Source organism: Elaeis guineensis, chromosome 1, assembly GCF_000442705.2.
Source record: "Elaeis guineensis isolate ETL-2024a chromosome 1, EG11, whole genome shotgun sequence".
NCBI lineage: Eukaryota > Viridiplantae > Streptophyta > Magnoliopsida > Arecales > Arecaceae > Elaeis > Elaeis guineensis.
Window position 1 is genome coordinate 179,348,351 of NC_025993.2, and position 144,179 is coordinate 179,492,529.

Consider the following 144,179-nt stretch of genomic DNA (forward strand, 5'->3'; position numbering starts at 1 on the left):
TCCAAATTAAACAATCAAAAGAGAAAATCTCCATCACCCAAAGCAAGTACACCAAGGAACTACTCAAAAGATTTGGAATGGAGAACTGCAAACCAATTGGCACACCAATGAGTCCCTCAAGTAAGCTTGACAAGGATGATGAAGGTAAAAGCGTAGACTTAAAATACTACAGAGGTATAATTGGCTCATTATTATATTTAACTGCAAGTAGGCCTGATATCATGTTTAGTGTCTGCTTATGTGCTAGATATCAAACTAATCCTAAAGAATCTCATTTGAATGCTGTTAAAAGAATCCTTAGATACTTAAATGGTACACAAACTATAGGGTTATGGTACTCTAAGGACTCACAAATTAATTTGTTAGGATATTCAGATGCTGATTTTGCTGGATGTAAATTAGATAGAAAAAGCACAAGTGAAACTTGCCAATTTCTTGGAGTTAACCTAATCTCATGGTTTAGCAAGAAACAAAATTCGGTGGCACTGTCTACGGCTGAGGCCGAATACATTGCAGCCGGAAGTTGTTGTGCTCAAATCTTGTGGATTAAGCAACAACTCGAAGATTTTGGAATCAAACTTAATGAAACACCAATAAAATGTGATAATACAAGTGCCATAAATCTATCTAAAAATCCAATTCAACATTCAAGATCCAAACATATTGAAATAAGACATCATTTCATAAGAGAACATGTTCAAAACAAAAATATAATTCTTGAATATGTTTGCACTGAGAATCAATTAGCTGATATCTTTACAAAGGCCCTCAGTGAGGATAGATTCTGTGAAATTAGGAGAAATCTAAGAATTCTAGATCCATTTGCCTAAAATTTCTTAATTTTCAAAGAATTGATTAGAGCTCAATTTTCAATATCCATCCTGGTCTCAAAAGCTCAGATTTATCACTCTAAAAACTTATCATTGAGCAAAATTCCTTCTCCCAAAATTTTGAATTTTTCTGGAATTTATTTGTATTTTTCCTGAATTTTTGAACTTCATGAGTCGACCCCCATGAGTCGACTCAATGGCAAACTTGTAAATCCCACAAACTTCCCACGGGCTCATTGTTTTTAAACGGGAACCCTGTTTGTGAGACGACTCATCTTCTCATCGTCTTCCTTCTGAAAGTCGTTCTTTCCAACTCTTTTTTGCTCCAAAACCAAGGATTTATCTCGAGGCAATTCTCCCTCCTACTCTCCACCAAAAATCGCCTCCTTGGAAAAGAGATTTCTCGTGCTTTCTCGTATTGCTTGGCGCGGTTGGAACGTGCCCTAGCACTTCACCGAACTTCCAAAATCCACTTCTTTTCTCCACTAAAATTCCTCTTTACTCTCTTGTGATTCCTCCTCCTCTTAATTCAAGTCTTCTTGTCTGCTACTTTATTGGATATGGCTCCAAAGATGAAACTTCCCCAAAGAAGGAAATCAATCCGTGAGCCTGAGAAAATTGTCCGAAAGAAAAGGCATGCTCAGTCTTCCAGTGTTTCCGATTCAGTTTCAGTACCTGCTCAAGGTCCCTCTCAATCCTCCATAAGCCCCAGTGTAAATCCTCTTTCTGATAGAAAAGTAGAAACCGGAAAGCATATAGATTTTCGGTTCTTTGAAAAAGAAGGCTTTACTTTTGCAAGTAAAATTAAAAATCAAGGATGGGAACTCTACTGCTCCCTTAAGGAAGTCACCTATGTTGACCTAGTTAGAGAATTCTACCAGAATCTACATTATGGAAGTGGGTCAGTGACTTCAACTGTAAAGGGAATTGACATATGCTTGGATTCTAGGATATTGGGAGATATACTTCAGTTGCCTAGTGAAGGATACTCATATATGGAACTCCCAATTAAAGAAGAAGGGATCAGAATTATCTTAGGAGAAGCTTTTTCAGAAAATTTAAACAAATTGGAAGCAAAGCTATTATCCATTGAGATGAGGATCCTGCATCAGATTGTAACAAAACTCTTCTTTCCTAGGAGTGGTAGGCATGATCTACTATCTGGCAGAGATGTATGTGTCATGTTTCATGTCATCACTCAGACCCCCCTGAACCTCCCTGCACTTATGATAGAGGCCATGAGAGAAACTTTGAATAGATCCAAGGCACACTTGCCTTATGGTATGGTCCTTACTAGAGTATTTAGGAGGTTTGGAGTTAGCTGTGAGGGGGAGACACCTACCAAGCTCTCACATGTGGACACTTTCAACCAACACAGCCTGCACCGAATGGGAATTACAAAGACTGTTGGTGGTTGGATCAAGGGCTCTGAAGAAAGAGCTGAGGAGAGAGCTGAAAAAAGAGCTGAAGACAGAACTGAAGGCAAAGTAGAAGAAGAAGGTCCATCTTCTCCTGTACATGACTTCAGGGCAGCATCACCAGATATCCAGTTCATTCCTGATACTGAGGCTGGCCCTTCAGAGTTTACTAGTATGCCCACACCAGTGTATCAGCCAGAGAGCAGAGCACCTCATTCAGAGTTCAGACTGGCTGACGATCAGATCGAGCATATATCTCAGCGTGTGGCTTCTTTGCTGTCTAGCCAGTGGAGTAGTACTTCTTTTGCACCTGGAGCTACCTCTTCTGATCAGACCATTACTCCCCACATCTCCACTGTGTTTCAGATGATTTCAGATCAGTCCATCAGGATACAGCAGCTTGAGGACACAGTCTGGAGACTGACTGGCAGAGTTCTTGATTTGCAGGGGCAAATCCTTGCATTGGCCCATCCCCAGCCACAGGAGTCTACTATTGAGGTCACAGACCTCACTGCAGAGGCTGGCAGGCTCAGAGGAGCACTAGAAGGTGGATATGAATTACTGAGGAAAGAAATCCGAGGATCGAGTGAGCATGCTACCACCCAGTTCACTGCTCTACTTCAATCTGTTTCCAGAGCACTGAACGTACTTGATTCTATCAGACTCATGGTATCAGCCCTAGCATCTCAGCGTTCTCAGCCACCCAGTTCATCTCGTTCTCCTGCTCGTGCCAGAGGCAGACGGGGTAGAGGACGCACTTCTGATCCATCATCTCCTCACCCTATATCTAATGACTCCGATCATTGACTTATCTTGATCTTTACTAGATCCTAGGTGTTAGTGTCTTGTTCTAGGATCTATACCTTGGGGCCATGTATTGACAATTAGCTAGTTGAATTTTATTTTTAAGAATTATGTATTGAAATAATTATGATATTAATAGAATCATCTTTTACCTATATTTCTACCTCTTTGTAATGATCATATTTTGGTTATATATTTTCTTCTTGTTGAAATATTGTCTTCTCCTTGTTGTTGTTTGCTGTTGATAATTGCTATATTAAGGGGGAGCAAACATCTGTGAAAAACTCTAAAGGGGAAGAAATTAAAGAATATTTCAGAAAAAGGAAGAGTTAACTATGTTTGATGATGTCAAAAAGGAGAAGAAATTAAACAAAAACAAAAATTGAAATTAAACAAAAAAAGCAAAACCCTAAATTATGAGAAAAAAGGGGGAGAAATTAAACAAAAACAAAGATTGGAAGATTAAACCAAACTGGAGAAATTAAACAAAAATAAGGATTGAAAGATTAAACAAAACTTTGAGAAATTTGGTATCAAAATTTGGTATCAGACAGAACTTAAACAAAAAGCCATCCATCAAAAGCAAAATCATAAGTACAATGCAAATAAGTATTTTTTATATGCTCTGATATATTTCAAAATTCAAACTTACTCTGATACATCTTTTGAAATTTACCTTGATACAACTTAAGAAATTTGTTTTACTCTGATACATCCGAAAATTTCTTTTAACTTGCTCTGATACATGATAAAATTTAATCTGATACTGTGTGAAAGTTTCTCTGATATATTATAACGTTTGCTCTGATACAGTGTGAAATTTTCTCTGACATTTGCTCTAATACAGTGTGAAATTTTCTCTGATATATGATAAAATTTTCTTGCTCTGATATATTGTAAAATCTTTTCTGATAACATTAAAAAAAAATATTATTATTCTTGCTCTGATACATTGCAAAATTTATTTCTCTTCTCTTGCTCTGATATATCTTAAACTCAAAATGATCTAATACCCTTTTCAAATCTTTAAGAAAATGGACAAACTATTTTTGCATGCCAAAAGAATCATACTCTTTTCAAGCATATACACCTATAATGGATTCTTTTGAAATTAATGCATTAACATAAATATTTTTGTTCAAATATTTTGTCATCATCAAAAAGGGGGAGATTGTTGCTCCTAGATTGATTTTGATGATTACAAAGCAGATTGAAGGGATACAAATAATTTTAAAATGAAAAAGTCCTATGCTCTTCAAGGGTAAAATCATAATTTCACTAAAATCCTGATTTGATAGTATCATTTGATAGAATAAATGATTTGTAAACTATTGGTGAAAATTTCATTGTATTTGGACTTATATTTTTGAAGTTATGAAGGTTTGAAGTGCATGAGTCGACTCATGAGTCAACTCATGGCACTGTGAGCTGATTGGCACGCAAAAAATTTCCATGGCACGCTGGATTTTTGACTTGGCACGACCTGTGAGTCGACTCATGAGTCGACCCATAAGGCATGAGTCGACTCATGAGTCGACCTCTGCTGATTTGAGCCGAAAAATCCAGAAATCAGACCTTCTGGTCTGTGCAACAGAAGTCGACTCATAAGTCGACTCCTGATGCATGAGTCGACTCATGAGTCGACCCCTGCGACGGGAAATGTCAGCAACGGCTATTTTTTTTTCCGTTTTAATTGCCATTTATGCTTCCTAAAATTGCTCTAACGGCTCTTTATCTACCTAAATTGTTTTCTCTTACTTCTAATGCTACAAAATGCTTGAAATGGTGAAAGAAATTACAGTTTAAATAGCAGATCAAATTGGAGAGAAAAAACAAGAAGATCAATCGGCAGATCAAACGAGAAGAAGAGAAGAGAGGATCCAAAATCTGCACGAAAAAGCCTGAGATCAACGAAAAATCCAAAAAGAAAAAGAGAGAGGATCCACAATATACCAGAGAGATTGTGAAAGAGAAAAGCAAGAGCTTTCAAGGAGAGAATTCTTCACGCCTATTGTTTCAACCTTGATCTAGAGATCGTTCAAAGCTTTCAAGAGATCTTCAATCAACAATCAACCTCTTCTCAAGCATTCAAGCGTTCATCCACTTTGAGAAAATCTGAAAAAGGAGTTCTTCATTTGAGTAAAGCTTTTATTGTTATATTCACTCATTTAAAGGAGCTGTTATTGTATTAATCTGTGCTCAAAATTTTCTAACTCTTTGTGAGTTTTTGTTCTTGTTTTTGGAGGATTTCCAAAACAAGAAAAGGTTGATCCGAACCTGAAATCGGAGTGTTTTGGGTTTACTTGTACCCAGAAAATAAGTGATCTAGCTTGGGATAGCTAGTGTCGGAGTTTCTGACGTTTTGTATTCGGGTTGAATACAAAGGATAGTGGATTGAAATTCTCAAGTAGGATCTTGGGGAGTGGATGTAGATGCAAGGTTAGCACCGAACCACTATAAATCTTTGTGTTTGTGGTGTGCTTTATCGCTTTATCTTATTTCTTTATTATATCCTTGCAATACTGCTTTAGGTAATTAATATTGATTTAAAGTCTTTGTTTTGTTCTTCATAAGTAATCAGTTGGGCTTAAATTTTTTAGAAACCCAATTCACCCCCCCTCTTGGGTTGCATAGCTGGGCAACAAGATGCAGTCTCTCCACCAGAATCAGACATGGCGATTGATGCAGTTGCCACAGGGGAAGAGGCCCATTGACTGCAAATAGGTCTACAGTCGCAAGGAAGAGCCTTCAGAGCAGGGAGGTATCAGATTCAAGGTGAGGTTAGTGGCCAAGGGATACTCCCAGAAGGAAGGCATTGACTTCAGCGAGGTCTTCTCTCCCGTCGTCAGACATACTTCCATCAGAGTGCTGCTGAGCATTGTAGTAGCTCAGGATTTAGAGCTAGAGCAGATGAATGTCAAGACGGCGTTCTTTCATGGGCATTTGGAGGAGAGGATTTACATGGAGCAGCCACCCGGTTTCAGGGATCCAGGATCAGAAGGAAAGGTTTGTTTGTTGTAGAAGTCGCTGTACAGGTTGAAGCTGTCGTCGAGACAATGGTACAAGCAGTTTGACTCCTATGTACGCAGCATTGGACTTTTCAGGTGCGAGTTTGATCTCTGTGTTTATGTTCAGTCTCTTGAGGATGGTTTTAGGGTGTTCCTACTCTTGTATGTGGATGACATGCTTATAGCATGCAAGAGTAAGAAAGTTGTACAGGATCTGAAGGCATCATTATCTCGGGAGTTTGAGATGAAGGATTTGGGCCCTACAAGGAAGATCCTAGGCATGGAGATTTTTAGAGATCGAGCTCGGAGGGTGCTGCATCTATCTCAGGGGGGCTACATACAGAAGGTCTTAGAGAGGTTCGGGATGAAGGGAGCAAAGCCGGTGGAGCTGCCACTTGTCGGTCACTTCAGACTCTCGAAGACCATGGCACTACAGACTGAGGTGGAGGCTCAGGAGATGGAGATGGTTTCTTATGCTTCAGGAGTTGGGAGCTTGATGTATGCGATGGTCTGTTGTAGGCCAGACATCACTCATGCAGTGAGTCAGGTTAGCAGGTTCATGACGCAGCCTGACAGGAAGCACTGGAGAGCTCTGAAGTGGATATTCAGATACCTGACAGGTTTAGTTGGAGTTGGCATCTACTACGAACAGCGAGGAGGTGAAGTGGGATACTCTGACATGTTCAGGGAGGCTCAGGGGCTGATTGGCGATTATGTAGATACAGACTTCGATGGAGATATGGATACCCGGAGGTCTACGACAGACTTCATCTTTAGCCTGTATGGAGGTCCTATTTCTTAGAGATCGAGTCTACTGCCTATCACGGCCCTATCCACTATAGAGGCGGAGTACATCAGGCTGACAGAAGCAGCTAAGGAGGCGATTTGGCTGAAGGATTTGTTGACGGAGTTGGGCCTTACTCAGGAGGCCATTAGAGTGCACTGTAACAGTCAGAGTACACTTCTATTAGCACAGAACTCAGTCTATCATGCAAGGACAAAGCACATCGACATTTGGTATCATCAGATCAGGGAGCTTGTGGAGGATGGCGAGGTAGAGCTGATAAAGGTACACACCAAGGAGAATCTAGCTGATGCACTTACGAAGATACTTCTACGAGACAGCTTTCAGAGATGTGTTGAGCTGATTCAGCTGATGGACAGAGTGGAGCTGGTTGAGGTCTTGGGACACCAAGGTGGAGATTGTTGTGATCCAGGTGGTGTGCCCAAGGTCCAGGAGACCAAGGCTAAGGCCAAGGTCCATCATTCATGAGGGCTTCATGGAGGCTCTAGGGCTAGTTGGGCCCTAGGTTGAAAGGCTGTGGGCCTTTCGGGTTCTTGAGGTCTAGGTTATATGGGCCTCAAGAGACCAACTCTTTATGGGTCAGGTCTGGGCCCAGGATAGGTGAGATTAGGTCGAGTCATGGGTGTACATGGGCTTAGGTTTACCTAATCTCCCATAGAGTTGGTCAAGGGAGTTTTGGGTTTGGGTCACTTGACCCTGTGTTTATATGTACATGCACTGTATAGGTTTGATTAAGCCAAGGAATACGAAAACCCTTTCTTTCAAGTCTCTCTCTCTCTTCTCTCTCTCTCTTCAGTTATTCTCCATGCCCCAAGAGCAAGAAACTCTAGGGTTTCTTGCCGCCAGGTCCATAGAAAGCAAGAAAAGCAGGGGAGGCGCTAGGGTTTTGAGCCCCTCCCCCTTTGTGCCGCTAACCATATTGCCTCTCCCTCTCTTGCAGCCGCCCAAACATCAGGTCCAGGATTTGAAATCTCTTGCTATGAGGTTGGTACAAGTTTCTCTTAGATCTGGAGTTGATCTGAGGTCGTTTGAGGTGCGGGTGAGATCTTCATCAACAGATCTACAGGAAAGGCTGCAGCAGGACAGATCTGTAAGGTCTGGTTCTATCTATCTTCTTCCCTATCTAGAATATTTCGATTCAAAATCTACAAATTGAAAGACCTCGGTCCAGGCCTGATCTGGTTGGGTACCAGATCTTGGATTTTTTAGAGGTGATCTTAGAGGCGTTCTTCATCTGGAATAAAAGGCTGACGAAGAAGACAGCAACAGGCTGATTTCGTCAAGGGCCTTCGATCGAGTCCAAAAGTCTCCAGATTTGTTCGTTGCTAGTTCTGCTGCACCCAAGGTCTGTGAGAGGAGCTGGGATCGTGTTCCAACATGTTGTGTGCCATATAGGTTGGTTGTCCTCTTAACCAATGAGTGTGGAGACACTGGTATGGCATATAGGTGAGATGTAAGGGTAAATCTGCACTGAATGTGACCGACTCCGGAGTTATTTCTGCTGTCAAAATTTGCTCCGATGGAATATGGGTATAAATGTTCCTCCGACCTGAGACCGCCACGGTGACTTGCAAGCAATGCGCTGCACTTAGGCACTGGACTGCCTGAATTTCTAATTCAGTGACGGAAGGCTGCTGGGTGTAGTCAAGTACTTGACTTGTCGGTGCGGGTGTCAAGATAGGATTGACCATTCTAGTTTAGGAGCTGTGTACAGTCGTATTTTAATTTAGCAAAATCTTAGTCAGGATAGTCTTTGTGAGGAGTCACAGGACTGTTTGAGTTGAGCACGATTCGGATGATCTAATCAGGATTGACAGTTTAACCCTGAGTCGTCCTAAACACAGAGGTCAAAAGGATGAATTATACAGTAACCATATTCACGTAGGTTCTGAGTGTTACGATTGTGACTATTTGACCTATCCGATCTTCGGGTACCATTATTAGATGGTCACTTCGATTAGTACAGAAATTCGTTCCTGTGCTACCGGCTTAGGTTCGAACCTGCGGGGTCACACACATTAGAGATTCCTATCTGATCTGATGGCTGATGAAGAGTCCTAATGCACGTGGACTATGAGTCCTACATGTCTGGGACTCTGTGATCAAGAATCAGGATTCTCTGATCACGAGTCCCATATATTTTGGGTACCGGGGTCAAGAGTTCCACTGGTTTGGGACTTTTCGATCAGGGTTACATATCGATGAATTCTGATGTCCGATTATCCATCAGATTTGGACTCAATATTTATCAGAGATTTAATTAGTAATTTGATCACTAATTAACTCAATTTGATTGAGTAATTATTTTTGGATCAAGTCCAATTGAATTGGATTCAGTTGGGTTTGACCCGATTAGGTTAAGAGTTGACCTAATCGTCGAGATGGTTTGGTCCCTGATTTGATCAGAGATTCGGCTTAATCAATTTTTGATTTGATTAGGATTTTGTTGAACCTAATTAAGCCTAATTAAGTTGGGTTTAAATTAGTCTAATTGGGCCTAACTTATTTGGTTCAATTAGGTTGTTTTAAATAATGAAACCACCTTGACCCATTCTCCCTGCGCCACCTCACTTCCACTGCGCCCATTTGAATTCACGAGAAGGAAGTTCTTATGAATTTTTTCTCACGCAAAGCCCTCCTTACACCCTACTTTAATGCCTTAAATGAGTGGATGAGGATGATTGGTTGGCCATTCAAATTCAAACAAAGTTTGAATTTGAATGAGCAACCAATCTTAGCACCTTGACCTTATCCTCTTTTAGCACCTCATTTATTACACGAGAAAATGTTTCTCATGAAACCACTCATGCATAAATTAAGCCATGCCCTCCTCTTCTCACACCCTTAGTGGATAGGGATAAATTGGCTTTCATTTGAATTCAAAATTTGATTTGAATTCAAATGTGCAATTACTCATCTTTATCCTCTCACATGGATAAGACGTTTGACATTATTTTAAAAGGAGAAGAAGAGTGGGCCATGTGCAAGAAAAATTTTGGAGAGAAAATCTGGGTGTGAGAAATCCTTGTGTGCAAGGTGAAGGTCTATATCCTTCCGAGAGAAAAAGAAAGAAAAGAAAGAAAAAGTGTGCGCAGGGTTTCAGTGAGTTCTTCAGGGTTTCAGCCTGGAGTTCGGGAAGTGAGAAAGTGAGCTACGAGTGTCGTGAGCCCACCAAATTTTAGAGAGATCTTCAACATCCTCTCAAGCATATTTGTTGATAATCTAGAGCATCCAAAGAATCGACAAACATCGATCGAAGGAGTTCGATCAGCATCAGCCGTCGAAAGGGCTCTACAACGAGCTAGCACTCGTGAGGAGTCGATCAGATCGGGAGCTTTGTGTGGACGATCCGCAGAGGCCAGACATACTGTGTAGCTGCATCACGATGATCAAACTCTCTCGACGGTGATCAGATTGTGGCGATCTACTACCTGCACAAAGGTATTGTATTCTGAACACATTACAGTAAAGTGTTTACTGTTCAAATTTGAATTTCAAATTTAAATGCATGCATGCTATATATCATATTTAGATCCTAGTATAGGATAAATTTTTATTAATTAATTAGATTAATTAATATTTTTTACTGTAAAATAATAATTTTGAAAAAATTTTAAAATTACCATTTTACCCCTGCACTGAATTTTTCCCACACTGTCCAATAAGTACAAAATCATATCTTAGAGATATAAAATACGTTAGCCAAGATTGGCTTCTTGGGCATACATCCAATAATCTCCCACTTGCACTAAAGCCAATCTGCCATGTACCAAGCCTTATCTTCACAAGACAAGCTTTTAGTCTTAGGCTGGCTAAGTGACTTACCAGTAGGTCATCCACATCATATGTGGAGTTTGCTCTTTGCACCTCTATGTATTTCTACTTAAGGTAGTCACGTGTTTTGCTGTTCTATGTGTTTGCATATCTGGTGAGACCTAGGCTCCTTAGTAAGGGCTATGGTGCCATTATCTTTGCAATATAGTGTCACGATATCTAATGGCATGACAATCAATTCTATAACTAATATTAAAATCAGAATGCATCCTACACATCTATAGTGTACTCAGCTTTTATTGATCGATTATTACAATCCTTCCAAAATATCGACATAAGAACATACCCCATGATGTGACATTCTACAATCAATATCAGACATAAAATCTGAATTGGTGTATCATCTCACTCCTAGCTTTGATCTTTTTTCAAATTAAGAATATATCCTTAGTTCTTCTCAAGAGTTTAAGGTCATTTTCACAGAAATCCAGCACTCATAGCCTGGATTCAACTGATATCTACTCATGACATTTATGGTATTATTTATATCAGTTCAAATACATTATGGCATACGACTATGTCCGAGAGGGTAGCAGATCCCTCTCTGAGATTTTTATGTTGAACTCTTTCAGCATCCAGTCTCCGTACTTTATCTGTGAAAACACAAGCATTCACTTACATCTATCTCTATAGATCTTTAGGACGCTCGCTTTATATCTTTTATGGAGAAATCTATATTCAACCATATTTTAACCGATGTCAGTTTTGAATATTCCCACTAACCCTTTAGAAATCCATAATTCCTCCTTTTCGATCAAACAATTTGATCATATGAAAGTTTCAACTCAAAGATTATTATAAATTTTATGATTTTCTATCACAAGAAGTGAAATCCATAGGCTATTCCATACAGAAATCTTCAAAAGATCTCTTCTCAGGAAAGCTATTTCACATCCTTTCTTGGAGTCGATATCTCACATCGCCTCATTGTAGGCTTTGGGATCATCTTTATGCTCTCCATCTCCTATGAGAAACAACTTTCTCTATATCCTCTGTGAAGCATACCCAAGTATCTTTCAAGAGGATTGGAGATCCTACTATGCATATGAGATGGAGGAGAAATATACTTTTACTGGCTCATGATGAATAGGTTCTTACGGTCTCAAGGCTCATTGCTCTTCAGAGACACTCTCTCTGAGCTTAACTTTTCTTCCACTGCTTTATCTTGGTTAAATAATTTTTCAAAAAGATAGCATGTCGGATCACAATCATATTGTAATCCTTTCAAAAAGTAATATCTCAAACTCTTTTAGGATGAGCTTTATAGACCTATTCTCTAACATATCTACTTGTTGTCTTAGACATAGGCTGGACATCCTTGAATCTCAAAATAATCAAGATTCAATTCTCATCATGTGCCATATCTCATATAGTGTGGTAAGAACAGATTTAGAGAGAACCTAATTTCATAGAAATAAAGCATATTCTGAAAGAAATATAAATAAGTGAAGTCCATTATGGACCAGACCATATCTCATATAATCCCTTAACTTTTCTTATCTCGTTGAGCTGAGATATACTAAGAGCAGTCCAATATGAAATTATGTTATTTTATGAGATAACTGACAAGTTCTTTTTATTGGTATTGCATTTTCAATCTGATCGAAGTATCTTTAAAAATTTTTTGATTTACTTCTCTACTTCTATCTAAATTCTTTGAACTTTTTAAAAATTTTAGATTTGTATCTCATATACAAATTAGAGACAACTCCTTGCTTAGCACATCACTTAGGCTACACACATCAAATGTGTACTAAGATAAGTATCTCAGTAGTCCTTTTTCTCTTATCCCATAAGAGTAGCTTGATCGTATTTTCTCAAAGAGATGATGCACAAACTAAATTTGACTCAACAGTCAATAAGCCCAAGCTCATATTTCTTTAGTTTGTTAATTGATAGGATCAAGATGTTGTCGTTAGGACACCATGATTATCAATCAAATTTTGACTTTAATAAAAATTAAAAATACGTAGAAAGTAGTGAGTTAGATCAAATCCACAGAGAAGACAGGATTTTGATTTGAAATCTTTGATTTTATAAAAAAAATAAAATTTTAGAGAAAGTAATTTAAATCAAAAAATAAAAATTAAAAGTATAAAAAATAAATTAGGTACTAAGATCTACTAACTAGATCCTAGTATCTACTTACAATAAAAATAAATAATAAAAATTTAAAGAGTATAAAAATAAATTGGTACTAAGATCTACTAATTAAAGCCTAGTATCTACGTGCAAAAAAATAAAAGATAGAAATTTTAAATATAAAAAAATAAAATTTTCATTAACTAGAGTTGAAATTCAAGTACAGAAAATTTAAAAATAATAATAAAATAAAAATAAATTATAATAAAAATCTAAAGTTGATCAGTCCAGCCTCATCGAAAAGATGGTTGATGATCTCTCTACCTTCCGTCATACTCCATAGAGCGAATCAATTTTTCTCCTTCTTTTTCTTAGGTTCCTAAAGCTATTTTATTTTTTTTTTCTATTTTTTTCTTACTTTCTACTGATTTTTTCTGCTTCCATAGCTTATTTCCAAATTTTCTATTTATAGATAAATTTTTTATAATTTTTTGATAGAAAAAGGAGTCCTAAAATTCTTAAAAATCATATTAATCTCCTTAAAAATATTTCTGATTGTCGGATGAGGTTTGGACCACCCAGATCTGATCAAAATCCATAGATTTAATCCTTCTCTCAGTCAGATTCGTTCTCAGCAATCTGATCTAGGTTCTGATAAAGTTCTGACCATCGGATCGTGCAAAAGCTCTCCTATTCAAAGTCAGAAATATCCTCAACTGTCCGATCACTTGATGGATTGCTTCTAGGCCATCAGATCGTGCAAAAATCTCCTCTTATAAACTGGCAATGGATGCTGACCGTCGGATCTGGATCGGGATGAATGTCAGCCATTGGATCACGTCCAGAATCTTTCTCTCACTGTGAGCCATGCCTGTGGACCGCGTGAAGTTTTCTGTAGACCATGCCCTGTTTCTATGGACCGAGCGGCCAGTCCACCATGCATCAGAGATCTTTTTTAAGCTTTTTTAAGGGTATTTTGGCTCATTTTTGCTCTAATTTTTGCATAAGAAATTAAAAAAAATATGCATTAAATTTCTCAAAAATTTTTCATCATTTTGGTACTTAAATTACTCAATTGAATTAATATCTATTTTTCATAAATATACTCTAATTTTATATTTTTTTAAAATTATTTATTTTTATAAAAAAATTTAATTTATTAATGAAATTAGATTTTTAAGAAGATGTTAGCACCATAAATTATCAAAAATATCTACAATAAATATAAAAATATATTACTTATCACACCCTCCAACTTGAACTTTGCTCGTCCTCGAGTAAAGAAAGAATTTAGAATTAAGTATCGTTTAACTTATAGTTTCAAATTTCACCAAATAATTTTCAAAAGGGCTATTGATATTCAGTAAAGCGTGAGTGAAGTATGTCATTGGGATATTAATACTAATCAATATGAGAGTTAAACTAGGAACACTAAATTTTTTCTGAATTTTTTCAAATTATTTCTACCTTTATCTTCAAATCATTCACCTTCATATGGATAAGTATATTGTTACTTCCGTTCTTCATTTATTGAACCTCTTTTTTTTTTCACTCTTTTTTTTTATTTAATGTTGTACTGCTATTGAATGTCTTAACTCCTTAAGCTTTCTGTTTGACCCATGTAGCGAGTTTTCAGCCAATGACTCCCAAACCAGACGGCTTTAGGACACTAGATATAGAATATCTCTCGGACTTACTTGCTCGAATCAAACAGGCTATGAGTTAAAACTAGCTTTACAATAAAGTTTCTTTGCTTTTCATACCTTTTGATGCGAAGCTCAATGCTTGCTTAGGCAAAAAAGCCTGGTTACTCAGCATGAAGTACTTGAAAATTCTTCTTTTTTTTTTAATATATGAAAAAATGTATAGTTACTTTACACAAGCTTATAAAAAGTAAACTCTTCTTTGATGCTGGTAGAAAAATTTAGAAATGCTCAAAGAAAACTGTTTAAGTTCTAAACTTAACTCTTTATTGAGTTTTCTTAATACTTGATCCCTCAATATCTCACAGACTCTCTGATCTGTACATCAATTTTCTTTTAAAAATATTTGGTTTAACTTAATTTTTAAGTATAATCAGATGCTTAAATACTAAATACTAACTTACTTGAGGACTTTAAAAATTTAAAAATTTTTATTATCCCCCTCAACTTAATAGACATTGTCCTCAATGGAGTAGAAAAAATGAAGGGTGCATGCACAGAGAAAGAAAAGGAGAGATGTCACCTGATCCAAAAATCTTTTTTCAAAATTGATTCTTCCCCCCAACTTGATCAAGATTATCTTCAGATCCCTACAAAAGACACTAAGTAAGACTTGATTAACCTAAATAAAATATAAAAGATAGCAAAAAGTATAAAATTAAAAATTAAAAACTGGATTGCCTCCCAGGAAGTGCTAAATTTATCGTTTTCAGTTAGACTATGCTGATTCTCTCACCTATCCCGTGTCGAATATTAGATTGACAAATTCTAATGATTTTGGATTGCCAATCTCAAAAAAATAGTCTAAAATAAATTTTAATATTTTATTATCAATCTTTAGAAAGTAGTTCACATCTCCGTTCTTAATTTTAAAAAGATAGTTCACAAACCCATTTGCAGACCCTAGTTTGTTAAGAATTTCTCCTATTTGTTCTTCTAAAATGCTCATGAATTAAGTTTTTATGTTAGAAGTTGAGTTCGATGCAATGGGTACTGAAAGGGTGTTATTTGATTTAAAATATGTATACTCAGATATGACCAAGGGCAATTTCAGTTTTGGAGGGGATGGTGATTCTAAAGTGGAAAAATTGACTTTTAGGACTGAAGAAAATGAAACTCTTGGTGAATATATCTCGGGTAACTCGTCCGTTCTCTTCTCTTTTTCACTTAGATCAATAATAGTACTGGGCTCAGGTTTTTCTATTTGGTTAGTCTCAGTACTAATCTCTTCTTTCAAATTTATATTTTGGCTAGCATCAATACTAGCCTCACTCACCTGATCTTGATATGGGTCCTTAAAAATTCTATCACTTTTAAGCTCAAAATTTACTTTATCATTTTTAAATTGAGGATTCTTAAGTGGGACATTAGATTGATGACTAGGTTCAGGTGATTGGTGGATGGGTGGGTCATTTTCAAAATTCGATATTGGTTCATTTGGCAATTGACCTAGTTCTTTCCTCATGGTAGATTTAGTTAATTGATCTATTTGTACTTCTAGCTTAGCGAGGGATTGCTGTTGGATCATAATCATTTGTTGGAGTTGGTTAAACCTATCATCGGCTAGATTAGTCTGTTGAGGAGATGGATATGACGGCTGATTGTAATAGAATGGTTGAGTAGGCTGACTAGGCTAACCACTATTAAAGGCATAATTTTGATATTGAGGCCCATTCTGAAAATTTTGCGGAGAAAAAATTTGGGTTTGGGCCTGAGTCTGTTGGGGTCTCTAAGAAAAATTAAGGTGGTTCTTCCAATCTTGGTTATATGTGTTTAAGAATGAATCATTAATAGGACTAGAGTAACTCCGAGTAGTTTGAACTTGTTCTTGGATGAAAGGTGGAAACTGTGCAATCGTGGGACATTCACTCACATGATGGGCTGGGCTAGCACAGATAGAATAAATCTCCTGATAATTAGAAGATTGTGTGTATTGCACAGAAGATTGTAGATCTAAAGCTAGGCATTTATCTATAAGAAGGTTAACTTTATCTAATTTTTGGACTAGCAGGTTCAAATCGACCTCACGACTAGAGTCAGAATATTTGATCCCATAGAATGATGGGAACATTGATGGATTATAGGTGAAAGAAATATAATATTCTTTCATCTGTCTAGGTAGTTCTTAAATTTCTAGTCATTTAATTTTCAGGTTTAACATGAATCAGTCATTAATTTCAGAATTAGATTCAACTAGGTCAGAAAAAATTATACCGTGCATGTACCAGTGCAAATCCTAATATGTGTGGTTCAGATTTTTTTTTTAAATTTTATTTTTTAAGAAGAGGGAGAAAGAAAAAGAGAAAAGAAAGAAAGAGAGAAATTCTAAATGTGAGATCCTTAAGAAAGCTCTAGACCTAAAGACGAAAGATAAGAAGAATTATTGTGGTTAAGTGTTAATTACAATCAATTTAGTAAGTAATTAAATCTAGACACCTATTGGTTTCCTAGATCTAACAGTTTGATGTAGAGTGGCTTAGTCTAGATACAAATTGAGTTTGTTCTCACTTCCTTCAACTAGCCAGGTAAGAGGTGAGGTCGTGGAGGTCCTCCCATTGCTTGCCTTAGACACCAATTGAATTGGTCAGGTAAGCTAACGAAACTAATTAAATAACCACGAGTCCACTTAGGCAGAGCCTTTGTAACCTCTAGCCTTAGACACTAGTTTTAGGGGTGAGTCCAAACTTACTTTATACTTGACTTGACCATAATACTGAAACTGAACTCAATTGATCCTAAGGGCTCATGTCTACTTGATTTTAGTTTGGTTTGGGTTAATGCGGGATGCTGGTTGATTGTTTCTGGGCTAAGAATGGGTGATGAAATCTCTACCTTATCTTATTATAGGTGTTGCCCTTAAATTAATTGGAGATGAATATACACAACTAATTTTAAATAAGGGGTTCTATGCAACTAAATTAGATGCATGAAATTAATTAAACTTGAAAGCTTACCTTGTCTCCAGCGATCATCAAAAAAAAATCTAAGATGATGAATACTTCTAGCAATTAAGTTTCTACTCTTGTCACACAATTGTTATTAGGTTTATGTGGTTGAATTTTAGGTTAATTTAAAAAAATAGTAATTAATACTAAAAAAATAATTAGGATCAGAGTTAGCATTGATCTCACCAAGCAAAATTTGAAGCTTTCTACCTTTTTTTTTTAATTTTTGAATTTTTTATTTCTACACAAAGATAAAAAAGTAAAAAAAATTAGTAAGTTAAATTTATAAAAAAATTAAAGAAATCAAACATTAAAATTGATGCCTTTCCTAGCAATAGTGCCAAAAATTGATAGGATCAAGATATTGTCGTTAGGACACCGTGATTATCAATCAAATTTTGACTTCAATAAAAAATAAAAATATGTAAAAAGTAGTGAGTCAAATCAAATCCACAGAAAAGATAGAATTTTGATTTGAAATCTTTAATTTTACAAAAAAAAATTTAGAGAAAGCAATTTAAGTCAAAAAATAAAAATTAAAAGTACAAAAAATAAATCAGGTACTAAGATCTACTAACTAGATCCTAGCATCTACTTGCAATAAAAATAAATAATAAAAATTTAAAGAGTAAAAAAATAAATTGATACGAAGATCTACTAATTAGATCCTAGTATCTACGTGAAAAAAAATAAAAGACAGGAATTTAAAGTGCAGAAAAATAAATTTTTCATTAACTAGAATTGAAATTCAAGTATAGAGAATTTAAAAATAATAATAAAATAAAAATAAACTGTAATAAATATCTGAAGTTGATCAGCCCAGCTTCGTCGAGAAGATGGTTGATGATCTCTCTACCTTCCATCGTACTCCATAGAGCGAACTGACTTTTCTCTTCTTTTTTGGGTCTCTAAAGTTATTTTATTTTTTTCTCTATTTTTTTCTCACTTTCTACTGATTTTTTCTACTCCCAAAGCTTATTCTCGGATCTTCTATTTATAGATAAATTTTTTATAATTTTTTTATAGGAAAAAGAGTCCTAAAATCTTTAGAAATCATATTAATCTTCTTAGGAATATTCCTAACAGTCGGATGAGGCTTGGACCGCCCAGATCTATTCAAAATCTACAGTTTTAATCCTTCTCTCAGTCAGATTCATTCTCAACCGTCCGATCAGGATTCTGATAAAGTTCTGATCATCGAATCAAGCAAAAGATCTCCTATTCAAAGTCGAAAACATCCTTAGCCGTCTGATCGCTTGATGGATCGCTTCTGGACCGTCGGATCGTGCAAAAATTTCCTCTTATAAATCGGCAATGGATGCTGACTGTCAGATCTGGGTCGGGATGAATGTCAGCTGTTGGATCACGTCCAGAATCCTTCTCTCACTGTGAGCCATGCCTGTGGACCGCGTGAAGTTTCCTGTAGATCGTGCCCTATTTCTGTGGACCGAGTGGCTGGTCCACCATGCACCGAAAGTCTTTTTTAAGCTTTTTTAAGGGTATTTTGGCTCATTTTTGCTTCGATTTTCATCTGAAAAATTAAAAAAAATATGCATTAAATTTTTTAAAAATTTTTCATCATTTTGATGCTTAAATTGTTCAATTAAATTAACATCTATTTCTTATAAATATACTCTAATTTTATATTTTTTTTAAAATTATTTATTTTTGTAAGAAAATTTAATTTATTAATAAAATTAGGTTTTTAAAAAGATGTTAGCACCATAAATTATCAAAAATACCAACAATAAATATAAAAATATATCACTTATCATTAATCATTTTTTCTTCAATACGACTTAGCCATAGGTTCTACATATACTTTAAATTTTATCTCAATTCTGGATCTCTCAGATCCAATGGCAGTCACTGCTTGCTCAATTAAATTCAAATATACATTACCATACAAATGATAGAGACCGTCTCTAAGAACTAAATCCAAATGATGATCGTAAAGGATAGATACCTATCGCCACCACAGCAACTGTTGCCCTATAATCAATTCAAGGTTATTTTCTTTGCCCTCTATCTTCCCATCGACTCTACACTAGAGTCCATAACTCAACTGGAAGAAGAAAAAATTATAAGGACACTATTGAGCAATCTTGACATACCTACCCTAGGTATGTCTTTGTTTCTTTAGGCTCTCCAAGTATTTATCTCTGAACTCTTTCAAGGTTTCCTTGTTATCAACACTTTGACCAATTCAAATGAGGGGCCACGATAGTCTTTCATATGGTAGTTTGCTATAAACTACTCATATAAACTAATCAGAAATTGTAGGATCAAATTCATAAGCAATTCCTTGTGCATGATCTTGTCGAGTATTTTAAGCTCCTTAATGTCCTTGATCATTATCAAATAATGAACATAGACTGACTATCCATCACGCATTACATGCGCTGTGCGACTCTGATCACCTCACAACACTTGTAGATGAATCAACATTTCATAGACAGTGAATATATGCTCATACATAGCATCTATTTTAATTGTCATTGTCCATCCACTCATCAAATATAGCTTGTTGACTATGAATTAGACGAGTTGTCAACATTAGAATAATCTGGGAGAGAACATAGCTTAATTTTCTAAAATTAAAAATAATTCTTAAATTTGTGAGTCAGTCTATGTACTTGATTTTGGTTAATCGGTTGATATCTAAGATTTAAGCTAGAGGGTTGGAAGCTGATACAATAAACAGCAGAGAGCAAAGATTCTAATTAGATGTTTGTACTTATTTTATGATTTATTCTAAAGACTTTTAGATGCAAAAAGAGACTCCCACTATTTTATCAGATCTTCCACACTCTCCAGGTGGAGAAATGAAAATTCTGACACGACAATTGGATTTCTAGTGGGTGCTGCGGTCCTACCGATGTCGTGCACCTCTCCTAACGGTTATTGGTAACACGAATAAACACCGATGCATAGATAACTTTTTGTCCAGATACTTCTCTAAGCATATTGCAGCCACTTGATCTCTAAGTCATGTAGGCTCACCTAACAGTTATTGCCCGTACTCCTTAGTTAAGCCAGACCCACCGTTCACAAGCAGGCGTAAAGCCGTCATTGGATCCCTCACCTAACAGTTATTGGGCCTAAACCTATCTTTACCCCACAGCAACTCTTTGCTAATAGAATAGTTGCATGATCCTGATGCAACTGAACTACTGTGATCAGTCGAGAACAGTCAACATCGGTAGTAGGCCTGCACATCTACAACGGTGGAAGACCTTGAACTTAATATTTTATGAAGAGATTTGAATTTAGGTCTCATCTAATCAGTCATCATATGACTGATATAATTGGCATGGGCTTAATCAAACCACCAAGCAACCATAATTGATACTCAATCTTTCAAATTGGCTAAGTAAGTGAAGATTGATGGGGGTCCCCCCATTGCTTTTCTTAGACACCAATAAATTGATCAGATAAGCAAATGGAATCAATTAAATAACCACTTTTCAATTACTTGTCTTAGATACCAATTGGATAATTGATCCGAATAGATTAGCTTAGGTGAATTAGACTTAAGCCACAGAGCCATATTGGTCCTTAGGTTAATTCGATTCTACATATAGGTGTCAATCGATTCAATTAACAATAATTGTATGATCTCAGGTTGTATTGACCTCATCCTAATCAACACTTGACTCGGTTTGATCAACTGCTAAATCGATTTAAGCCCAATATGGTCAAATCAGAAATCTTTTGATGTAATCCAATTACATGACCTAATTTAATCTACCCATGACCAATCCCTCATGCACAAATACTAATTTCAGATCTTAAAATAAAATTTTCAGACCTAAATTCTTTACATGAAGAGTAAATTTTAATCTCAAAATAATTTCAGATCATGCATACAAATATACATCATATACATAAACAAGTTCAAATCATAGAAATAAATTTTAGCCCTAAACATATTTTCATATATCATATATATGAAGCAAAACAGATCTCGAAACTCTTTTCAGATCTAAATAATAAAACATATATCACATATATGCTGAAAAAATTAGATCTAAAAATTTAATCTAATTCAAAATTTTAACATCATTCTAGGATAACCATACAGCATAACAAGTTATGCCAGGGCAATCTTATGTCAGAACAACATCAGAACCTTTCAGATCTAAAATTTTTCTCTACAGATTTAAAATCTAAATCTAAATCTCATGCATATGATATGACTCTGATACCACTGCTGGAGTTTTATGATTTCATGCATGCATGATTTTGCAAAATAAGTACGCAGCAAAATTTAAAAAAAAAATCAGATTAAATCTAATTTAATCTAAGCATGCATAAGATCATATCTTCAATCCATAATCAGAATCATCATATGTGAGATAAGATTCAGATACAGAAATCAATAGAAAAAAATAAATAAAAATATACCTGGGCATGGATCAATCTTCAACGTGAACAGATGATCATGGATATCCTTCGAAGGTCTCTTCTAGCCGCATAAGCATCCGACCTCTGCGGGTATCCACACGGGACTCTGATCTGATTAGAAGCTTTTTAATCTCACTGGGGTACTAGCTCCTTTGCAGAGATCACATCTTGATGGTTGAAAATCTTCTATTCTCCTACGACACTCTTAGAGAACAAGAAGATGTAGGAAGATTTTGATCTCTACACTAGAGATCATGAGAAGAATCCTTTCTTCTCTTTTCTTCCTAAATCTATGTACCAAATCTCTACAATAAAGATGTAATAATTTTGTCCAACTTTTGAACAAAAGAAGGAGAAGACATCCATGTCTAAATATAGACAAGAGGGAGAGAAGGAGGTGTCCTAATAACTAACTATTAGTTGTTGCAAGAAAGACGAGATAGTTTGCAACCAAACCTTGCACCATGAAGCATGCACGCCGCCCCTTCTCCCTTATTTTTCTCCATGCACAATAGCCTTCTTTTGGGCACCAAAACCTGCTGGTCCTCTCCTCTAAACCGTCCCTTATAGGTGGTAATATATAGGCTAAGGATGAAGTAGTGTTTGGTTAGGAGATGGAGTCCAAATATACAAGGACTTTAACTAACATTGGAGGCCGCCCATAATGATTTAACGCCCAGCCTTTTACACGGAAAAAAAGGGAAATATTCCTACTTTTTTACACGCCAAAAAGAGGGGAAAAGTGGCGCACAAAATTGGTGGGACATAGGTTGTATTGGGTGCTTAAAACTAGTTAGCGTGAGACTTCAATTTGTGCATGGATAGGAAAGAGTTTCATAATCATGGGACTCTTCAATAAATGGCTGTTTTAAATCTAATAAATTCACCAATGAATCCTAATCACATTAAGACCACATTAGACTCAAAAAGATGAAAATCCAAATATGATTTGAAGCCTAATTAATTCAGATTGGATATCTCCTAATTGGAGGAGGAGTCCTAGTTCAATTGGACTCTTTCTTGATGCTTGAGTCAAACTCAATTTTAATCTTAATCCCATTAGGATTTAGTGCAGCATAAAAATAAAGATTTCTAGTCCAATTAGGAATACATATATCCTAGTCTAATTAGAAATTGGATTAAACTCAAATCCTAATTTAACTGGGGCTAATCATCCAATCTTTTTGAGTTATCCTATAATCCTATAGGGTTGATCAAATCAAATCCAAAATGAGTCAAATAAAATTCAATCAAATTAGACTTGATACAAGCCCCATTGCTCAATCAAATTAAGCCAATTAGCAATCCTATTACTAATTAATCCTCCTATAACTCACTAACTCTTTAGTAAGTTATATAATACAATATTTATATTAGATTAATTATCAATCAAATTAATAATCAAATTCTGTTACGATTCATAATCGTAATTCAACCATCTGGTCAGTCAAAAGTCACTTTTGTGTGTGACCCCATAGGTTCTATTCTGTCTGGTAGTAAGATATATTATGATCTCTATCACAATATCATTGAAACTCTTTTCAATAGATTGGAGCAATTCTAATTCAGCCCACTAAGGATCATTGATCATCAAGATGATCCTCATGAGTCTCACAATCTACTAGTGACACCTAGTAGTATGTAGTGACAACCCAGCAGAATAAAAGATAATAAACCTCTAGGTGCAGTTAACGCATGATACAGTCCCTTTATCGTGAGTCCCGATCAAATGGCAGATCATGGATAAATCGTCAAACCTCAACATTGGTCATATGATAGATTCAATCAGCTTGAGTCCATATGTGATTTTATGAAAACTCTTTTCATCAATCATAATACTATGGTCATAGACTTAAGGACTCAACCTCTTAAATCTCATAGGACTACTTTCTTCTGCTAGGATCGATAGATCCCATCTTGGTGCACACCCCACTCCTACAAAGGACCAACTATCGTCAACATCCTCTATAAGAGCTCTTTGAGATCTATATTGATATATCAGTCAAACTCCAGCAGCCTCACTGCGAGCAGTAGTGTCATCTCAGATCAAAGAATCAGTCATACAAGCACAGCATCGAGCAAATCACTAACGAGTGAGCAGACATTCATGTGACTTCTCGTATTGATCACGCTCAGTGCTAGTTGTTCTCTAACAACTACCTGCCCTCTCGCTCCAGTGTCTCTACACTGCAGACTCGAGATCTATCTGTCCACAAAAAGCGATCCGTGCACTGGTCTATCCGGATCAATTACCATCTCCATGATGATCTTATGATCAGGAGTAATTTAATAATCAACCATTAATGACACATGCCTCAAATTCTCAACTCTTTGAGAATATATGTCATTATCTTATTAATCTCTTACATGATTCATGGACACATAAACATGAATGGTACTATAATTATCTCAATAAGTACAAAATTATGTTCTAGAGATATAAAATATGTTAGTCTAGATTGACTTCTAAGGCATACATCCTACAATCTCCCACTTGCACTAAAGTCAATCTGCCATGTACCAAGCCCTATCTTCACAAGACAAGCTTTTAGTCTTAGGCTGGCTAAGTGACTTATCAGTAGGTCATCCACATCACACGTGGAGTTTGCTCTCTGCACCTCTATGTATTTCTACTTGAGGTAGTCGCTTGTTCTGCTGTTCTATGTGCCTGGATATCTTGTGAGACCTAGGCTTTTTAGCAAGGGTTATAGTGCCATTGGCTTTGCAGTATAGTGTCACGGCATCTAGTGGCATGACAATCAATCTGCAACTAACATTAAAATCAGAATGCATCCTACACATCTATAGTGAACTCAGCTTCCATTGATCGATTATTTGAAACTCTTCCAAAATATCAACATAGGAACACACTCCATGATGTAGACATTCTACAATCAATATCAGACATAAAATCTAAATTGGTGTATCCTCCCACTCCTAGCTTTGATCTTTTTTCAAATTAAAAATATATCCCTAGTTCTTCTCAAGTGCTTAAGGTCATTTTTACAGCAATCCAGCACTCACAGCTTGGATTCAACTGATATCTATTCGTGACATTCACGGTATCATTTATATCAGTTCAAGTACATTACGACATACGACTATGTCCGAGAGGGTAGTAGACCCCTCTCTAAGATTTTTATGCTGAATTCTTTCAGCATCCAGTCGCTGTACTTTATCTATGAAAATACAAGTATCCACTTGTATCTATCTCTATAGATCTTTAGGACGCTCGCTTTATGTCTTTTATGGAGAGATCTATATTCAACCATATTTTAACCGATGTCAGTTTGGACACTTCCACTGACCCTTTTGAAACCCATAATTCCTGTTTTTCGATCAAATAATTCAATCATATGAAAGTTTCAACTCCAAGATTATTATAAACTTTATGATTTTCTATCACAAGAAGTGAAATCTATAGGCTATTGCATATAGAAATCTTTAAAAGATCTCTTCTTAGGAAAGCTATTTCACATCTTTTCTTGAAGTCGATATCTCACATCGCCTCGTTGTAAATTTTGGGATCATCTCTATGCTCTCCATCTCCCATGAGAAATAACTTTCTCTATATCTTCTATGAAGCATACCCAAGTATCTTTAAAGAGGATTGGAGATCCTACCATGCATATGAGGTGGAGGAGAAATATACGTCTACTGGCTCATGATGAATAGGTTCTTAAGATCTCAAGGCTCATTGCTCTTCAGAGACACTTTCTTTGAGCTTAACTTTTCTCTCACTATTTTATCTTGATTAAATAATTTTTTAAGAAGATAGCATGTCAGGTCACAATCATATTACAATCCTTTCAGAAAATAATATTCCAAACTCTTTTAGGATGAGCTTTATAGACCTATTCTCTAACATATCCACCTGATGTCCTAGATACAGGCTGGACATCCTTGAATCTCAAAATAATTAAAATTCAGTTCTTATCATATGCCATATCTCATACGGTGTGGTAAGAATAGGTTTAGAGAGAATCTAATTTCATAGAAATAAAGCATGTCCTGAAAGAAACATAAATCAGTGAAGTCTATTATGGATCAGATTATATCTCATATAGTCTCTTGACTCTTCTTATCTCGTTGAGTTGAGATGTACTAAAAGTAGTCCAATATGAAATTATGCCATGTTATGAGATAACTGATAAATTTCTTTTATTGGTATTGCATTTTTTATTTGATCGAAGTATCTTTAGAAATTTTTCGATTTACTTCTCTACTTGCATCTGAATTCTTTAAACTTTTCAAAAATTTTAGATTTGTATCTCATATACAAATTAGAGATAATTTTTTGCTTAGCACATCACATGGGCTACACACATCAAATATGTACAAGGATAAGTATCTCAGTGGTCTTTTTTTTCTTATCTCACAAGAGTAGCTTGATCGTATTTTCTTAAAGAGATGATGCATAAACTAGATTTGACTCAACAGTCAATGAGCCCAAGCTCATATTTCTCCAGTTTGTTAATCATTTCTTCTTCAATACGACTTAGCCATAGGTTCCATATATACTTTAAATTTTATTTCAATTCTGGATCTCTCAGATCCAATGGCAATCACTACTTGCTCAATTAAGTTCACATATGCATCACCATGCAAATGATAGAGATCGTCTCTAAAAACTAAATCCAAATGATGATCGCAAAAGATAGATACCCATGGCCACAGCAACAACTGTTGCCCTATAGCCAATTCAAGGATTACTTTCTCTACCTTCTATCTTTCTATCGACTCTACACTAGAGTCCATAACTCAATTGAGAGAAGAGAAAATCGTAAGAACAGTATTGAGTAATCTTGACATATCTACTCACAGGAAGTCATATATATATATATATATATATATATATATATATATATATATATATATATATATATATATATATATATATATATATTTACGGAAGGTTATATATTCACAGGAAGTTATATATGTTTATAGAAAGTCATATATATTCACAGAAGGTCATATATATTTACAAAAAATCACAGGACGTCATATATATTCACTAAAAGTCATATATATATTCACAGAAAGTCACTCATAGAATGTCATACAAGATATCAGAAAGTCATAAAAGACTTTTTATGAAAGAATGTCATAATTTTGGATAAAAATATTTTCATCATATAAAATTTTTAAATGAAAACACCAACCTGCAGGTATTAAATGTGCATCGGGAAGTGGTGGCTATGTGGTCTAATTGGAGGAAGCGGTGCACTCCATGTCAGATTTTCTACACCGCAAGTGGTGCACAAAGAATTACACCCCTCCTTAAACTCTTGATCTCCTGTACACATATAATGTACCATATTGTATGATCGACAAACTATCCCAATGAGAGAAGAGAGAATGGGCTTTAGAGAGAGAAGATCTGATTAAGGGCGGACCACACCAATTTTTATAAGAGAGCCAAGAGAATATAAAAATAAAAAGTATTAATAAATAATTAAAATTAATTTAAATATTTTTTTCAGATCATAATGTACAGTCATATTTATAAAATTAGAGACAATTAAATCTAGTGGTTTATAATATCGTCAAGATGGGCATTGGCGCACTATCCCGTGACCATAGATCAGGATCTCTTTATCAAAATCAGTCAAACTCATCAAAATAAAAATTTTTTTTAGATCAATCTCAAAAAAATAAACTTTTAGAGAGAGACACAACTTTAGAGAGAGAAAATTTTAGAAAAAAATAGAAAGAGACAGTGGAGAGAGAAAGTAGAGAAAGAAAGAGAGAAAGGAGGGGGGAGAGAGAATAGAGGAGAGAGAGAGAGAATCCTTTTTTTTTTCCTTTCTTTCTTTTTTTTCTTTTCTTTTTTTTCTTTCTTTTCTTTTTTTTTCTTTTCTTTTTCTTTTCTCTTTCTTCATTCTTCTTCGTTCTTTGGTTTGGGCGTAGAATAGGGGATTCATTCGAATGCCCCCTTTTCCCCTAAAATAGGGGTTCTTGCATTAGCAGACAGTCGGCCGAAGATACACTTGTGGCGGCACAACCACAGCTCTCCGATCCGACGGTCGACACACTACAACAAAACAGATTACAAGCGACGAATGGTTTTCGTCGCTAATAATAGGTTTTCGCCGCTAATAGATTTAGCGATAAAAATTTCATCATTAATTTTTCATCACCAATAATTCCATCGTTGATAATATTTTATGATGAAAAAAATTTCATCGTTAATAAAAGATATTTATGATAAAAATTTTTCATCGTTAAAAATAAAAGATAAAAAAATTTAATCATAAAAAAATATTTACAATGAATTATACCGTAGCTAATAAATAAAAAATTAATAGCAATGAAAATATTTTCATCACTATTAATTCAAAAGTTTTAGCGACTAAAAGTTTACATCGCAAAAAATATTTTTTACAATGAAAAAGTTTCTTCGCTATTAATTTAATAAAAATTTTTAAAAAATAAAATTGAATAATATTAGCGATAAAAAATTACATCATAAATAATTCAATTTGCAACAAATATTTGTGTTGCTAATAATTATTTACGATGAAAAGTTTTCCATCGCTGTTAATTATATATTTATTAAAAATTTAAATTATATTAGTAAAATATTTTTTACAATGAATCTTTCATCGTAAAAAATTCTGTCGCTAATAATTTAGTCTTATTTTTTTAAAAATTTATGAATATATATTTTTAATTTACATGTATAATATTTTTATATGTTAAAAAATTAAAATAAAAAATTTATATAATAAATTGATAAATAAACTTAATTATTTTATTATATTAAATTAAAATTATAAGAGATTTGAAATAAAAAAAATACATCAATAAGCCATCAAATATCGACATCTGGAGAATGAGCTGGGGATGGAGAGCGCTCGACAGAGCTCGGATCGATCTGCGGCTACTTCATCAACTGTATCGTCTGCTCCATCTGCATCATCCGCTCCATCATCTGGATCTGGAGCTGCAGATACTCGTCGACGCATGCAGCCAACTCCTGAGCTCGATGCTCAGCCTACTATCGATCCACGATAGCCTGCTGTCGATCCTCGATAATCTGTCTCTGCATCTCCGTCAATCGGGCCTCACATGTAGAATGGATGTCAGCTTTGGATTAGCATGAGGATGAGGAAGCAGTGATCCCATACCCTAGATCTCTAACATAACAGGATCTCGTACCGAGCATCTGATCACAGATCTCATTATCTGTGGGTGCGATCGAGCCCTCAGAGATAAGTTGGGATCTCATGTCTGTCATACGATCTTGAAAATTAAAATTATTTTAATTTTTTAATAAAAATTAGATTGTGAATGAAAAAATAATTGATAAAACTTACAAAGAGCTCCTGGCTCCTCGTCGTCCACTCTCCCGACTGTCACTGGTGGATCCACTGGTAGATATCGATCCTATCAGAAAGCTCACCACCCTTAGCATCTCTTTGCAATTTGAGAATTAATTAGAAAAATTTTAAATAACTAGAGAATTATATATTAATTAAAAATTAAAAATTACCTACCATGTGCTCCATATGATGAGCAAACGATCTCGAACTCCCATAATGCAGCACGGTCTGTCTCGCCCGATTCACCGCATTCTGGGCACATCATCTTTGTAAAATTATCAGTCAAATTAATAAATAATAAATTTAATTTAAGAATAAATGATTCAGTCATTAAACTGTAAAAAAAAATTAAGATGTGTAACTTGATATGCCGGATCCTCGTACTGCCGGCATATGGCAGTCTAATCGTCCATGGTGATGCTGTCATAGGACTGCTGCCGCGCTGCCTCCTCCCCATGATCCTGCACCATCCGATACCAATACTGATGCATGTGATGGTGATAATTCTTGAAACGTAATGATAACTGAGTGTTGATGGCTCGCCTCACACAATCCTCCTCAAAATCAGCGATGTCGAATACACCCTGCCAATAATAAATATTAAAAAAATACTATATAAATTAAATATTCATAATATAATTTATTTTACTTATAAGTGAGTGTAAAAAATCTCTCTCTAAGCCAGTAGAACGTGACGCCAATCGAAGAGCATCACGGGGGCATAATTGTGGCATATAATGCCCAACTTAGTCTGCCATGGCTCACACCATCCCCTAATAGGTCTGGTGTAGCCGATCGGTATCTCGATCTAAAGATGCCGTACCAGATGCTCGTATCTCCAATGCTCCAAAGTAAGGTTCTTCAATAGACCTCGCCCTTATCTCACCATCGATGAAGACTGACCTGAAACAATAATAAATAAATCATTAGTATGATCCAAATAAAAGAATCAAATTTTATTATATATAAAATGTAATAATTAATACCACTGGGACCTGGCTCACTGGGATCCGGCTCACTGAGACCTGCCAGTGCAGGACCCTCTGATAGTGGAGCCGGTGCGGCAATGGAGATTGGTGAAGGTGCCTCAACCTCCAAGATATCTGCAAGTAACTGTGAACGTGAACATCATCATCTGTCTCCTGATGCCATATCTACAGGAATTGAGATATAAATAAATATAATATTGAATAATAATAATAATAATCAAATAATATTTTAATGAATACAATTATATCGCATACCATTATTGAAAGAAAAAATTGAATGAAGAATATAGATCTACTCATCAATATTCGTATCTTCCTCGATGTGTAAATCTTCGTCCGAATCATAGTAATCGATATATGTGTCATCTTCTATCTCATCGTCATTTATGAACTGATCGTCGTCCTCCGACTTATCAAGATTAAATACAAAATCAGCTTCAACTTCATTGGATGGGAGATCAGTCCTATTCAAAGGTACCGTTACAAGTTCTTCATCAATCAAAAGCTCGGTTAATGTTTGTTCTTCTTCCTTAAAAGCTTCTTCTTCATGTAAATCTGAATTTTCATCCATCTCTAATCGAGTTGGTATGTCATATACACTTCTAGATATTATTTTTTATATAACATGCCAATTATCTCAATACTTTAGATCTTTAAATATATTATTTATTTCACTTGTGTTGCTAATATATATGGCTCATTTTGGTACCATGTTCGTATAAGATTTACACTGATAAATTATGAATCAATATGAATACCGATCTTTTTATTACTAATATCCCACCATTCATATTGAAATAAAAATACAGAATTACTGAATCCAAACTTCAATTCTATGATATCTACCACTACACCATAATAATTAATCACTTCTTCTCTTTCATATCCTGTTGTAGCAATTTCACTATTCTAGATCCGTCATTGCATCTCAAGCTTTCTTGTGTGAAATCTTATTCCTTCAATAATACAGGATGCGTAGTGATTAACCCTTTGATCGGGATCACATGCTAAATTATGCAACTCATCTGTCTCACCCACTTCTTTATTGAAATACTTATATTTCATCTGTATTATAAGATAAAAAATTATGTCGGTTTAAATAATATTATTCATAAATAAATAAATAACGAATCACTAATGCAACTTACAAGATCATCAAATTATTTTACAAATTCTCTCCTATGTCGATCATCGACATCAGTATTATTCTCTCTACATAGTATCCTCTTGTGCTCACTGTAAGAAGTTATGATTTTTAATTTTATATCGACATAAATTTTTTTTTAATTATTAAACAATACGATAAGATGATACTTACTCAATAAAATCTTCAATTTCTTCACAATTATTTAGAACGTAAAAGTATATTTTGGATAGCTCGTTCACGTCCATAAATTTATATCTCCTTGCACTAAAAGGTCGAACCGTTTGTTTAAATATAAATAACGTCGGTTCATTATCATCCTATTCACGATCTGCGTTACAATCTGCACGATTGAATCTTGTTTCGATATCGTCAAAATACATCGAGTAGAATATGACACACTCGATAGCTACATATGCTTCTGCTATAGACTCTTCAGGCCTTCCTTTATTGTGCACATACTTTTTTAAGATGCATAAGAATCTACAAATAAAAATAAATTTAAATTTTAAAAATATATTTACATCTTATAATTGATATGATATAGTAAGTATAATTTTTTTATCTTTCAATAGGATACATCTATCGATAATGTACCGATCCGACCAAAAGAGCTTCTTTTGAAAGATGAACAGTCAGATGCACCATAACATCAAAAAATAATGGTGACAAAATTTTTTCTAACTTACAAAGAATGAGTACAATATCCTTCTCTGATCTCTTAAGTAAGTTAATCTTCAATTTTTGACAATACAGTTCTCAGAAGAACACTCCCAGCTCAATCAATGTATTTTGACCATCACCACCCAAATAGCCACGCATGACCACAGGAAGTAAACGTTGCATCATCACATGAGAATCATGACTTTTCATGCTAGAGATATTACCATCGTTGTTTTCAACACACCGCGATACGTTTGAAGCATATGCATCAAAAAATTTTATGATTTTGAACCATCCACAGAAATTCTTCTTTTTCTCTCCAAACAGCGAATAATATGCATGTGGCATAAAAAATCTCTCACCTTGATGAACTAAATGCAACTCCAGTCAGATTCTCATTTTCTGCAAATCAAGATGAGCTTTTGTACCATCTTTTACTTTTTCTGAAATATTCAATACAATACCGATGATATTATCACAAATATTCTTTTCAATGTGCATTGCATCCATATTATGATGAAGTAGAAGCTGCTTCCAATATGGTAGTTCGAAAAAGATACTTCGCTTCGTCTAATTCAGCTCAGTTTTAGTACGCTTCAACTTGCGAGTACTCAATATTTTTTCAAATCGAATATTTTCAATGACTTCAAGTTGTTCTAAAATTTTTGCTCCACTTAACTCCTTAGGTGACGGACGTCGATCAAACTTACCATCAAAATATTGGTTATAATGGATCCTCCAAGAATGATTAACAGGAAGAAACCGTCGATGATCCATAAAATATATTTTTCATCCGTGCTTTAAATGTAAGGAGGATGCATCCCTATTGCATATTGGACATGCAGGATATCCTTTGGTGCTCCATCCAGATAAGTTTTCATATGTCGAAAAATTATTTATGGTCCATAAAATTGAAGCATGCAACTTAAAATTACTTCGACTCACAGAATCATATGTCTGTATCCCGTTTTCTCATAACTCCTTCAGATCATCAATTAAAAGTCATATATAAATATCAATTTCATTATCTGGTGCTTTCAGATCCAGAATCAACAGTGACATAAAATTAAATGGTTCTTTCATGCACTTTCAAGGTGATACATTATATACAATTAGCATCATAGGTCACATACTGTAAGAGGTACTCAGATTGTCAAAAGAATTAAATCCATCTGTCGTTAGATCAGGTCAGATATTACGCAGGTTACTCGCAAAGTACGGATGCTTTACATCGAAGTCTTTTCATACTAAAGAGTCGATCGGATGGCTAAGTTTGTTCTCCTCCGGAACCCAATGCTCATAATGCCATCTTATTTCTTCAACTGTCTTTATGGACATATACAACCTTTGAAGTCTTGAAACCAATGAAAAATATCTCAAAATCTTTTGAGGTATCTTCTTTGCTTTTCTATTATCAATTTTGTATCTAGGCTCACCACAATTCGGACATTCAGTTGCTTGTTCGTTATTCTTATAAAATAATATGCAGTCACTTTTACAGGCATGTATAGGAGTATAGCCAAGTCCCACTTTCCACATGTATGTTTTTGCTTCAGAATATGATTTCGAAAGTCTCTCTCCATTGGGCAGAGCTGCATTAATCAATGTTAAAATTTGATCAAATGACTTCTGACTCCATCGATTCACGATTTTAATATGAAATAATTTTATCAAAAATTCTAACTTAAAAATTTTTGTATAATTTGGATAGAGTGGCTCTCGTGCATCCCTTACAAGCTTTGCAAACTGTTCAGTAGTCTTTTCTATCTCAAGTCGGATATTATGTTCATGATCAGAATTACTTTCAGATGCAGCAATATTCATGCGTACATTTGAACAAGTACCTTGATATAAATCATCTAACAATTCTTCTATACCATTATGTTCGACAGGTCCATCAGCATCACTATCATCTTCAGTATCATCATCGCCGCGCACCACTTCATTCGGATCACTCTCCTCATGCCATGTCCAACAAGTATACTTCTTATCCATACCATAATGTAGCAAATACTTCTCAATAAGTGTTATGTAACAATATACTATATTGACACATCTCTTACATGTACACTTTATCCGACTAGCACTGTCAGCCTTATGCCGTGCAAAGTCGATAAAATCTTGAACTCCTTTTCGATATTCAGATAAAAAAATATCTCTAGCATTCATCAACTTTTGTTGATATTCATCTAACAATAAAAATAAAATCATTAATAATCAAAAAAAAGTTCAGTGGTATTCTGGATCTCGATCCGAATTTCGGACTGAATCATATTTTGAATTTCAGTCAAAATTTCGATCCGAATCTAGATCCGAATCACTTCATACAAAATAACACATATTAAAGAACACATGCAGACTAAACATTAACACAGAAAATGTGTTACATCAACTTAATGAAGTAAAAATATATAATCCTATCCATTTCAAATTATTACTCACAGGTGTGGCCCCATCCCTTTCAGAAAAATAATAATCTCATTATTGTTATTAGTGAATATTTTATCTCATTTTTATAAAAATTTCAACAGTATCTCTCCATGGTTCTTCAAGTATACGATGTGGATATGGTGCCTATGCATCCTATCCACCATATACCCGGAGAATAATAGATAGATAACTATTGAATATCACATAATAAAATAAAATATCAACTATTAACAATAATAATATTATTACTTTTTTAAAAAATCTGAATACGAGACATCCAAGTTTCAATCTCGATGAAGATCGAAACTTGAACGAAAATTTACGGCTCAATATAATTTAAGTACCATCTTTGAACATGCATTCAAAGATAGATTTCTAATTTATCAAAAAAAATAATTTTGTATTAAAATTTTTTCGTCAGAAATTTCAATAGAGTTTTTTCTAAAATAGAAATACTTTTTATATTTATAATTTTAGTAGCATACAAAATAGTAAATAAAATAATTAAATTGTAACAAATAACAGTAATGTGTATTGTGTTAGTGAAAAAATAATTAATCAAATAATTAAATAATTTCAACAGTAACACTAAAAAATAATATGTAATAATTATAATTAATCAAATAATCAATCAAATAATTTCAACCCGATCCGAACCCTACCCGGCTTGACCTTCCCCATCCCGACCCGACCCAACCCGACCTGCCCCACCGCGACTCGGCCTGTCCCCACCCAAACTATCGGACCACCTCGGCCCCATCCTTGGACCCATCCTCGAAGGTCCCGGCCCGACCCGGAATCGACCTAGCCCGAACCCTACCCGATCCGACCTACCCCATCCCGGCCCGATCCCACCTGACCTGCCCTGCCCCGACCCGGCTCGGATCCGACCCGACCTGGCCCGTCCCCACCCAACCTGCCGGACCGCCCTGGCCACGTCCCCGGACCTATCCTCGAAGGCCCTGGCCCAGACCCTACCTGACCCGACCCACCCCATCCCAGCCCGACCTGCCCTAGCCCGGCCCGGACCTGACCCGACCCGCCCTGCCCCAGCCCCACCCGACCCGCCCCAGCCTGACCCGACCCGCACTAACCCGGTTCGGCCCAGCCCGACCCGAAAATAACCAGGCCCGACCCGACAGGCCCCGGCCTGACAAGCCCCCATCCCTGGCCCCGGCCCGCCATCCCCGGCCTCGGTCGGTCGGACCTAGCCCGCATGCCCCACAGCCCCACAGCCCCGACCCCGACCCCGACCCGCAAGCCCCGCGGCTCGAGCCCGCCATCCCCATTCCCATCCCCGTTCCTATCCCCGTCTTTGGCCCGAAACCCCCCCAAAAAAAATAACCAAACTCACCTCAATGGTGGCCCGAGAACGAACGGCGACAGCGATGGCTATTGGGACGGCGACGATAATGGTGGACCGAACGACGACGGCGGTCAGCAAGAGGGAGAGACACAGACGCAGGGGGCACGTGAGAGAAGTTGTCGGGCCGGAGTGAGAGGGGTCAACTCGAAAGAAAATGGGTTTCAGATAGGATGTGAAGGGACGTCGTGGTATTAGCGACAAAATTTTTCATCGCTAATAAAAAATATTCATCTCTAATAATTTAAACAAAAAAAATTATGATGAAACAATGCTTTTTCAACTCTAATAAAATTATTAGCGATGAAGAATTTTTCATCGCTAATAGTTTTCGCCAAAAAAAAAATATTCGCTAAAAAATATTATTTTTTCCAAAAATATTATTTAAGATGAAAAAATATTTTTCGTCGCTAATAATTTTTAACGACCATTGCTAATAGTTTTTGCCAAAAATTTTTCGTTAAAAAGATTATTTACGATAATAATTTTCATCGTTAAATACTTATTAGCGACAAAATTTATTTTCCATCGCTAATAATTACCTTTTCTCATTTTTTTTTTAAAAATTTGCATTAAATTTTTTGTTTTTAAAAAAATTAAATGAAAATTATTAACATCCACCTAGATCAAAGAAATAAAGTTCTAATTTGGTTTCAAAATTTTTAAAAATTTAAAAATTTAAAAATAAAGAAATAAAGTTTTAATTTAAAAATTTTTTTGAAAGGAGAATGGTGAAGCCGACTTGAAATGGGTCAGGAGTGCAACAAATAACGTGCCTCTTAATTACATGCTTGGTTGATGGAAGCAGGCTGCCTACCTCACTTTGTCCTCTTCTCAATCTTAGTAGCTCAAAAGTATACTCTTAAAGAATTTATTTTTCAATAACTAAGACCCACTAAAATAAATAAATAGATAGATATAATATTAATTTTTAGGGTCAGAAATATGATTTATTGCTCATAATTTTTATTCATAGCTTTATAATCTTAATTTTCAATAGCCATTAGATTTTTAGATGATTAATAATATTTTAATTTTTATTGATTATTATCATTATTATAAATTTAAGTTGTTGGTACAAATAGTATAATAACGATGTCACCACCAAGGTTTCAATTATGGGCCTTCTTTGGGTGAGAAGATGCTAAGTAAATATACTAAAATTGATTAACAATAAGAGTCTATATATACTTATCACTATTGGCTTTATTAGTGGTACCTTGAAAACAATGGTTATCATTTCAAACTAATATGGAGCCCGGTATGATCTTCTCTACTCTGATGAATCATATGGGTCTTTTATGATGTTGATGTTAGAGTAACAATAATTTACTAACTTAAGTCTGACAAAGAAGGATAATATCTAATATTTTTGTTTTTTACATATATATATATATATATATATATATATAATCTGACAATGTCATGGCATCGATTAGAAGAGTAAACTATTAAATTTTTAAAATTTTTAAACTATTAGCAACAAAAATTTTCGATGAAAATTTTTTTTTCATCGCTAATAGTCTATTTTTTAAAATTTTAAATTTTTTATTTTTCAAATATTAGTGATGAAAGATATACGTCATAAATAACCAATGATTTTACGATGGTAATTTGATTTATTATCAAAAATAGTTGATTATTTACGACGAATATATTCTGTCATCAATTATCTTTTATTTTTAAATTTTTAAAACATACTTATTTGTGACAGAATGTGTCTTTCCATCGTAAATATATAAATATTAATGATAAAAAAATTTTATCATAAATATTCTATAATTTTTAAATTTTTATTTTTTTAATTATTTACGATGAAAATAATTTATCATAAATAATAGCTTATTTGCAATGAAATTTTTTTAAGTCGCAAATGCCTTATATTTTAAATTTTTAAATTTTTTTTATTTTTTAACTATTAACGATGAAAAATTTTTCGTCGTAAATTATAATTTTTTCCAATGAAAATTTTTTTTTTCATCGTAAATATTTTAATTATCTACGACATTTATAGTTTCATCATAAATAATCTTTATGTTTTAAATTTTTAAATTTTGTAACTTTTTAAAGTATTACGACAAAAATTCTCATCGTAAATTATGATTTTTTAAGAAGAATAATGATTTTTTCATCGCAAATATTTTAATTATCTAACTTTTTTATGTATTAAGGACGAAAATTTTTGTCATTAATAATGCTAATTTGCGACACAATATGTTATTTCATCAAAAATAATTAAATTATTTACGACGGAGCATTACGTCGTAAATAAGTAATGATATTCATTTTTTTATTTTTCTTCCAATATTAGTGACGAAAATTTTTAGTCGTAAATAAGTTAATTGAAGATGAAAATTAGCTTTTCGTCGTAAAAAATTTAACTATTAATGATGAAAATTCTATAGTCGCTAATATTTAGATATTTATAATTTAAATAATATTTTATTATTTAAGACAAAAATATTTGTCAGAAATAATTTTTTTTTTACAATGAAATTGTTATTTTCATCGCTAATATTTTTTATTTGCGATGAAAACTTAGAATCGTCTTAAATATTTTTTAGTTATCAATAAAAATTTAGATTCATCGTTGATATTTTTATTTGTGACAGATATTTTATTCGTCACAAATAAATTTGTCTCGAAAACTCTTTTCCCTTGCAGTGATAGCGATGGATGGCACTAGACGGCACTGGAAGAACAATGAATACGGACAGTCAAATAAAAAAATAAAGTACTCTGAGCATCTAATTTTTTCTCAAAAAATCAGTAAATAAAATTCAAAAATCTCAATCTACATTCTAGAAGAAATCAAAAAGAATTTTTTTTAAAAAAATTATCCGGCTCTTAACAGTATTTGGGCCATAAATCCACTGCCACAATGTCTTCAAACCGAGAATAAAAAATTAGAAAAAAATAAAAAAAAATAGGAAGAAGAAGAGAAACTTTCCGACGACGAATGATGACCGGAGGTGGTAAGAATTTCAGAGGAGTCCAAATACCTATATACACAGCCTAAAAATTCTAACTTATATATAGAAGTTATGAAAAAAGTTTGGGGGAGGGCCAAGGCCCCCTCTGCGCCCCGACGGTCCGCCTCTGGCTCTGGCAAACCTAAAGAGAGAGACCTTCCTCCTTTTCAAACCCAAGCATCTCTTCGTTTTGCTAACATTCTCAGTATCCCGTCCAAAGATTTTCGATGCACTCATCATACACGTAACCTAAAGAAACCTTGTTTTGCTCCAATCAGAAATAGTGCTTTCAACCCTCCTTGTGATCATCATCTGAATCCTACTGGAGCAAAAAAATCTTTCCCTCGTCCCACAGCTGCGAGCCGTTTCATCAAGCCTCCTTGCCCTCCTCCTCCAGAAGAATGAATCCCAATTACACGGAGGAAGATGATGGCAACCTCTCCCAATCATCCCAAAAAGGTGGTGGTGCTGCCTTGCTTCCCACGTGAAGATTACGGAAAATGGCTGGACGGGGGCCGACGATCTACCAACACGACCTACATCGAAGTTGCAAAAGGGTATGGTCCTTCCACTGCTCCGCCGAACAACAAATCGGCGACATCATATCAACGTTTCCCAACATCCAAGGTAGCCGCCGATCATACTACCGTCAACTCCAGACAGGTACGTAAACCTCCCACTTTCCTGCAAAAATCCATCCTTTTCTCTATAAAATGGGGACATGCTTCCGGTGTGGTAGCTCAGATCACCTCAGATCCTCTTGCCGGAACCCTATCCGATGCTTTGCTTATCGAAAGTTTGGTCACAAAGCTAAAACCTGCAAAGCCCCTCGACCAACAGCGGCCTCCCCAAAACCCCACCTCACCTCAACCAGCAAGAGAGCCGGAGCCCACCAGTGCCTATCCCTCCCATCCCAACCCACAACCCATCGCGCCCAACGTCAACCAAAGACTGACTTCCTTATACATTGGAAATGAACCGCATACATCACTATCGACATCGAGCGGCCTTGGTTGAATCATTTGGTCGTCGAGTGAAGGTCGACGACATCTCTTGCACCCTTGCTTACAGAGCCAGGAGAGCTGGTTCGTGGACAACTCGTCAGCTTTCAGCCACAAAATTGTTCGTTTCACTTCCGGATCGACAAACAATTCAATCTCTTATGGCTAAAACGATGGTTGCTCTCTCATTGTTAACCATTGGAATCGGTTTTGGGAAGGAGAACTCATATGTTAAAACTCAAAGTTTATGCCACCATCCGGAATCTGCCATTGCACTATTGGACAGCAGACACGATTGCTTCGATCATTTTTAGATTTGGAGTCCCAGTTCGTACAAATCGCTCAAACCTTCAATGGGTAGATCTTACTGGTTTTGATATTGTTTTCTACTGTGAAGAGTATGAAAATATCCCAGAAAATATTAACGGTTGGTTCTCAAACTTGTATTTTGATTGAGGTTAATTTTGTTTCAGAGCAAGATCATATTTTCGAGAACTCAGATTCGGGATCCCAAGACAGTTCGAATGGAGATGATGACAATGGTTGGGAGTTTTGGAACGGGAATGAAGGTCATCCACCCCAAACAACTCTTGGAGACATCATGACTCCTCGATGGAAGGCAGTCCAGCTACTGATCGCTTACCCTCTGGTAGTGGGGCTTTTGGTCAAAGACACTTGCCTACTGCTTCATCTTGAGAGAACTCTACCATGCCAAATCAGATCATTGAAACCCTCTCTCCTGCAACCCGGACTGTTCAAACCTTCTTCCCTCCAAAACTGAACCTGACTTTTGCCAATCCAAACAGCCTTCATTTAGCTCTAAAAATCCTCCAGTCAATTACCTTTGGGTCAAAGTTAGTGTTTTTGAATTCAAAACCAACACGCTATCTACCCGTTAGCCAGTCTTCTCTTGACAGGACAACTGCCGCCCCGCTGAAAACCCCCACACCTGCTTCGCTCTACCAATTTGAATCCGACTGAGAAGAATTCCATGAAGCGAAGTGCCAGACTCAGAGCAAAAAAAGCTAAGCTTTTGGGATTGGAAGAAGTCAAGATCGGAGTGGATGATATCTGTTAGGATTTGACGTCCTGAGATTTGATCTATATTGAGCCTACGGCAAGGTCCGCAACGAAGAATGAAGTCCAACGAGCCCAAGATCATCTCAAATAGAGTCCGGATGAATGAGATACGCTCGATTGAAGTTGACACAAAATTCAGAGCAATGGAGGACCGACGACGACCAGCGGCGGCGGGCGGTGGCGGGCCGACGGAGGCCACGGTGGTGCGGCCGTGCGTGGCAGCACGCGGCCCGACCGCGGGAGTGAGGCCCAGGCCCACACGCGTGCGCAGGGGAGCAGGCACGCGATAAATCCCAGTCCACAATGGATCGGGCGGTGCAAGGATGGGTGCGTGGACCGGGCATCCGTTTCCCATCTGATTCTCACGGTTCACCATGGACCGGATGACGTTTCTCCTCCATTTCTTGTGGTCTAACGGTTATTCCGTAGATCGATGAGCGATTAGATAGCTTAGGGAGTTCGCGGCCGCGATCGGACAGCCGTGAGCCATCTCTAGGAAAATAGGCGCATGATTGGGTGCAATTGGATGCAATCCAACGGTCATTTTTTCGATCTGAGGTGCGATCAGATGGTCGAGAATCTTCATAGATCCCATCAGGAGTGTGATTCCGATATAGCCTAGATTTTAAGCCTTTAAAAGGCCCTGTTCATGGAAAAAAAGGTGTGGTGTGCGGCTTTGTTTGGCAGAGAACCTAAGAAACAGAAGTGCGGCACCGACAAGAGTAGGAGCAGGAGCAAGGGCTTCAGGCAGACTGTTGGACAGCAGATAGCGGTCGCTTTAGAGATTCAGGAGATCTTCCGAGAGAGAGAACTTTTGTGAAGGAAAAATTCCTGTGAGAGAGAGATTGGGTGTACGAGAGTTGAGAGTACGATCTTCTCTTATATTTTTTTCTTTTTTTCATAGTGAAGCTTGCATGTCCCGTGGAGGTGAATCCTTTTATGGCTTATCTACATATCTGATTGTTTCTATTTTATTTTTTTTCTTTCTGCTGCGACGCATAGTATCGAAAAAATCTTGAAAGATGGTGTTCTGATCAGACATCTCCAATATGATATTCTCTTTCTCAACTCCTTGATAGCCAAAGATATGAAAAACCTTGGTGCAAAATATGGAATCCTTTTCCCAAACTCTGACAACAAGGATGGGAGTATGCTCAAACAAATGGAAAAGAAACGTTGCGGCAACTATGGCAATGTAGCCACTTCTTGAAGGAACTTTCTCTGGTAAATTTTGGTTTGTGTTGGGACAAGTCAACTGACCCCCAACTCCGACTCTACATTGACTGCATAAGCACATTATGTCGACTCATAATTGGTTGACCGACCGACAGTTGGCTATTATCGACCAACAACAAATGACTTGATCAACCTCCGACTGAAGACCATCGGTATATCAAAATTATCAGCCGATGGTCATTCGAATCTTCTATCGACTTATCTTTACCGACATATCAAAATTACCGATATATAGTCGGCCTATTTGCTCAACATACCCTAACCGTTATGAACGGTTATCGATTACGTGTCACGGTAATAAACAGCCCACTAACTCCATGATTATGGTCTGATAATCTAGCACCATAAAAAGTGAGACCACGTGCTCGATGGTTATATCAGAATCATCTATAAAAGGAGAGGTAAACGAGCAGCACGGATAAGATAATTTTGGGCCAAAACTTTGTCACTCTCAATATTCTTATTAGCTGTTCACCAACCCCCTCTCTAACTTAAATATTAGAGGTCTCCACCGGACACAACTCTGATCTGTGAGGATTTTGTCTTGCAGATGCTCTTCATCGACGACAGGCGATAGAGAGTTGCCCGCAATAGATTAGCACGTTAGATAGGGGAAGACTACAGTCAACCATGCCGAGAACTAGAGCTCAACATTCGATCAGATGGACGAGGCAATCTTTCGATCAAAAAGATGTTCCTCTCCCATCTCCGGTGGAAGAGTCTAGTTTCTCACATCTTGTGGTCACCACAGATGCTCGGATCACTATACTCATGCAGCAAATGAAAGTTTTGACGAAGGTGGTTCAAAGCCTCCAGTAGCAGTAAATGCAGCAGCAGCAACAGTCGCCAGTGGAGTAACCGGTGGCTTAATCAGTACCATCTAGGCACAGCTGCCATCCTCCGCGATGCTCGCCGTCCTCATCTCCAGAGTGACCATCTCAACATTCTCATCGAGACGAACAACCATGCTCTCAGCACTCTCACCGTGCCACCCACCATTCACGGCATTCTCCCTCTCCTTCCCATTCACACAGTATCAAGAAGGAGAAACGGCCACAAACGTCTTTTGCTTCTCCTTCTTCGAGCTCTTCGAGAGTTTCACCCTCGGAGTTTTTCAGCAATGGCGGCTTGACGATTATGAATGTAAGCTCCAAAAAATTGAACGTCAGCTCGTCCGACTTCAAGTGGAAGGTTGGAATTCTTTCAATGACTACGACTTTCACACTGCTCAACCTCTCTCTTGGCTTATCCTTGATGAACCGATTCTTTCTCGATTCAAGATGCCACAGGTCGAGTTATACGATGGCTCTACCGATCTAATTGACTACTTGGAGAGCTACAAAGCTCTCATGATAATCCAAGAGGCAACCGATGTCCTCTTATGTATTGACTTCCTAGCAATTCTTCGGAAGACTGCTTGAGCCTGGTATTCTGAGCTCTAATCGAAAAGCACCAATTCTTTTAAGTAGCTCAAATATTCTTTCATGGCTCACTTCAGCACAAATCGAAGGCCGCTACGGATATCTAATAGTCTCTTCTTAATTAAGCAAGGTGAGACAGAGACACTAAGAGACTTTGTGACTCATTTCAATGTGGCCACACTTAAGATCAAGGATCTCAATAAAAATATGGCTATATCGATCATGAAAAAAGATCTGTGGAGATCCAGATTTACTTATTCTCTTAATAAAACTCTCTCTCGGATCTATGCTGAACTTCTGAAGTGTGCGTACAAGTATATTCACATGGACGAAGCTACTTCTGACCGACGTCAAACAGATGAAAAAGATCAAAAGAAGAAACAAAAGAAAAGTGAAGCTCCAACCAAATCAAATAGGTCGATTGTTAATAACCAAGCTTCACCTCAACGACAGAGTTTGAAACCAAACTATAGCAGGTATGACTCCTACATTCCTCTTTCTGCTTCTCATGCGCAGATCCTAATGGAGATCGAAGAAACAAAATACTTACGACATCTCCCACCAATGAAAGCGCCATCGAGGAGTCGAGATAGAAAGAAGTACTGTTAGTTCCATCATGATCACGGTCATGATACTGAACAGTGCACCCAGCTTAGAGATGAGATAAAAGTCCTGATCTAATGAGGCTACCTCTAAAAGTTTCGAAGGGATCAACCGACTCAACCTTCGACTGACCGACAACATCAGCCACAAACTGAGGAGACTATCAACAATCAACCGACTGCAAGAGTAATTAATATGATCTTCGAGCGATCAAACTGGGGGCAACTTTTGAAAAAGAGTCAGCGAAGAAACGATGACTCGACGATGTAATTACTTTCTGGAAAGAAGATGTTCAAAAAATTTAAACTTCTCATGATAATGCTGTCATTATCTCGATAACGATAGCTAACTATGATGTAAAAAAAATTCTTATAGATAATGAAAACTCAACAGATATTTTATTTTACTCGACTTTCTCTCGAATGCGACTACCGACTGATCGACTTAGAAGAGTTTCGACGCTATTGATTGGTTTTACAGGAGATACAATCATTATGGAGGGAGAAATCACTCTCCTCTTGATCGCAGAAATTGAACCACAACAAAGCACTATTTTCATGATGTTCATGGTTGTCTGAATTCTTTCGACTTATAATGTCATACTCGGACGACCTAGTCTGAATACTTTGAGGGTGGTGATCTCGACATATCATCTACTAGTTTGATTTCCAACAAAAAATAGAGTCAGAGAGATGCGTGGAGATCAGCAACTTGCCCGACAGTGCTTCCTAGTTTCTACACAAAATAATCAATCTGAAGACTCTTTGTCCGTCGATAAATTGAACCAGAAAAAAATAAATAGAGGGATAAACTAGCTAAGCAATTGGTTTCCATCCCGCTAAAAGAAGAAGACCCTGAGAAGACGGTCCAAATTGAATCGCAGCTGCCTAATCCGAAGCGATAGCAATTAATAAATTTACTCAGAGCAAATATCAATATTTTTGCTTGATTGGCTACGGATATGCCAGGCACCTCTCCAGAAGTAATAATCCATTAGTTGAATATAGACCCAAAAGTCAAACCGGTGAGACAAAAGAAAAGACCTTTTGCTCCTGAAAGGTAGAAGGTCAACGATGAAGAAATCGACAAGCTTCTCGCAGTCGGCTTCATCAAAGAAGCTACTTATCTCGATTGGCTCGCCAATATAGTAATGATGAGAAAGGTCAATAGAAAATAGAGAATCTGCATCGACTACATAAATCTAAAAAAAGCTTGTCTGAAGGATAGCTTCTCTTTGTCAAAAATTGATCAATTAGTTGATGCAACTTCAGGGCACCGACTCTTGAGCTTCATAGATATCTTTACAAGCTACAATCAGATTCAGATGGCACTTGAAGATGAGGAGCACACGGTCTTCACAACCGATAAAAATATCTACTGCTATAAAGTAATACCTTTCGGTTTAAAAAATACCAGAGCCACTTATCAACGGCTTGTTAATAAAATTTTTAAGACACGGATCGAGCGAAATATGAAAGTCTATGTGGACGACATGTTGGTGAAAAATCTTCAAACTACTGACCATGTTTGAAATTTCAAAGAAGCCTTCGGCATACTTCGACGATATCAGACACAATAAGGAAAGAGAGTTTTAGCGATGAATTTATTTATGATGAAAAATATTAACATCATAAATAATCGAATCAATGATGTAAAAAAAATTTCATTGGTAATAAAAAAATATTTACGATGATCATAAATTTTTATCATAAATAAAAAATATTAGCAATGAAAAAAAGTTTTGCCGTAATAAAGAGCTTATTCAATGATTATTTTTATCATAAATAAAAAAATTTAAATTATAAATATCCAAATATTAATGATGATAAATCTTTCATCGATAATAGTTAAATTTTTACGATAAAAAAATTGATTCCATCACCAATTATTCTTATTTACGATAAAAAATTTTCGTCACTAATATTTGAAAAAAAATAAAAAATTAAATATTTTTGATTATTTATGATGTAAGTCTCAATCGTAAATAATTTAATTATTTATGATTATTAACAATAAAAATTTTTATCGCTAATACTTTAAAAAGTTAGATAATTTAAAATTTAAAAATTTAAAAATTATTTATGATGAAAAAATAAACATTATAGATAATTAAAATATTTACGATGAAAAGTATTTTTTTCATGGTAAATTATCAATCATTTATGATAAAATTTTTCATCGCTAATACCTGATAAATGAAAAAAAATTAAAAATTTAAAAAGTAAGGTATTTAAGATCTAAAAAATTTTTTCTTCATCAATAAGTAATTTTTTATGATAAAATTATTTTATCATAAATAATTCAAAATTTTAAAAATTAAAAAATTATAGAATATTTATGATAAAAGATGTTCCGTCGCTAATATTACTTATTTATGATGGAAACATATATTTCATCATAAATAAATATATTTTAAAATTTTAAAAATAAAAGATAATTCATGATAAAATTTATTCATCATAAATAACCAATTATTTATGATGATAAATCGAATTACCATCATAAAATTATTGCTTATTTACGATGTATATCTTTCATCATGAATATTTAAAAAATAAAAAAAATTAAATTTTAAAAACTAAACTATTAGCGATGGTAAAAGAATTTTCCATCAAAAAATTTTCATCGCTAATGGTTTAAAAATTTTAAAAATTTAAAAAAAAAATTATTGAAGGATATATATTATAGTAAATTTTTTTATATTTATAAAAAATATAAGATAGTTTTAAAAAATAATATGTACAAAATAAAATTATGTAAAATATAAAGATGAATATGTAGTAATATAAGAAAATTATTGAAATCATACTAAAAATATCAGATGTAATTTGAAAAAAAATAATATAATTTTTTATCATAAAAAAATTATAAATAATATATAAAAAATAATAAATATTAAAATTAAAAGTTTACAAGAATGATGGATAGAGTGGGCCAAGATAATTTAGAATATGTGACTGTATTTTATTTAGTTTTATCATTAGTTAGTTCATAATTATCATATATACTAAATTTTATGTTTATTATATTTTTAATGATATATTTAAAGAAAAATCTTGATTTTGTTGCTCGTGATCTTTAAAAATCTTATTTTATTTTATTTCTTAGTTATACACATAAGTAATGAATAAAAATTTAGAAAGGTTGATGAGCTGATATGGATGAAGAAAAAGTATATGTGGGATATGGGTTGAATCTATTTCAACCTGCATGTAAATCAAACACAATTTAATCCATTGACACTCCTAGTTTGAATCATGCTTCTGCCTGATTTTGGTTAGTCTTTCATCCATTTTAGTTAATAAATTAAAAAAAAAGGATGACATGGAAGTAGATCAAGGAAAAATTTTGCACCTCATATCTGGGCTCTGGTGCTAAAGAGGCCTGATTCTATTTGTCGAAGCCTCCATTGAGTCTCTTAGACAGAATCAGGCCCAAATTTGCTCATTTTTTATGTAGTTCTCATTAAACCTAAACATAATACGAGTTTTACAAAATCTAAATAAGCAGGACAAAATATGTGATGTCTGAGAAATAGGCTATGAAAGTATTAACATTCTATAAAAATTTAAAGATAAATATGGTCCCAACCGGATGGGCCATGAAAGAGGGCCGGATGAACTTGATCACATACTTCCTAAACAACAACATCAGAGAAGAAAGAAGCAAGATACTTTTTTGACCTCTCAAATATCGTCATTTTTTGCATGAAGCCCTGAGTTAAAAAGTTTGTGGTCAAATCCATGAACTCACTTTCAGTGAATCAATGTGGTCCTGCTATCTATCTTGTCAGTTGGATTTGAAAAAATTTTATCATACGAGCATCATATAATTACTTATAAAAAACTTATAAATAAAATTTTTTTTAGTAATTATTAGCGACGGAATATAATTTTCATCGCTAATAACGTAATTAGCGACTAAAATAATCATCGTAAATAAAATATCTTTATCGAAAAAATTTTGGTGGGGCTATTAGCGATGAAATCCTATATTTTCATCGTAAATAATATTTTTTGGAGAAAAATTTTTTTAGCAAAAATTTTTTTTTTTTGACGAGAACTATTAGCGACGAAAATTTTATTCATCGCTAATAAGCTTATTAGCAATAAAAATTTTATTTTCATCAAAAATTTATTTTTTATTTAAATTATTGGTGATGAAAATTAATTATTAGCGATGAAAATTTTCGTCGCTAATACTCCGCATCCCATCATGTCCCATCTGAAATTCATTTTCTTCCTCGTTGCCCCCCGCCCTCACTCGGCATTCTCTCATGCTCCCCCCGGCATCCAGCATCTCTCCCCCTGTTCGGTCGCCATCGTCGTTCGCTCCACCATCGCCACCATCATTCGCTCCACCGTCGCTGTCGCCATCTGCAAAGCCGTCACCAGTGCCGCCGTCGAGGTGAGTTTTATTACTTTTTTTTTCGGGGGCTTCAGATCGAGGATGAGGACAGGGATGATGATGGGGTGGACGGGCCAGGGTCGGGGACAGCGGGCTGGGCCCGTGCAGCCTGCGGACTCGGTCCGACGGCCCGTTGCCTGGGATGGGTTCGATGGGCCGAGGTCGGGGACGGGGACGGCGGGCTGAGGTTGGGGACGGTGATCTGGGGTCGCAGGGCCTGCGGGCCAGGGCCGTAGGGACTACTGGTAAGTTCGATCGGCGTCCGTCACCTAAGGAGTCAAGTGGAGCAAAAATTTTAGAACAACTTGAAGTCATTGAAAACGTCCAATTTGAAAAAATATCGGATACTCGCAAGCGGAAGCGTACTAAAGCTGAGCTGAATTAGACGAAGCGACGTATTTTTTTTGAACTGCCGTATTGGAAGCAGCTACTATTTCATCATAATCTGAATGTAATACACATTAAAAAAAATATTTATGATAATATCATCGGTACTGTATTAATATTTCAAAAAAAATAAAAGATGGTACAAAAGCTTGTCTGGATTTGTATGAAATGAAAATCAAACTAGAGTTGCATTTAGTTCGTTGAGGTGAGAGATTTTTTATGCCACCCGCATATTATTCGCTGTTTGGATAGGAAAAGAAGAATTTCTGTGGATGGTTTAAAACTGTAAAGTTTTCTGATGCATACACTTCAAATGTATCACAGTGTGTTGGAAACAACGATAGTAATATCTCCGGTATGAAAAGTCATGATTCTCATATGATGATGCAATGTTTGCTTCCTGTGGTCATGTATGGCTATTTGGATAGTGATGGTCAAACTGCATTGATTAAGCTGGGAGTGTTCTTTCGAGAACTGTGTTGTCAAAAATTAAAAATTAACTTACTTGAGAAATCAGAGAAGGATATCATACTCATTCTTTGTAAGTTAGAAAAAAAATTTTCACCATCATTTTTGATGTTATGGTGCATCTAGCTGTTCATCTTTCAAAAGAAGCTCTTTTGATCGGACCAGTACATTATTGATGAATATATCCTATTGAAAGATAAAGAAATTATATGTATTTTATCATATCAATTATAAGATGTAAATATATTTCTAAAATTTAAATTTATTTTTGTTTGTAGATTTTTGTGCACCTTAAAAAAGTATGTGCGTAATAAAGTAAGGCCTAAAGGGTCTATAGCGGAAGCATATTTAGCTACCGAGTGTGTCACATTCCGTTTGATGTATCTTGACGATATCGAAATAAGATTCAATCATGCAGATCGTAATGCAAACCGCAAATGAGGTGATAATGAACCAACGTTATCTATATTTAAACAAATGGTTCGACCTACTGGTGCAAGGAGCTATGAATTTATGGACATGAATGAGCTATCCAAAACATACTTTTATGTTCTTAATAATTGTGAAAAAATTGAAGATTTTATTGAGTAAGTATCATCTTACCATATTATTTAATAATTAAAAAAAAATTCATATCGATATAAAATTAAAAATCATAATTTTTTGCAGTGAGCACAAGAGTATATTATGTAAAAAGAATAACACGGATACTGATGATCGACATAGGAGAAAATTTACAAAATGATTTGGTGATCTTGTAAGTTGCATTAGTGAGACATTATTTATTTACTTATAAATAATATTATTTGAACCAACATAATTTTTTATCTTATGATGTAGATGAAACATAAGTATTTTAATAAAGAAGTAGGTGCGATCGATGAGTTGTAAAATTTAGCATATGATCCTGATCAAAGGATTAATCACTACACATCCTATATCATTGGAGAAATGAGATTTCACACAAAGGAGCTTGAGATGCAACGACGGATCCAGAATAGTAAAATTGCTACAACATGATATGAAGGAGAAGAAAAGATTGATTATTATGGTGTACTGGTAGATATCATAAAACTGAAGTATGGATCCAGTAATTCTGTATTTTCGTTTCAGTATGAATGGTGGGATATTAGTAATAAAAAGATCAGTATTCATATCGATTCATAATTTATCAGTGTAATCTTGCATGAACATGATACCAAAATGAGCCGTATATATTAGCAACTCAAGCAAAACAAGTAATATATTTGAAGAATCTAAAGTATCGAGATAATTGATATGTTGTATAAAAAATAATATCTAGAGGTGTATATAACATACCAACTCAATTAGAGATAGATAAAAATTCAGATTTACATGAAGAAGAAGCTTTTCAGCAAAAAGAACAAACAATAGCCGAGCTTTTGGTTGATGAAGAACTTGTAACAGCACCTTTGAATAGGGCTGATCTCCCGTCCAAAGAAGTTAAAGCTGATTTTATATTTAATCTTGATGAGTTAGAGGGTGACGATCAGTTCATAAATAATGATGAGATAGAAGACGATACATATATCGATTACTATAATTCAGACGAGGATCTACACATCGAGGAAGATATGAATATTGATGAGTAGATCTATATTCTTCGTTCAATTTTATTTTTCAATAATGGTATGCGATATAATTGTATTCATTAAAATATTATTTAATTTTTAATATTATTATTTAATATTATATTTATTTATATTTCAATTCCTGTAGATATGGCACCAAGAGATAGACGACGACGTTTGCATTCACAGCTCGCTACAGATGCCTCGGAGGTTGAGGCACCTCTATCGATCTCCATTGCCACAGTGGCTCTATTGTCAGAGAGTCCTGCATCGGTAGGTCTCAGTGAGGCAGGTCCCAGTGGTATTAATTATTACACTTTATATATAATAAAATTTGATCCTTTTATTTGGATCATACTAATGATTTATTTATTCTTGTTTCAGATGAGTCCTCATCGATGGTGAGGCGAGGACGAGGTCTATTGAAGAACCTCGCTCTGGAGCATTGAAGATGCGAGCACCCGAGATAGCATCTCCAGATCGAGATATCGATCGACTACATCAGACCTATTAGGAGATGGTGTGAGCCATGGCAGACTGAGCTGGGCATCATATGCCGTAATTATGTCCCCGTGACGTTCTTCGATTGGCGTCACATTCTATCAGCTCAGAGAAAAATTTTTTACACCCACTTACAGATAAAATAAATTATAGTATGAATATTTAATTTGCATAGTATTCTTTTAATATTTGTTATTGGCAGGGTGTATTTGACATCGCTGATTTTGAGAAGGATCATGTGAGGCGAGCCATCGACACTCAGTTATCATTGCATTTCAAGGACTATCATCATCACATGCATTAGCAATGGTATCAGGTGGTACAGGATCATGGGGAGCAGGCAGCGCGACAGCAGCCCTATGACAGCATCATCATGGACGATTGAACTACCATATATCGATATTACGAGGATCTGGCATATCAGGTTACACATCTAAACTAATTTTTTTAGAGTTTAATGACTTAACTATTTATTCTTAAATTAAATTTTTTATCTACTAATTTTATAGATAATTTTACAGAGACGATGTACCCAGAATGTGACGAATCGAGTGAGACAAATCGTGCCGCATTGTGGGGGTTCGAGATCGTTTGCTCATCACATGAAGCATATGATAGGTAATTTTTAATTTTTAATTAGTATATAATTCTTTAGTTAGTTAAAATTTTTTAATTAATTTTTAAAATACAGAGAGATGCTGAGAGTGACGAGCTTCCTGATAGGATCGATATCTACCAGCGGACCCACTAGCGACAGTCGAAGGAGTGGACGACGGGGAGCCAGGAGCTCTTTGTAAGTTGTTTTAATTATTTTTCATTCACAATCTGATTTTTATAATAAAATTAAAATAACTATAATTTTAATTTTCAGGATCGTATGACAGACATGAGATCCCAGCCTACCCCTGAGGGCTCAACTGCATCCACAGATGATGAGATCTGTAATCGAGTGCTCGGTATGAGACCCCGTAATGTTAGGAGTATAGGATATGGGATCACTACTCTCTCATCTTCATGCTCATCTAGGGCGGACATCCATTCTGCGTGCGAGGCTCGACTGATGGAGATGCAGAGATAGGCTGCTGAGGATCGACAGTAAGCTCAGGAGTTGGCTATACGCATCAATGACTATCAGCGCTTTCAGATACAGATAATGAAGTAGATGATGCAGATGGAGTAGATGATACAGTTGATGAGACAGTAGTAGGTCGATCCGAGCTCCATCATCAGTTCGAGCTCCGTCGAGCGCTCTCCATTCCCAGCTTGTTCTTCAGATGTTGATATTTGATGACTTATTGATGTATTTTTTTTATTTCAAATATCTTATAATTTTAATTTAATATAATAAAATAATAAAATTTATTTATCAATTTATGATGTAATTTTTTTATTTCAATTTTTTTAATTTATAAAAAATATTATACATATAAATTTAAAATATATATTCATAATTTTTTAAAAAAACTATGACTAAATTATTAGTGATGGAATTTTTTTTGATAAAATATTCATCATCAAAAATATTTTAATAATATAATTTAATTTATGAATAAATATAATTAACAGTGATGAAAAATTATTCATCGTAAATAATTATTAGCGACGTAAATTTTTATCAAAAATTATCTTATTTGCAATGAAAATTTTCATTACTAATATTATTCAATTTTTTTAATTTTCTATTAAATTAATAGTGATGAATTATTTTTATTGTAAAAAATATTTTTTACGATGTAAATTATTCGTCGCTAAAATTTTTGAAAATAATAATGATAAAAATATTTTTATCACTATTAATTTTTTATTTATCACCTACAGTTTGTTTCATCGTAAATATCTTTTTTAGATTAAATTTTTTTATTTTTTTTAATAATAAAAAATATTCGTAATAAATATCTTTTATTAGTGATGAAATTTTTTTTCATCGTAAAATATTATCAATGATAAAATTATTTATGATGAAATATTAGCAATCAAAATTTTATCGCTAATATGTATTAGCGACGAAAATCGATTATTAGCGATGAAAAATTTTCATCGCTAATAACCTATTTTGTTGTAGTGAGATGAAGTTGAACCTGACAAAGTGTACATTCAGAGTTACTTCTAAAAGGTTATTCAATTTTCTCATGTCACAACAGAGAATCGAGATCAATCCTGAGAAAATAAAGTTATCATCAATATGAAGCATTCTAGTTTCAAGAAAGAGATACAACAACTCAATAGAAGAATCACCGCACTCAATCGATTTATATCAAGGTCGGCAGAAAGATGCTTGCCTTTCATCAAGACCTTGAGATAATCAAATGACTTCATATAGTCGGATGAGTGCCGACAGTCCTTCAAGGACTTGAAAAGATACCTTGCATCTCCATCTTTGCTTACAAAATTAAAGGTCGGAGAAACTCTGTATCTCTACTTGATAATATCAACAGAGGCAGTTAGTTCGGTACTTGTCCAAGAGGATGAAAATTAAATTCAACAACCGATCTACTACACTAGTAAAGTGCTTCATAACACCGAAGTGAGGTATTCAAGACCAAAGAAAATGATCTATGCTCTAATCATATCATCACAATGGCTTCACCCATACTTTCAAGCACATCCTATTATCGTCTTGATAGACCAGCCGTTGAAGATACTCTTGCACTGACCTGATACATCGGATCAAATGGCAAAGTGGGCAATAAAGCTTGATGACTTTGACATATAATATCGTCCACATCTGTCAATGAATGTACAAGTTCTAGCCGACATCCTTGTCGAATATACAGTATCAGATAATAAATCTGAGGATGAAGCTAATAATAGAATAAAGTAGGCCACAACTCTTAAACCCAACTTGACGTCAGTATAGGTGCTACATATTGATGGAGCATCAAATGTACAAGGCAGCGGAGCTGGTCTCATCCTTATCAATTTTGAAGGGGCTATAAATAAATATGCCCTTCGATTTAATTTCAAAGCTTCAAATAATCAAGTCGAATATAAAGCGCTGGCTTAAAAATTATCAAGGAGCTTGATATCAATAGTCTGAAGGTCTTCACTGACTCACAATTGATTGCTGGACAGGTTAAGAAAGAGTTTGAAGCCCGAGATCCTATTACGATGAAGTATCTTCAGAAGGTGAAAGATCTAACTTCAACATTAAAGTATTTTAAAATTTTTCACATCCCAAAGATAGAGAATACTCGAGCTGATGTACTTTCATGACTCGCAACCTCTTCTTTCAACTCATTGGGTCAGATATTTGTTGAATGTCTTGTACAGCCAAGTATCGATAAAGTCGAGGAAGTGCTATAAATAACTAATGAACCAAGCTGGATGGACCCAATCATCCATACTTGACTGATGGAACTCTTCCTGCGAATCCCTCAGAAGCCAAGCGACTCAGATAGACAGTCTCTCAATATATTTTAATGAATGATCATCTATACAAAAGGTCATTCTCTCTTTCCTTATTGAAGTGTTTGGGACCAACAGATGCCGACTATACATTCAGGGAGGTCCATGAAAGGATTTATGAAAATCACTTGGGGAGCAAATCTCTGGTCTACAAGATCCTACGATAAGAATATTATTGGTCCATCATGAAGAAAGATACAGTTGAACTTGTCCAAAGGTGTGAACCATATTAGAGATATGCCAATATACAATACCAACCGATAAGTCAATTGGCATCAATTGTTGCGCCATGGCCCTTCGCTCAATAAAAAATCGACATACTTGGTCCTTTTCCTCCGACATCTGGTCAGAGAAAGTTCATAGTGATCGCCATCGATTACTTCACCAAATGAGTAGAAGCTGAACCTCTAGTATAAATTATTGAGAGCAAGATGGAAGACTTCATTCAGAAATCGATCATATGCAGATTTAGTTTGCAACACACCATCATCACAGACAATGGTCAGTAATTCGATAATCAGAACTTTAAAGAGTTATGTGCGAAATTCTATATTACACACAAACTCACATCAGTCGGCCATCTGCAGTCCAATGGAGAGGTGGAGGTAACAAACCGAATGATTTTGTATGAGCTCAAAATCAGACTGAATGAAGCCAAAGACCTCTAGGTGGAAGAGCTATATTCGATCCTATAGGCATATCAAATGACTCCTCGCATACCAATGAAAGAATCGCTATTTAATATGGTTTATGGAACAAAAATGATGATCCCACTCGAAATTGGATTACCATTAGCAAGGATGGAGCAATACAGTAAGCCAAACAATTCAGAATATCGGAGAGCTGATTTAGATCTACTTTCAGAAGTTCGACAGCAAGCTCTAATTCAGATGGCAGTCTATCGGCAAAGAGTAGCCCAGTATTATAATGCAAAAGTTAAACCGAAGTCTTCCGTCTTGAAGATTTAGTCTTAAGAAAAGCAGAAGTTTCAAGACCTCTCGATCAAGAAAAATTTTTTCCAAATTGGGAAGGACCTTATAGGATAATTGAAACATTCAGACCGAATGTATATCAGCTAAAAACACTTGAAGGACCAGCTATTCTTCGAACATAGAATGCTGATAACTTGAAAATATATTATCATTAAAGTTGTCTGTGTATACACTATTTGGAATAAAACATTGCACTTTAGAATCATAAGTTTCAGTCAACTATGAAGTAATAATGGACCGACAGATGGACGGTCAATTCATCAACTATCGATTATATTTTAATTTTTTACTGTAAAAATTAACATATCAATTATAATTTGACTTTCACTATAAAAGCTACAATACCGACTGTCTTAATACCAAACATATCCCAACTTTTCACTGTAAAAGCCTATCATAGTCGAATGACTATTATGCCAACTTAGTATTCTCTAAGCAGAATGCTATGCCAATACGATCAAGATTGGATTGAAATTATATCGACTCGACTACGATCGGTCGAAGGATATTCGACTTGCCATCGATTATAAAATAACTTGACGTACTAACCCGACTAAAGTCGGACGTAGAGTATTCGACTTATTATCACTTATCCTAATGTTTAAAAGTATGTCAAATGGATATTCGACTAACGAAAGATTCTACGAGTACTATCGAATGTTCGATTTATCGATCGATATTTAGTTATCCGACTACAATTCTACAACAATGAAAACACACACAAAAGAGACAATACTTAGAATTTTTTTTTTCATTCATTGAATAAGGAAGATTACAAAATTAGACTGAAATCTGATTATAAAAGTATTTGATTACAAAAAAAAATAAAAGATTACATCGATCACGACTCGTCGTCCCTATCTCTTTGCTCCGGAGTAGCATCAAAGACTTGGACAACTTCTGATGTTGTCGGTGCTCCATCTTGAGTCGGTGCGGTATCTTTTTCAGCAGCTCCATCTTCTGAAGCTGGAGGGACGATGCTACTCAGGTCAAGATCTGGATATAATTTTTCGATCGCATCTCAACCGTCCTCATACCCGATGCAGTAGGAGGCGAACCCACCTTCGAGGATCTTTTCTCTGAACTCTTCTGAATTTTTGAAATCCTCGATTGCTCGGTTCAGGACCTCCCTTGCCGACTCTACCTCCGTCCTCGCCAATTCTGCATTAGCTCTTGCAAAAGATGATTCTTCATCGGCTAGTGCCAACCTTTTCAAGCTGACCTGATATCGTTCACGTTCGGCTTCGAGTTCAAGGATGCATCCATTTCTTTCTCGTCGAAGTCGGTGGATAGAATATTTCTTGCTCTTGATCTGCGATTCAAGAGCCAAGATGTTTTGACGAGCCGAATCAAGTTCGACTCCAGAGAATTGAAAGTTGGTGAACAGATGGGAGACTTCCTCCTGAAGTTTTGCCTCCTACTCGACTGCCGCCCGAAGTTGCTCAAGGGCAGCCACCTTCTCAGCATCAACAACAGCCACGTTATTCATCCATACTCAATGGAAGTCGGCAACCTTCCCGTAGCTAGCTTTTAGATCAAACATGTCATGTACCAATTGCAAACAGAGGATAAGTTGGATCAGATCAAAAAAAAATATGAAGGAAAGTTTACCCCGAGTATCATCGAGTAAAAAAAAGAGAACATTTTGATGATAGTTCTGTTCTTTCTATTCTCCTGATCGGTCGGGAGGAGAGTAGTTTGAATGAGCCACCTGGCCAATATCGGATTGGCCAAGGTCGACTCATCCTCAGATACTCTGATGTCAAAGTGAACTATATGACCCACCGACGTTGCATCGTCTGTCGAAATCATCGGAGCCTTCCCTTAGTCTTCTGTCAGCAATCTCGTATTTGAAAATGCAGGGAAGCTGGAGCTTGACTGCACCCAAGAGAGCCCTGCTGGGGGAGCAACTAGTGCAGTCATTGATTGTTCGGATTCGACTGCGGCCTCCACCTCGGTATGAATCTCAGTTGGTGCAGCTGCCGATGTTGCTGCAGCAGTCCCGTCTTCTCTTGCCACCCCTACTTCAACGAACGGCATGTTGGAGAGCACTGTTAGAACTGACAACGTTAGAATCGGCTCAGAAACCAATGCTGGTGGTACATCAGATTCCTCTGTCGGTACAGATGTAGACGCCCGACCCTTCTTCGACGATCGAAAGGGTCTAGCCTCGGATGCTATCCTCTTCTTGACAGCATGCTGACGAATATCGACGCTCGATACTCATGCTCTCGGTTGTATCGCTGCAATCAGAATAAAAAGTTAATACAATTCAGAAATAGATAAAATAAAAATGAAAGTGACCGACTGTGCTATATCTAGAGAGGTAACCAAACTGAGACCAGCATCATAGAGAGCTTGTTCGATCATCAGCTCTCTCTATGGTCGGACCGACATGTCCTTCAATCAGTGGAAGTCTTTCTGATCATCGACCTCCATCTGACTGTTCTCGTTGGGGCCAATCCTTGGATCATCCCAGCATGAAGGAAAGTCCTAGGAAAGTGAAGAAGAAGCAAAAAAAAATTGGTTCTTCCATCCATGAATGGACGATGGAAGACCGATGATGAAGGAAAGCCCTTCTCGCAGGTTGAAGAACCACCAACCCTTGATCTTTAGATGAGGACGGAGAACAAAAAAGGAGCAAAAAAGAGAAGGATGAAGCTCGATCAGTATTAACCGACACAATAAAGCAAAGCTCAGTATAAGCCAGACCAAGTTCGGTGCCAGTTGAGCGGGACAAAGACCATAATAGTCGAGTAAATTTTGAACGAACTTTGGAATCGAAAATTGAAGATCCGTCCGAAAGTCTTCGACATAAAAAGTCATCTGGTCCGAAGGAGGAGAGTTCACCCGACCATCGACGTCAGGTGCGAAGAGTTGATACTGCTTCGAGATACGATACTGCTCTCGGAGCTATTCAACAATGGAGTCAGATAGTGAAGAAGCCTCCACTTCTGGATCCAATAGGGAGTCGTCGGCTGGATTCTCCTACCGACCATCTCGAGAGGAAGAAGCCCTAGCCATGAGAGAAGAAGACTAAAAAGAACAAAAAGAAGATGGACCTAAGAAGGAAGGACACTTAACCTGAAAGCTAAAAACAAAAAGATTAGATGCTGGGGCGATCCTCCAGCAAAGTTTCTACAGTAGAGAAGACAAAATAAAAAGTAAAAGACTGGCCGAACACAATCCTATATATATAGGATCCTTCAACGGTCAGAATGAAAGCAATCAAATCGAAGTCTCATTAGATGACGATACGTGGCAACATCCGAACCAATCATTGATCAGATGATTCGATGCATCTGCTTCTGATCGTGCCACCTCACCATCATCTGCGTGAACAGCTTTGACCCAATGTTATTCAGACACTGACCAAAATCTACTAGTCAAAATCATATCGTCCAGCATCGAATTATCTTTCTGAAATGATGTCCGATACCAAATTGTTCTGTCAATATGACAGTCCAATAATGATTTTGCAACCATCGAAATGACAAAACAGTCGGAGAATTCTCAACTAGCAGTCAAGTTGGGGCTCAAGACAATACGTGATAACTCTCTTCGTCCAATGTAACAAACCACGTGATAATATACACATCGGATCACCTTGGACTTGGAAGTGGGGGGCAACTGTTGGGACAAGTCAACCGTCCTTCGACTCCGACTCTATATCGACCGTATAAGTACATTACGTCGACTCATAATCGGTTGACCAACCGACAGTCGGTTTTTATCGATCAATAACAAACGACTTGATCAACCTCCGACTGAAGACCATCAGTATATCAGAATTACTAGCCGATGGTCATTCGGATCTTCTACCGACTTATCTCTACCGACATATCAATATTACCGACATATAGTCGGTCCATCTGCTCAACATATCCTAACCGTTATGAACAGTTATCGATTACATGTCACGATAATAAACAACTCACTAACTCCATGATTATGGCCCAATAATCTAGCACCATAAAAAGCGGGACCACGTGCTCGACGGTTACATCAGAATCATCTATAAAAAGGAAGGTAACGAGCAGCACGGATAAGATAATTTTGGATCAAAACTCTGCCACTCTCAATATTCTTATTAGCTGTTTACCAACCTTTTCTCTGACTTAAGCATCAGAGGGTCTCTGCCAGATACAACTTCGGTCTGTGAGGACTTAGTCTTGCAGGTGCTCTTCACCGATGACAGATGACAGGAAGTTGGCTATAATAAGATATATCAAAATATGATGGAAATCTATATCTATGTACTTCTCTCCTACTTATCTTCAGAAACACTCAGACTTGAAACCCTTAGAATTATATAAAAAGATTTGCCAGCTTCTCTCTAACAAGGCTGAAAGACTTGTTGTATCTCAATCTGAGTTTGAGTTTTCTTTTAGTTTCTAATGGTTGTGCTATCATGGAATGTTCGGGGACTTGGCCAAAAGAAAAAAAAAAAGAAGGATAGTTCGTGAAACCATAGTATCTTCGGGATGCCTCATAGTCTGCTTCCGAGAAACAAAACTAGAAAATCTAGACAGCAAAAATGTTCAACAATTCAGTGGACGTTACTTACTCAGGAGGTCTTCTTACTATTTGGAATTCAAATGTAGTTACTGACTCACTCTACATCGAAGGATTACACACATTATCTACCAAACACATAGATTTCACCATGATCAGAGAAAGACTGAGTGGTCTTGACAAATGTTTATGGGCCAAATGATTATAGTCAACGAGATAGTTTTATTCAAGAACTTTACCATATTAGACAACAATGGCAAGGCCCATGGATTATTGGAGACTTCAATCTTACAAGATTCTGCTCCCACAGAAACACCATCTCAGAAAACAGTGCTCTTTCTAGACAGTGCAACAACCTAATCACAATTCTATATCTGATGGAGATAAAGCTAAACCATTTCTCATTTACCTGGTCTAACCATAGAGAAAAACCAACTCTTGTGAATTTAGATCGATGTTTGGTGTCCTTAGAATGGTTTTCAGCCTAGCTTTCCCAGCTTCTGAGGCTATTACCTGAGACTACATCAGATCATTGCTTGATCCAGCTCATGTTTAAGAATCAAAAATCAGACTTTTTTGATTTGGAAACTTTTGGTTGAAAATAGATTGCTTCAAAGAAAGGGTAATTGAATGGTGGAAACTGGCACCTTCATCGAAGGATGCCGCTACAAATATCTTAGGAAAACATATATTTCTGAAGAGCAGACTCAAACAATGGAACAAAGCTACAAATGGAAATGTTATCAAGAGGAGAAAAAACATCAAGGAAAGAATTCAATTCCTAGGTGGCAAAGAAGAAAATGGCCCACTTGAGAAGGAAGAAACGGAAGAAAGAGAGATGCTCAAGAAGAAATTTCATGATCTACTCATCCAAGAAGAGATCATCTGGAAACAAAGATCAAGAATTACATGGTTGAAGCTTGGTGATCGAAATTCCAAATTCTTCCACATAATGGCAAGCTCTAGAAGACGAAAAAACACCATTGCTTACCTAGAACATCAAGCACAAATACTCAATGAAACGTCCCAAATCAACGAAGCATTCCAATCCTATTTCTCCAATCTTCTTAGATCATCTGTCAACTATGATTTGCACATAGATTGGATGAGCTTATATTCAGAAGGAAACATTGACTTAGTGGAACTTGAGGAACCATTTACCGAGACAAAAATTAGAGAAGCAATTTTTAGTATATATGCCAAAGCACAAGTCTCCCGGACTGGATGGTTAACCTTCAATATGCTTTTAAGTATTTTGGTTTCTTATCAAAGAAGATCTCTGTAGGCTCTTCATTGATATCCACTCAAACTCAATAGATTTACAGAGGCTAAACTATGCTCACATCCCCTTGGTCCCAAAAAAGAAAGAATGTAGGACAGTAAAAGATTACAGACCTACAAGTCCGATTAATGGAATCATGAAGATTTTATCTAAGATATTAGCTAGGAGACTGTCAAAACATATAGATACTCTTGTTGCAGATTCACGATCAGCTTTCATTCAGGGAAGACAAATCGTTGACAGCTATTCACTAGTAATGGAACTTATCTCCTTCTGGAAGAAATCCAAGATTAAGGGATTGCTCTTCAAAATAAATTTTGAGAAAGCTTTTGATAATATCAATTGGGACTTTCTACTGCTGCTGTTAAAACGAAGAGGATTTAGAGTAAAGTGGTGCTCATAGATTTCTACCATTCTTCAAACCAGCAAATTGGCACCAATCATCAATGGAGAACCATTGAATTGGATCAAAGCTTGCGGAGGATTAAGACAAGGAGATCCCCTATCTCCTTTCTTGTTCATATTGGTATCGGATGTTCTAAAACAAATGCTCAAAGTAGCAGCAATAAATGGGTTAATTGCTGGAATAGGCCCTCCCAACATCTCGGGAGACATCCAATGCATCCAATATGCGGACGACATTCTAATACTTCGCAAAGATTCTAAGGTACATATCTCCACCATCAAATTTATTTTATACTCTTTTGAGGTAATAGCAGGTTTGAAGATCAACTTCGGCAAGAGCACATTAATTGGAATAGGACTACCAGAGAAAATCACTCAGATGTTTGCAAAACACTTAGGTTGCTCCACATCATCATTACCCATCAAATATCAGGTTTCCACTGCACCACTCTAAGCCTAAGAGATAAGATTGGAGGTTTATGATTGAAAGAATCGACAAGAAACTTGAAGCCCGGAAAGAAAAAATGTTGTCTACAGGAGGAAGACTAACCCTTGTCAATGCGGTTCTTTTACGTCTTGAAAGTTTGAGGAAGAAAGAAAAAGAAAAAAAAATATTAGTAAGAAGAGAAAAAAAAAAAAAATAAATATATCTTTTTCACACTGATTTGGAGTTTAAAGGAAAAAAAAAGTAATTTCTTCTTCTTTTTTATTGGAAGCAAAGAAGAAAAAAAAATATTACAATCTTTTTTTATTATTATATCATTGAAAAAAATCCAACAAACTCAAAAAAGAAATCAAAAAATGATTTTTTTTTTTATTTTTTTGTTTTCGTTGATTTTTTCTTTCCATGGAAATCTCAATCGGATGAGAAGCTTAAGTGGGATGTTTGAAATAAGTCTTAGAATTGAAAAAAAATATTAATTTTATTCTTTATCATTAAAAAGATAACATGAAAATTATAAAAAATTTACTAACTCTCAATTTTTTTCTCTCCAATTTTGTTCGATTTGGAGGAGAAAAAAATTATGAATTTGAGGAGATTTGTATTTTCCTCATTTCTCTTCTTTTTTTTCTGTCTTTTATAAAAAAAAACTCCCAATCAAAAAGAAGTAGTAATTTTCTCTTTTTCTTTTTTCTTTTTTTTTTTTTTTTTTTTTTTTTCCAAGAAAAGTGTTATAGTCGCCCGTATCCTGCGACTCACTTAAATTTTTCCTGTTTCACCGCAATCTAATTGATGATTTAAACATTGAAGGATCGTCAACCGGACAAACTCTGACCAGCTGACTTCCCTTTTTGATTTCACATTGGTCAAGTCACACTAGGCAGGCTTCCCTAGCTAAGTTTAATCTCAGTCATTACCAGCATTCTCCAACCCAAATGCTCAGCTTGGAGCGCAGTCAAGTAACCTCACTATTTCACTTCAAATTTTGTCCAACCTCGATGATTCAGCTGGGATTTTGGTGGCAACACCATCATCTATATATCCTTTTCTTTCTCTCCTCCTCCCTTTTCCTTTCCCCTCCCTCATATTCTTCAAAGGCAGTTGGAATCTGGGACACAACAGGGATGGGATTACTGATATATAAAAGAGCTAGCCACCGAATATTCAGCAAGGAGAGGGCCGGTGATGTCGTGATGGTGAGGTTAGAATAGAATGGGCTTGTCGAAGGTCGGACAAAAAGGATGGAAGACATGAGTGGTCATCAGTCTAGCGATGATGGGTGTCTGGTGTTTGGCTTAACAGGAGAAGGTTGGTGAAGACGGGCAGGGGGTCAGCACAAGAGTTCATGAAAGTCGAGTGGGATACGTGGTAAAGAGATACCCTCTGTGATGCTAATGGAAGGCAGCTCCCCTAGCTAGACGGGTTGGTCAAGGTGGTGCCTTATACACAATCAAATCTCTAAGAATGTTTGATATAATTGATTTAATTTCATTATTCTTCTCACAAATGTTGGAGTTTTAATTTGAATATATTTTAATTAAAAAAAAAACAACAATCATTCTCTTTTTGTTAGTTGTTTGGAGAGCTCTGACATTCTCTTTTTTGGTCCCACATCGGATATGTAAGCACAAGTCTTCTCGCGTAAATGAAAATCTTTACAACATCGTGGCTTTCGTTTTTGAAGAAGGTGGATTGGTAATTGCTCGCGCGTGTTAAGCTCCTTGATAAAGAAAAGTCGAGCTACCCTAGATTTTTGTATCTTGACGCTAAATCACCACAAACCCATACAGAAAAGGCGGATCACATTTTTGGGATATTATACATCATATACGTCAATCCACGCAAGATCTTTTTAATATTTTGATTTTTTAGCAGATTTTTTATTGTATAACACCATTCTAAAATTATAAAAGCAGCAACACGGTGATTTCTAGGTGCAATTTTTCCAACAAGAATTGCTATGACATGCAACTGCTATAGTAGATTACTCCAACCGCTTGGAAATGAAATTGCCACAATGGAGCATCTAGAATCATGAGTGGCTTAGATGTCCTATTCCAGGCTATAAGATGCTTCTAGAACTGAGCTCTTACTGCATGCATCTACCTAGGTTCATATTACAACAGGGTTCTAAGACCATCTGAAATGTAAATGCATGCGGAGATCTGACATTTGTTGAACGAACTATTCGATAATGATCATGAATTTTCTAATCTTTAATACGTACAAGATGTGAAGCCGATGCTCTGTTGGATGATCATACATCCGGGCATGTGTTAGACGTCATCCCATGGTTACCGTCTACCCATGGCTGCGCTTACCATCCGTGTCGGGGCAAACAATAAACCTCTTGCGAAATAACACGGTTAGATGCTTCATTGCATTTGCAGAAACACTGAGAATCTAGTTTAAAGCAACGCTATGTCATTGCATTATTCATATGTCTTTTAAGTGCATCAACATATATATAACGCTACCACAATTAGGGACATGCTTATTAAATATTTATATTGCACAAATATTTCTGCCAACTGACAACAAAGCAAGCGACCTGTGAAGCAGTATCTCTCTTTATCCAGCAATTCACCTCCAACCCCCAAGCGGGGAGCTTCCGCCACCTTTAAGAGCTGCTTATGGGATCGATGTACGTACCAACCTGCACATTCTCAACATTTCTCACTCCTGGTCGAGTTTAATACGGCTGCTGCCATGTTACTGCAACTGGACTCCTCACCCTGTGCTTCCCGTCGCTCCATGTCACCGACCCGAACTCTGTCAAGGAACCCCCCCGGGGCAAGTTAACAGCCTCCGCCGAAACCTTAACGGCAAACTCCTGCTTCTGCCCTTTGCCTTCGAACACCAACTTCTGAGGCTCCACCACCAGTCGTACTCCTTCGGGTTCTTTGACACTTACACTATACTCCGACTTCTCCTCTCCCACATTCATCACCGTCCGATGAACTAGAGCTTCAAGATTACCACTCCCGGATTGCTCCAGAACCACCAAAATTGATGGGTAATTGAGATCCCATGGCTTCCGTGTCTTGTCTGAACAATTCACTTGTCTCTTGGTTATCATCCTGATGGCGGCGCTACTGTAATTGGAGCTGCACATGAAATCCAAGTAATCCTCAACCGTCAGATCATAGACCAGACCAGGATCGACGGCCTTCTCCGGGTCCACATGTCCGGACCCATAGGCCCACTCGGTGGACCTGTTTCCGGTGCCCTCGTCCACCAAATCTTGGCCCATATTATCTGCGACATAGGCCGTCGTCATCAGTGCCGACTTAATCGCCGCCGGCGACCAGTCCGGATGCGCGGCCTTCAGCAGCGCCGCCACTCCGGCGACATGAGGACACGACATCGACGTGCCGGAGATGATATTGAACTCCGTCCTGCGCCGGTCGGCCTTTAACCCCGTCGGACTCACCCGGTCCGGCCAGGCCGCCAGGATGCCGACACCTGGCGCGATCACGTCCGGCTTGATGACGTGTGGGGAATGCAAGCTGGGCCCGCGCCCGGAGAATCCGGCCAGGGTAGGTGCGGGCTTGACCTCGATCTGGGTCCCGCGGAAGCTCAAACGGACACGTGGATCGTTGTTGGCGCCGATGTACTCCTTTATAGCTCTCCCAGCCTTGTAACCGACGGATACGGCGGGGAGGACGTTGGCGTCCGGGGTCACGCCCTCCCCGTCGGTGGGAGCGTTTGCCAGGATCATCGCGGCCCCGCCGGCGTTCTTCACGGCCAATCCTTTCTCGGCGCGCGGCACCGCGCCACGCTCGCATAGCACCACCTTTCCGCGCACCGCCTCCGGGTCCAGCGACCCGTTGAAGCAGTAGGGTGCCGAGGACCGGAACCCAGGAGTCGATATGGACACGTTTCCTGCGTACACTAGAGGGAAGGAACGCCTTGGAGAAAAGCGCATCCCGGCATTTATGGCGGCGCCTGTCATTACGGTACCGTCTCCGAGCACGACGTCGGCGGGGAATCGGCGGTCTATTGACCCAGCGCCGACTGTGGTTATCCAGGGGGCGGCGTTGGCAACGGTTGACTCGCCGGGGCCGCCGTTGCCGGCAGATGCGGCTACAAAGACCCCGCGCTCGGTCGCGCCGAAGGCGCTGATGGCGACGGGATCGAGATGCGTGGGGACGCTACCGGCTCCGAGGGAGAGGGTCACGATGTCGGCACCGTCCGTGACGGCAGCGTCGACAGCTGCGAGGATGTCCGAGTCGTAGCAGCCGGTGGACCAGCAGGCCTTGTAGACGGCGACGCGGGCGCTGGGAGCCACGCCGGAGGCGAGGCCGGCGGCGTAGCCGAGGAGGGAGGCGTTAGGGGTGGATACGCCGGCAGCAGTGGAGGCGGTGTGGGTCCCATGACCCTCGGAGTCGATGGGGGAGAAGATGTCGGGACCGACGTTGGTGGCAGTGCCGTGGGTGGCCGCCACATAGCCAGTTGAGAAGAAGCGGGCTCCAACTAGCTTTCGGTTGCATGCGGTGGCTGGGAAGGAGGGTCCGTGGTCGCAGGAGCCGTTCCAGCGGGAGGGGGGTGGGGGCAGGCGGCCATCGTCGGCGAAGCTCCGATGGTCTGGGCGGATGCCGGTGTCAATAACGGCGATGACCACGGAGGAGCCGGATTCAGCAACTGCAAGGAGCGACTTGGGCTTGGAATCCGCGGAGACGAGGCCTAGGAAGAGTGGGGTGCGGGTGATATGGAGTTGGCGGGGCTGGTCGGGGAGGACAGCAAGGACGACCGGGTCGGACTGGAGAAGCTCAGCCTCCGCTGGGGTCAGCACGGCGGAGAAGCCATGGAAGACTGTGCGGTACACGTGGAGGAGCTTCCGGTCGCCACGTGTCGCCTGGGAGGATCTCTCGAGAGAGTCGGTGGAAGAGCAGAGGGTATTGAGAGTGGAGGAGTACCAGTGCTCGACGTCGGCAAACACACAAGGTTTGAGGTCACCCCGGACGCGGATGATGTAAGATTTTTGAGTACTAGTATCGGCAGCATAGTCGCCGAGAGAAGAAAGGAAAAGGATGGAGACCGAGACGATAAGGAGAAGGAAGGAAGGGGAGAAGGCCATTAGGAGTGATAGGTAGAGCGGGGAATTAAGTGACCAAGGTAGAGTAGGTATGGGATTTATATATAGTAAGGAAAAAAAGAGTAGCAATAATTAAAGAGGTGGGGAGGAGAGGGGATGCATGCCATGAAGGATGTTTTTGGTTGATTTCATGGCTCAAAAAAGTGGCAGGGCTTTTGGCGGAGTGTGATGCAATGATGAGGCGCAGAGAAGGGGAGGTGCAACCTGGGCCGGAGAAAAAGGTTGTTGCTGAAAGTTTGGGAAACGGACGAGAGGGGAAGAGTGAGAAAGGAGCTGGTGAGACGAGCGAGGACGTGGGCGGAGGGACTGCGAACAGATGGAAAGTTTGACTGGTGCTGTCCACTGTCTGACCACTTTATTGCTTGTTTTCCGGGGATATCATGTAGAGCTGGCCGCTGGCCAGCTAGAACGCAGGTGGCGGTTTCTGCTACGTGCCAAGGCAAGGCCGTGCATGATGGTTGCTTCAAGGACACTGGACTTTCTCTCGTTCGGAGAGCGCTCGCACTGTGGCCACAACAAACTCGGATGGTGTTCATATTCTTTTGTCTTTGCTCCTCACTGGCGGTATGGCGCGGTTGTCAACATTGGTTGTTACTCGTGCCAGGTAAGTTTGATCCGTAGAATCTTCCTCATCAAACTTTGACCCAGAGAACTGACGTGTGGAGTGATAAAATAAAATTAAAAAAAAATTGAGGATTGGGGGGAGGGAAGAAAGATAGCAGAGAAAAAAAAAAAATAATACTGTGTTCAAAAAATACACTATTCTATTTAATTAAATCATATAATTATTATTTTTTAATATATATTTAATTTTTATTTTTTTATTTTTTTATTTAAAAATTTGAATGATAAAAATATTTTTTTTAAAAAAATTATGACATAATATTGACGATATTACGATATTTTATGATAAAATTATAATTTTCTGCATGAAATGTCGTAATTTTGATAAGAATATTTTTATTATTTAATAATTTTATAAATTTTTTAATAATAAAAATATCTTTCATTTTTTATGATATCATATAAAAATATTATGATATCCTGTGTAAGAAGTCATAATTTGATCGTAGAATATCATAATATTACCATAAAATATCATAATTTTTAAAAAAAAATAGAGTATTTTCGTCATTCAAAATTTTAAATAAAAAAAAGAAACTATGGATATTAAATATACGTTGGAAAATGATGACTATATGATCCAATTAAATGAGATGATATATTTTTTTTCTATACCGCATATAATGTATAAAAAATTTTCTGTGTCTCCGATCTACTCCTACACCCGGCACCAATTACTTGATAAAGAAACAAGAAGATCAATATATGACGGAGCCCAACTTGATCCAAAATAGAAATAGTAAATTATAGAGCTAACCATATACAAATTTTTTGTATAAGATTTTTATTTTGCATGACACTAAATCTCACTCATGATGCTGAGGATATGTCTAATGCTGCACAACCTTGTGGTTGTATTGTAGTGCTACCTTGGCTGAATGCAACAAAATTTCTTTAGAGTTCGATTTTTTCTGGTTTCATTTTAGTGATACCATTTATTAGGGAGAGAAGCAGTTTGACAATGAGTCGAAGAAGGAGACTTTGAAGCATATGCAAGATCCCAGCGTGATCCAAAACATGAGCTAATACCTTATGAACGCAACCATATATAGTAATTTTTCTTTTATCATATTTATTCTATGTGTGAGAATAAATTCCAATCATGATCCTCAATATTTTAATCTACACAAAAGTATGGTTGTATGATGGTGTTGCCTTAATTACACAACCCTCTCTTGAGTTGATTCTTTCTAAAGCAAATCATTGGGTCACAACCATTGTTTTTTATGCACTAAGCTATATCATCCTCATAAACAAAGTGATATTTTTGTTAGCTGAAGACTCAACTTTATGGCTATGGTATTGCATTACACAAAGACACAAAAAAAGCGATCTCCAATTCATCTTAGCTTACATGATGAAGGGATATACGCAAACGGGCTGGGTCTCTTGGGCTGAACTGGTAGGCGGGTTTACACGCTAATTGCTGATGAAATGGGTGTTTCAAACAATCTCTAATAACTGACGTTACTCTCTTCCAACAAGCGATCTACCACAACAGTGGTATCTTGCATGACTTGAACATCATTTAATTTTTTATCAAAAAAAAAAAACCATCATTTATGTTTGGAAGCCCAGAATATCTGGTAACGTCCCAATTGACTGAGGACCTTGATAGATTATAAAATCAACAGAGAGAGCTCTCTCTCACCACTCACATCAAGAAACTCCCATGGAGCATTTTATAATTGGTGTTTTTGAATCCTTTTTTTTGACATTTATTATTAATTTATAAAGAAATTAACAAAGAAAGTAGAATGTGTATCACATATGCTGTATCCTGATAGTTAATACGCATTCCCTTGTTGTTACATTCCATGTTTTCATTGAGTAGTAGATCACTCATTTGCAGAGCCCTCCCTCCCACCAGTGACATGCTTATTGAGGATATATCTATATGCGATAAACATTTCTATTATCAATTATTAAAGAAAGTGACCGGTGAAACAGTATCCAAGCATTACGCAACGCCACCACCTAGAACTAGCTCCAACCCTTCTTTTCTGCCGCTCTTTCAAGAGCTTCCCTTATTATGCGTCCAACCACACATTCTATAATTCCCGGCCGCCAGCTTAGTCTGGTTGATGCCATGCCATTGCAATTGGACTTCTCACCGTATGCTTACCGTCGCTCCAAGTCACCGATCCAAACTCTGAACTTGAATTCCCCGCTGGCAAGTTCACAGGTCCCGTCGAAACCTTAAGCACAAACTCTTGCCTCTGCCCTTCGCCGTCGAACACCAACTTCTCTAGCTCCACCACCACCTTCACTCCTTTTGGTTCTTTAATATTGGCAGTGTACTCCGACCTTTCCTCCTCCACACTCATCGCTGTCCGATGAACCACAGCCTCAAGATTGCCAACATTATAAGAGTGCTCCAGAACCACAGCAATCGCCGGGTAATTCAGATCCCAAGGCTCTCCGGCCTTCTCTGAACAATTCACATCCCTCCTGGCTATTGTCCTAATATCCTTGCTACTGTAATTATAGCTACATAACCGCTCCAATTAATCATCCATCGTCAAATCTGTTGGGGAAATTGAACCTACTCCTCTTGAATTATAGTCCACAAATCTGACTCACAGCTGGCCAACTAACCATACATCGACGACTGACAATAGACCATCAAAGCTATACCGCGAAATAAATTTCAGATCGATTACAACATGTCACCCGAATCTCATCGATGTAACAACTGAAATGTCCGACTATCAATCAGTTATATCGACACATAGTCAAAGATTCTCGATCAACTTTCATCCGAAACCAAATCAACTACGATGATCGTTGACTAGTTGATATGCCAAAATAATCAACCAACGGCCAACCAATATACCATATATACCGATATATGATCAGCATATTGAAAACTACCAATGCGGAAAGCGCATAATAGTATATACACGATTATCATTGGGTACTAAATATTCATGCCACGATCATATAATTTTGAAATAAAAGAGACCCACATGTTTAATTGTTACAAACAGTTACCAATAACTCATCTATAAAAAGGAGGTAAATGAATAGTATTGGTAGGACACTTCTGGACTGATACTCTGTCAATTTGAATATTCTATCTACTATTCACTACTCCCCACTGACTTAAGTATCGGAGGGTTTCCACCGGATATAATTCCGATCTATGGACTTCTTTTGCAGATTGCTCTTCGTCGGAGCCAGGCGCAATAGGAGATTGGCCGCAACAGATTTGCACGCTAGGAAGAGGGGAAGAACGAATCCAACAATGATAAAAATAAGAGCTCAAAACAAATCCATTGGCTCTGCCAGGCAGTCTTCTCGTCGGGAAGACCTTCCTCCTCTACCTCCAATGGCAGAGCTCAGTTCTTCATATTCCTTTATCACTATGGATGTCCAACTCGCTGCTTTAATGTAGCAAATGAAAGCATTAATAGAGGTAGTGCATAGCCTCCAACAGCAATAGATACAACAGTAGCAGCAATCGGTGGCGAAGAAACTGGTGGCGCATATAGTGCCATCCAGGTACAGTCATCATGCTCCATGACGATCTCTTTCTCCATCTCCGAAATAACGATCGTCTCGACACTCTCACCGTATCGAGCCAGCACCTTCTCGGCCCTCTCACCGTATCGTCCACGTTCACGATGGTCTCCTTCTTCTTCGTGCCAACATAGTATCAAGAAGGAGAAGAGACCGTGCTCGCCTTCGACTTCTCGATCATTACGTTCTTCAGGGGACTCTATCCTTGAATTCTCACCGCAATGGCAACTCGACAACTACGAGTGCAAATTTAAAAAAATCGACTGCCAACTCATCAGACTTCGAGTGGATGGCCGAGGGTCCTCCAACAACCTTGGCATCCACACCACTCCACCTTTCTCCCAGCACATCTTGAATGAGCCGATTCTTTCAAGATTCAAGATGCCACAAATGGAGCCATATGATGGCTCTATCGATCCGATTAACCATCTAGAGAGCTACAAAGCTCTCATGATGATCCAGAGGTCAACCGATGCCCTCTTATGCATTGACTTTCTGGCTGCTATTCGGAAAGCTGCTCAAGTCTGATATTCTGGGCTCCAGTCAGAAAGCATCCATTCTCTTCAGCAACTGGAGCAATCGTTCATGGCCCACTTTAACACTAGCTAAAAGGTACCACGAACATCCGACAGTCTCTTTTTCATCAAGCAAAGTGAAGGAGAGACACTGAGAGTCTTCGTGGTGCATTTTAACGCCGCCACACTTGAGGTCCGGGATCTCAATAAAGATATGGTCATCTCGACTATAAAAAGAGATCTGAGGAGATCCAGATTCACTTACTCTTTGGATAAAACTCTCCCTCGGACTTATGTTGAACTGCTAGAGTACACATACAAGTACATTCGTGCGAATGAAGGCGCTACTTACTAGCATCCAATAGAATAAAAAGGTCAGAAAAAGAAATAAAAGAAAAGTAGAGCTCCAATCGAAATAAGTCGGCCAACGACCAACAAGAGAGATTCACCCCATTGATGGAATCCAAGGCCGAATAATTACGGTAATAGGTATGACTTCTACACTCCTCTTTCTGCTCTCCATGCGCAGATTTTACTAGAGATTGAGAGAGAAGAGTACCTCCATCATCCTCCATCGATGAAAGCACCATCGAGGAGCTGCGACAAGAAGAACTACTATCGATTCCATCATAATCATGGTCACGATACTGAACAGTGCATTAAACTCAGGGATGAGATAGAAGTCCCAATTCGATGAAGCTACCTCAAAAAATTTTGATGAGATCGTCCGACTCAACCTCCTACCGACCAACAATCTCAACAACAACCTAAGAAAGTGATTGATAATTGATCAATGGCAGAAGTTATCAATATGATTTTTAGACGATCGAGAGACTGGGGGGACTTCCCAAGAAGAGTCTGCAAAGAAGCAATGACTTGATAATAATGTAATCTTTTTTTTGGAGAATTATGTTCAGAGAATACAGACTCTCAATGATAATGCTGTCATCATCTCGACGATGGTAGCAAATTATGATATAAAAAAAATTTTGATAGATAATGAAAGTTGAAATAATTTTTTGTTTCACTTGACTTTCTCTTGAATGCGATTACCGACTGACTGACTCAGAAGAGTCTCAACATCCTTAGTCAGCTTCATTGGAGATACAGTCAATGTGGAAGAAGAAATTACTCTTTCACTGACTGCGTGAATAGATCCATGGTAAAGCACCATCCTCTTGACATTCACGGTCGTCCGAGTTCTTCAGCTTACAATGCCATACTTGGATGATCTAAACTTAATGCATTGAGAATAGTGGGATTGACATATCATCTACTGATCCAATTCTCGATAAAGAGTGGAGTTGAAGAAATGCATATGGATCAACAACTAATCCGATGCTACTTCATGATTTTTGCCAAAAGTCGTAAGCCTGAAGATCCTCTATCGGTTGACAAACTAGACCAAAGAGAAAATAAAGAAAGGGATGAGCTAACTGAACAACTGATTTCGATCCCGTTAAAAGAAGATGACCCTGCAAAGATAATTCAAATTATGCCGTAATTATCTAATCTGGAGTAAAAATAGTTGGCAGACTTATTAAGAGCAAATGTCGATATTTTTGCTTGATCGACGACCGACATGTCAGAGATTTCTTCAGAAGTGAAAACTCATCGGTTAAACATCGATCCTAAAGTTAAACCAGTAAGACAAAAGAAAAAACTTTTTGCTCTTGAAAGACCGAAGATCATCGATGAAGAAGTTGATAAGCTCCTCATAATTGGCTTCATAAGAGAGGCCAACTATCCCAATTGACTTACTAATATCGTGATGGTAAGAAAAGTCAATAAAAAATGATAAATTTGCATCGACTATACTAATCTGAATAATGCTTGTCTAAAGGACAACTTTTCTTTGCCAAGGATTAACCAACTAATCAACACGACATCGGGACATCGACCTCTAAGTTTCATGGATGTTTTTGCAGGCTACAATCAAATTTGAATGGCATTTGAAGATGAGGAGCATACTACCTTCACAATCGACAAAGGCATCTATTGCTACAAAATGATGCTATTCAGTTTAAAGAATATCAGAACAACTTACCAATGGTTGGTCAACAAGGTGTTCAAGACATAAATCGGATGTAACATGGAAGTCTACGTCGACGACATGCTGGTAAAAAGTATTAAAACTTCTGATCATATTCGAGACTTAGAAGAAGCCTTCGACATACTTTGATGATATCGGATGAAGCTAAATTCGATCAAGTGTGCATTTAGAGTGACTGTCGAAAATTTTTTTGGATTTCTTATATCGCAACAAAGAATAGAGACTAATTCAAAGAAGATAAAGGTCATTATCGATATAAAGCATTCCAGCTCCGAGAAAAAGATACAACAACTCAATGGAGGATCGCCACACTTAGTCGATTCATCTCGAAGTCAGCAGAAAGATGTCTGTCCTTCTTCAAGACCTTATGACAAATGAAAAATTTTTCATGATCAGATAAATATCGATAGTCCTTCGAAGATCTAAAAAAATATCTAACATCTCCCCCACTACTCATAAAATTGAAGATGGAAGAAACATTATATCTCTACTTGACGACTTCCGCAGAGGTGGTCAGTTCGGTGCTTGTCCAAGAGGATAAAAATCAAATCCAACGGTCAATTTATTATATCAGTAAGATACTCCACAATGTCGAGACATGATATTCAAGAGCAGAGAAGATGATCTATGCTTTAATTATATCAGTGCAATGACTTCGATCATACTTTCAGGCACATTCAATAGTCATCTTGATAGACTAGTCCTTGAAGATGATTCTATACTAATCGGATACCTCTGGTCTAATGGTGAAGTGGGCAATTAAATTCAGTGAGTTTGATATTCAATATTATCCATGACCATCAATGAAGGTATAAGTTTGAGACGACTTTATCATCGAGTGCACTGTGTCCAATGATAAATCTGAGGACAAACTTGACAATAAGTTGAAACAAATTGAGAGTTTTAAGGTTGAATTTACATCAGTATGGGTGCTATATGTTAATGGAGCATCCAATACTCAAAGGAACAGAGCTGGCCTCATCCTCACCAATTTCGAAGGGATTGTGACCAAATATGTCCTTTGATTTAATTTCAAAGCATCAAATAATCAAGCCGAATATGTAGCCCTCTTAGATGGCTTAAAAATTGCGAAAGAGCTCGACATAAAGAACTTCAAGGTCTTCATCGATTCATAGCTGATCACTGGATAAGTCAAGGGTGAGTTTAAAGCTCGAGATCTGATAATAATGAAGTACCTTTAGAAGATGAAAGATCTCACACCAGCCTTCAAATATTTTGAGATCTCTCACATTTTGAGAATGAAGAATGCTCGGACTAATGCATTTTTTTGACTCACAACTACTTCATCCAACTTACTCGACCGAACGTTCATCGAATATTTCGAACAGTCGAGTATCGACAAGATCAATTAAGTGCTACAAATAAATGATGAACTAAGTTTGATGGATCCGATCATTCAATATTTGACTGATGAAACTTTATCCGGAGATCCTTCGGAGGCTAAACGACTAAGATGGATGGTCTCGCAATATGTCTTGATAAATGAACAACTCAACAAGAGGTCATTCTCCCTTCTACTATGGAAATGCTTGAGGCCTGCAGATGCCGACCATGCTCTCTGAGAAGTCCATGAAAGAATTTGTGAAAATCACTTGGGGGGCAAATCGTTGGCTTATAAAGTTCTACGACAGGGATATTTCTAGCCCACCATAAAGAAAGACGCAACTGAGCTTATTCGGAGGTATGAACCATATTAGAAATATGCCAACATACAACACCAACCGACTAGCCAGTTGACATCGATCGTTGCACCATGGCCATTCATGCAATGAAGGATCGACATACTCGATCTCTTTCCTCCGACGTCTAGTCAGAAAAAATTTTTGATGGTCGCCATAGATTACTTCACCAAATAGGTGGAAGCCAAACTCCTGACGCAAATCACTGAAAGCAAGATGGAAGACTTCATTCAGAAGTCAATCATATGCAGATTCGGATTGTCATACATCATCATCACTGACAATAGTCGATAATTTGACAATCAGAATTTTAAAAAATTTTGTGCAAAGCTTCACATTACACACAAACCATGGTGAGATGGAGGTGACAAACCAAACGATTCTACATGATCTCAAGACCAAACTGAATTAAGCCAAAGACCTTTGGGTGAAAAAATTATATCCAATTTTTATAAGAATATCAAACAACTCCTTGCATCCCAACGAAAGACTCGCCATTCAACTTAGCCTATGAAACGAAAGCAGTGATTTCAGTGGAGATCGAATTGCCATCAATAAGAATCGAATAGTATACAGAGCCAAGTAACTCTGAATGTCGAAGAGCCAACTTAGACTTACTCCCAAAAACTCAACAGTAAGCTCAAATTCGGATGGCCACATACTGACAAAGAATAGTCCAATATTATAACGTAAAGGTCAAACTGAAGGTCTTCCATCCAAGAGACTTGATCTCGAGGAAAGTAAAAATTTCAAAATTTTTGGATCAAAAAAAATTATCTTCAAACTGAAAAAGATCCTATAGGGTGATTGAGACACTCCATCCATATGCATACCAATTAGAGACTCTCGATGGAATGACTATTCCTCAGACTTAGAATATCGATAATCTGAAAATGTATTATCATTAAAGTTGCTCACATGTACAACATACTTGAAATGGAAAGATCGGATTCTGATTTTTCTTCGATATTCGACTATCTATAAAAGTGATATCAGACAGATGGATAATTGGCTAATGCATACCGACCCAATTTCAATCGGACGACTGTGAATATCGACTCAAGTCAAATGACTACACATGTTGACTTAGCTACAGCTAAGAGGAATAGTATGCCGATTCAACCATGATTTAATGAAATAATAAATCGACTCGACTTCGGTCAGTCAAAAGATATTCGACTAATCTCCGTCTATCAAATACTTAAAAAAATCTATGCCTAAAGTTTAGTCGATTGACACCCGACTACATTTAAGAAAATTCATGCCCAAAGTTTAGTTGGCTAGTATCTAGCTAATAGGCAAATTCTACAATTTTAATTATCGATCGTCATTCAGCACTCCGACTGATATTCGGCTGTTTGATTGGCATTCGGTTATTCGACTGATATTCAACTATATCAGTAATAATGAACATCACGTTCAAAAAAGGTGACATACAAGAAGTTCTATACTTAGAAAATTTTTAATATTTGAAAATTTTTTCTTTTTATTCATCAGTAAAGGATTACAAAATTGGATCCAAAGTTCGATTACAAAAAATAAGTTGGACAATTGTCTGATTACAAAAAAGAAAAAAAAATATCCATACCGATCAACAATCGATTTCTTCATCAACTGTGTCGGTAGCCACTGCAGCTCTGATTTTATGACCTTCGACAGTAGCTGACTCTACTTTGACCGACTCAAGTATGACTTCCTTGGCAACCAGAGCAAACTCTGATGCAGTTGAAGCTGCCCCTTTAGCAATTTCTTCTTCTTCAAGAGTAGGGACGATGATATTGCTTCGGTCCAAGTTCGGATATAATTTCTGACTATGTCCCTACCATCTTCGAGGATTTTATTTTTGAAGTCTTCAGATTCTTTATAATCCTCAATGGCTTGCTCCCGCACTCGACTGAAAGCATTCTTGGCCGATTGTGCTTCCTCCTTAGCGGATGCAGACTTTGCATCGGCCAGTGCCAACCGTACCTCAGTGACCCGAAACTTCTTCCTTTCTTCCTCCAATTCTTTGGTGCAGCCGTCACATTTTTTCTGGAGCCGATTAACTTCATGCTTCTTCTTTTTAATCCAAGACTCCTAGGACTTGACGGTCTACTGTGTCGATTCCAACTTGGCACAGACTGACTGCGACTCGCTCCTTGCCGACTCTAACTCGGTTCTTACTGACTCTAGTTCCACCTTCATGTGAGAGTTCTCCTTTTGATATTTCTCCTCTCGCTCAGTCGTCACATGGAGACATTCAATGGCCGTAGCTTTCTCGGCATTGGTGGCCGTAACTTTATCCATCTACATTTGGTGAAAGTCAGCAATTTTTCGGTATCCGCTCTCCAATGCCTGCATGTCATGTGTCGGTCGAAAATAAAGGAAGACAAGCCAGATCAAGCAGACAAAAAAAAAAGGTATCGACTTATGCTGAGCATCATCGAATAAAAAGATTAAAAAAAATGCAGTCACTGTTCGATCATTCCTGCTCTCCCAGTCAATCGGAAGAAGTGTAGCTTCAATAAGTCCCTTGGCCAATTTAGAATTCGTTAAGGCAGACTCACTTGTGGGGATCCGAACATCAAAAAGTACTGTGAAACCCGTCGATGACCCATCATCGGTTGAGATAGGTGGTGTCTTTCCCCTCTCTCCAGTGGGTGGTCACTCGCTTGAGGCCACCATTCATTTCGGATGTTGAGGGTTGATTTATGTCACAAATTGACATAAAAAGTATCAATTAATATCTAAATTATCTAACTTTATTAAGAAATTGATACTTGTTATTATATTTTGCAGAAGAAGAGATCATCAATAGAAAGAATAAGGAAAGAGGATTCCAACGACGCAAATTTTATGCAAAACGGAGTTAAATTGACCCAGGAATTGAAGAATGAAGAAAGAAGACTCAATTGGGTCAAACCCGAGTCAAATCAGATCAAAATTGGTCAAAAATCAACTGATTTGGTGATCTGGTTAGCCGCCTGGTCCACAGCAACAGGCGCATGGACCATGGACCCATCGGCGCACCATAAACCCCCTAAAACCTCTTAGTCCCACATCGGAAGTTTTGAAAACCTTATAACCCCCAAATGCCTATAAAAAGCCCCCAAAGGTCCTTGTTTTATGTATTCTTCCTTCTGATCAAGCTTGTAACCCTAGATAGTGGGGTTTTTTAGCTCTCTTTTTAAGCCTCGAGCTTTGAGGTTTTTGTAATAAATTTTTTTTATATATAAAATCTTATTTTTATGCAATTTCATCTCTTTACATTATGCAATTTATTTTTCTTGCAATTAGGATAGTTTAATTTATGCAATTTAATTTTATGCAATTAGGTTAGTTTAAATTATGCAGTTTAAATTTATTAGGATAGTTTAATTTATGAAATTAGGGTAGTTTATTTTTCTGTATTTAAATTTTGCAAGTAGATTTAGATCATGTCTAGCTAAGCATCCCTTCTAGGGTTTGCGATGAAGCTAGATCATGAGTAGAGATTTTACATAGGGTTCTTTCTTTTTCTTAGGGTTTCTTTTTCTTCCTCTTTTGCCAAGAATTTTTAATGAACTACAGTTGGGTCAGAGTCCCTTCATAGTTCATGCTTGATTCAGTGCATAGGAGGAGAAAACCCTAAGGGATCCTAGTTACTACTCCCCTGTAAAGAATCTTGATGGGTTATCGTTGGGCCTTAGTCCCTTCATAATCTATGCTTGGGAAAGACAAGAGGAGTAGTCGTTAGGATCAATAAGAAAAATTCTAGGTAGAATTTCCTAATCTAGATCTAGTGGATTCAAAAACCCTAGATCCTTAGTCTTATTGTCTTTAGCAAACAACTTTCGACTTTCGATTTTTGTTAAAGCTCGCTTGAGCATAGATTTGAAAATCATTTTTAAAACCAAGTCTCTGTGGGATCGATCCGTACTCGCTGGTCGTGCTACTCGGCACACCGTGCGCTTGCGGTTTTATTTACAAATTTTAAGATTTGAACATCAAGTTTTTGGCGCCGTTGCCGGGGATTTGGCGTTTTAAATTATTTTCAAATATTTGTTCTTCGTGCGTTATAACTCTTTTTTTTTTTTTCTTTAGGTTTCTATATTTAGTTGGTGATTGCTGGAAAACTCAGGTACACTTCTAATTTCTCTTTTATTATTTTTAGTTAATTACTTTTGCTTTTAGACCTAATCATTTGAATTTACTTAATCACAAAAAAAAATATATATATAAAACAAAACAAAAGACATTTCATAATCGTGAAGTAAAATATCAAAATTAAAAAAAAAATTCTAAATTAAAATCTTTTACATTCTTGGTCATCTTGTTTATTTGTATTTGCATTTTCATAATTAATCTAAGGGCATCAACCCATTAACAAGATAAGGTGGGGATTTTATTACCCTTCCTTAGCCCAAAAACCATCTCCATCATATTGCATTACCTAGACTTTTAATCTTAAAATCAATTAGACGTCAACCTTAAGGAATTCGAGCTCAATAGGACAAGAAACCCTAAGAGTTCTACCAAGTTTGAGTTGTTTGATTAGTTGGTGTCTAGGCAAGTCCCTGAGGGTGGTTTGTTAAATTGGTTCAGTTGCTAGCCTGGCCAACTCGTTTGGTGTCTAGAAAGGCAACGATGAGTGAACCTCCCACCTCTTATACTTACCTGGCTAACTAGTTGATCAATCTCCACTTGGAAGGTTTGAAGGGTCATCTTGGAACAGTTAGGAGCTGTCTAGATTTAGGTTAACCCTAGGATAGATTGAGTTTAATTTATTGATTCACTTGTTTGAAAAAAAAAAAATTTAAAATTTAAATTAATTTGGTTACTTTTCTTTAGATTTAGGACTCCTTAGGATCTTCTCTTTAGAACTTTTTCTCTTTTCTTTCTTTTCCTTATACATAAAAATTTTATTAAAAAAAAAAAAAAAAAAAAATTGTATAAACATCGAGAACCATACACCTCGTGTGTGGAGAAGAGTGTCGGGTCATCTAGTTAGAATTGAGTCAATTCCTGTTGTTCCAATGGCTGAACCAATCCAACCCATGACCCTTAAGGATTTGTGTTATCCAGTTGGCTCCATCCAACCATCTTGTATCAGGTTGCCACAACCCACAGCAAACAATTTTGAAATCAAACCTCAAATCATAAATATGCTTCCAAAATTCACAGGATTAGAGGATGCTTATATATTTATTAGAGAATTTGAGGAGGTATGTGCAACCATGAAACTGCAATTAACAGAGGATGAGGTCAAACTTAGATTAATCAACTTTGCCCTTAAGGACAATGCTAAGAAGTGGCTTTATAGTCTGCCAAACTATTCTGTCACTACCTGGGAGGGCTTTGTGAGAACATTTTTAAAAAAGTATTTTCCCCATCATAAAACAGCTAGGATTAGGAATGAAATAAATCAATTTTACCAACTAGCTGGTGAATCATTTTGGAAGTACTTTGATCGTTTCAAGAAACTTTTGACCCAATGCCCACACCATGGAATAGAAACTTGGAGACTATGCCAGATCATCTATGAGGGGTTAGATTCAAACTCAAGAACCATGCTAGAGTCCATGTGCCAAGGCCAATTTATGGACAAAGAAACTACTGAAGCTTGGCAATTCTTAGAAGACCTAGCCGAGAAAAATTTACAGTGGGAAACAACTAGGGAACCTGATAAAGCTACACCTTCAAGAGGAGGAATGCATCAAATTCAACCAACCCTAGCATCAGAGGCCAAGATTGCAACCTTAACACGTAGATTGGAAGCCTTAGAATTACAGAGACCAGCCAATGTAAATCAAATATCTGCACCCATGTGTAAAGGGTGCAATGCACCAGACCATGTCTTAGAAGAATGTTCCTACTCGAATGAGTGTGCACAGGTGAATGCCACCTATCAAGGACCATTGAACAATCCTTATGCACCCACATATAACCCAGGTTGGAGGAATCACCCGAATTTCTCATGGTCCCAGAATCCTAATGTAGGCAATCCAAATTTCAATCAGCAAAATCTAAGGTCCAACCCAGTAATGAACAACCCGCCAGGCTTCCATGATAATGACAAGAAAATTACCTCTTTAGAGAAAAGCCTAGAAGCCATGATGAAGACACATACCAGCTTTATGCAAACCACGGGTCAACTCATAAATAATAACACCCAAGCTATAGCCCGTCTGGAAATGCAAGTAAGTCAGCTGGCTTCGACCATTAGTGAACGAGAACATGGTAGGTTACCTAGCCAACATGAGCCAAATCCTAGGAACCAAAATGGTCCACGACCCCAACAAGGAAACCAAGTTAATGGTATAAATGCCATTCATACCTTAAGATCAGGAAAACAAATAGACAATAAGGTAGTTGCACTTGATGATATAGATGACTCATCTGCCGAGTCACCTTCTAAAACTACTACCTTTCAACCTCAAGCACCAGAAACTGAAAATTCACCTAGTCCAGTACTTAAAAGTCCTAGAGCTCCTTTTCCAAACAGACTGAAATCCAATAAATCTGAACATTTAGACAAAATTTTAGAGGTATTTAAACAAGTCCAAGTTAATATTCCTCTTTTAGATATAATCCATCAGGTTCCAACTTATGCCAAATTTTTAAAAGATCTCTGCACTAGGAAAAGGACCACTAATGTACCAAAGAAAGCATTTTTGGCTGCAAGTGTCAGTTCATACCTATCTAGCCATGTGCCAATTAAATATAAGGACCCTGGAGCTCCAACAATTTCTTGTGTTATTGGAGAAACCAATATAAAAAAGGCCTTGCTAGATCTAGGAGCTAGTGTGAATATCCTTCCATATTCGGTGTATGAACAACTAGGATTAGAAAAACTTCAACCTACTGGGATCACATTACAGTTAGCCGATAGATCTCTCAGGATCCCTAAGGGAATGGTCGAGGATGTTCTGATAAAGGTTGAAAATTTCATTTTTCCTGTAGATTTTATTGTTTTAGAGACTGAGCCAGTTGCGAATCCTAAAGGACATATACCTGTCATTTTAGGAAGACCATTCTTAGCTACGGCCAATGCTGAAATCAATTGTCGAAATGGTCTAATGAAGTTATCCTTTGGGAATATGACCATTGAGCTTAATGTTTTTAACTTAGAATAGGAATCCTCTTCTCATGCTGATGTCAATGTAGTCCAAGATGGTATTTATGAATCTATTGACATTAGTGATGATGAAGTCGACCTAGAGTCTAACCCCTGGTTAATCCATGAGTCTGAGGATGTCAATGAAATACTTAAAGAAAATCAGATTAATCAGGAATCGACACTTCCTACTGAACCAATCATTGAGATGGTGAACTCATCACCTAAACCATCGATAGAGGAAGCACCCATTTTAGAACTGAAGCCCCTCCCAGAACATCTCAAGTATGCATATCTAGGACCCAAAGAAACTTTGCCTGTAATTATTGCATCAGACCTAGATCCCAAGCAAGAGGAGGAGTTATTGTCAGTTCTAAAAGCAAATCAAGAGGCAATAGGTTGGACCATAGCAGATATCAAAGGAATAAGCCCTTCTATAGTTCAACATAGAATATACTTAGAGGAAGAGGCTAAACCAACAAGAGAAGCCCAAAGAAGGCTTAATCCAGTTATGAAGGATGTAGTTAAAAAGGAGATTCTGAAACTCCTAGATAGTGGAATAATTTATCCTATTTCTGATAGCTCTTGGGTAAGCCCAGTTCAAGTAGTACCCAAGAAATCTGGGGTAACAGTGGTCCAAAATGATGCAAACGAACTTATCCCAACTAGGACCCAAACGGGATGGAGGGTCTGTATAGACTATAGAAAGTTGAATGCTGCGACAAGGAAAGATCACTTTCCTTTGCCATTTATTGATCAAATGTTGGAAAGACTAGCCGGACAAGAGTTTTACTGTTTTCTTGATGGATACTCCGGTTACAACCAGATCCCCATAGCCGCTGAAGATCAAGAAAAGACTACATTCACCTGTCCATTTGGTACTTTTGCCTATAGACGAATGCCCTTTGGACTATGTAATGCACCGGCAACCTTTCAGAGATGCATGATCAGCATATTTTCAGATATGATAGAACGATTTCTAGAAATTTTTATGGATGACTTTTCTGTTTTTGGTCTAACCTTCTCCGAGTGTCTGAATCACCTGCAATTAGTTCTAGAACGATGTAAGGAGAAGCACCTAGTTCTCAACTGGGAAAAATGTCAGTTTATGGTCAAACAGGGAATAGTTCTTGGCCATGTCATTTCTAAAAAGGGGATTGAAGTGGACAAGGCCAAAATAGATCTAATTGCAAGTCTTCCACCACCTAAATCTGTGAAAGAAATACGTTCATTTTTAGGTCATGCTGGATTCTATAGAAGGTTTATTGCCAACTTTAGCAAAGTAGCATGTCCACTGACTAATCTTTTGGCAAAGGATACTAAATTTGAATTTACTCATGAGTGCTTGGAATCCTTTGAATTTCTAAAAAATGCACTTGTATCAGCTCCAATCATTCATCCTCCTGTCTGGTCTGAACCATTTGAATTAATGTGTGATGCGTCCGATCATGTTGTGGGCGCAATCTTAGGTCAACGAATAAATAAGCTGCCTAGAGTGATATATTATGCAAGTAAAACCTTAAATGATGCGCAGCTTAACTACACCACAACTGAGAAGGAGTTCCTTGCCGTTGTCTTTGCTTTAGAGAAATTTAGATCTTATTTGGTTGGGACCCACACCATTGTTTACACCGATCACTCAGCCATTAGACATCTCCTAGCAAAGAAGGATGCCAAGGCACGTTTAATCAGATGGATTTTGCTCCTTCAAGAATTTGACCTAGAAATTAGGGACAAGAAAGGCACTGAGAACGTTGTAGCAGATCATTTGTCCCGAATTCCAGTTGCACCATCTAGTGAACCACCCATCAATGAATCTTTCCCAGATGAGCAACTCATGTCTTTGTCTACTGAACCTTGGTTTGCTGATATTGTAAATTATTTAGCCATAGGCAAGATACCTTCTCATTGGACTAAGCAGGATAAATATAAATTCTTTGCCCAAGTGAAGTATTTCATTTGGGATGATCCTTATCTTTTTAAACAATGTCCTGATCAAATTATTAGAAGGTGTATCCCAGATAATGAAGTCATGAATATTTTATCTTTTTGTCATGATCAAGCATGTGGGGGTCACTTCGCGTCTAAGAAAACTGCTGCTAAGGTTCTCCAATGTGATTTTTATTGGCCCAATTTGTTTAAGGATGCTCACGAATATTGTAAAAATTGTGCTCAATGTCAGAAAATGGGCCGAATCACCAAGCGACACATGATGCCACTCAACCCAATCTTGGTAGTTGAAGTTTTTGATGTTTGGGGGATCGATTTCATGGGACCATTTCCAAATTCCTTTGGAAATGAATATATTCTAGTAGCAGTTGATTATGTTTCAAAATGGGTAGAAGCAATTGCATGTAGAACACCCGATAGCAAAATGGTCATTAAGTTTCTTAAAGAAAATATTCTCTCCCGTTTCGGTATTTCTAAGGCAATCATTAGTGATCGGGGAACCCATTTTTGTAACCGACCTTTTGCAACATTGATGAAAAAGTATAATGTCACCCACAAATTGGCCACACCATATCATCCTCAAACTAGTGGGCAAGTTGAAGTGTCAAACCGACAAATCAAACAGATCCTGGAAAAAACTGTTAATGCCAATAGAAAGGATTGGTCTTTAAAATTAATTGATGCACTTTGGGCATACCGAACCGCTTTTAAGACCAATCTAGGAATGTCTCCTTATAGGATTGTGTTTGGTAAACCATGTCACTTGCCTATTGAGATAGAACACAAAGCCATGTGGGCCATCAAACAACTAAATACAAATTTGAACGATGCTGGAAACCATAGGAAGCTTCAATTGAATGAATTAGAAGAACTTAGAAATGAAGCCTATGAAAATGCAAGGATATACAAGGAACGAACCAAAGCATTTCATGATCAATCAATTATAAGAAAAACTTTCAATATCGGACAAAAGGTGCTCTTATATAACTCTAGATTACATCTGTTTCCAGGAAAGCTTAGGTCTAGATGGACAGGACCATTTTTAGTAAAGGAAGTTTTTTCACACGGAGCTGTTGAGATTGAAAACCCAAGTAATGGTGTTATCTTTAAAGTTAATGGTCAACGATTAAAACCATTCTTGGAATTACCTGTCAAGACTGTTGAAGATGCCATGGTTCTTTATGAACCAACTTATTCTGATTAAGTTGCTTCGAGGTTTGGTCTGGCTGAAGACATAAAACTTAGCGCTTCTGGGAGGCAACCCAGCTTATTTAATTTCTAATGCTTTCTTTGTTTTCAGTTTGCTTAGGACAAATAAATTAGATAAACTCCATTGGGGACAATGTCGGTCAAGTTGAGGGGAGAGCTTGAACAAAATCAGGTGTTATCATTTCCTTTTCCTTCCACTATGAGTTATTTCTTGCATTTAATATATTATGTTAAAAAAAAATAATAATAATAATAAATATATATATATATATATATATATGAAATAAATTAATCTATAAAAGAAATAAGAGTAAGTTAGAAAGTATTTGCTAATGTAGTGAGTCACGGAGAAGATTAGCTGGTTAGACTCTTGGTGGCTTAGGTCATTTAAAGACTATTAGCACTTCCAATTGCACATGCACACTAACAAGGTAAAGTAGGTGTTAATTGTAAGGCCAATTAAGGATTTGAGTATTATTTAAATTAGATAATTTTTTCTACACCCCAATTGAAGAAATTTGAATTTAAGGAAAGAGCTACCTGCCTGAAATAAAATGCAAAACACAGAGTAAATGTGGATTGCCCTAAGCCTAGTAACCGGATCTCTTCACCTAAGTCAAGTGTTGAGATTCGCATCAAACGGTGGTGGGAAGGCCAGGATGCTCAGCAAAAAAAAAAAAAAAAAAAAAAAAAAAAAAAAAAACAGTGTGAAAGCTACCTTAGTTCTTTGTTTAATCTGGGGTGTATAGAAAATTAATCGAACTAAGTTATGAAAAATGATACAATTGGCCTGTACAAGTTAATACTGAAATACTAAGTTAGTTATCACTCACACAAGTGCTATAAAACTTTAAGTGTACTCTAAGAAAGCTTCTAAGTAGACTGACTACCGATTCTAATTCGAAGCTCATTACTTAGTAATACTAGAAAACTTCTTGAATTTCGATCTTAAATTAATTTGCAAAGGAAGGATCTTTTTGGAATATGATCTTATTTTGGTACATTGCTAAGGGACTAGCAATGATTAAGTTGGGGGGTGTGATTTATGTCACAAATTGACATAAAAAGTATCAATTAATATCTAAATTATCTAACTTTATTAAGAAATTGATACTTGTTATTATATTTTGCAGAAGAAGAGATCATCAATAGAAAGAACAAGGAAAGAGGATTCCAACGGCGCAAATTTTATGCAAAACGGAGTTAAATTGACCCAGGAATTGAAGAATGAAGAAAGAAGACTCAATTGGGTCAAACCCGAGTCAAATCAGATCAAAATTGGTCAAAAATCAACTGATTTGGTGATCTGGTTAGCCGCCTGGTCCACAGCAACAGGCGCATGGACCATGGACCCATCGGCGCACCATAAACCCCCTAAAACCTCTTAGTCCCACATCGGAAGTTTTGAAAACCTTATAACCCCCAAATACCTATAAAAAGTCCCCAAAGGCCCTTGTTTTATGTATTCTTCCTTCTGATCAAGCTTGTAACCCTAGATAGTGGGGTTTTTTAGCTCTCTTTTTAAGCCTCGAGCTTTGAGGTTTTTGTAATAAATTTTTTTTATATATAAAATCTTATTTTTATGCAATTTCATCTCTTTACATTATGCAATTTATTTTTCTTGCAATTAGGATAGTTTAATTTATGCAATTTAATTTTATGCAATTAGGTTAGTTTAAATTATGCAGTTTAAATTTATTAGGATAGTTTAATTTATGAAATTAGGGTAGTTTATTTTTCTGTATTTAAATTTTGCAAGTAGATTTAGATCATGTCTAGCTAAGCATCCCTTCTAGGGTTTGCGATGAAGCTAGATCATGAGTAGAGATTTTACATAGGGTTCTTTCTTTTTCTTAGGGTTTCTTTTTCTTCCTCTTTTGCCAAGAATTTTTGATGAACTACAGTTGGGTCAGAGTCCCTTCATAGTTCATGCTTGATTCAGTGCATAGGAGGAGAAAACCCTAAGGGATCCTAGTTACTACTCCCCTGTAAAGAATCTTGATGGGTTATCGTTGGGCCTTAGTCCCTTCATAATCTATGCTTGGGAAAGACAAGAGGAGTAGTCGTTAGGATCAATAAGAAAAATTCTAGGTAGAATTTCCTAATCTAGATCTAGTGGATTCAAAAACCCTAGATCCTTAGTCTTATTGTCTTTAGCAAACAACTTTCGACTTTCGATTTTTGTTAAAGCTCGCTTGAGCATAGATTTGAAAATCATTTTTAAAACCAAGTCTCTGTGGGATCGACCCGTACTCGCTGGTCGTGCTACTCGGCACACCGTGCGCTTGCGGTTTTATTTACAAATTTTAAGATTTGAACATCAAGGGTGTCCGAGATAATGTTGGCCCCATTGAGGGTTCCAGAGTTACCGTCGACACTGCAGGGGCCGATTCTGATTCGGGCATGGTTTCTGCCCGACCCCCTATAAATGATGCTATGGCCGGTGTTCTCCTTACCGATGCTAGTATGATGACCACAACATCATCATCCTTGTTTGGTTTCCCTCCAAATGGCGGCGCTTCAATTGGTGGAAGCACCATCGGAGCCGACAGTGCGATGACAGGTTCAGTTTTCGGAATGACTACAGATGGAGTGTCGGTCTCCCTCACTATAGCCAACTGTGTCTCAACCCAACTATTCTTCGATGCTCGGGATGACCCGGCACCAGCCACTGCTCTCTTTTTGGTGGCATGATGTTGGACATCTACCGCTGAAACTCGCACCACTGGTCATATAGCTGCAATCAAAAGACAAAATAACTCAATTACAAAGTTCGAAGCCAAATAAAAAATAAAATAAAAGACCGATTAAACTATACTTAAGGAAGTCATCAAACTAAGTCCGACGTCGTAGAGAGCTTGCTTCGTCAATAGCTCCCATTGCATAGGAACTTTCATATCTTTCAGTCAAAGAAAGTCTTTTCAATCGACGACTTCGACCCGACTATATTCATTAGGACATGTCCTTAGATTTCCCCAGGAGGAAGAAAAGCCCCAAGATAGAGAAGAAGAAACAAAAAAAAATTGATTTTTCCATCCATAGATGGATGAAGGAAGGCCAGAAATAAAGGATAGACCTTTCCTCAAGTTAAAGAACTATCAACTCTTGGCTTTTGGATGGGGACGAAGAATGAGAAAAGCATGAAAAAGAGAAGGCCAAGGATTGGTCAAGATCATGTGGCATAATAAAGCAAAACTGATGATTAATCGAATAAAATTCTGGGCTAATTAGGTAGGACAAAGACCATAATAATCAAAAAAATTCTGGACAAACTCTGAAATCAAAAAATGAAGATCAGTCTGAAGATCCTCCACATAAATTGCCACCTGGTTTGGAGTAGGAGAACTCATCCTACTGTCCAGATCAGGTACAAAGTATTGAAATTGCTTCAGAATATGATATTGTTTCTGAAATTGATCAATATTGGAACCAAATAAGGAAAAAACTTCCACATCTGGACCCGAAGGAGAATCATCAATCGGATCACCTAATCGACTATTCTAAGGGAGTTCATATACTCTAACCTTTTTCTTACCCTTCCTACTGCTACTGCCATCAAAAATGATGGGAAAAGAAACTAAAGAAGGTTAGAAAGGGAAGAGGAGAAAGAGAAGCCTAACCTGATATAAAGGGATGCCTTGGAGACCATGAAGACATAAGGAAGAAGACTCCTAGACCTTTGAAGCATTTGACACCCCTGCGACCCCCCACGAACCCCACTACCGCGGCGCCGCCACCCTCACCCACCTGCACCCCCTCTATTGGTCCCCTCCCATGCTCCTCCCTTCATTTTCTTCCCCTCCGACAGTCAAAATTTCTTAAATATTAAAAAGAGGGAGAGAGAAGCACCCTTATCTTCGACGGACGGCAACAGCGGTGGCAAAAAATTCGATGGAAGCGATAGTGGAAGGCAGCGACGGTGGAAGCCCATGATAGAAGCCCGCGATGGTGCATCCCCACGATGGTGGAAGTCCGCATCGGATGGCGATGGAGATGCGGTTGCCGGCTGCAAGAGAGGGGGGAGAGCTCGGAGAGGGAGAGGGAGAGGGGGGGAGCTTGAAAGGGATGCGACGTCGATTTGATCTGTAATAAATAAACAACTATTAACGATGAAAATTTTCATCACTAATACACTTATTTGTAATGAAAAAATAATTTTTGTCATCAATAAGGTCTGTCAAAAATTTCTCACTAAAAAATTTTTTCCTCTAAAAAAAATTTCATCCAAAAAATTTATGAAATAAATTATTGGCGATGGAAATAAAAATATGCATCATTAATAAGGTTATTAGCAACAGAAATATAATTTTTATCGCTAATAAATATCACACAAAAAAAAATTTCTCTAATAATTTTTTTAAAAAAAATAAAAAAATATATTTTTAAAATGATTTTATCGATGAAAATTTTTTTCATCGCAAATAATTTTTTTTATTAATAATTTTTTTCAAAAAAATTGATTAAAATAATATTTTTAAAATATGATTGCCAATGAAAAATAAATTTTTATCACAAATAATTTTTTTTAAAAAAAAATTAAAAAAATTAAAGACTATTTATGATAAAAATTTGATTTGCATCGCTAATAATTAAAAAAAAATTCTTTCAATTTTTTTCAGTCTAAAATTTTTTTTTCAATAATAGTTTCATAAAAAAATTAATTTTAGATTTTTTTCACCAAAAAAATTTTTCATCCAAAAAATTTAACAAAAAAATGACATTAAAAAAATATTCATGATGAAAATAAAAATTAATTTTTTTTAATCTAAAAAATTTTTGATCTAAAAAATTTTTTAAAATAATTTCATCGAAAAAATTAATTTATTATTAATCAAAAAAGTTTTATATAAATAGTTTATGATAAAAATTTGATTTGCGTCGCTAATAATTAAAAAAAATTCTTTCAATTTTTTTCGGTCTAAAAATTTTTTTTTAATAACAGTTTCATAAAAAAATTAATTTTAGATTTTTTTCATCAAAAAAATTTTTCATCCAAAAAATTTAACAAAAAAATGACATTAAAAAATATTCATGATGAAAATAAAAATTAATTTTTTTTAATCTAAAAAATTTTTGATCTAAAAAAAATTTTAAAATAATTTCATCAAAAAAATTAATTTTTTATTAATCAAAAAAGTTTTATATAAATAGTTAATTTATGATTTTTTCTTCAAAAAATTTTTTTTCTTCAAAAAAATTACATAAAAAAAATAATTACAATGAAAAGTTTAATTTATATTGCTAATAATTGTTATAAAAATAGTTCTTCAGCTTATGTAATAGAATGGATATTGTGGGAGATCGGTAGTTTTGAGATCTTCGATCTTTAAGGAACTCATTTTTTTCTTGGAGTTCTCATTCCGCAAGTCGGCGTATGAGAATATCACAGCAATTTTAAGATCACGAGAGAAATCCATCAAGATTAAAATTTGGAGGACATGGTAGAGATAGGAAGTTAGAGGTCCAAAAACTCGTATATTACATGTGAGAATCGAGCTTGAGAAATTTAAGAGAAATTGTGTAAGCGTCAAAGAGCAATTAACCAGAATCAAAATAGACCTGCGGATAGTACAAGTTGTGTTGTAAAGCACAAACTTATATTTATGTTTTGCATTGCTAAGAAGATGAGTGCTCGTATTGTTTGTCTTCTCGTGGTTGAAATTTTTACAGAAATATATTTGAGCATCGATCGATGCAAAAAATATGGTACCTTTCGAGATCGTAGAAGTCATACTAGAATGTGTAGCTTAACTATATAGTTTCTGCATAAAAGGAGATACTTTTCATGCAGCTTAAGGCAGATACTCCATCAAAAAAATTCATTGATATCACTAGTAACAGTAACAGCAATGAACAAATAAATTTTACATCGTAAATAAAATATATATCACATTTTATTCAAAAGGATCTATTCATTCTACTCCGTAAATATCATCTACTTTCATATGATTTTTTCATACAAAAAGTTCGATCTGGATCATAACTCACATTTGCTTCTTTACTATATAAAAGAATAAAAAATATATACAGCTGCTACAAAAAATAGATGCAGTTGTCTTACACAAAATCAAAAATTTAAATTTTATAATTTTTTTTTAAATTTTTGATATTTTAAATATTGACAATGAAAATATTTTCATCATAAATAATTAAATATTTATGATATAAATTTTTTTATCATAAACATTTAATTATTTGCAATGAAAAATTTTTATCACAAATAATAAGCAACTTTTGATTTTTTTAATTTTTAATTTTTTAAATATTGATGATGAAAATATTTTCATCGTAAATAATTAGGTATTGATGACGTAAATTTTTTTTCATTGAAATATATTATTATTTATGATAAAAAAAATTTATCATAAATAATAAGTAATTTTTAATTTTTTTAATTTTTGATTTTTTAAATATTGACAATAAAAATATTTTCATCGTAAATAATTAATATTTATGATAAAATTTTTATTCATCGTAAATATTTAATTATTTACGATGGATAATTTTTATCATAAATAATTAATAATTTTTAATTTTTTAATTTTTTAATTTTTTTTTAAATATTAACGATGATAATATTTGTATTTCAAATAAACTTATTGGTGATCAAAAAAAAAATTCATCGTAAATACTTAATTATTGATGATAAATATATTTTCATCACTAATATTTAAAAATTTAAAATTAAAATAAGTGACATATTATTTACGATAAAAATTTCATCACAAATAATGAGTATTTACAATGAAAATTTTTTTCTATCGCTGATACGCGATTTTTTGCGATAAAATTTTATTTTAGTCATAAATAATAAATTATTTATGATAAATATTTTTTCATCATAAATAGATTTATTAACGATGAAAATATTTTCATTGTAAATAATTTCATCGTAAAAAAGCTGTTTTCTTGTAGTGGAAGAAGCAAAAAATCCAAATATAAATGACATTATATATATAGAATCTTTTAACGGTCGGGATGAATTTGTTCAAATCAAGATTGCTCCGAATTTTGACACGTGGCTATATGAAAATCGACTATTGATTGGACAGTTCGATGTACCTACCATCTAATTGTGCCACACAATTTCTATCCGTATAAGCAATTAAGAACCAATAATAACTGAACATGTGGCAGCAATCGACTAGTCAAAATTAAATCGATCAGATCGTCCGGCCACCTAAACATCTTCTTGAATCGACATCCTAACGATGGTCACACGACCATCGAAATGACAGAATGGTTGGAAACTTTTCGATTTTCGAAGAGATCATTAATGCATGCAGCTGAATCGAAGCTCAAGATAATATGTGGCAACTTCTTTCGTCCAACATATCAATCCACATGTCAGACCATCTTGGACTTGGAAGTGGGGGGCAATTATTGGAGAAATTGAACCTACTCCTTTAAATTCATAGTCGACAAATCTGGCTCACAGTCGGCCAACCAACTATATGTCGGCGACGGGCAATGGACCATCAAAGCCACACCACGGAATGAATTTTAGGTCGATTACAATATGTCATCCGACTCTCAATCGGTGTAATAACTGAAACGTCCGACTATCAATCGGTTATACTGATATATAGTCGAAAATTCTCGATCAACTTTCATCAAGGATCAAGTCAACTATGATGACCGCTGACTAGTCGGTATGTTAGAATAACCAACCGACGACCAGTCGATATACCATATGTACCGACATATAATCGGCATATTGGAAACTACCACCATGAAAGCGCATAACGGCTACATACATGATTATCATTGGGCACTAACTACTCCTCCCATGATGATATAACTCTAGAATAAGCGGGATCTACATGCCTAACCGTTACAAATAGTTACCAACTACTCGTCTATAAAAGAGAGATACATGAACAGTATTGATAAGACACTTCTGGACTGATACTCTGCCACTTTAAATATTCTATCTGCTGTTCATTATTTTTTATTGATTTAAATATCAAAAGATCCCGCCAGATATAATTTCTATCCAAGGATTTCTTTTACAAATCGCTATTCATCAAAGCCAAGTGCAACAGGGGATTTGCTGCAACAAGAACGTAGACAAGGCCGGGATGCAGCGGCTTCTCCGGGTCTATATGCCCGGACCCAAAAGCCCATCCAAAGGACGAATTTCCCCCCAAGTTTCATCCACCAAATCTTTGGCCCATGTAACTTGTGGCATAGGCTGTCGTGATCAGCGCAGACCAGATGGCCGCCGGCGACCAGTCCCAGTGCGCAGCCTTGAGCAGCGCCACCGCGCCGGAGACATGGGGGCAGGCCATCGACGTGCCGGAGATGATATTGAACTCTGCTTGCCGCCGATCGGTCTTCATTTCCGTGACGCCCACTCCGTCCGGCCAGGCCGCCAGGATGCTGAGACCCGGCGCGATCACGCCCGGCTTCATGACGTGCGGGGGACTGCAAGTTAGGCCCGCGCGAGGAGAACTCGGCCACCATGGGCGCGGGCTTGACCTCGACCTGGGTGATAAAACGGACGCGTGGAGAGGGGTCGGCGTTGATGTAGGCCTTTACTTTGCTGCTCGCCGAGTAGACACGGCGGGGAGGACGTGGGCGTCGGGATGATGCCCTCCCCGTCCGTGGTCCCATTCGCCATGATCATCCCGACCCGCCGGCCTTCTTCACGGCCAATCCCTTCTTGGGACGTGAAACCTCCCCGCGCTCGCAGAGCACGACTTTACCCCTCACCGCGGCGGGGTCGAGCAACCATGGGGCGCAGGGAAGCGCCGGTCGATGGCGCCGGCCCCAACGGTGGTGACCCATAGTGCGCCGTTGGCGACGGTGGACTTGCCAGGGCCGGCGTTGCCGGCGGAGGTGCTGCCGAAAACGCCGTGCTCGGCAGCGCCGAGGGTGCTGATGGCGATTGGGTTGCGGTGCAGGGGGACGACGCCCGCGCCCAAGGAGATGGAGATTACGTGGGCCCCGTCGGCGACGGCGGTGTCAATCCCGGCGATGATGTCGGAGACATAGCACCCCGTGGCCCAGCAGACCTTGTAGGCGGCAATGCGGGCGCGGGGGGCAATGCCGGAAGCGAGGCCGGTGGTGTAGCCAAGGAAGGAGGCGTTGGGGGCGGCACCGCCGGCGGCAATGGAGGCGGTGTGGGTGCCGTGGCCTTGAGAATCGATAGGAGAGAACACGTCGGAGCCGGCGCCAGCGTGCGTGTTGAAGATGTAGCCGTCATAGAAGAAGCGTGCGCCTACAAGCTTTCGGTTGCAGGAGGCGGCGGGGAACGAGGGCCCAGGGTCGCAGGAGCCGTTCCAGCTGGAGGGGGGAAGGGGGAGGCGCAGATGGTCGGGGCGGATGCCAGTATCAGCACACACTCATTTCAATCCAATATTTTATTTTTGGCTTGCACTTTTATTTGACTCTTTTCTATATTTAGCAAATCAATGCATATTCATATTTGACTGGCACTCCTATTTGATCTTTCTCCTTGTTTAGCTATTCTACATTTGGTTTCTCTTTACTTAGTATATAATCGAGATATTCCTTCTTCTTGTAATTGCTACAATAGCTAGACCTTGTAATCTATATATACTCCTATTGGAGAACAATGAAATGCAAGAATCAGAAATTATCCTCAATAAAGATATTACCTTCTATATGGTATCAGAGCCTTGAAGCTCCAACGAGCATCTCTTCTTCTTCTTCCTTCTGTGCTCTCTCATGACCACCAGTTCATCTATCTCCACCTCCTCCAATCCCTCTTCTCCTCCTCCACCCAACACAACGACCCCTCTCACCTTTCCATCGGCACAGCATTTTCTATCTATCAAATTAAATGCATCCAATTTTTTGATCTGGAGAAAGCAAATTACTCCCTTCTTAAAGGGTCAAGACCTGTTTGGATTCCTTGATGGCTCTCACCCACAGCCCATCGATCCGATTGCCGCTACTGCTTGGCAACAACAAGATGCCCAACTCGTAAGCCTTCTTGTTGCTTCATTATCTGAAGATTTGGTTCCTCTTCTTCTTGACAAAGAGACTAGTTTTGAGTGCTGGACCACTCTTCATGAAGCCTTTGGTTCAGCATCTCCTACCAGGCTCATGTCTCTGCATCTAGAGTTGCAGAATCTACGTCAAAAATCAGATGAGACCGTCACCTCTCTGCTCTGACGTGCCAAAGTTGTTGCTGATAAACTTGCTGCCTCTGGTAATGCCCTCAAGCCAACCGAATTTAATCTTCATGTATTGCGTGCTCTATGTGATGATCTACAAGATGCGGTCCCTGGCATTCTCAACCGACACACCCCTCCGACATACACTGAACTTCATGGACTGTTACTTAGCCATGAAAGCATGCGAGCATTTAGAAAATTAACTGTTGCTGATGCCACTCCTACCAATCCTACCGTCAATACTGCTCAACGGTTTGTCCATTCTTCTAATGACCCTAGGCCCTCTATTGGCCGTGGCTTTACTCGAGGTCGTGGAGGACGTGGCAAGTTTGGTCGAGGTCGTGGTCGTTTTGGTCCACCTGGTGGCCGTGGTTCTCAATGGTGTTCGTTTTGCAATCGTAACAATCACTCTAATGCCACCTGCTTCTATCGCCCTCAGCAACCATATCCATACTTTTCCTCTCCACAACCCAATGCCAATTTCTCATATTCACCATATCCAAATCCAAATCCATCTCCACGTCACCCTAATCCACTACTTCTCCCTATCTCTCACCTCTCTACTGCCCTCACTTGGTACCCAGATACAGGAACATCTCATCATATCACTCCTGACATTCATTCTATGTCCTCCTATGATGAGTACACTGGTCCTGATCAGGTGCATGTAGGCAATGGTAAAGGATTACATATATCACATATTGGTCATAGTTCTTTTTCCTCTCCCTACTCTTCTCTTTCTTTTCAGTTATCTAACATCTTACATATTCCTTCTATTTCTAAAAATTTACTTTCCGTACAACAGTTTGCAAAAGACAATAATGTCTTTTTTGAATTTCACCCCTCTCATTTTCTTGTGAATGATCGAACTACCAAGACCATAGTGTTATCCGGTCCGAGTAAAGGAGGATTATACACTCTCCATTCCAGCCCTTCTCCGTTGTCTGCATCTGTTCACGTAGCTGAGAGCACCACTCTTGATGGCTGGCACAACCGTTTGGGTCATCCCCATTATCGCTTGCTTCGCTCCATGGTGAAGACCAATAATCTACCCTGCAAGTCTGCACATCTTCGTCCCCTTTGTCCCTCATGTCAATTAGGCAAGTCTAGTAAGTTGCATTTACTTCCGTCCCATCGTCGCAGTCAGTTTCCATTAGATCTTATTTATAGTGATGTTTGGGGTCCTTCCCCTACTCCATCTTTGTTAGGACACCGCTACTACATAATTTTTATTGATGATCAAAGTAAATATATTTGGTTTTATCCATTAATGCGCAAATCTGATGTATTCTCTACTTTCTTACAATTTCAAGCCTTGGTTGAACGGCATTTCTCTCGTACTATTAAATCAATCCAAACTGATTGGGGAGAAGAATTTCGCTCTCTTCCTCAATTTTTTCATAAAATTGGCATTACCTATCGTGTTGCTGCTCCTCACACCCACGACCAACAAGGGACTATCGAACGTCATCACTGTCATATTACGGAAACCGGCCTATCCCTTCTTGCTCATGGATCTGTGCCCATGTCATACTGACACTATGCCTTTGAAACGGCTGTTTTTCTCATTAATAGGATGCCATCTAAAGTCTCTAGTGATGTATCCCCCTTCGAACTCATTCACAACAAACCACCATCCTATGCCTTCCTACGAATTTTTGGGTGTCTTTGCTATCCTCTTCTTCGTCCTTACACTCGACATAAAATGGAGTATCGGTCTCAACCGTGTATGTTTCTCGGCTATAGTCCCTCTCATAGTGCCTATCGATGTCTTGATTTAAAAATAAATCGTACATATATCGCTAGGCATGTTCGCTTCGACGAATCTACCTTTTCTTTTCAATCTCAGTCTTCATTAACTTGTCCACCACCATCATCTCCCTCTTCCCCACCTTGGGGCGTTACATTACTTCAACCTCTACAAGAGGCCACCCCACTACCATCCATTCCTCCACCGATTCCACATTCTCCTTTGCATCGTCTGTCCAACTCATCATCGGCTGCATCCTCCTTTTCTCGGTCTGCCTCAACACCTTCTCCTATGACCGATCCCACTCCAAGCCCTTTTAGCATTAACGACTCTGCACCTGTTCGGACCAGATTACTTACTGACCTCTATTGCAATTCTTCATCAGCAAAACCTTCCCTTCCTACGCCTTCCCCTACAACTAGCTCTCAGCAAGACAAAACCTTCCCTGACCCACCTGCCCAACTCATCCGTACACATTCCATGGTACTTCGACCCCGTTCCAACCAGCCATCCGCCCTCACCACCACTATCCTCACCATAGAACCTACTTGCTTTACTCAAGCCTCTAAACACTCTGAGTGGCGTGCTGCAATGACTGAAGAATTTAATGCTTTAATTCGCAATGGTACGTGGTCTCTTGTTCCACGTTCATCTCATCAAAAGAATTTGGTCGGGTGTAAATGGATGTACAGGATCAAGAGAAAAGCTGATGGGTCTCTCGAGCGTTACAAAGCGCGTCTAGTTGCTAAAGGGTTCCATCAGCAACTTGGCCTCGACTACAATGAGACATTCAGTCCGGTTATCAAACCTACCACCATTCGGTCTATTCTAAGTATTGCAATCTCTCAAGGTTGGTCCATCCGGCAATTAGATGTTCATAATACCTTTTTACATGGCAACCTAACAGAAGAAGTTTACATGTCCCAACCGTCAGGGTTTGAGGACCGCGACCATCCAGATTATGTCTGTCATCTCCACAAATCTTTATATCGGTTAAAACAAGCACCCCGTGCCTGGTTTCACCGTCTCTCCCAGTTTCTTCTCCGACTAGGATTTGTTGCCAGCAAAACTGATCCTTCATTATTTATTTTAAGGATGAGGTCTCATGTCCTCTATGTGTTTATCTATGTTGATGATATTTTGGTAACCAGCAATGACTCCAGTCAGATCTCTCTTCTCCTTCAACAGCTTGCTAAGGAATTTTCTATTAAGGATCTTGGTGATCTCCATTTTTTCTTAGGAATTGAGGTTGTTCGAAACTCTACTGGATTATTATTATCTCAAAACCGCTACATTAAAGATCTTCTTTTAAAGGCAGGCATAGTTGATTGTAAACCTGTTCAGACCCCAATGGCCATGACAAAGGATTCTGATTCAGGAGGTGCTCCCCATCCGGACCCCACACAGTATCGCTCCATTGTTGGGGCTCTTCAGTATGTTACATTGACACGTCCGGATATTTTCTTTGCAGTGAATAAAGTATGTCAGTTTATGCAGTCTCCTAATACTGATCACTGGATTATGGTCAAACGTATCTTACGGTACCTTCAAGCTACAGCTGATCATGGGTTACACATTCGCCGATCCACCTCTCGCTCTCTCTAAGTTTTCTCGGATGCAGATTGGGCGGGTAGTGGAACTGATAAGCGTTCCACTGGGGGCTATGCAATCTTTTTCGACCCCAACCTCATTTCTTGGGCATCTCGTAAACAGAAAACAGTTGTCCACTCGTCCACAGAGTCTGAATATAAAGCCTTAGCAGATGCATCAGCTGAACTTATCTGGCTTGAGTCATTGTTTCAGAAACTTGGCCATCCCTTACATGGTCCCCCGATTCTATGGTGTGATAATATTGGGGCCACTTATCTGTCGGTCAATCTTGTTTTTCATGCTCGCACGAAGCACGTCGAAATTGATTTTCATTTCGTTCGTGAACGTGTTGCAAGACATCAACTATCTGTTCAGTTCATCTCCACCCAAGATCAGCTTGCCGATATTCTCACCAAGCCCTTGGGTACCTCCCATTTTAGGTTCCTAAGGGACAAGCTGAAAATTCGTGCTCCCGATTCTTCATTTTGAGGGGGTGTATCAGCACACACTCATTCCAACCCAACATTCTATTTTTGGCTTGCACTCTTATTTGGCTCTTTTCTATATTTAGCAAGTCAACACATATTCATATTTAGCTGGCACTCCTATTTGATCTTTCTCATTGTTTAGCTATTCTACATTTGGTTTCTCTTTACTTAGTATGTAATCGAGATATTCCTTCTTCTTTTAATTGCTACAATAACTAGACCTTGTAATCTATATATACTCCTATTGGAGAACAATGAAATGCAAAAATCAAAAATTATCCTCAATAAAAATATTACCTTCTATAGCCGGTGTCAACGACGGCGATGACCACGGAGGAGCCGGAGTCCGTGGCGGCGAGCAGGAAGTTGGGCTTGGAGTCGACGGAGACGAGTCCGAAGAAGAGGGGAGAACGGGTGGTATGTAATTGGCGGGGGCGGTCAGGGAGGACGGCCGGGTGAAAGCAGTGGAGCTCGGCTTCGACCGGAGTAAGCACGGCGGAGAAGCCGTGGAAGACAGTGCGGTATACGTGGAGTAGCTTCCTTTTGCCACGTGTCATCCGGGAGGAACTCTCGATGGAGTCGGTGGAAGAGGAGATGGCTTGGAAAGTGGAGGAATACCAGTGCTCCACGTCGGAAAAGACGGAAGGTTTGAGGTCATTCCGGATGCCGATGATGTAAGTCCTCCGACTACTAATGTCTGCAGCATCTTCGCCGAGAGAGGAAGAGGGGGGGAGAAAGAAGGTTAGGAAGAAGAGGAGGTGGTTGAAGGTAGGAGAGAAGGCCATTCTGAATGGGGGAATGATAGAGCTGGGAGTCTAAGCGATGGAGTGAGGGGGGAGTAGGCTTGGATGTTATACAGGAGAGGCTCAGGGGGGCGGTAGAAAAGTTGGTGGAGAGAAGAGGTAATTGACGCCAGGAAGAGAGGTCTTTGGTGGATATTTCAGAAAGGAGGGTAGTATGCGGGGTGATGCATGTCGTGAAGGAGGCATTTGATGGATTACAGTAAAAAAGGTGGCGGGGTTTTTGGCGGAATGTGATAAAACGACGGCAGCACCAAACGAGGAGAAGGACAAAGGAAGGTCTAAACTGGATTTACAAAAGGGTTTAGCTGGGAAGTGGACGAGAGGCGCATGGAGAGGGAGAGAGGGGGAGAGAGAGAGAGAGAGAGAGTGAGTGGCGACCGATGAGACGTTAGACTGGTGAAGCCAGTCCCTCTGCAAGCAGCCCGGCTTCACTTAATTACTTGTTTTCCGGTTAGGGAGGATCGCGACTATGGTGTCTGGTTATGCCGTGGCCGGGCTTGGGCCGGATTTGTCCCAGAATTAACACATGTTTGCTTACCCGCGGCCCGGGCTTGGCCTGGCCTTCGAGCTTACATTGCGAGCCCAAGCTCTATTCTCAGGCTTCGAGCCATACCTCTATTATTTTATTTTTTTTAAATATCAAAATTCATTTTTAAAATATGAAAATTAATAATTAAATTTTGCCAACAATCTGTAACATTTATATTATTCCATTAAATTTATATACCAATATTAAGTCTACAAATAGATTAAACATAAAACAAATTATATATACAAGAAAAATTAAAAAAAAAAAGGATTGGGCCAAGCTTTTACCGGTCCTTAATCCTGATGCCCGAGACAATGTGGTGCATGAATATGGTGCACGCAGTGTAAGGAATAATTTATCAGAGAATTAAGGTCGGTGGGAGGAAATGGACTGTGATACCGATTAATTAAGATGTGATTTTTTTAGAGAAAAAAAGGAATGTATAAAGGGGGAGGCAGAAGAAGAAGGGGAGGAAAAAAAATACAGTACGCTATCCACTACTAATGTACTTATAATATTTTAATCAATTTAAGATAGGGTATTTTTGTTAATTACATAAGGACGGCGAAAGAAACTTATATTATTTATTCATAGGAGTATTATTATTATTTTTTTTTTGATAAACAAGAGGAGGGACTGCTTCATAGATCATATTTCAGGGTGACACAACATAAGAGTACACACTGATAACAAGCATAAAGCATGGAGATAAATACATGAACTGTACATCCCATGACTAGGAGAAGATATAGTAAAACTAGTAAGTAGGCATCTCACAAAAAGATTTAGAGCATCCATCCAGCAGTGACAATATCCTGATAAAAGGGGTCCTGGAATGCTTGCATTAATTGAACGTACGTAACCTGTTGGAAAACCACAAAGATAGGTAGCTGAATTCCAATGAAGGAAATAGCATGCCATGGGCCATATGAATGTAGCAGCTCAGTCCTTACAGTTTGAGTTCAGCATGCACGAACTAGGTGGTGCAAATTCCCAGCAGTGAGACGAAGAATAGGCAAATATAGCATCAGTAGATTCGTGTTAAGATTTGATGCCTCGAGATTCGGTCCATATTAAGTCCACAAAAAAATTCGCGATAAAAAATGGAATCTAACAAGATCAAGATCACTTCAAACGAAGTCCGAATGGTCAAGATACGTACTTTTGAAGCTTGCACAGAACTCGAGGCGATGGCGGACCGGCGAAGCGGCAGCGGCACTGCTGCAGGAGGTGGGACGCCACCTAACGTGCGGCAGCGCACGGGCCAGGCATGTAGGGCATTTTCCACATATTTTTCGTGGTCCACAGCACTATTCTGTGGACCGAAGCGCGATCAGACAGTGTGAGTTGATCCGGGACTCGATCCGACGATTCAGGGACTTAATTGGGCTTGATTAGGAGTCTTAAACCTAATCAAACTCAAATTTAAGCCTATAAAAGGCCTGGTGGTCTCACGTGGGCGCGGAAACCCAGAAAACCTGAGAGAGAGAGGGAGCAGACGTCGTACATTGAGAGAGGAGAAAGGAGGCTCCTAGACAGCGGACAGCAATCGCTTCAGGGGTTCAGGGGGATCTTTCAAGAGAGAGAGCTTTTGTGAGGGAGAACTTCTTGTGAGGAAGAAATTGGATATACGAGGATTGAGAGTGAGATCTTCTCTTATAAATTTTTTTTTTCATAGTGAAGTTTGCATGCCCTATGGAAGTGAGCTCTTTTGTGACTGATCCACGTATTTTGATTATTTTCTGTTTTATTTCTTTTTTTCTTCCTACTACATCGCGTAGTACCAAAAAGATTTTGGAATGTGGTGTCCTGGCCAAACATTCACCCAACAAGTGATATCAGAGCGAGGTGGTACAAGGACGCAGATTGCAATGGTAGTGAGCAAGGCTGAAGATGGAGAAGATAGAATCAATCAAGATGGAGATCAATAAGTTTAATGGAAAGAGTAATTTCTCCTTGTGGCAGACAAGGATGAAGGATGTGCTCATCCAACAAGGATTGATCGATACTCTCTGGTGTGAGGAGAAGCCAACCATCATAGAGGTGTAGAATTAGAGACGGCTACAAATGCAGGCGGTGAGTACCTTCCGCATCTATCTAATGGATGAGGTGGTGATCCATGTGCTGAGCGAAACTTCTCCGATGGTGCTGTGGTCGAAGCTCGAAGAGTTATACATGGCGAAGTTTCTCACCAGCACTCTTTTCCTTTGGAGGCAGTTTTACCAGCTGCAGATGGCTGAGGGACAGAGCGTGCAGGAGCATCTAAGCCACTTCCAGAAGATCCTCACCGATATCCTCATCGTTGGTGAGAATGTTGATGAGAAGACTATGATACTTATTTTGCTAGCGTCGCTTCCACTTTCGTATGAGTCTTTGGTGACTGCTCTTCTAGTGGGGAAGAGCACCATCAAGATGGACGAGATCACCGCAGCGATACTCCAGAACGAGGTTCTCAGGAGGGAGAACCCGGCTTCGAGCTCAAGTGGCGGTAGCTCAGCTTTGATAGCTTCTGAAGGAGCAGGAGGTGATAGACGGAGCGACAGAAGATCACGACGAGGGTGGTCCAAGTCCAGGAGGAACTCGAGCAAAACTAGCTGTTACCGGTGTGAGGAGTTGGGGCATTTAGCCAGAGATTGCTCTCAACTCAAACATCGAACGGTGGCTGCTGTAGCGACAGTCGACAGCGATTCAGATGGAGATGTCCTAGAGATATCTAACGAGGTATCTACTTTTTTTCAGTAGTGAATATTAGATTCTGCATACACCCATCATGTATGTTGCAGAGAGGAGCAGTTTGACTCTCTGAAGAACAGTGAGGGCACTATATATCCGTCGGATGGATCGAGCTGTGCAATCAGAGGCATCGAGACGGTCAGCTAGAGGACACATGATGGTACAATAAGAAGATTGGAGGAGGTCCGATACATACCCGATTTCAGACAGAGTCTTATCTCACTTAGCAGACTGTATTCGAAAAGCTACAGGACGGTAGCTGGTGGAGAAATCCTGAGGGTGCTATGCGGCGATAGGATGTGCTGGAAGAGAAGAAGGGGAGCAGAGGACATTATTACCTGGCAGGAAGCCCAGTGCGAGGTGGAGCTTCAGGAACCAGGTGGAGTCCAGAGCGAGGTGGAGCTCCAGGTAGAGGTGGATCGGGCACGAGACAAGAGACTCGAGAGGACGAGAGGCGACGTCGCAAGGTGAGATTCCTATTGCCACAGGATGATGCTCCGAGTAGGTCTCAAGTCAGGAGGAGCACAGTATACGATGAAAATGAGATCGAGTGGCCTGGTTCGACTCCCATGTTTATCCATCCATGATCAGCAGGCAATTGCCCCAAGGTATGGGAGCGAAGAGATCTAGAAGCTCTCGGAGTTAGGAGAAGGTCGAATATCGAGTCAAAATAGAGATTGTTAGGATTTGATATCTCGAGATTCGATCTATATTGAGCCCACAGAGAGGTTCGCGACGTAAAACGGAGTCCAACGAGATCAAGATCGCCTCAAACGAAATCCGGATGGCCTAGATACGTGCTTTTGAAGCTTGCACGAAATCCGAGATGACGACGGACCACCGACGGGCCGGCAGAGCGGCGATGGCGCAGCCGTAAGAGGCGGGACACCGCCCAGCATGCGGCAGCACGCGAGCCAGGCGTGCAGGACGCGGCTTGATGCGGGGCGCGTGGCCTGCGCCGGGTCCAGGCACCCGATGCGAGCACGGCCCAAGCCCGGACGCACAGGACAGCCCAGGCCCAAGTGCCTTACCTGGGGCCTATACCTCGGTCCACCATGGATCGGGTGGTCCACGGCCCAGCGCGTGGACCGCGTGGGTATTTTTCACGTATTTTTCTCAGTCCACAATACTATTCCATAGATCGGAATGCGATCGGATGGCGTGGGTTGATTCAGGACTCGATTCGACGGTTCAAGGACTTAATTGTGCTTGATTAGGAGTCTTAAACCTAATCAAACTCAAGTTTAAGCCTCTAAAATATTTGTTTGGGGAACAATGGCCTATGTGTGGCTTTCTGTTTGCGAACAGAGACCCGACAGCGGTCTGGTGGTCTCGTGTGGGTGCGAAAACCCAGAAAACTTGAGAGAGAGAGAGGGAGCAGACACCGTACGTTGAGAAAGAAAGAGCAAAGAGGCTCTTGGACAGCGGACAGCGATCACTTCAGGAATTCAGGGAGGTCTTCCAAGAAAGAGAGCTTTTGTAAGGGAGAACTTCTTGTGAGGGAGAAAGTGGGTGTACGAAGGTTGAAGGTGAGATCTTCTCTTATAAAATTTCTTTTTTATAATGAAGTTTGCATGCCCCATACGAATCCTTTGTGGCTGATCCATGTATTTTGATTATTTTTTGTTTTATTTTTTTTTTCTGCTGTATCATGTAATATCGAAAAAATTTTGGAAGATGATATCCTGACTAGACATCCATCCAATAATTCATATGACATTCCAATGAACTTCAAGAAGCATATTGAAGTGACATAGTTCCCCAGTTGAAAGAAAAATCAAATAGCCACCAGATGATGCATAAAGTTGACACAAAAAGAGTAATAAATGGTAGTGCTTGCAACTCGAACATACGGTGAGTAAAGTATTGAAGATAGAAGTATGATAGTAGCATAAGCGTGGCGTGCCAGTTGAGGGATGCTCGTGCCAGTTCAAGTATAGAATGAGAAAAACCATGCATTTAATCAGAGGAGCACCTTTTTGTACAGAGAAAATCAGCACATTGAAGGGTGAAACATGAGAAATTGCACTGCTGGAATACCAAATTGGGAGCCATGAGTGTTGATATGTGGAACAACAACACTTTAAAATTAGTATAGGTTGACAGGAATAGCAGCATCGTCCATTGCCTTTAGGAGTATTATTGATTATACTCGAAGATAGCGCACTCAAAATTTCAATGTGGAACCTACAACAGAGTTTACCATGACAAACCTTCCTCAAAAAATGTGAAATCTCATAAATTAATTATCGGATTAGTGTCGGACCGGACCAAGGGGCTGCTCAATTTTGTGCAACTCAAAACTTGCCATTGGTTTTCCTTATCATTTTTATACTGTATAATGTCAATATTTGGTTCCCCTCTACTTGAGATATATGTTGTTTCTTTTTTTTTTTCCGATGAAATTATCATCATCTTTATAACTTTCTTCATATAATTTTTTATTTTGATAATATCAGCTATATTTTTTCATCTTTCTAACAGAAAAAAAAAAAAAAACCTATGCTAGTATTATTTTTTTGAAAAAAAATATGATACAAATGTGCCACCTTCAAAATTTCAATGGTGGACCTCTCAGGTTTTCAACAAGCACCGAGCTAATAACAGCTGGGCAAGATAATATTATCAAAATCATCACTGCAGCAAATTAAATTGTGACGAGGAAAGATAAAATTTTCAGAATTTCGTTGTCAGTTATCTGATCAGGCTTACGATTTTAACCGGTCCAGTTTTAGCGCACGTCACATTGAAAGCGAGGCGATGAATGATTCAACCGGTGGCTCTGCGGGTGTAAAGGGGGGTGTTTTGCTGGCCGCATCTCATGGGCTCGATGATCGAGTTGTAGTGCTGTGGGACCATCAACAACCCCCACACGGCTCTCAAAGCAAATCCTTGATTAGAATAAAATATTATTACAACATGCTCATATTCAAAGAGTTCGACCCCATCTAAAATGTGACAGCAAGCATGTTCATGACCTAGCCCATGATTGGTTATGAACATACGAATTCAACCATCTAATCTCTATCACGTACCTAGACTTCATATAACGATCAAGAATAGCAATCTTTCAACTTAACCATGCTTTCGATATGTTTACATCAAAGCTGGTCCTTGTCGACCATCCCCTATCACCATAAGGGTCCACACCCAACAGCCGTAAGTTGATCAATGGTTTGTGTTCGACCAAATAGGATCAGGATTTGCGATGGTCGGGAAAAGCAAGGATATGATCACCCCCGCACACCCCAATTGATTGGCTTATCTATTAAATCAATTGGTTAAACAAATTATCATATTATATAGTCATTTGAGATGTGTTGCACGTATCATCGCTAGATTATAACAGTTAAACGCTAGAAACTTCTATCCAGTTGCTTCAAATTATCTGTTGCATCGATACAGAATTGGATCTAATGCATCAATATCAGGTAAAATTAGTCTATTCTTTTCATTCATATCTTGTTGCATGTTCTTTTGCTGAGTAAAATGAAGTCCCTCGTATCTGCAAACAATAATCTTTAATGCCAATTCCATTGCTGTAGCCTACATAAACTATCCATCTCTCCTCTGAATATTTCTGTATTGTTCCAATTTTATTGGATGTCCCCAAAGTGACTGGCCCATAATAATTCTGTTCTACACTGTCATTTTTCTCTTCTCTTGTGAACTGTTGTAAATATTAATTGGTCTAATAAACGCGGGCAACATTGTTTAGCCTTCTCTCTATCCAAAAAAACAAAAAAAAAAAAAAAAAAAAAGGAGAAAAAGAAGAAGATAACCCATTTGGTGCATTCATAAGCAAAATTAGGAGTGCAAGAGCCATCTATGTTCATCATATAAAATAGCGGTGAGGTGGGGTTGCCTTTTTATCCAAACCGATCTAGATGAAGTATACGATTCATTATTAATTGGTGGGCAATCTTTTGGCATTTAAATTGATTGGACCTCCATCCTTCTCAGGTTCTTTTCGTTACTCATCAGTTCTGTCGTCTTAGATGAATTTTTGAACACTTAATATTAAAATTATAACTAAACTAATACTTACTCTTAATCAAAATCATTATTTTCAGTAACTGCTGCCAGCTAGGTTTATTTAGAATTTCTTCAACCGTCCATTTCAGACATCTCCCTCCGCTTCCACATGCATCCCCCAATGAGATGGCCCACGGATCATTCTTTTTTTTTTTTGGGTAAATCATTCTTTTATCTTTTTTTTTGGATGTAATAGAGATTCCGATCTCTAATATCGTCTCAATTATTCCCAGCAGTCTCGTTGTATATTTTGGATGCTCTCCGATAACCATTATCACAATTCAGAAACATAGTTCCAACTCCATCCAAAACTCTCATGTCAGTCCCATCTCAGGGTACCAACTTTACATGCTTATTTATTCTTCCGAAATAAATTATGGTCGTACGCCCGCTTGCAAGCCGATTTACCAACCCTGTTAACATGGCATCCATACAAGAAAAGAGTTCCATGGTTACATCTTAAGAAGGATAGACAGTGACACAAGATCCCAACCACAATGTTCCTACTTCAAACGTAGATCTTGTGATTTCCATCTGATGGCTCCAATTAGGCTTGCACACTACATTCCCAGTATTTCATTTAGCACCCTAGGAAAAGAATAACAAAGCCTCACCCACCCCACTACAGTACGTACGAAACCACCGCCTTTCCCTTTCTCTCTCTGCTGCTGATATAACACCCCTCTCCTCCCGCCGCAGCCCACTTCATTAATGTGCGGCACTGGTGTCGGCGCGTGAATGTTCGCAAATGGCGGATACGAATATCACGCCGGTCTCCTCCTCCGATTCGCTCGCGACCCGGAGTAACTACGAGAGCAGCGGCGGGAGCAACTCGGGCCGCCGCGGGAACCCCCGACTCACCCTGGATCTGGTCACCGCCGGTCGTTGGCACCTCTCCTTCCTCCGCTCCTTCGCCGGCTCCCTTTTCCTTAACAACACCACCGCCATAGCCCGATCCATCCGACGGTCTGGTTCTCTCCGATCAAATACCTTTCCTCCTCCGGACACCTGATCGACGGATGAGGTTGGATTTCGCTTTTGTTGCAGGTATGAGGAGCTCTGGATGCCGCTCATCGCCGAGCTCTCCAAGGCGGCGCCGCCGTCCGACGCCCCGATGATCCTTCCACCGGAGGACGTCCATTGGATCTGGCACTGCCACTGCCTCCATCCGGTAAGTCTCGAATGATGCGATTTGCCCTCGTATGCCTCGTAAAAATCCCAACTCTGGCCCTGGGGATATTTGCCTCAGGAGAGCTACCGCGAGTACTGCGCCTCGAGATTTGGGGAGCTGATTGATCGGCCGGCGATATTCGACGAGGAGAACGAGGAGTACGCCTTCGGCCGGTGCCGCGAGATCTGGGGCCTCCGTTACCCGTCCGAGCCGTTCGACCTCGAGATCGCCGAAGATGATGAGGGCGGAGCAAGCGGCGGCGATCTCTTCGCGGCGGTGGCGAGGTGCGGGTCTCTCTACTCCCACTTCTCCGACCCCTTCGTGTCCGAGACCGTGTACCTCGTCTTCGCGAGGCGGAGGTACCTCAACTTCCTCCACATCTCGCGGCGATTCGAAGAAGAAAAGGGGCTCCGGATGGTGCCCACCTCGGATATTCTCCTCATGTGGCTCACCCACCAGGTGATTCCGCTTAAAGTTTCGACTTTGACTCTAGATTTGACATAAATTTTGGGTCTTTGAACCGATGGGATTTACCCTATGGAGCAGAGCTTTCCAGGGAGTTATGCTAGGGACACGGAGGGGATGGGGGATTTGGGACGGCGAGTGATGGCTTTCGGGGAGGCGGCAGCGGCGGAGGAGGCGGAGGCGACAAGGAGGGTGTGGGAGGAGGCGTTCGACGAGCCGTATGAGAGGGCGGGGGCGGGGATCGATCCGGCGGCGTCGCCGTCGCGGGTGTTCCTCAACTGGGAGGCGGCGGAGGCCGACGTCAACCGGACGTACAAGGGCTTGCACCCAAGATTCCTCGTGGAGGTAAAGTTGCACACGTTTCCCGTTCCCTCGTTTCTCCCTATACACTGAATTGCGGTTCCCTCTTTCGTTTCCTGGTAAAGTGTTGGTCTGGACCTTTGAGTGGGTGGGGATGATGGAGATTTGTTGAAGCGGGCAACAGTTTGTCTTCTTTCTTATCATGCGTGATTCACTATTTTTGGATGGAGGAGAGAGAGAGAGAGAGAGAGAGAGAGAGAGAGAGACTTGGTGAGCTGGGACAGATGTGTCAATAGGTGTCGATGAATGCTACAATTTGGTGGGGCCTTATGTTGGGCTCATGTAGAGTTTAGATTGGCTAGGCACAAATCTGACCCATTGTCAGTAGTTTGAAAGATGGGCTCTAAGAAGGGCCACATCCTCTTGAGGAATTCTGTAATTTATGTTTGTTTCTTTAATATTCTCTTGATGTGATATTTATGAATATACTTGTTTGCGAATTTAGAAGCCCACTTTACCTATGTATTATGTGTATGTATATATGCATGTGTATTGCTAGTTGCTACTACTTTCAACAATCATTAGAGCTTTGGCAGCAAAGATTTATTGCTTTCAGAATGAGAATGAAAGCAAGGAATAGCAGAAGTTTTGTGCGTATATTGTTTTCAATATTAATCTCTCTGTGGTATTTCACTAATTTGTAGAGAAACATGAAGACAAACAAGAAGACTAACATACAGGCCCTGAATTAATTGCACAAGCAGGTAAACCAATCCTAGTAAGTAATGATGTGGAAGAGTAAAGGGTGCTGTACAGGTGCTGAAAACTGTTGTAGAACATACAACACAAAACCTACCATTTATTTAGGGTGCCACACCCTGTTTGGATCATGACTCCTGCTCCTCCACCCTACTCTATAGATTTTCTTACATCGATCACCTTCAAATATCAAAATCTTATAAAACTAACCTTTCTTTAACTGAACTTAAATGGCTATTCTATTACTCTTTTATCACAGTTATGAGTTTAGTTGCTATGTTCATATGTAGGTAAAGCTAATATATTTTTTCAGAGTCAGAGTATTATCATTCATTCTTTGAGAAATAGATGAGAATTATTGTTAATTTTATGCTATATCATTTTCTATAACTTTCTCATCCTTTCTCCTAAAATTGAAAAAATATTAACTTTAGACCTTTAGTCTGTGAAATCTGGTAATTTTGTTCATTCGGTTTCATGGGATGTTTTTCTGGTGACAGGTCTGTGTATTTTTCAAAGGACGATGGCAGGAAAAAGAGGTTAAGAATTTGGACAAGAAATTCCTGCGGTTAAGAACTGTCAGGTGTCACAGAGAGATGAAAATAGACCAGCCTGTATCCGAATCATCGTCTGAGACTTGGCAGAGAACATGGCATCTTTACTGTGAATTTGGCACCAGAGGCATTGCACTGGAGTTGCGACAGAAGGAAATTGGTTGTTTAAGAAATAGCAAGTTGCTTAAATCTGTAGTCTTCCAGTGGAATGACCTGTTGCGGGCGCCTACTCTCACTTTAACAAGAGAGATAGAGATGCCAGTAACAGCCATGACATCTATCACACCCCCTGTTCAGGCCCCCTACTTCTTAAAGTGTGTTCCAGATAGAGTAACAGATGATGGCGGCGCAATGATTTCAGATGTGATACTGAGGATGAATAGATATCGCCCACAAGAGGGTCGATGGTTATCTCGCACTGTTCTTGATCATGCTGGAAGGGAGTGCTTTGTGATACGAATACGGTGACAACTTTATTGCCTTTTGGTATTCATGCAAGTCACTAGAAAAAGATGCAAAGAGTTATTGACTGAGTTTTGATGGATTTGTGTAGAGTAGGCAGAGGGATTTGGAGAAGAGGTGCTGAAACTCCAACAGCAATAAAATGGGAGGACCGGATCACAGAAGTAAGAGAAGGCCCATGGAAATATGTGGGCGGCTCTGTTGGCACTGCACCTGGTAAGACATGACCTAGTAAGATATGAATCATGTATTGCTAGAAAAGGTAAGCTTATAATGACAGGCTAAATTTCTTTTCTTAAGATTGTATAAAAAGCTATCTGCTCTGAGTTTCTCATTGTATTATTAAGAGATGCTTGGATGTTCTCCTGTGATTGTAGGGAAGGTGGTGGGCACCGCGACACCTAAGAAAAAAGATCTACAAGAGAAGAAGGCAACTTGGTGTCTATCAACAGGTGATGTTCTGACAATACAATGGGAAGATAGACTGGAAATTCAGCTTGAAAATGAAAATTCAACTGAATCGGTATTACATGCTTCTTGTACTCCATATACTTTGTTATTCCATTGGTATGATTTTAGTAAAAGATATTACTAATGCTTTATAACAAAAGGGCAATTTATAAAATTTATGAATTTTAGAAATTATTGAGCTGATAGTGGCGGCTTTGAGATTCTTTTTAATTCATTGTCGTATAACCTCATTAGTTTGTAAAGTATCCACCTTTTTTTGTGTAAATTTTCACCGGCTCGATGCTAGAATGTATCTTGCATCTATTTATTCATGGGAGAAAATCCATTTGTCCTCTCAACGTGGTGTAATAACACAAATTATATAGGCTTGAGACCTTAAAATTCTTCCTTAGAAACAAATTGTGTGGGGGTTTCAAAGCCACGTTGAAGCTCTGAGACAGAATGCTTACCGGACATTCTTCAAACAATAAAAGAAATCCATTTGTATTTGACTTTACACGATATGACAGCTTTGAATAGGGTTAAATGCTGATAGCAGAACTGCAAAAGCATAGCTTGCCTTTGAGATATGAACATTGATTTGCTGAAATAAGGATTAGGAGATGATTACTCAAATTAGGCTAAACTTAGCATTAGATTTGTGTAAGAATGCAGTAAAACCTTAGAAGTGGAAGAAAATCTGGAGTTCTTCAATTGGTGAAGTCTAAGAAATATTAAGGCTAAGAGCTGCTAGAGTCAGAGAAGTTAAACATTGCACATGCTTTTTAGACTATTGCATCTTGAAAAAAAGTGTCATAGCATAAGGAGGATATTGAGTATCTAAATTGAGAGGTTTTATTGTCTTAATTAGGTTAATGGCACCATTTTTGTAAATTAAATTTAAGTGCTTAATATTGATCTGAAATAGTAAGGTTACAGGTTTTATATTTTGTCATCCATGTGATCCCTTTTATTTATTGCTTCTAAGTTAACTCCACTTTTTATTTAGTAAAATTCCTACTCCCACCAAAGTTTGTTTTAAGATTACCGGTATTTGATTTTGGTTGTTTGGGCCATTATTACTTTGCCTTGGGAACACTGAATGGCTTCTATTATGATGCTAATTCTTATTCAGGCAAGGCTGCTGAGAGGGAGGAAACTACGGTATGAGGTAAAGGAGGTTAGCCCATCGGACAGGCAGGATGATGAGGAAGTGCAGTACTCGACACTTGTTCGATTTACCTCGGAACATCCAGACGGAAAAGCCACAGCTCTTCTAAATTTGAAGTTGTTTGCAGTAGAGTTTTTACCAGAAGAGGATGCAGTGCTAGTGCTGCTCTTGTGCATGGCTATAATTCGAACCATTTCAGAGATCAGAAGGGAAGATGCGGGTGGCTTATTACTGCGCAGGAGAGTGAGGGAAGTGAAAGCAGGAACCAGGGACTGGGGCTCGGTAATTCTCCCTTCGTCTTCGTCAAGCTTGTCTCCCCATTTACAACCTTGGTATTGGAATGCTGAGGAAGTATTAGCCTCAGCAGAGATGCATGATGGCAGGGAGCCGACTTCTAAGTATTCCCCTGCTGATGGCAAGGACCTATTATATAAGCAAGCAATCATACCTTGAAGAGACCTTAACTATATTCACAAGTTCCAAGCATCATCAGGATGTACTTCAGATGAGATTATGTATATTTCTTGGTTCAGGACTCTATTTCCTTTTCCATTTCCTCTTTATTTCTTTAGAGAGAGAGAGAGAGAGAGAGAGAGAGGGAGAGTTCATCGTTTCAATAATGTGGATTAAGATGAGTGGTGTGCCTTAGTGAAGCTCTGTTTGGTATATAGCTTCACAGGATATGAGTGCAGTCTGGTTCAGTTAGTAGTAGTCTGATTTGGTATGAGTGCACTTTAACACAGATCTAGATCAAGTATGGCAAGCATTTAATGATGTAATGACTATCTGGATCATTTTACCGAGAACAAGATGAATAATAGCAGTAGCGTTGATGTGGGCTACATATATTTTAATACCCATTTTTCTAGTAATGATCCATATTTTGGCTTTACATTACAATTGCTTCTCTGCTGAAGCCTTTATGAGTATTTTTTGGGCAGCATATCATAATTACATTCAACCTACAAGCCATCACAAAGACGTATGGCAATGGTTTTGCGTGCAGCTCAGAACATCAAGGGCACGTTAGATTGTTATTGTCTCAAACTTCAGGAGCACAAGCGCTCATAGTCCATCTAAGAACTTGAAATTTCATAGGTGCTGCTGCATTAATTGAATTGCCATAGGGTCAAATGAGACTGCTCTCCTGGTCCAAAAATGAAATATGATTTGGAATGAGGAACCAAATGATTCATACTTGTCCTTCTTTTGTTAGGCTGGAGTTTGGTTTCTCAACACAAGAAATGCCTATGCTGTTGCTGCTGGTTGAGCTTCACCTTGCTGTGATGATTTATATAATGTGATAATTTTCAACTTTTGATCTTTGTTATGGTTAGGGTATTCGATTGCTTATCGCATAATACACACTAAATTATAAATTAACTATTTCTTCCAGAATTATTCTGATTGCTGATATTTTTGTTTTAGATTTTCTAATTCGCCCTTTCCGGGGATTTGGTTCGGGCTGCAATCATCAATCCTCATGAGTACAGAGTAGTGGGTTGAGGATTATCCATTCTAACCTCAAAAAAATAATAATAATAAAATAAAATAAAATAAAAAACAGATCTCTAAAATTATCGCACGCCAACTCAAGCAGCAGAGTTTTTTTGGGAAAGGTTTATAAATACTGACCATTCGATGTTATTAACCGAATATTAATATAATGGTTAATCAAAAGGCCTGTCAGCTACCTGCCATCAAATGAGTGCATTTGAGATACTCCTGTTACTGATAATGACTCTGACTACTAAATTTATCCTCCATAACTTAAGCTACCATAAGACAAAAATATTGATAAATACAAAAACCAAACAAAAGGAATGTTTGACTGTTTGAGCTCCTGAGTCCACAATAAAGCTTCCAACAAATACATCACCAACCTATGGCAATCATTAATTTAATACAATAAGATCACAAACACGACTCCATATTTCATAACCAAATGTTGAAAGATCACAGCAACATGACACGAAACAAACTGAAAAGAAGAAATAAATACACTAAAGCTGGTACGTCACCAACACCACTACTTAAGTTTTTATATTATCCAACCTAAGTAAACCTTAATAAAAGGAAAGAATGAAAAATATCAAAATACAAGCATAAGGAAGAGAGAAACAGGGAGAGACAAAAAGACAGAGAGGGGGAGAGAGATTGAGCTTAGAAGAGAATGTCCTCAAAATTCCAGAACAGCTCCTCATTGGAAGCAGGACCGCCCTTCTGACCGCCAACAGTTGCACCGGGCTGCGGCGGAGCCGCCACCGCCGTCGCCGCCGCGCTCCCCTCCATGGACGGCACCTCAAAGAGATCCGCACACGACCCGTAGACCATGGCCTCCTCCCTCAGCCTCCCGGCTTCCCCACCGGTGGCGGAATAAGACCCGCTGTCGCCGCCACAGTAAGGGCGATAGCGGTGCTGGCGTGCGGCCTTGGCCGGCGCCGGCGAGGGATCCTCGTTGGGGAAGTTGACCTTGGCCTTGCTGCCCCGGATCCGGCGAGCCTCCCGGTCGTAGGCCCGAGCGGCCTCCTCGGGGGTGCTGAAAGTTCCCAGCCACACCCGGACACCCTTCGCCGGGTCACGGATCTCAGCTGCCCACTTCCCCCACGGCCTCCGGCGGATGCCGCGGTAAAGGTTCTTCCTTTCGTTCTTCTTCGGCTCTGAATCACCACAACAACCCATCATCCCCGCTCAACTCCTCTGGGGAACTGCAGCGAAGCACGAAAATACGAAGAAGCAAAAAGGAGAAAAAATGGATAAAGGCGTCACCTTTTGGGGTTGGATCGCTGCGGGGACCGAGCCAGAGATCAGCGGAGGCGACGACATGGTGGGGTTGGCTCCGAGGAGGGACGAGGTCGGAGATGATGGCGCCTCCGCACATGGCTCCTCTGTTCTTCGCTGTTCCTGGGTCTCCTCTGCTTCAATGGAGAAGAGAAGAGAAGAGAGGGAGAGGGGACAAAGGATATCGGAGTTGGCTCAGACGGGAGAAGGATGCGAGGGGGAATTATGGCTTATATAGTGATGCTGTCTTTCTCTATCAGTGACTTTATGGCCATTGATAAAAGGGAAAAGAATAGGTAGGAGGGGAAGGGGAAGGGGGAGGGTTCTGGGTCCGTGTTGTATGTTTGCATGGCGTGTCGCATGGACCAGAGCAATGATGGCCGCGTGGATGCATGCAGTCTCTCTCCCGAAGGGGGCCCGCATGGCCGCCGCACATCTACCCTTGATTACCTGCGCTACACCTGAGACCGAAAGGGGGAGGTCAAATTTAAATGGCTTTTAATCTCTAATCTAATAAAAAATTAACTTCTATTTTGATAGATGTTTTTATGGTTTGAAAAAGCACACTCATTTTTTTTCATTTTTTATAATTAAAATGAATAAAATTAGAAAATAAAATACTGAAAAATTAAATTAAAAGAATTGATGTCGAGTCCATCGTGGTTTATATATTTATCTTCTTTTCTAAACTTGAAAGCATACCTCTCAGACGTCTTTTTCATTAAAAAAAAAAAAGTGCATTAAACAACATCTCTACATCAGAGAAATGGAACGTTTAACGAGAGGTTGAAGATTTGAGATACGGAGAGGAGCAACCTTTTTGACAAGGAGCTTGTATAAATGATCATGAAGGACCACGTACTTGGTCTTGCTCGAGTGCGAGATCGTGAGACGCATGGTTTGATGGCTTTCGTGGGCATACGTGGTCGAAAGAAGAACTACGTAGTTGGCGTTACTAGGCCACGTGGTCTCAGAGGATGTGAACTGCCAGCTTTCCATCAAAAAGAATAACCATGCATGGCTGAAGACAAGCTCATCTGAGTTGTATGTAGAACAAATATAGAATGCGTTATTACACTTTGTTGATGATGCTACAATTCATTACAATGTTAATCGTCTCCTTCAATAAATATTTGATAGATAGTAATTGTAATTACATCATTATTTTTAAAATTAATTTGATCGAAAATATGTTTTATTTATTTCAATTCACTTAGTAAATATAGTTGAATTGTTATTAGTTTATTTCTAAATTAATTGAATGATATATTAAAGATGGGAAAAGCCTATCAACATGGGCGACTGGATTTGTGGAGCAACTGTTCAATTAAGGAGCTTGCATAGGTGGCATGAAGGACACCATGTCTATCTTGCCTGATTTAATTGTTTGGAGAGATATGATTAATAGCTTGCATCATCATAGGTGATCAAATTGAAGCAGTTGGTCTTACTCGGCCACATGGTCTTAGGGCATTTGATTTGACAGCTTCCGTAGTCATTTTTATTAGAAAATAAAGTCTTTTGAGTTATATTACGAATTTGTATGCCTCATTACATTTTATTAGTGATGTGATAATCTATTATGATGTTAGTTATTGCCTTATGTGGATCATACCATTGTATGTGGAATGAGTACTTAATTAGTTGATACAGATAATAATACTAATCATGACTTTTTAAAATATGATTTATAAATATTTTTCACTTACATATATGTATTATTTTTTCTTGAGTGCTACAACAAGAAGTGCATGTTGACAATCGTATTTATGCAAAAAAAAGAGTAGCGAATGTCTATGGACGACCGCACAAAAGATTGTTTACAAGCAGACATGCATTTGTTGATCTCCATTTTAATGTTAACAAACATCATACCTGAAATATATATATATATATATATATATATATTAGTGGAACACGAAAATTTCGGACAAACAAGTTATGCGCCTAATGTTTGACTTTTTGCTGCACACATAAAACTAGCAACCATAAAGTTTAATTGGATAAAAGTAAAAAGAAAAGTTACAAACTAGTTATCCTTTCATGTAGCATTTCTTTGTTACTAAAGTAAATCTCAACTTAATCAATATAGTATATCCCTAATTAAAATATAGTAGAAACATAAATAAATAATAAACTTGTTAAAGTACTGCTATTTATTATTTTAAACTTGTTAAAGTACTGTTATTTATAATTTATAAACGTCTCTATCGTATATCAATAAATATGTACATGTAACATGTCGATGTAATAGATGACCTTCAACAAATGTTTTAACGGCTGCTGCAATGTTGTAATGGCCATTATATTGGAGTTCGGTGAGGCATTAACACGAGCACTCAGGAATGGCCACTGGACGATGACAGCTTTCTCCAAGGCAGAGGAGCACGCAGTATTTACGCGGCCGCCGTGGTTTTGAGATGGCAACGAGGTGCTCTATTTGGTAGGCTTCTTGACCCACAACTACCTGGGTGTGGAGTAATTAGGCAAAGTCCGTGAAGCCGTAAAGTAATATTAAAAATTTATGACCAAGGAGTAGAACTATTCCATGATTAGAACAAAATAATTTTAGGCGAGAGTTGTTGAATAGCTGTGGGAGCGTGAACATGGGTTGCTTTAATCTATTGATTTGTTCTCAAAAAAAAAATAGATCTTGTTGCGGCCAATCTCCTCGTCACCTGGTCACCGGAAACGAACGTCTGCAAAAGAAAGTCCGCACTGACCGAAGGCGGCTCCGGCGGGGACCCTCCGACGGTCAAGTCAGAGAGGAGACTGGACAACAGTGAAAAGAAGACAGAGAGCTCAATCGAGAGAGGGAAAGAGAGAGAGAGCAAGCCTGAGAGTTTTTTCTTCGGAGCTCCTAGCACTGTTGCCTTCCCCGATATATATAGTGGAGCGCGGTATGGCGCCGTCATTAATGGCGCGGACAATTGAAGAATTGTCAATTCACCGTACACTGTCAGAGTCGCCGTAAAGGTGTCAAATCGCCGTGAGACCGTCAAATCGCTAGGATTGACCCATGCTCTAGGTGGGATAATGCCCCTAGGCGGCAGTGCCGCATGCTGTTGTCAGGACCGACAGTCTCTGACAGTAGTACGGCGATCGGAGGAGTCGACCGACCTTGGGTCGGTTGCTAGCTGAGGGGCGTCGGGTAGAGATTCGGACCCTCCGACGGTCAGTCGGGCGTGTCGTGGGAGTCGGACATCGGACCTCCTGGTACAGTCGGTCGGGAGGACAGAAAGGGTCTGCCCGACCGACGTACCTTCGATTGGTCGGCCGGTTTCAGTCGGTCGATCGATCGGAAGGTCGGTCGGTCGGTCGGTAGGTCGATCAGTCGGTCGGTCGATCAGTCGGTCGGCCGATCAGTCGGTATATCCCAACAGTTGCCCCCCTCACTCCTGAGCCTGACGTCGCATTACCCCGTGCCACCACGTAGGCGAAAGGAGTGGATTCCTTGCCACGTCCTGGACCGAGTTTGCCGATCACACCGACAGATGGTCCGATCAGGTCGATATCAGACGTCCCGTTGTTTGATGATGGGATGTCAAACAATCCGGTGCTAGGCAATCGGGTGCCGGACGATTAGGTGTCAGGAGATCGGGTGCCGGACGATTCGATGTCAGACGATCAGGCGTCGGACGATTCGATGTCAGACGATCGGGCGTCGGACGATTCGGTGTCAAACGACCGGGCGTCGGACGATTCGATGTCAGACGATCGGGCACCGGACGATTCGATGTCAGACGATCGGGCGCCGGATGATTCGGTATCAGACGATCGGGCGCCGGACGATTCGATGTCAGATGATCGGGCACCGGACGATTCGATGTCAGACGACCGGGCGTCCGACGCTTTTTTGGAGAACGCAAACTGCCGCCCAGCGCCGGTTCTGGGACCGCGGGGCGTTGTCAGGCATCCCATCGGGAACACGAATCACCGCGGGCGATTTAACTCTGAACCGCGGCCCTTTCGCCATGTGTCGGAGGTCGTTGGGCCGGCGTCCTCCGCATTTAATGAAGGTGGTGCGGCCTTCCCGGGATGCCGCCACGTGTCGCCCATCCGGGAGATCTCGATCGGCGCGGGGTCATCTTGGCCATCGAACGGCCCTATATATATAGGACCACTTGCGCTTGAAGCCCCATCTTTGACGATTTGCTGCGGAGACTCTGCCCGAGTGTTTCTTCCGTCATCGCCGGTAGCTGCCTTCTCCTCCGCTCTCGCGAGGGTCCACCCGGGGTTCGTGCTTCCTCCTGTTTTGCCTTAGCTTTCCTTTAAACCTCCTTCCTTCCGTTTCCTTCTTCTTTGGTCTCGCCTTTCTTGGTTCTGATGCGATGGCCGGAAACTCATCTCGGGGGGCTCGGTCGGGAAACCCGACTGATGACCCTCGGTCGGCTCCGGAAGTTGAGGTTTCCTCGCTTTCGGGGCCGAACGTTGATCGGCTTCGGGATCAGTATCGTATCCCGGAGCAGTTCCAACTTTCCACCCCCGGAGTCGGCGGTCGGGTTAACAACCCTCCGCTGGGCCAGGTGGCGCTGTACGTCGAAGATCTTCGCGCGGGTCTTCGGCTTCCGATTCCGGAGTTCGTCCAGAATCTGCTGAATTATTACGGACTTTGTCCGACGCAACTGGCGCCGAACTCTGTCCGTCTAATAATTAGCTTCGCCCTGTTGTGTCAGCTTCTGCCAACCAACCCTCGTATCTCTCTCTTTCGGGCATTATTTGTCCTCCGACCCCACCCTAAGGCCCGAGGGTGGTGGCTCTTCAACCCCCGGATGTGTCTTTCCTTCATCACTGGCCTTCCATCGTCCATCCACGGGTGGAAGAATCAGTTTTTCTTTGTTTCATCTTCTTCTCCCTGGGGCTTCCCTTCTCACTGGGGCGTGCCCCAAACCGAGGTGAACAAGAACAGCCGGGTGGAGGCGGACGACCGGAAGGACTTCCACCGACTCAAGGACATGTCGGTCCCGAAGCAGAGGGAGCTTGTTACCGAACAAGCCCTCTATGACGCTGGCCTGAGTTTGGTCCCCCATCTAGGTATCGTCCGATCCACCGGTCGTCTCTTCATTTGGCTTTCGTTCTCTTGCTTATATTAATATTTCTGTCGGTATCGCAGGGACACCGCCGAGGATGAGGCTGACCGACGCCGAAATCCGACAGTATGCGGCGAGGAAGAGGCCGGCATCGGGGGCTGGACCTTCGCGACCGTCGAAGAAATCCTCCACAGCGGCGTCGACCGTCGAGGCATCGGCGACCGACCAGTCGGAGCCGGTGATAGCACTCGCGGCTCCGACGGTGCAACCGGAGGAGCGGCGGGCGGAGGAAGCGGCTGAAGGGACGTTGACGGCTTCGCCGGCGGGTGTGGCGTCGGATACCGTTCGGGAACCCGAACACCATTTGACGGCGTCTGCGGCTGCAACGGGGGGTGCCGCGTCGAACTCGAGCATCCCCTCCTTACCGGATCCGCTGGCTGGGATGGCCGATCGGGAGAAAGCCCCGATGGACACCGCTGACGACACAAGGTCGGGGAGTCGCACTGTGCCGCCCAGCGCTCAGTTCCCCGAAGGAGCGTCGGCGCTGGCCGACCACAACCTGGCCAGGAGGCTGTGCCAGGGGATCCTCTTCTCGGCTGACGTGGAGGTGCTGAGGTCTCGGCAAGTAATCGAGATGCTATCTTCGTTTTACCCGACCATGGTCAGGGTAAGTTTTACTTCGCCTCCCCTTTCTTTAGTGTCTTCATTATTTCATTTTCCTGACGTAGTGCCCGCGTTCGCAGCTGATCTATAACATGTCCGAACTTGAAGTCGGGTACCAAAGATTCGGGAACGTCCGAGCGGCTTGGAAGGACAGAGCGGCGGCCGTCGAAGCCAACCGGGCAATGCTGGTCGAACACCTGAAACAGTCGACCGACCGGGAGGCGAAGTTGGTGGACGAGGTCTCTCGTCTCGGGTCCGAGCTCAAGTCGGCCTGAAAAGAAGCCAAACACAAGGGTCGGACTGCGCACCGTCTGCGGCGCGAGCGGGACGGCGTCGCCACCGAACTCGAGGGCGAACGCGAGCAGCTCCGGGTCAGTCTGGAGAAGCTCGCCAGGGCTGAGGAGAACCTGTCGATCGCCCAGGCAGACGCCGACATAGCGAAGGCAGAGCGGAGTCGGCGAAGGACTCTCTCGGCCGGGCGGAAGCGGAAGCAAGGTCGGCGAAGGAGTCGGCAAGTCGGGTGGTGGACGACTTTCGCGGCACCGACCAGTACCGAGAGGAGATGTTGGAGTCCGGCTTCGCATCGTACCGGGTGGGGTACGAGAATGGTCGGGATGCGATTCAAGCCCTGTACCCAGAGCTGGGATCTCAGCAGCATCATCCCGTCGAGAGTCGAGGACCAAGCCATGGAAGAGATGGCCGACCCGTCGTCGGGAGGTGTCGCCGTGGCGGGAGAGGCCGTCTAGGAACAGATTGCCGAAGGAGAGACGGCCGCGACTCGTAATCCGACGTCGACCGCCAGTCCGTTGCCGACCGACAATCCTGTTCCGGCAGTCGACCAAGTGCCGATCGCGGTGGACACGCCGGTCATCCCCGAGCTTCCGTCGGTCGAGGAGATTGACTCGGAAGGATGACCGTGGCCTCATCCTCTTTTATCCTTTTTGTTTTTCTTGGAACACTTGTAACCGGGCTTCGGTCCGATTTTGTAAAGCCTATTTTGATCTCTAATGAAATCAAAGTCTTGGACTTAAATTTTTTCCTTTGCCTGTTTTTCTCTTTTCTCACGTGTTGTAGAATGCATCCGAACACGTAAGTCGCTAACCCATATAGATTGGTTAAGACGTTCGGCAACTCATGCCGCCACGAAGGTAGAACAAGTCCCGACTTTGGATCGGCCTCCAATGGTCGAGGTCGTAAGTCAGGCATCCTTCCCCATGCCATGAGTTGGGCGCGTTCGTTGAGTCGAAAGCCGACCGACCGCCGGATAATGGTTTGGCAGTCAGGTCTTTTCCGATGCATTCAGTCGAATGTCATCCGGTGCATTTAGTCGGGGGATCGACGATAAGTCGGATCCCGATACCCTTGTGTCGGGTATTTATACTGTGCCTCATGATATACGGCGGTAAGTCGAATATCTTCCGACCGGCCGTAGCTCGGTCGGTGAGTCATGAATACGACTGAGGTCGTATTGTGTGATAGACAGTGGTAAGTCGAATATCCTTCGACCAGTCATAGCTCGGTCGGTAAGTCGCGAGGGCGGTCGCGTAGGCATTTCGTCTTTCTTTGGTCGGGGCTCAGTCGGTAGGTTAGCCGACGGTCTGGCCCAAAAGTTCGACCGTAGAAGGAGTGTCAACTCCCGTCGCCGTGGATGCCTTTGTGAGCGCTCGATACGTCGTTGGCGGTCGGGTCGTCGGTTTCACGTGGATACCGAGTCCGAGTCGGGACGTCGGGACCCGACCTTCTTGGTGAGCGTCGATCGTCAGTCGAAGAGTCGGAACTCCGAAATTTCGAACTGAATTTGTATTCCGAATGAACAAGTACAAGGTTCATTGATATACAACTTCAGGTTGTCGGCGTTCCAGGTCCGGGGAATGGGTTTCCCTTCCAGAGTCTCCAGTCGGTAAGCCCTCGGCCCATAGGTGTCTGCTACCATGTAGGGCCCTTCCCAGTTCGGAGCCAGCTTCCCTTGGTCCAGGGGCTTCGAGACCTCTGCCTTTCTCAGGACTAAGTCACCAGGCCTGAAAAGCTTTGGTCTGACCTTGCGTTGTAATACCGGGCTACCTTCTGTCGGTATGAAGCATGAGAAGTTGGGCCTCGTTCCGCAGTTCGGGGAGGAGGTCCAGGTCGGCCCTCCGACAATCAGAGTTGTCCGGCTCTCGATACCGCTCGACCCTGTAGATGGCAGTCCAATCTCGAGTGAAATCATCGCCTCCGTCCCATAGGCCAAACCGAAAGGCGACTCCTCGGTCGGAAGCGGGGGGTCGTTCGGTAAGCCCACAGAACGGAGCCTAGCTCGTCGATCCAGAGGCCTTTGGCTTCATTTAGTCGGATTTTGAGCCCGTGTAGTATGGTCCGGTTGGTCACCTCGACTTCACCATTGGACTGTGGGTGTCCGACTGAAGTTAGTCGTGCGTGATGTGAAACTTTGGCAGAAGTCTCTGAAGTCTTGGTTGTCGAATTGCCGCCCATTGTCGGTGATGATGGTATGCGGCAATCCGAACCTGAAGATGATGGATTTTTGGACGAAGTCCTCCATCTTCCGTTCGGTAATCTGCGCCAGGGGCTCGGCCTCCACCCACTTGGTGAAGTAGTCGATGGCGACGACTATGAACTTTCTTTGACCCGATGCTGGAGGGAAAGGACGAGAATGTCGACCCCCCACTGAGCGAAGGCCATGGAGCGACAATAGGAGCGATTTGACTGGCCGATCGGTGCTGTACGTTGGCGTACTTCTGGCAAGGTTCGCACTTCCGGACCAACTCAGCCGCGTCCTTCCTCATGGTGGGCCAATAGTAACCCTGTCGCAGGACTTTGTAGGCTAGAGATTTGCCCCTCAGATGACTTCCGCAGATTCCTTCGTGCACTTCTCGGAGAGCATAATCTGCGTCGGTCGGTCCCAAGCACCTGAGCAAGGGAAGGGAGAACGACCTTTTGTAGAGTCGGCCATCCATGATCACATATTGGGAGGCCGACCATCGGAGCCGCCTGGCCTCCGTGGGATCTTCAGGGCCGATCCCGTCGGTCAGGAACCGGACAATCGGGTCCATCCAGCTTGGTTCAGCTGTCAGTTGTAGTATCTCTTCGGCCTGGTCGATACTCGACTGCTCGAGGTTCTCCACGAACGTCCGGCCCAAAGAGTCGAAAGCCGAGGTCGCCAGTCTGGAGAGTGCATCGGCCTGGGCGTTCTCCGTCCTAGGGATGTGAGAAATTTCGAAATATCTAAGGCGTGTCACGAGATCCTTCACTTTCTGAAGATATTTTGCCATGGCTGGGTCTCGCGCCTCGAATTCACCTTTGACCTGCCCCACGATCAGTTGAGAATCGGAGAACGCCCGGAGGCTGTCGATCCCAAGTTTCTTCACCATCCTCAAGCCAGCAAGGAGCGCTTCATACTCGGCTTGGTTATTGGAGGCTTTGAAGTTGAATCGGAGGGCGTACTCGGTGACTACCCCGTCCGAGTTAGTGAGCAGGAACCCAGCCCCACTCCCTTGAGCGTTCGAAGCTCCATCGATGTGCAGTACCCAGGTGGAGACCGGGTCTGGCTCGGAGACCGCGTCTCGTCCCGGGTCCATACCTTCCGACCCTTGGTCGGCCGTCGGGCATTCGACGATAAAGTCGGCCAGGACCTGGGCCTTTAAGGCAGGTCGCGGTCGGTACTATATGTCGAACTCGCTAAGCTTCATCGCCCACTTCGCTAGTCGTCCCGAGGTATCGGGTCGGCGCAATATCGCCCTCAGGGGCTGGTTGGTGAGAACCACAATGGCATGTGCCTGGAAGTATGGTCGGAGTCGCTGTGTGGAGATGGTCAGGGCGAAAATCATCTTTTCCGTCTTCGAATATCGGGCTTCCGCGCCGTGGAGCACTTTGCTGATATAGTAGATGGGCTGATGGGTTCGGCTCTCGTTTTCTCGAGCGAGCACGAACTGATCGCCTCTGGGGAGGTGGCCAAATAGAGATACAATGTCTCCCCGACCTCCGGCTTTACTAGCAGCGGCGGGGAAGCCAGGTACCTCTTCAGATCCTCGAAGGCCCGTTGGCACTCGTCCGACCAAGAGAAGCCCTTCGTCTGCCTCAGAGTTTTGAAGAACGGGAGGCACCTTTCAGCTGATCGAGAGATGAATCGACTGAGGGCAACGATCTTTCCGTTCAGTTGCTGGACCTCCTTCTTGGTGTTTGGGTGACGCATGTCGATGATCGCCTTTATTTTCTCAGGGTTGGCCTCGATCCCTCGCTGAGAAACCAGAAATCCGAGAAACTTCCCTGAGATCACCCCAAAAGTGCACTTAGTCGGATTCAGCTTCATTCGATGTTGTCGTAGAGTGCGGAAGGTCTCTTCGAGATCCTGAACATGATCCGGAATCTGCGCACTTTTCACCAGCATGTCGTCCACATATACTTCCATGTTGCGCTCGATCTGGTCTTTGAAAACCTTATTGACAAGTCGTTGGTAGGTGGCGCCGGCGTTCTTCAGCCCGAAGGGCATCACCCGGTAACAGTAGAGGCCCTTGGGGGTCACGAAGGCAGTGTGTTCCTCATCTTCGGGCACCATCCGAATCTGGTTGTACCCGGTAAAGGCATCCATGAAGTTGAGCAGTCAAAATCCGGACGTTGCATCCACCAGCTGGTCGATCTTTGGAAGTGGAAAGCTGTCTTTTGGACAGGCCCGATTCAGGTCGGTGTAGTCAATACAAATCCTCCACTTTCCGTTGGCTTTCTTGACCATGACGATATTGGCGAGCCAATCGGGATATGTGGCTTCTCTAATGAAGTCCGCCTCGAGTAGCTTGTCCACTTCTTCATCGATGGCCTTCTGTCTTTCGGAAGCAAAAGTCCTTTTCTTCTGTCTCACCGACCTCATCGTCGGATCGATGTTGAGTCGGTGGGTTATTGTCTCTAGGGGGATGCCCGACATATCTGCTGCCGACCAAGCAAATATGTCAGCGTTGGCCGTCAGCAGCTCCGTCAACCGTTGCTGTTCTGGGTCAGGTAGTTGAGACCCGACCCAAACCTTTCGGTCGGGATTTTCCGCAATCGGGACTGACACGAGCTGTTCGGCCGGCGAGCCCCGTTCTTCCTCCTCCCGTTGGTCCAGTTTGTCGATCGTCAGGGAGCCCCTCAACTCGTCGCTCCGAGCGGAGATCTGGAAGCATCGGCGAGCGAGCTGTTGGTCTCCGCGTATCACCCTACTCCGTTCCTGATCGAAAACCGAACTAGGAGATGGTACGTCGAGACGATCGCCTTGAGGGCGTTAAGTCCGGGTCTTCCAAGTATGGCGTTGTAGGCCGAAGGCACTTGGACAACCGCGAAAGTCAAATGAACCGTGCTTTGCCGTGGTTCGGTGCCGACCGTCACGGGCAGGGTAATTTCACCTTCCGTCACGACGGCATCCCCGGCAAAGCCTACCAAGGGCGCAGGGACCCTCTTGAGTCGGTCGGTTGATAGTCGCATCCGGGAGAAGGTCGAGTAAAACAAAATATTTGTTGAACTTCCATTATCTACAAAATTCTTTTTACATCATAATTGGCTATTGTTGCCGAGACAACAACAGCGTCGTCGTGGGGAGTTTGGACGCCCCGAACGTCTTCCTCCGTAAAAGTAATCACGTCGTCCGGGCGCAGCTTCTTCGTGGGCTCCCCTCCAGCAGTAGTCCCCGAGCCAAGTCGTTTGGAAATCATATTGATGACCCCGACCGTCGGCTGATTAGTCGTCGCTTCTTCAGTCGGTTGGGGTTGTCGGTCGGCCACTGGTCGAGTCGGCGGGTTCCTCCAAAATTTATCGAGATACCCTCGACGGATGAGAGCTTCGATCTCATCCTTAAGCTGGATGCATTGCTCGGTATTGTGGCCGTGGCCCCGGTGGAATCGGCAGTACTTCCGTCGGTCGAGGCCTTTTGCCTTCAGAGGCGGAGGCCGTCGCAGGCATTCTTCTCCCTCGATCTCCATCAAAATCTGCGCACGGAGAGCGGAGAGTGGAGTATAGGAGTCATACCTGGGGCGTGTCGGCCTTGGAGTCTGCCGTCGGGGTGACTTTTGGCGGGGGTCTACTAGATTTGGCGGGGTCCCGACCCTTCCTTTGCTTTTCCTTCGAACCCTTGAACTCGACTGAGCGCCGGTCGGAGGCTCCTTCGTCCGCGCGCATATACTTGTACGCGCGCTCCAGCAGTTCGGCATATGTGCGGGGGAGGGTCTTGTCCAGGGAGTAGGTGAATCGGGACGCCCTCAGTCTCCGTTTCATGGCTGAGATGGCCATGTCTTCGTTGAGGTTCCGGACCTCGAGCGTGACCGTATTGAATCGCGCCACGAAGTGTCGAAGCGTCTCATTTTCTCCTTGTTTGAGGGAGAAGAGGCTGTCTGACGTTCGCGGCGGCTTCCAGCTGGTACTAAAGTGAGCCATGAAAGAGTGCTCGAGCTGCCCGAAGGAGTGGATACTTTCCGATCGAAGACCGGAGTACCAGGCCCTGGCAGCCTTGCGGAGCGTGGCGGGGAAGCCGATGCAAAAGAGAACGTCGGTTGCCCCCTGAATCATCATGAGAGCTTTATAGCTCTCCAAGTGGTCGATTGGGTCAGTGGAGCCGTCGTAGGGCTCTACGTGCGGCATCTTGAACTGACCAAGGATCGGTTCGTCAAGGATGAGTCGGGAGAGAGGTTGGGTGGTCTGGAAGTCAACGTCGTTCGAAGACTTCTGTCCGTCCATCTGCAACTGCGCGAGCCGACGGTCGATTTTCTCGAACCGGCGTTCGTAGTCGTCCGTCCGTTGGTGCTGGGAGACCCCAGGAGTGGAGTCTCCGAAAGATTCTGAGAGGGAGGCGGACGGCGTCCGCGGTCGCTTCTCCCTCCTTACTCGTTCCAGCTGGGAGGGAGAAAGCTGCTGGGACCGATGGGCATCGCGCCGTGGCCGCACCTCCTCCCCTCTGTGAGAGCGCTGTGGCAGGCGCTCCCGCGGAGATGACGGAGATCGGCGCGGGCGTCGGCGGCTGCTCCTGGAGGGCATCGGACGCGCCGCTGATTGCCCGACCGGTGATGGCGGCAGCCGTGCGGGTTGTTGCTGGAGGCTTTTGACGGCGTCCGTCAGCACGGTCATCTGCCGTACGATCGTCGCGATCTGCGCCTCCGTGGTAACCGCGGGATGCGGGGAGCTAGGTTCCGTCGTGGAGGGTGGCAGAGAGGTCTCTTCCCGGCGGGAAGAGCGTCTCGCCGACCCGGTGACTCTCGATCGTTGAGCTCTTGTCTTTGTCGTTAGTATCTACTGCTTGCGTCCCCCCTACCTGGTGCGCCAATCTGTTGCGGCCAATCTCCTCGTCGCCTGGTCGCCGGGAACGAACGCCTGCAAAAGAAAGTCCGCACTGACCGGAGGCGGCTCCAGCGGGGACCCTCCGACGGTCAAGTCAGAGAGGAGACTGGGCAACAGTGAAAAGAAGACAGAGAGCTCAATCGAGAGAGGGAAAGAGAGAGAGAGAGAGCAAGCCTGGAAGTTTTTTCCTCGGAGCCCCTAGCACTGTTGCCTTCCCCGATATATATAGTGGAGCGCGGTATGGCGCCGTCATTAATGGCGCAGACAATTGAAGAATTGTCAATTCACCGTAGACTGTCAGAGTCGCCGTAAAGGTGTCAAATCACTGTGAGACTGTCAAATCGCTAGGGTTGACCCATGCTCTAGGTGGGATAATGCCCCTAGGCGGCAGTGCCGCATGCTGTTGTCAGGACCGACAGTCTCTGACAGTAGTACGACGATCGGAGGAGTCGACCGACCTTGGGTCGGTGGCCAGCTGAGGGGCGTCGGGTAGAGATTCGGACCCTCCGACGGTCAGTCGGGCGTGTCGTGGGAGTCGGGCATCGGACCTCCTGGTACAGTCGATCGGGAGGGCAGAAAGGGTCTGCCCGACCGATGTACCTTCGATTGGTCGGCCGATTTCAGTCGGTCTGTCGATCGGAAGGTCGGTCGGTCGATCGATCGGTCGGTCGATCGGTCGGTCGGCCGGTCAGTCGGTATATCCCAACAATAACAATCCGATGATGATGAAACATCTTTTTTGGCGATATGGTCATATTGGTTTTTAACAAATGTCTTACTTGGTTAATGGCCGAGGATCAGAGAAAAAAATCATAATGCACGACCCAAAAAGTTAGAGGGTCAAAAAACGATTACGACACATGACGTGAATGTTAACTGCTCATAACTAAGATATCGTGGACTGTAATAACTACCCATTAGACCTATCTAAATTCGATAACTTCTACATTCCCGTATTTCGGTGGATGAAGGTTACATAATGACAGCTGACTCCATCCCTGTATAAAAGGAGATAAGAGGAGAATCTGGATAAACTTTTTCTAATATATATTAAGCTCTCATTTTTGTGATTTTTTTCACTATTTTTTTAATTTTAGCTGACTTAAACATCACAAGATCTCTCAATTTTAGCAAGCGAACTTCTTTTATAGGTTCATTTCTCACTTGGGAGCGAGATGTACTTACTTGGCACCTATCCGAGCAACTCCTTGGAGCTTAGCAGCAATGGGATTCAATCTCACTAGAAGGGAAAAAGAAAACTATATCCTTTTATTTATACTCGTTGGCAAGTTGGATTATTGCATGAATGATGGGTAATTGTTATTTTGTTTATATTTATTAATGTTGAAATGAAGCAAGCATAGTTTAAAATGTAATGTATGAAAAGGAAATTAAGAGAAATTCTAGAGCAATATTAGGCACCGGAGAATATTGTAAACTCGCAATCCTTAACATTTTAAAGAACTCCAAATAGTTGAGCAGCATAAGGAAATATGGTACCATGAATGCATGGAAAACAAGCCCTATGATAGAAAAAAAATTATACAATTGTGACTGAAATAGCAACATCATCCTACTAATTCTAGCTAAATTTATAGAAACCATGTATGTAGGGGTATGCATGATTTGGATCAGATCAGTTTACGGATATTTTTGAAATGGAACCAACTTAAATTGGTTTAATAAATTTGAAATCCAAATCAAATTGACCTAATAAAAAAATCAATTCAAAGTGATCCCCCCCCAAAAAAAAAGTCTAGCATGATTTGGTTTATATGATTCATTAGCTAAAAGAAAAATAAGACAAAGAACTATAGAGAAGAAATCAATTAGAATCACATAAAAAAAGATAAGAAGAGCAAAATCCTAATCTAGGAGGATTCAGAGGAGATAATATCGTGATGGATGAAGCACTTATCCTATAAATATTGATGGAGTGAAGGAGAGGATGGAGACGAGAATAGGCTTGTATTGTTTGATATTTTGCTTTTGGTTTACGATGGAGGCAACACTTGCAAGGGTGCCTCTTCATAGTTGCTATATTCATCAATACCTTAGCTTTGGTTACTTTTTGCTTCCATGGAGAACAAGTAGAGAGTATGTCAAGATCCATCTTCTGGCCTACGAGTCTCCAAATAAGCAATTTGAATGACTTAGATATTGAACACCTTGATAGGGAGCAATTTTATGAAGCTGGGAGATGGTGGAAAGGAGGCCGATTTTAGTGGCAAGGGGGCCAAGGAGGGGAAGGAGAGGCAAGAACGAGGAGGCAATGATAAGAAAGGGGCCAATGATGGGAGGAGAGTGGAGGAAAGGAGAGGCAACTTCCATGAAAAAAAGTACGACGATAGGAAGAAGACTAACTGGTGAGAAGAGTGAGGGAGAAACAAGAGTACGAAGGATGGCAGGGGATATCTATCTGGGTAATGGGAGCCTTTGATGTTTGAGTTACTAACTCTTAGGATTGAAAAGTTTGAAGGGAATGGTTCCATTTAATCCTGCATCAATTATTTAGATGAAGTATTTTTGTTTTAAAATGAGAATCCTCACATGCTCTCTCATTGGGTAGGTAGCATTGGGTTTGGGTGTGATTAAAGGTTTATACTGTATTTTGATCTTTTGGGTGCCATCAATGCACCTGGTTGGCTTGCTCAATTCAAGTAAGCTAGTATATATGTAGATCAATTAGTTTTAAGCCCCCATTCTCCCTTCTTTTTTTATTTAAATTGAAGTCGAATAATTTTTTTGACTCTTAAAAATTTTAAATCAAAATCAAATTAAATATGAAAAAATCCAATCCAAATCAAATCAAAGAGACTAGTCCGAGTAAACTTCGTGCTTTGGCCTTTTTATTACATCCCAAAAATCAAACATCGATTTGATCACTAAAAATAAAGCTATAACAAATGATTGAAAACTAATATTACAAACAATTGATATTGTGACAAAATTCTTTTGCACAATATTTTGTTCCTCATATTTAAGGAATATATACCATAAGATGGGGGGTTCACCCGTAGGATGCAGATGTTTATTATACAAGTCATTGCATATTAAGCATTCAAGAGGGGTGAATAATTGTACAGTTTAATAATTATCATATTAATAATTAAGATCAGATGTTAATTTTTTTTTTTATAAAATCATGACATGCTTACAAAACCTAGTGATTTAAAGGCTTATAGAAGCAATTTGATATATTTAAGTATGCAGCAACTTTAACTACCTCCAAGGCTACAATAAATGTTGGAAAGAGATCTAAGCATAAGGCAAATAGATTTACCAATCGGAAAGGTGCTTTAGATTGACTTCTACCCCTATAAAGGAGGTAAATTAGAAAAAATAGTAGAGATGGGTACCTTTGAGTTAAATGTAAAATAAAATAAGAAACTATAGACAAATTTGCATATATCCAAGAGCATAAATAAAATATGTGAAGTTAATTCACATCACAGAAAAATCTATAGTTTTTCTAATTTTTTTAAAAAGAAAAAATCCATACTTGATAGCAGGCAACATGCAGTGACTAAAAACCATGATATTTTGAGATGGAAATCAACCCCCTCTCTCCACTTTTCAAGGGGTTGATTTCCATCTCAAAATAATACACACACACACAATATATATAATAATATTTATATAATAAAAGATATTTTAAAAATATTGTTAGATTTTATTAATTTATTCAGAAAAATAATAATGTAAAAGAATATAAATAATATATTTTAGAGTCACATTTCAAATATTAAAAAATATGGATAAATTATTTTTCTATTTAAATATTATCGTTAAAATATTTATGTAGAAAAATATAGGTTCTTAGGTAAGCTTTTTACCTCCCAAAGAACCGACTCCCAGTGCCAGAGATATAATTCACAAGGAATATTTTATATTCAAGAGAGTTTCAATGATGATAAATTTTCTGATAGTTAGTTGAGAGTTTCTTTAATAAAAGCACCAATAGAAATATAGAGAAATGATAGTTATCATAGAATAAAATCATAAGATTAAAGTATCATGATGAACAACAAAGAAGCAAAAATAATGACAAATTTTAGATGCTTAGAAAGTGCAAAATATAACAGCCAAAAATGAGATGAAGTACTCATTTTACTGCAATGATTATAGAATAGTATTTTATTTAGAGCAATTGATTTATAAAAATTTTGTTTTTTAGAAAAACATGTTGTATGTATCTAATCATAACCACTCCATTTTGTTCATATAAAAGGACTATTCTTTAAGGTCTTTATTACTATTAGAATGATTTATTCTAATGCTATTGATTTCAATATTTAGTGGGAGTAAAACAATTTGTACGTCACTTTGGTAGGGGCCAACTTTTTGGAAAGTCATCGGAGAAATAAAATCCATCTAATAAATAAACTAAATCTATATTCAGTCTCTCTTTGTTAAAGATCATTTTATTTGAGTTACAATAATCACATAGTATGTGATTGAGATAAAATTGTATAAATCCAATGAAAATAACTTCTCGATTTTATATTTATACATGGGTACAAAATAATTTTGATTAAAATTTATTTTTTTAGATTTCTTTAAACTTATTCAGCTAAATAATTTTAAGGGCACTTGAAAGAATACTCAACAGCAAAGGATTTTTGGAGATTTCTTAAATTAAAGGATCTATTTTTTGTATTTAATTATTTGGCTTTAATCAAAATAAGTCTATGGGATTGCTTGATCAAAAGAAATGTACATCTTTTCAAATAGACTCATTCAAATAATCAAATTAAAACCATTAGAAAATAATGGAGGATTGCATAAATTCTAATCTAGCACTAACCAGAAGTATGTAAGAGAAAGCAAAAAGGATCTTTGTTCTTTGCAGGACGCAGAAGGCCCGCTAAACCCCTAATAAATCTCAACCATTCAACTTGACTGCCAATGATCAAGATTAACCCACCCACCTTACTAGTAGTCAAGGGACCATGGAAGTTTCATAGGTTTGATCTCTATTCACATGGAAACGCGCTTTCCGCTATCTACTCTGCTAAGGTAAGTGAGGTCCAAGGCATCATTTACCCGACCTAAAAGATAGTCAAAAATATTTGACAAGAAGAGAAATAAAAGTAGGAAAAAAAAAGTAATAAACTTATAATTTTGGTGATATAAATACCCCTGCACCCGCATCCCAACGCTACATTCTTTATATCGTTCTTGGTCAAGTGAGAGCCGGAGAAAGAGAGAGGGAATGGGAGAGAGGCCGTAAGCGAAGGAAGCAAAGGCTACGAGTGATGCAGAAGGCTCCTAAATCCCTCGATAAATCTCCAGCCATTTAGTCTGGCCGCCAACGGACAAGAACAACCCGCCAACCGCACCAGCAATCAAGAAACCATGGCATTTTTCCAGTTTCTCCATGGCACGTTCTTCCTGTTGTATACTCTAGAAAGGTTAGTGACGTCCCAGACGCAATTTTTTTTTTTTTTTTTTGTTTTTTTGTGACCATGCCCTATCCCTCCTTTTTTTTTTTTTTTTTTTTTTTTTTTTTTTTTTTTTTTTAGCATATGCCCCACACGACCACGCTTCTTTTACCCGAACTAGAAAGACCCTGGATTTGGCAAATATACGAACAATAATCAAATATTCAAAAGAAAATAATGGAGAAAAAAATAGCAAATAATAATAAACTTATAACCTCAAAAAATAATAACCATAAACTTATTATTTCGACGGTATGACTACCCCTTCCCTGCATTCGCGGCGCTCTGTTTCTTGGCAAGGTGAGAGCCAGGGAAAGAGAGAGCGGGAGGGAGGAAAGGCGGAGGCGAAAGGGACGAGGTGGCGATGGCGACGATCAGCGAGGAGGAGGTGACGACAGGCGACGCTGATCCTGGATTACGGCCAGATGGCCATGGCGATGACCGTCGGGATCAAGAATTGGAAACGCCGCCGTGATGGCGTCGTCATCGATGGCCTCTTCCTTGGCAAGTCGTTCCACTGGCGAGCAGGAGGCGCCGGAGGCGCCCATGTTGATATTTTTGAACTCCCGAAACTGGGCCGCCAGCCCTCAAGATCTAGCTTCATCGGCTCGTGACCGAGAAACAGGTCAAGAAACACTTTCCCTGTCTCTCTGCCTCTTTTTCTTGAGAGATTGTGGATGCCTCTATAAATACGGGTTGCAAACGGAACTATTCGTTCAGAATTTGTTGATTCGATTTATTTATGGGGTTGCTCGCCAGATGTTTGATAGAATGCCTCTGCGGGATGTTGTCTCCAAATTCAGTAATTGCTGGTTTGTTGAATTTTGGGATTCATAGAAGAGGCAGAGCAGATGTTTGATGAAATGCCGGAGAGAAATGTGTTGTCTCGGAATTTTCTGGTAGATGGGTATGTGAAGTATGGCTTTTTGGAGATTGCATGGGGGCTGTTTGATCAGGGCCTTGAAGGAATTTTATCATGTGCAACACCATGATTTGCAGGTATTGTAGTTGTGGTTCCATGGAGAAAGCTTGCTTTTTGTTTGCTCAGATGCCATTGGAGATGAAGGATCCCACTATGAGATGCTCATGAGAAAGATCGAACCAGACACATGGCTCCATTGAGCGTGCTTTCAGTTTGCTCGTCTGCCCTACAACAAGATGAATGGATCCATAGTTACGTTAATAGGAAGGAGATTAGATTGGATACTATGTTAGGATCTACATGCTTTTGGACATGAATGCAAAGTGCGAGAGAATGGAGAGTCTCTTGTCGTGTCTAGTAGGCATGGTAGGGATGATTCATTGTGGACGATGTCATAGCTAAGGTTGGTGGTGCTCCAACTAGAGCTGAGCTCAAAGGTGTGCTTGTAAGAGAAATGGAGAATTTGGGCTAACGGTTTTAGGGTCGTTAGAAGGGGAGGTAGTGTGAGATCTAAGGCATATGGTACCTATGATAACCAAGAAAAAGGGCGTATGATACCTGTCCAACCCGTTGGGTCGAAGATCAACAACGATGAAGCAGGGGGAGTAGGCAATTATGAGCAAGTAGATAGTAGCAAGCAACCAACCATGACAGAGAAGGATGACGTGATGAGTGATGGATAGCAACTTACCCCCCTACTCTTGCTTCTTTGCTTCAACCTGTCTCACAATTCATCAAAAGTTGAGGCTTGACTCTCTTTCCCAAAAAAAAACAAAAAAAATCCAGTTTTAAAACTTATGCCAGTAAAGCGATGTCACCTGACACTGGGGGTGGCAAAATATGATCCAATTCATCAACTCGATCTGCATTCATTTTGTCTTAAATAGATTTGAATTTGACTTAAACGAGTTCAGGTCGTAAATGGATCAGCCTGTTTAACCTATATATTAAATAGGTCGGATTAGGATTTAAGTTTTTCAACCTGCTCAATCTATTTAATCTATTTATAATTTTTAATTAAATTATTTAGGCTGTGTGTAGATGGTAAATTTTGGGTTGCCATTTGAATTTTCTTTCGTTTCGAATCAGGATCCATTATCACCCCACGCTCGTGCTTCTACCTTTTCCAAATCGGCAAATTTTGAGCGGCCCATTTGGGCTGTTTAACCCATTCTGTGATCTATGCCCTCGCGCTTTGTCCTTTCCTCTTCTCCTTCTCCTTAAAAGCCTTAAAGTCTTTCGTCCCTTTTATAATCCATCACCGTCTCACCCACTCCCTCCGTCACCTCTCTCTTTCATGTTAGGGCATCGAGATTTGCGAGTTCCTCCAAGCCATCGCCCTTGCAATTGCTCGCTTCGTTGCTGGCTCCCATCGGCCGCTCGCACCAGTTGCTTCCATTGTGTGCACCCGTCACCTCCCACCGGCTGTGCGCTCCACTGCTCGCACTGCTTGGAGCCTTCGGTGGCAACGATGGCCCTCCTCGCCTTCTGTTTCCTTTCGATCGTTGGTGGTGGAGATTAGCATGACAGAGGTCCAGTCCAACAGTCTAGAATCTCCCTCTCTGACTACTTTGGGAATCTCGAACTGGACGATGGCGGTTAGTCAGATGGAGCTGGAGGTGGTCAAGAGTGCAGCAAGGGTGGAGGTTAGAGAGACGGTTGGATGGAGATGCGGTGAGGGTGAAGGCGAAGACAGTCAGCCATAAAGATGGAATAGGTTTTTTTTAATTTTTTTTTTATAAATGGGTCATTAAACGGGTTGAGTTTTATTTTTTTTAAGAGGTTATAAATGGGTTGTAAACAGATCGGATCGGATAATCTGTTTATTAAGCAGGTTGGGTTCGGATTTTAAAATTTGATATGTTTAAGTAAACTGGTCGGGTCTGGGTTTAGAGTTTTTTGATTCGATCCGTATTTATTCCAATCCATTTATATCCGACCCGATCCAATTGCCATCCCTATTTGACATAGTGGAAAAAGATGCTAGATTTGTTTCATCCTTCTTAATTTTGCTGGTTTTCTGCTCCTTGGCCTCTGAAACTTTTGTTTTTTAATCTCTGTACAACACAGTAGAAACCTAGTAAAGGTTTTGGGCATGGAAGGACCACAAGAACCTTCCCTAGGATTTTTTAAGGGTATGTTTGGTTGGGGTGTTCCAGATTATGGAATATTTCAACGATTTCTAGGAATCATTTAGTTGTGAAAATGATTACAGAGAAAAATAATTTTTACTATGTTTGGTTGATGGAAAAATTACTCTGAAAAATGATAATGAAAAAAGATTACTTTATTTGGTTGGAGATAATCTTATATAAGAATATGGCAAAATTTATCAATATATCCTCCAACATAAAATATTTTTTTAATAGATCTTTCTACGGTGCTCCAAAGGTCCTTATCGTCATTTTTTTTACAAAAAATTATGACCGTTGGATTGAGAAACAACGGCTACAGATGGGGTACCCGTTGTTTCCTGTAGCCAGTTACGATCGTGGTTGGTGCAGATAATTTTTTCAACATCCAAGGGCAAATCGGTAAGAAGATGAATGGTTTATATAATAAATTTTTTACTATCATTTTCAAGATGGTTTTCTTCCTCATTCCTTTTCCCATGGCTTCCTAATTCCCGATCTCCATCTCCTATTGTCGAGATGCATTGAAGAGGTGCTAGATCATGGCAACCGGACATTGGTGCTCGTCTGTGAGGCATGGAGGATGTGTCCCCTTTCTATAGACTGGGAATTAGAACTTTTCAAGAAAGGATGTCATGAATCAATGCCAAAACCCCTTTTTAGCATCTCCAAAAATTTTAAAAAAATTATTAGGACATGGAAAAAAAATCTAAAGTCTCACATGCCAAAGGATTTCTTAAGAAAAATAAGAAAAAAATAATATGACTCCAATAATATATCATATATGAAAAATCTCTTTCCTAGCCTGCATCTTATCTCTAATTCAGATCGCATTCGAATTAAGCAAGAGATAATATCATGACTCATCAGCTATAGCCGACCACCTTTATTGGATTCTCTCTTATGATGTCAAAAATCACAACCCAAATCCAATTAGGCATGGACAAATTGGCATAGATCCAGATGTGGCACAAAAGATAAGGATAGAGCCCTAGTCTGACTTGGACTCTTCATTTCTAATTCAATTCTAATCCAAATCAAATTTGGATTGAAACCATTGATAGAAATGAACCTAATCTAATTAGAAATCTAAATATCTCATTAAATTTTTAATCCAATTAGGAATTAGCCAAGTCTAAATCCTGATCGAATCAGGATCAAATTTTTCTTGTAATCGAAATTGATCATATCAATCCCAATCTAAGTCGAACTGAATCTAATTCAATTAGACTTGTTCCAAAGCTCTTTACTCAATCAAATTGAGTCAATTAGTAATCTAATTACTAATTAATTCTTCATAAATGATAGTTCCAGTCCCAGTGGGACTCCTCCACAGAGTCCTTGTCCAAGTAGGACTCTTCACTAGAATCACAATTCAATTGGACTCTTCAGTCATCAGATCTGACCAAATCTTCTAATGCGTGTGACTCCATACGTTCGAACCTAAGCCGGTAGCATAGAAACAACTTTCTATACAAATCGATGTAACCATCTAGCAAAGATGATCCGATGACCGGATGGGTCGAAGTGTTGTAAAATAACCTTCTAGAACCTACTAGCGTATGATTACCGTATAATTCATCTCTTTGACCTAAATGCTCAAGGTGACTTAGGGTTTAACTATCAACCCTAATTAAGTCGACCACATTGTATTTCAACTTTTCAAATCCATCTCATGAATTATCCTGATCAAGATTTTGCTAAATTGAAATACATTGATGCATATCTTCTACCAATTCAGAGGGGTCAGTTCCATTTTGACTCACACACCGACTTGGTAAGTATTTGACTGTACCTAGTATCCTTCTATCACTAAGTTAGAAACTCAGATAGTCCGGTACTAAAGCACAGTGAGTTGCTTATAAGTCATCGTGGTGGTCTCAGGTCGGAGGAACACTTATATCCATACTCTTCACAAGCTACTCTTGACAGCAGAGTGCTCGGCACATGGTCACATTCGATGCGAATGTACTCCTACATTCTATCTACATGTCATAACAGTATCTCCACACTCCTTGGTTAAGAGGACAACCACCTCATATGGCACACAACGACCTACACTTGATATCGCTATCGTTTTAGTAATAGCGTATCATTTGGTCACGAACAATTTTAAGGATTTAACGACAAATCCTCCTTTGTCGATTAATATATATAGTCCCAATGACTTCATTACAACACATGAGTTCAAAGATGGTCAATTTGTAATGAAAATATCAAATAATTTTTATTAATAAAAATTCATATACAGTTTACAAGATAAGTACAATCATCTAACAATTGATTTTGGGATATATTTCTCAACACTAGTGTGGTGGCTTCCCTACGAGGCCAACAGCGGAGGACTTGATGATGTTCGGCGGCTTGGAGGTATCTCCGATGAGGAGGCATAGGCCGTCGGCATCGGGGGAGGGGATATTCCGACAGTGCTAGGAAGGATTCCGACGTTCGGTGGAGTGGTCGGAAAAGCCCAGCGAGGTATGGATGGTCGTCTTGCATAGAGTCAGCATAATTTTCTTCTTTATTTTTTTTTTTATTTTTTGAATATTTATTTTTTATATTACTCTAGACGAGTCGAACTCGAATCTAATTCGAACATAACAAACTTAACAAAATCGATCTCAAAAAGAGTTTCCTCGCATACATTCGAATCCGAACCAAATACGAACTAAACAGTAGTTCGAAACAGCCGATTTCGAATAGTAGCGTGTTTGATTGTGTCCGATCATTAACAGTTCTCTTTGAGAATTTACTAAATACCTTTCATGATATTTATTTTATTTTTTCTCTCCGAAAAATAAGCATGGGATATCATCTCTCTCTTTCTTTTTTTATATCAAACATAGTAATCTAAATTCATTTTTTTTATGTCAAATTATTTCCAACCAAATGGACTCTAAGATCCTAAGGATTTTTCTTGTCTCATTGGACATGAAAGGAAATTGGTCTCCTGGCTTCTCTCTCATTCACCGAAAAGCTTTAGATTCCTTGGCCACCGTTTATCCCCACTCTGTTTTCTTTTCCTCGGTAGTGCTGCTTATGGCCATGCATGAGTGGAGCTCCCCATGTCTCATCTCCTTTTCTTACATTGTGATGGCCGGCTAGGGAAAACTTTGCACCTTTCACCGGGAAAGCAAGGGCTAAAATGTGTATATCACTTACTTCCTTTAGACCACGGCAAAGAAAGATGAGGTCCAGTCTCTTAAACACCCGTGTCTGGATGAGAAAGTCTGTGTATCGGATGCGGTGTAAAAAAAATGATGTGAAACATACCATCCACTCATATGAAAATACATAACTAATACTTTCCAACGCATATTAAATAATACATTTAATACTTACAATTCTATTTTTTCATTTAAAATTTTAAATAATAAAAATATTTTTCTTATTTTAAAAAAATTTATAACATCCTGTCGCTATATTATGATATCTTGCGATCAAATTATGTTTTTCTATATACAAAAAGTCATAATTTTTTTTCATAAATCATAAAAAAGAAAAATATTTTTATCATTGAAAATTTATAAAATTTTTAAATAATAAAAATATATATTTTTTATAATATTTCATGGTCAAATTATAAACAGCAAGTCATAATTTGACCGTAGGATATCATAAGATGACCACAAGAGATTATAATTTTTTTTAGAAAATAATGAGCATTTTCGTCATAAAAAATTTTAAACGAAAAAACGAAACCGTACATATTAAAATGCGCATTGAAAAGTAATGGTTATGTGATCCAATTAAATAAAATGATATATTTTTTTTATATCATATATGGTATACAAAGAATTACTCATGTCTGCATAGAGGACCTAGTATGCATAGAGGACCTAGTATGACATGAAGTTAAACCTGTTCACGGACCCCATCCGAACCAAGGGGCGACTTAGGGCTCAAGATTTAGGCCCGTTGAACTGGAAAGTGCTTGGAAAATAGGCCCAAGCCGTAAACGAGTTAGGCTTGATCTTGGAGATTAAAGTCTGGCTGGCTCAGCTTTATTTTTTTTATTTATTTTGCTTCTGTTATTTGTTTATGTTTGATATATTTGTAAATTTAATTGATAATTTTTATTGATATGTGAATTTACCGGGATAAAAGGCATGTTATAGATTGTTTACAATATATAATGCATATTTAACATTTTTTAAAATATTTTTAGAAATTTTAGAAAATCAAAAAATAATGATCTTAAATCCTGAGGTCTGGCTCGAAGTCTGAGCAAAAATCAGGCTCGGGCCTAGAAGGTAGGCCTCAAGGGCAGGTAGGGCCAGGCTGGGCCTTGTCAAAAAAAAAAAAAAAGTTATTTGACATTTGGACATGGGCCTGGCACGTGCTTGGGCCATGAATTCGTCTACTTGGGACTTACATTACAATTATAAAATAAAACATAAAATTTGGCGAGGGCATGTCAGATCACAACTTGATCTTAGCCAATGTGAGTGAGGAATTTACTTGATTTTTGTCTTTCATGTGGGGTTTGCCGATTCCATGGATAATCAATCAAGCATAACTATTTTTGTTGTGTTTTTTAATCTAAAAAGGTTTTATCTTATGTGATTAAGCTCATGCAAGGAACAAATTTGAAAACTGATAGATGCAATGGGTGATTCATGGTGACCAATGAAGAAATCGTAGAATGTTAATAGGTAGAAGGTACAACTAATTTATGTGTGATGATTGTTCGATCACTAATTACTGGGCAAATTGATTCCAAAACCTTTTGCCTGCACAACGGGGAAGAAGGCAGTGGCCAATATTTTATCACATTGTTAACAAATTTATTCAAGATTAAATGTGCAATCAAAAAAGAAAATGAAAATAAATGTAGGTTACGACATGAGTTATCATCAATCTGTGGTTGGTTACTTGATTGAATCTTACATTGTCACCACTGTCACAATCGCCACAAACATTGAATACGAATATCAGTGTCCATGCCATCACTGATTTAAACTATTTTGTGAAGTGAATGGATGGCATAGACGATCTAGAGGAGGAGGATGGATGACCTTTCCAGGTGGATTTTCTATGTATGGAAATTCCCATTGAAATTTAACCAAATATAATTAAATAACACTACCAAATCGTATCACATTCGAATCCCATCCAAAACCAATCACGTTATTTCATTTGGCAAGCCGCATGCCGCATATTTGACGGCAGAAGATACCGAGTTCTTACCTGCTAATCCCCTCAAATTTGTTGGGACCAAGAGTTAGGTATCCAACAACAGTTGAACGAGAATGATGGAAATGAGGGTTGTTGATCCCAAGCGCAGTCAATTGATGGAAATTCTAAACCTCACCTTCGGTGGAGTCCATCCTAGTCCACCCATCCCATGCCACCATTAACCTATAACTTTCTTAGCAGAGAAGACTAGGTTTTCCTTTGTTTTTTTTTTTCTTTGGGGTGGTAAATACGACTAGGCTTTCTTAGAGGCTAAAAGGAGCCACGGGCAAAGTACTCTTCTCCATTCGGATGAAGTTGCAAGGCCTTTTTGCTATTTGACCTTCTTTTCCGTGCCCTACTGCACACGCTTGACTCCATGTGCTCCCTTGTCCGAAGTTCCCTTTATGCCGCGAAGGATCCCTTCTCTTTGTTCTTTTTCTCCACGTAAAAATTTCAACTCACCAACCGCGATGGTTGGAGGTCTTTTGTTGAGAATCCAGCCTGCTGGTCTATATTGGAGCGACCTTATAGGTATAGGCTGGATGGTCCTCGACCCAGGCGGGCTCCACCACTTTCCGGGCAGGTCAAGGTGGGGAGACCCCATGTCTGTACTTGGTTTCGTCGTTAGAGTTGCAGACCAGTTGAATCATAATTTCAGAATGCTGTATTAAACCAATCCAGGTTGGCTTTTGCACTTAGGGCCCGTTCTTTTGTAGGTAAAAAATTTACCCATGAAACTATATTTTTCTGGATAAGTATTTCTCAGATAACATTTAGACAGAAAAATAACTTACCTATGTTCTTTTATACATGGGAAAGTGGCTTCGAAATCTGTTACCCATGTTCTTTTGCATTATTACTTTTCCGGATAAGTTGCTAAACTTTATCCATATTTTTCATAATACCCTTTATGCTTCTTGGGTCAAATTTGATGATTTATTTATAAAGCTTAATTTTTTTTTGTACCAAACTAAGTAATTTTTTTTTTACCAAACTAAGCTTTTAGTCTATACCAAATTATCCTAACATAATAAAATTATCAACTTCTAATAAAGATATATTTTATTTTGGAATTTGTTTGATTCAATGCTTTGCTCAACGGTTTGAAAAAGCTAAAGCTTTTGCT

General features: G+C 39.5%; 3 protein-coding genes, 1 non-coding gene and 1 pseudogene across 5 annotated transcripts; 1 reads left to right on the plus strand and 4 right to left on the minus strand.

Annotated features, from left to right (window-relative positions):
• Window positions 1-64,873: 64,873 nt before the first annotated feature.
• Window positions 64,874-67,754, minus strand: LOC105039875 (subtilisin-like protease SBT1.5). The gene has a single exon (XM_010916187.3). The coding sequence runs from the start codon at window positions 67,540-67,542 to the stop codon at window positions 65,155-65,157; it is 2,388 nt and encodes a 795-aa protein (XP_010914489.1). The 5' UTR covers window positions 67,543-67,754; the 3' UTR covers window positions 64,874-65,154.
• Window positions 67,755-70,256: 2,502 nt separating this feature from the next.
• Window positions 70,257-100,966, minus strand: LOC105040044 (subtilisin-like protease SBT1.5; annotated as a pseudogene).
• LOC140854952 (small nucleolar RNA R71) lies at window positions 81,338-81,444 on the minus strand. Its single transcript, XR_012138045.1, has one exon. It is a non-coding gene; the product is annotated as a small nucleolar RNA R71 (small nucleolar RNA).
• A 7,824-nt stretch (window positions 100,967-108,790) lies between the features above and the next one.
• Window positions 108,791-114,469, plus strand: LOC105039876 (glycine-rich domain-containing protein 2). 2 transcript variants are annotated; one of them, XM_010916189.4, is made up of 8 exons: window positions 108,791-109,247; window positions 109,329-109,452; window positions 109,531-109,911; window positions 109,999-110,262; window positions 111,477-111,994; window positions 112,084-112,208; window positions 112,370-112,515; window positions 113,578-114,469. In XM_010916189.4, exons 1-8 carry the CDS (start codon window positions 109,030-109,032, stop codon window positions 114,064-114,066), a joined length of 2,265 nt encoding a protein of 754 aa, XP_010914491.1. In that variant the 5' UTR covers window positions 108,791-109,029; the 3' UTR covers window positions 114,067-114,469. The 2 variants fall into 2 exon arrangements, with proteins under 2 accessions (XP_010914491.1, XP_019704133.1); XM_019848574.3 differs by having other exon boundaries at window positions 112,370-112,444; window positions 113,578-113,847.
• A 1,058-nt stretch (window positions 114,470-115,527) lies between these two features.
• On the minus strand, window positions 115,528-116,668 carry LOC105039877 (ethylene-responsive transcription factor RAP2-3). The gene is made up of 2 exons (XM_010916190.3): window positions 116,383-116,668; window positions 115,528-116,273 (listed from the first exon to the last, which is right to left on the minus strand). Exons 1-2 carry the CDS (start codon window positions 116,492-116,494, stop codon window positions 115,777-115,779), a joined length of 609 nt encoding a protein of 202 aa, XP_010914492.1. The 5' UTR covers window positions 116,495-116,668; the 3' UTR covers window positions 115,528-115,776.
• Between the last annotated feature and the right edge of the window lie 27,511 nt (window positions 116,669-144,179).

What these genes read in the sequence shown, in the direction of transcription:
- LOC105039875 (XM_010916187.3), bottom strand. Translation starts at nt 67,542, where the DNA reads ATGGCCTTCTCCCCTTCCTTCCTTCTCCTTATCGTCTCGGTCTCCATC.
- LOC105039876 (XM_010916189.4), top strand. Translation starts at nt 109,030, where the DNA reads ATGGCGGATACGAATATCACGCCGGTCTCCTCCTCCGATTCGCTCGCG. An exon ending in TGCTTTGTGATACGAATACG is followed by an intron (nt 111,995 to 112,083) that starts GTGACAACTTTA and finishes GGATTTGTGTAG; the next exon opens with AGTAGGCAGAGGGATTTGGA. An exon ending in CTCTGTTGGCACTGCACCTG is followed by an intron (nt 112,209 to 112,369) that starts GTAAGACATGAC and finishes CTGTGATTGTAG; the next exon opens with GGAAGGTGGTGGGCACCGCG.
- LOC105039877 (XM_010916190.3), bottom strand. Translation starts at nt 116,494, where the DNA reads ATGTGCGGAGGCGCCATCATCTCCGACCTCGTCCCTCCTCGGAGCCAA. An exon ending in CAGCGATCCAACCCCAAAAG is followed by an intron (nt 116,274 to 116,382) that starts GTGACGCCTTTA and finishes GTGGTGATTCAG; the next exon opens with AGCCGAAGAAGAACGAAAGG.